Source organism: Onychostruthus taczanowskii, unplaced genomic scaffold (genome assembly GCF_017590055.1).
Source record: "Onychostruthus taczanowskii isolate IOZ18803 unplaced genomic scaffold, ASM1759005v1 scaffold230, whole genome shotgun sequence".
In the NCBI taxonomy this organism is placed as follows: domain Eukaryota; kingdom Metazoa; phylum Chordata; class Aves; order Passeriformes; family Passeridae; genus Onychostruthus; species Onychostruthus taczanowskii.
In genome coordinates this window covers 113,153-237,209 of record NW_024499574.1, presented here as the reverse complement: position 1 = coordinate 237,209, position 124,057 = coordinate 113,153, and the positions used below count along the sequence as shown (strand labels likewise).

Sequence of the window (124,057 nt, the reverse complement as noted above, 5' to 3'; positions counted from 1 at the left end):
CCATTGCAAAAAAATCTGTGCTTCTACCAAATTCTGAATATAAATTTTTTGAATCATCTCTTGCATCCTGTTCTTCACTGTTTTGTAATCACTGCTGAGCTTTCCCTGTACTTCCATATAATAATGTATCATATTTTGTTGTAACATAATGTACTTTAAAAGTAGCACCTCCTTAATGCACAGAGGCTAAGAATTCATCTCCTTGATTTAGGAATAAAGGTTTTACTGGTAACTGTGCAAAGAGAGCACTTTAAAAGGGAGACTGATACATGTCTGGGTTCATATAATATCTCCTGTTTATTTTTTGCTTTTTGAATTGAAGTATCATTAAAGGAAAGTTTTTGTCCTTCAAGATCTTCTTCAAGAGTGTTTTCTACAGCAGATGTTTGTGATGAGGTTGATGCTTAAGTCCAAGGAGAGAAGCAGAATTCTGCTCTGCACCCATTTGTTGTCACTCCTTCTAGCCATACAGGAGACCACTTTGGAAAAAGTGCTGTCTTCAGGGTGATATTTACGTAAGTCCACTTCCCTACAATTACACTGTGTCTCTTACAGTTTTCAAGACAACCAGCTAGTGAGAGTGAAGGGGAGGATTTTAGGCAAAAAGAAGGAGAGAGTGCGAGGTGCACTGGACAATGGATGAAATATGATTCAATTGTGCTGACCTTTCAAAGGAAAGGGCAAAAAGGAAAATTATGAAGAGTAAGAAAACCAAACAATAAAGACTATGAAAAGCAAACCAAGGATGAAAATAAAGACACAACTCAGAGATAACGAGAAAAGGATACAATTGAGAGAGAGGAAAGAGAATCTAACCTGTAGTGGAGGGGGATCAAAGGCAGCTAGAGTGTGTTTCAGTAAAACTGTGTTTGTGGGGACTTTTCTGTGCTCCATAAACTATAAAGCCAAGGGATTAGTAAATGCAGTGAGTCTTTCTGGAGATCTTTCATCTGCTTTGCATCTCATTTTTACCTCACACCACAAGTTAATCTTTGGTAGTTCAGTGGAAGCTCACACAGGACTAAATGAAGAATGGAGTCATATGCATATTATGTGTAAATGTTTTCTGCAAAGATGTACGAATAATGCAGTCTAAGGTAGAGGAATGATAATGTAAATTTGGATGCAGAAAATCTGGGATACCTGAAAATAATGGAAAAAATATTTTGTGATTTTCCTAGGAGAATGGCTTTTGTTTTGAAGCATTTTGTTCTGTGTTTTGTAGTCTGTTTTTCATATAAAGAAAGATGCAAGGGAAGCTGTTAAAGAGCAATATGAAAAACATGTTTAGGTTAGGTTGCTAACTATGTCTTGACACTTTGTGAGAAAAGACTGGTGCCACTTACATATAGAGGAGGGAGATGAAGGTAGCCTGTTACCTCTCCCCATCAGTTCCCGTCCCTTCAGACAGTCTGCAAAATGAAGGCTTGCTCTTACCCCTAGATGAAGCCTTTTCATAGGCAGAGTCACAAGCCCTGGGAGGATGCTCTCAAGCAACACCAGGCTACTGAGACAAACACCAGCCCATAGTAAGCAAATTACTCTCATTGCAAACCAAAACTTGAAAACTGTGAGCTTGAAGTTTTTATCATGCTGAGGGCAGAAGAGAGAAAGAGTAGAAAGGAAAGCAGCATGAATACTGCCATGACACTACCAAGTGAAAAATTACTGCATTTAAAGCCAACCAATAAAAGAATAAGAAGTGTTACCCTTTTGAGTACAAGCAAAAGATCTTGAGATTATAAATTGAGGGATAATGGATACACTGAGAGGTAATTGGACTATCACATAGAAACAGCATTGGCGAAGGAAGGATGTGGTCTGTGGTTCTGCCATGGTTTAGCCCCAGCCAGAATCAAGCCCCACACAGCTGGTGGCTCACTCCCCACCAGCAGGACTGGGGAGAGAATCGGAAAAGCTCGTGGCTTGAGATAAAGACAGTTTAAGAGGTAAAGCAAAAACTGTGCACACGTGTCACCATGATATTTTATGAAAAATCCCTTTGCCAGGATTTCTTCTCCTGGGAAGCTGGGAAGTTTCAGCTTCTCCCTGTTTTGCTACTTTGGAATGGGATTTGGAGAATTGTTTATCCCAGCATGTGAATAGTTTTTACTTAATGACCAATCCTAGTCCAGCTGTGTTGGACTCTCTGGTCAGTCACGAGTTTTTATTATGCATTCTTGTATAGCCTTTTGATGTATTCTTTTCTCTATTTCTCTAGTATAGTTTTAGTATATGATTTTCCTTTAATACAATATAGTATCATAATAAAATATATCAGCCTTCTGAACATGGAGTCAGATTCATCTCTTCCCTCGTCCTGGGACCCTCACAATCGCAACACACGAGCAAATGGTAACAAGAAATTTATTCCCCACTTCCCATGGACAGGCCGATATTCAGCCATTCCCAGGATGGCAGGGCTCCATCCCACATAACAGTGCTTGGGAAGACAAACACCATCACTCCAAATATCTATCTCTTCCTTCTTCTTCCCCCCACTTGCCCCTTTCACATACTGAACATGGCACCATGAGATATGGAATATCCCTTGGATCAGTTGTGATCAGCTCTCCCTGCTGTCCCTCCTCCCAATTTCCCATGCACCACCAGCCTCCTTGCCAACATGGTGGTATGAGAAACAGAAAAGCCCTTGAATGCTATGTAAGCACTGCTCAGTCATAACAAGGGCATGTCTGTCTTGTCCAAACACCCCAGGAGGCAGCAGCCTCTTTCAAGGAAATTAACTTGAACCACAGCTCAACAGTACCACAATCCAAATCAGCACAGGTAATCATGAGAGTTATTCCTGTTTGACAAAAACAGGGGGTGGAGTCATGGGTGGGATTGTTTTTGCACCGGGTTGTATCATTGTGGCACAGTTGGGGGGGGGACCACGATGATACATTCCCCAGGAAGCCTTTACAAAAACCCATGGCTGCATGAATCTTGAGGCAGAGCGTGGTAAGGCAGCTGCACAGGGTCCTGCAGCAGAGCAAGTGTGCCCAGCCTTGGTTTGTCTTAACAGACCTTGTATGCTGGGACTTACTTTCATCATCTGAGAACTGAGCCTGCCCTCCCTGGCAAGCAAGCTAGGAAATTCTGAGGTATTGAAATTAAATTTTACCAATCCAGACTGTGACTGCAGATGCACCTAAAGCAAATCAACCATGCAAAGCTGGAATTGCTATTGTTTCCAGATTCACCAGTGTTTGCAATAGATGACAAAATGGCTCTTTCTTAAAGTGATACAAGTGTTAGGAAAAGAATTCTGACATGTAGCAGGTATCTCTCAGAGGCACTATATAAAATGACTTGGGCTTTTCTCTCTTAAATAATCCTGCAATATCTGCTGACTGCCTCATGCCTGTGAGAACAAAGGTTGCCTGTAATCCCTATCCCCGCTGTCTCAATGCAGTTTTCCTAATGGCTATGGAGGGTTTGTCTGGGACCAGTCAAGAGATTCTTCTGGGCTCTCCTTGTGTGGATTATTTTAACCTATCAGAAAACTGAATGGGATCCTAAAAGTCTATTCAAGACAACTGGCCTGCCATGGAAGGGGAAACAAAGAGATTTGTTTTAGTTCCCTGCCAAAGGTGAACCACGTCAAATAGAGAATTAATGATGTTTGGGATTCCAAAACAAGAAATGGTTTCTAAAGCCTGAGCTTATAGTGAGGCAGGTGCACTGCATCCCTTCTCTTAGCTTATGATACATCACTTTGTCACTGTGACTAATGATGATATGCGTTTTGGCAGTGGCACAAAACTCACAGTTATAGGTAAGAAATTTTTGTTTCCTCTTTTAACTCACTTCAAATGCCATGTCTTCTCTTTAGAGAACACAATCCTTAACCTCCCTATCATTATTAAACTGGTGTGTGTTACTAACCCTGTCTACTTCAGAGAATAGACTAAGTTAGGTTTTCTAGGTAAGGACACATGTTGGAGAATGGAAAGAATGAGTTTTCAGTAATGAAATAGCAGTTCCTAGGGAGAATGATGATAAGGAGTGGGACAAATAATGTGTGCATGACATAAAAAAAGGTTGTCCTAATGAATAAACACATGCAAAAATTCCCCAAAACTATAGCTACTCTCTATAAAGCCAGTTCAGCTGGGGCTAGAGATGATTAAGGACAAGTCAGTGAAGAGCTGTATTCTAATATGACACCTACAATAATAGATAAATGTCCTCTAATGAAATGTTGGAGCCTCCAACATCTGACTGAGCCTCAAGCAAAAGGTCAGGGCATTTCTGATGTTGATCTTAGCTGTTTAGACACACAGATTTGGTGGTGTTCCCTTACAGACCTGTTTTCTAGGAGACCTGAGACAAATGTACTCTGTACTTCTTCTTTTGCTGGTGCCACATGAGGGCAGGGTTAGTCCACAGGCTTGGCTCAGAGATCTGGGAGTAGAGGAGAGGTTTTTCTGCAGCTGCAAAATGGTGTGAATAATAATAGACTGTACTTCGGCAGTGGGACAAAACTTACGGTGATAGGTAAGTAAGAAGACAGATCTGTGTGATCTATGTGATACTGGTTAGGGGACAAGAGCATTCTTAATTAAAAGCTTACTAATGATAATTTTTCATGCAACCATAAGAACAGGATTAATGCTTTATTGCTTGCTTATTAAAATGACATGTGCCATTATGGAAGTGTAGGATTTACAGGCACAAATGTTGAGGTCCTTCTGTCTGCAGCCTCTGTCTTTCATTTCTGGGGACTTCATGAAGGGAGAAGGCAAAAAATAATTTTATTTTCACCCATCTTCCAAGGAAATATTATTGAGGTTGGGAATGAAAAAATACTTCTCTACAGGTTTTTACATTTTATCTGTGTAATGATCCAAAGCAGCATTTTGGAGGTAGAGTCTGGATTCTCCTGTGTGCTGAACCATGGAGGCAAAGAGTAATCTTGCTGGCACTTTGGTTGCCTTCCATAGATGGTTTGCAGGCTGTCTAAAGTTGCTTTGGGATGCTGGCTTCTGCTAGCAATCCTTTTCACAACTTCTGTTGCTCAGCATGGACTGTATTATTTTTCTCTTAGCATACTTTTTTCCATCTATCATTTCTCTTTTTCCGTGTTTTCTTTCTCTATGTTCTCCCATCCTAGCAAAGGATTTAACATCACCTATATCAGGAAATGTCGGAATCACAGGGCAAAGTTACTGTTTCCATCTGCTACCTTCCCATCTGATAGCAAATTGTACAAATCCTCACTGGTCCCTGCTCCTTTAAACAGTGCCATTTTAAGGAACTATGTGGCTGGCAGGAAGAGCACAATGACACTGGGGGTTACAGCCTGACTTTGTATAGCTGTGCAAACCAGCAACTTAACTTTGGAGTCGGCACTGTGCTCAGAGTCATAGGTAAGGAGCTGTTTTTAACCCGAGTGCTCATGTGGAGGACACTTGAAAATTGCCCTTGCGTTCATGATCTGTAGCATATACAGAGATGGTTTTAAAATGAGAGTAGGAGTGAAAGATAACAAAAAATTATGAAACTGCCCTTGCGATGGTGGGAATGGAGGAACTGAGATATTTCTTCTCTCAGGTGGGTGAAGTCTGTGTGACAGGGCATGAGTTTATGCATGAAAGTGATCGAGCTTTGTGTCAGTGTCAGCCATGAGAGGCATGGAAGACCAGAACACAATGGGCTGCTGATCAGACCTTTTTGTTCTAATTCTTCCTTTGACCAATCCCTTTATTCCATTTCAAGCATGCTAACTTTCTGATTTTCTTTGTCCTTCCAGTAGTTTCAGTAGTTTTATCATTCTTTCATTCTGCCTCTCTTTTTCACCTACCTTCCACTTTTTTGTTGTTCCTTTCTTTCCTTAGCCTATTAAATTTCCCCCTTTTTTTTCTGGTCCTCCTATCTGTTTCCATCTCTTCACTCATTAGCCATTAAAGGCATTAGCTGAAGAATTTGTCAGAGATACTTCTAGGATAGGAAATAAAATCATAACGCCAAGTGCTGGAAGGGAGAAGTAGAAGAGATCAACCTCTCTTCATACCCACTAAAAGGAAAGCAGAGCAGTGCTAAACCCTCCAGGGAGTTATCTCTATTGAATATCCAGGACATCTAAAGTCTGTACAAGCTGATACAGAAGCAGCCCAGGGATCCTGGCAGAGTCAGCACCGGTGGTCACAATTAAGGCATCATTGGAATGCAAACACCAGGGCTTAGGAGACAAGATCTCTGCAAGATAATGATTTCTACTCATTCTGCTACCTCTCTTCCTCTGCAAAGGAGAGAGTGGCCAGGAAGAACGTTCACAATTCATGGTGCCTTCATACAAAAAAGCCAACCCCAGAGAAATAATTTTCTCTTAGGCTCCATAGTTTTGCCTACATTCCTTTTTCCAGCAGCACTCTACAGAATTCATGGGTTTCTCATTCTAGATGAGTCAAAAAGGCATTTTCATATAGTATATGGAACCCCCTCCCCCTGCCTTTTAGGGTCACTGCTTGGCTTGTGAGTAACTTCTCATGTCTGCCTTGTACATCCTTATTCTCATTAATCATACAAGTAGGTATTAAACACTTTAGGACAGGGAACAACATTTGATTTGCATGTGTATAGAATCTTGCATCATTCTCTGAAGGCATGTAGCCCAGGATCAGAGCTTCTCATACCTACAATAACCTAAAATTTAAATTACATAAAGTCACGTTGAGTATTCTTAAAAATGGATTGATTAAGACCCAAGGCAAAACCTGTCCCTGGCAGATTCATGTTACCGCCTCAATTGTTTTTCACTTCAGACAGTGAGAAGGATCAGCTCCTTCCTTGTTTCTTTCCTTCTGGGTCATCTCGTAGATAGGTGGCCAAGTAGGGTATCCCATGACAGTATAATTCTGAACTCTGCAATGACCACCATGTCTTAACGCCTCCTCCACGAATGTAACTCATTTTGCTGATGATGTTTGTGCGTTAAAAGAGATGCCCTTATCTAATAATGCAGTGTTACAAATACAGGCCTTACAGCAAAACTGGGGACTTTTCTGCCCATCTCTTTGCTCCATTTCTTCGCAGCTTTGTATTCCACTGACAGAGGCAATACAAGAAATTAATGTGCTTGTGCATTTCTGTGGCCAGACCACTTATGTTTCTGTGTGATGAGTGAAAAGAAATCCTTCCACTTTCCTGGTGTGCCATAGCCAACGTACACTAATTGTCCAATAGACAGCAGTTAAAAGGCCAGGTATTTCAGGAGTAACACGACACAAACTCAGGACCATTTCCAGGGCGTTCTGACAAAACACAGGGATGGAGGCTCTGGACCATGTTGCTTTGTGTTTCAGGGAAGAATGATGAAATCATACCTCCAGCTGTGGCCATCTTTTCCCCATCAAAGCAGGAGATCCAGCAGAAGAGCAAGGCCACGCTGGTGTGCCTGGCCTCTGGTTTCTTCCCTGACCACCTGACTCTGGTGTGGAGGGTGAATGGTGTGAAAAGGACCGAAGGGGTGGGCACAGATGAGTCCTCCACACAGAATGGGAACACCTACTCACTGACCAGCCGACTGAGGATGCCAGCCTGGGAATGGTTCAACCCTCTGAATCGCTTTGAGTGTGTTGCCAATTTTTTTCAGAATGGAACAACAGTATCAGTAAACAAATTTATCCATGGTGATGCTGGTGAGTAAAAAACATCTCTTGCCATGCTGTATAAGATAGAGATCACAAATCTGAAGAGCAGGTGTTATGATAGGTACCACTTCTATATATAGCTTCCATACAAGGCGTTCTTCTGGCACAAATACATTCCTAAATATCTAGGAATTAGTGTATGTCTCTTCCCATACACTGGGCCTTTGTCCCTGTGTTACCATTCTACATCTCTTGTGTTTCTTCAGGCTTCCCACTGAGAAATCTCTGTAGCAGAATAAATTGCACAGAATCATAAAACACCTAGTTGTAGTAGGAAGAATGAGGCAGTGTTTTATAAACTGAAACTTCTAAAATCTGTATTCTGTTTGCTCTGAAGAGAAACATGACTTTCAGTTCATTTTTGTCTTTCAGGTTGTGCACTCACAGAAGGTACGTGTGGCTTCTCACATAAAGGGAATTTTGCCTCGTCTCTCAGGCGATTATCAGGGTGTATTTTAATGCCAGTTTTACTGACATTAAGTACAATGTTGGGGACATATCTGCTGTATGTAAGCTTCTTCTTTCTCCTGTAAGTGATTTGTATGTGATATTTAAAGAAAAAAAAAAAGAGAAAAAGTTTTTTGGAGGGCTGTTTGTGCATATTGTATGTAGCTCAGCTTTGGGGTTCAGCTCTCCCACATGATTCCATTTTGAAAACTGAAGAAATCATGGTACCTTCCTGTAGACTGTAATTTACTCTTTATCGTCTCCTCCAGTCCGAGAAACTGACTTCCATTGGCAATATTCCTGCCCAGCAAGGAAATAAATGATCCATACTTATCCAAGTGATTCTGATATCAAGGTTCAGTATATGATACTCTGACCATTTCTCAGTATCAAACTGAGAACAATTCCCATGATAAGTCACATTCCACTCCACACTGCTGTCATGTATGGAGGACATCCATATTGCAAATTACATTTCTTTCCTCTTTGTATACATATTTGCACACGCTCCTGATTTTCAAGAACTTCTTTAATGCTTCAGGGATCTTAAGGCTGAAGCAAGATAGATCTTGTGTCTCAATACTATGGCAACTCCTTAAGAGTGAAAAATCTTCAAGAAAAAATCTTCTAGAAGGCATGCTATTCTGGGCTTTGTAAAACTTCCCTGATTCATCAGCAGCATTCACAAGGATAGAGACAAAATAAAACATTCATATCTTTTGATTCAGCCTATTTTGCGTTCCAAATAGGGGACTCAGATGAACAGCCCCATTCATCAGTAGGTGTGTAACTGGTTACTTTCCCAGTATGAAGCCAATCTCTGTCTTTCCTAGACTTGCTTTCTCTTTTGGTTCTTTGAGTTCTGTCCCTTCCCTGCTTCTCTGGTGTCAACAGAGCCACTCATTTGGCTCTAGTTCTTTTAATTTGCTTAGCTAAAGATGTCAAGTGTTGTCATTTGATGAAAGCTCCATTCAAACCGGCATCTTGTAATGATGGTGATGAAAACTGAATATACAAATGGTGTTTGACTTGCAGAGTCGTACTTGCGGTATGGAAATTCCCTGAAGCTCACTTACCTCATCCTCTGTGGCAAAGCCTTGGTCTATGCAGTTTTGGTGAGTGGTCTGGTGTGGACAGCCAAGGTGAGTCAGAGTGGCCCTGGAAGGCTGGGCTCACTCACTGGTCAAGGATCAGTGGATGCAGGTTAAACCTCTTCTCAGAGGTGTGGTGGTTCTGCAGGTGCTCTGACAGGCTTTGTGCAGTCCGGCTTGAGAAATCATGGATCATGGAATCTTAGAATCTTAGAATTCTAGAATCACAGAATTGTTTAGGTTAGAAAGAACATTTAAAGATTATAGTTCCATCCCCATCCTGAAATGGGCAGGGACATCTCTCACTAGACCAGGTTGCTCAAAGCCCCATGCAACCAGGCCTTAAACACTCCCAGGGGTGGGACATCCACAGCCTCTCTGGGAAACCTGTCCCACTCTCTCAGCACGCTCCCCAGAACAAATTTCTTCCTCTAATCTGAAGCTACCCTGAATCAGTTTAAAACCTGGCCTCTTCATCCTATCACTGCAGGCCTTGGTAAAACATCTCTGTTTTGCTTAAAAGTCCCCCACTGCTGTGTATGGGAAGGCCTCAGGCCGGCCTGTCCCGAGGCTTCTCTTCTCCATTCTCCAGAGGATTTGTTCTCTCAGCCTGTCTGCATACCCTGAGGCCCTGTGACTGGCTTTTGTGGGCCTCCTGTGGGCCTGCTCTGTCATGGCCATGTGTTTCCTGGGCTGGGGCCTCCAGAGCTGGACACAGAAGTGCAGGTGGGATTGGTGGGGGTTCACATGGGCCTGCTCCCTAAGTCTGGCCAGGTGCCTGTGGCTGGCATCCCTTCCCTCACACACACCAATGGCCACACAGCTTCGTGTCAGCTGTGAACTTGCTGAGGGTGCACTTGCTCCCACTATCAATGACACGCTGATGAAAGTTGAAGAAATGCTTTTGGCCCCAGTACAGACCCTTGAGGGTCACAAAACTGTTTGTGACTGACTGCCACTTGAACATTCCCCATGGATAGTAGCTCTTTGGGCAAGGTCATCCAGCCAATTCCTGTATCTGTTTCTGTTGTTTGTTGTTTGGTGGTTGTTGTTATTGTCATTACTATTTTATTGTTCTTCTTCTTTTGTCCCATTTTGTTTTCAATTAGAGTGGTGTCAAGTTATCTAGAGAATAAATGAAGAGCCCTTGTCATCACATCAGCAGGAACATGACAAGTTTGCTACCTCTCCATTGCAAAAAAATCTGTGCTTCTACGAACATCTGAATATAATTTTTTTTGTAATTATCAGTTGCTGTCCTGTTATTCACGTTTTTGTGAGCTTTCTCTGTACTTCCATATCATAATCTATCATATTTTGTTGTAAGGTATCATTAAAATACCACCTTCTTAATGCTCAGCAGCTGGGAACTTATCTGATTGATTTAGGAATAAAGTTTTTACTTCTTTTCCCTTGAAAAGCATGAGCAGTTGTTTTTAAGTTGCATCTTGTGTAGTAATAATGTCCTACCACACAACATTTAGTGAGTAATAGGGCCGTGACAAATACATATTAATGATAATTTACTGTAAACCCCTGTAGAAATTACTTATAAGTTATGGGAACAGCAGAGGCTCATCCAGTTCTTACACTGTGTGCCAACAAGCGGAGCAGGGCTGCAGGCTTTGGAGGCCTGCCCTCACCTGGGGCTGATTTTGAGCCAGAACAGCTCCATGATTCAAAGGTGGCAGAGAAGGAAACAGCACTCCAGCCTGATGAGAAGTGACATCCACTTGGGAGAGGCATGGGAGCTGCTTTTTCTCTCACATGGTTCTTTTGTTACTTCTTTTCCCTTGAAAAGCATGAGCAGTTGTTTTTAAGTTGCATCTTGTGTAGTAATAATGTCCTACCACACAACATTTAGTGAGTAATAGGGCCGTGACAAATACATATTAATGATAATTTACTGTAAACCCCTGTAGAAATTACTTATAAGTTATGGGAACAGCAGAGGCTCATCCAGTTCTTACACTGTGTGCCAACAAGCGGAGCAGGGCTGCAGGCTTTGGAGGCCTGCCCTCACCTGGGGCTGATTTTGAGCCAGAACAGCTCCATGATTCAAAGGTGGCAGAGAAGGAAACAGCACTCCAGCCTGATGAGAAGTGACATCCACTTGGGAGAGGCATGGGAGCTGCTTTTTCTCTCACATGGTTCTTTTGCGGGATTATCTCGGTGAAGACACCAGAATCCCCATGGTAGTGAAAAAAAAAATTTGGTGGATAGATTAAAAATCACATGACCCTTGATGTTTTTCTTTCAAAATGATCTGATGGCAGACTTGGAAGGAATCTGTCATACTTCTGTTCATGTCATTAAAGAAGAAAGCTGCATTACTTCTTTTCCCTTGAAAAGCATGAGTAGTTATTTTTAAATTTGGTCTTCTGTAGTAATAATCTGCTATCACACAACTTTCAATGACGAATAGTGCCATAAGCAACACTCATTAAAGCTCATGCACTGAAAATCCCTGTGGAAATTACTTATAAGTTATGGGAACAGCAGAGGCTCATCCAGTTCTTACACTGTGTACCAACAAACGGAGCAGGGCTGCAGGCTTTGGAGGCCTGCCCTCACCTGCGGCTGATTTTGAGCCAGAACAGCTCCATGATTCAAAGGTGGCAGAGAAGGAAACAGCACTCCAGCCTGATGAGAAGTGACATCCACTTGGGAGAGGCATGGGAGCTGCTTTTTCTCTCACATGGTTCTTTTGTGGGATTATCTCGGTGAAGACCCAGAATCCCTGTGGTAGTGAAAAAAAAATTGGTGAGTAGATTAAAAATCACCTGACCCTTAATGTTTTTTCTTTCAAAATGATCTGATGATGGACTTGAGAGGAATCTGTCATACCTCTATTCATGTCATTAAAGAAGAAAGCTGCATCTTAGTGCTAGAGGACAGATGGGTACAATGCTGTCAAGTGCACTTGTTTTTCCTGCTCTGTGTTTGTCACTTTTTTAATCTCCTCCAAACACTTCAGAAGAGGAGAAAATGTCCGACTGAACCAAGAGATTTATTTGGTGTTCTGTTTGTATGGAGTACAGAAATTACTTCAGTAGTCTCATAGCTGATTCAAACAAAACAGAGAATTGTTTCCTGAAAAATACTTTTTACAATAGTGCTTCAAGGGGTCTTACATTCACAAGATGTGAACTACCTGGTCTAGGGAAAGGTGTTCCCTTCCTCTTTGGAGAAGAAAGAAAAGGAACAGTTCTCAGCAAAGGGGGAATCGTGAGAAGGTGGTACAAAGGGGCACATTTCAGGGGGTGTGACAAGGATAAACAGAGGCATCATTTCATTCTGATGATGGGTTCTTTTCCCAGGATGCCCCATTATTCATGCTCTGTGAAGTTAGAATGGACTGGAGAACAGCAGAATGGAGTATTAAAAAATAATTCCAGCTCATCCTGAAAGACATTAAGATGAATATAATTTATTAAGGCTTTTGGTGTAAATGGCTGCATTTATCAGGGCTGTCAGAAAAAAACCCCAGATCAATCCTGTCCTCACGCACACACAGACTTTCAGAGTAGTCATGGTAGAATGTGGTCAAAGTGAACAGAGGACAAATTTGGGCATAGGAATTTTGGAGCAGACAAGCTATGGTGTGAAGGAGAGACCTAACTAAGTGGATCTATGTAAGAAAAGATTTTGGCAAATGACAGAACCTTCACTTTGTACTCTGGAATAAGAAGAGTGTTCCCACACTGAATTCATACCTCTCAGTCACTGGAAGTTGAGACCAAGGTCAGCAATCCAATCCTGTTCTTTTCCAAGCTTGCTACAAGCCATGCAATTCTCATTCCCACACACTCCTGCTATTGTACTGGTAACTGTGCAAAGAGAGCACTTTAAAAGGGAGACTGATACATGTCTGGGTTCTTATATAATTATATAATTTTTTTTTTAAATATGATCAAAGGAAAGTTTTTGTCCTTCAAGCTCTTCTTCAAGAATGTTTTGTACAGAGGATTTTATGTGTAAGTATTTCTTGCATAGATGTACGAATAACGCAGACTAAGGTAGAGGAGCACTTGTGAAGCTTTGGAAGCAGAAGGCCTGAGAATGTACTAGCTGGGCAGAAGAAGTAGGAGGCTTAGAGCAGAGGTCCTAAAGGGAGTTTTTTTCTAACATAAAGTCAACAGCAGAGGAAACCGTTGCTGAAGGCCTCAGCAGAAAATGGTACCTCAGAATGAGAGCAGGTGATGTGCCAAAATGCACTGGAAAATATCTGTTTAAGGGAACAGCAGTTAAATTTTACCAAAACAGGATGCGGTTTGACATTTACTTAGAAAACGATTTTGATAATGCATCAGCCTCTCATACCACAACACCACCCCAGCTTGTCAGGACAATGCACAGGATGTGGCTTTCTGTTCACCATTTTACAGCTGGGCAGAAAAAGTGACACATGAACGGTCTCATGAAAACTGTTGGGTTTTTTTGCGTCAAGTTATCACACAATCTTCTTGTTACTCAAGTGGGCAGATGGGTCCTGCATGTGCAACTGCTCTTTCTGTTGTGCAATATACAAAAAAACAAAAAAAAAACAAAAAAACCAAAAAAAAAAAAAAAAAACAAAAAAAAAAAAAATTGTGTTTTTGGGGGAGTTGCTGACCTGCTTTTACAAATTAAAAAACTGTAGGCAACTCAAATCAGCAAATCAAGATAATAAAAATCATTGACTTGTAGAAAAATTGAGGAGGGGACTTCTGCAAGTGTCTGAATACAAATTCCTGTTCAAAACAGGGCTAACTCCAGTGCTCTAACACATGTTGCTTAGAGCTTTGTCCAGGTGATTTCTGAATATCTTCAAGGACAGCGATTTGACAAAATCTCCAAGAAACATCTTCCAGTGTGGAAGCATGATCAAGAGAAAGTACTTTTTATTATCTAATCTAATCAGGGTTTATCTTGCTGCAGCTTGTTCCCACTTGATTCCACTGTGTCTCTCTAAGACTACAATTCTGGTTGGGCATTTGGAGGCATGCAATTACTAATCTTTTAGCCTTCTCTCCATAATGAACAAAATCAATTCCCGTAACCCCTCTTGTATTTCTGCCGCAGTCCGTAGATTATCTTAGTGACTGACCCTCTGCTGCACTCTACAGTTTTTGCTATCTCTGTTGTACTGGGACTGGGGCAGGGCAGGAATGTGTGTGGACAACAGAGGTGGTATTCCAGACGTCTTCTCTAGAGGGCTTCAGCATGTTAATTGCACCCTTGCAACCAAAAATAATGCAACCAAAAATGCAACTAGCATTTTTGTGGTTCTCCTAGCCAGTCAGCTGATATTTAAAGGATTCACATAAAAGTTCCTTTGCCTTTTCTCCAGGGTTGTGCCTGTAGTCCAATAATTCCCATCCCAATGAAGAAACACTGCAAAATAATCACATATTGAAAGTTTCCTTTGAAGATCAGTATGGTTATTCTGTATGTATGGTAATAGTATTTTGCCCTACAACGTTTACAATATGATAGAGTTCACACTGGGATAAGAATAATAACACAGTGTGGAAGCTATGTCTAATTATGGAATGCTCCCATTCTACATCCTTTATTTAAAGCCTTCCAAAACTGGAAACACATTATTATATATATTATATATAATAATTATTATTATTATTCTTTATTTCAGAACTAGCAAATTATGCAGGTGACTTTTATACAGCACGAGAACCTTGCTTAGTGCTTTTTTGGTTTAGAACAATTTAAGACAATTTGTTACATTATCACCATGAAAGGCTTGCACCAAAGAGTATCTCAGGCCATGACTAATCCCACTGCATCGATTACATTATCTGGAAGAATGGTGGTGATGGAAAGACACTGGTAAGTCTTTTTGTGTGGCATAAATGAGTCTTCATGCCAAACCAGAAATATCCTGTCAGGGAGAGGTTATGCAGTATATAAATTTACATTCACATCCTGTTTTTTTCATCCCTCTATATTTTTTCATCTTCAAAATATGGATGCTCTCCGAAGCAGTGTTCCTATCAGGACTTAGCTCACAGTCAGAAAGATTTATAAGGCCTTGAGAAACATCACAAAGTTGCCTTGGATTAAAAAAGCCCTCAGAACTCACCACAGAGAGAAGGAATTAACCAGATTAATACTGAATATTGCTACTTATTCAGTTGTGAGAGAGAGATATAAAGAGACAGATGTGGCACACACAGTTGTATGGAATTCACTATGCAGCCAGAAGTAAACTCCATAGTCAGAACAATTTCTGAACAAATGGAAATCTATGTTATTTTTTCTTGAATGTGAATGCATTCCAAATTGCATGCTACTTTGACTACCTGTCTTTCCACTCAATACCCTCCATATACATTCAGCTTTTCAGGATTTTGTCTATGCACTTGCAGGCCATGGTAATGACTCCTCTTTTGTCATTTTAATCCAGTCTGTTGCACATTAGTTCTATATAGATTCTATTACTGAATCATCTTTTGTCCAGACTCCTATTAATCAGCACTGAAAATGATAATTCTATAGTTTTCTTGTGATTAAGGTAGCCTTTCCAAGCACAGTGAAAAATATTGTGGTTCAGGAAGGAATGAGAGTGCACACAGAAGTCACTATCTCTAAAGTATTTCAGACTTGTGTGTGTCAAGCAACTGTTCTGTGTCAGGTATGAAGATGTCTTAGTGGACAATAACTTGTGGCTGTATCAACTACAATTTACATTTCCTTTATTTTACATCTACATTTGATTAACAATCTTTATTGATTGTTCTGATAAGGTGAAGGATAAATGGATAAACTGCTGAACTCCTCTTTCCTGATCAGGAAAGAGTTCAGCAATTAGCCTGCACTTCAAGTACCTATTTTGCCTAGGTCTTATTTCTACCTGCTCTTCTTCCACCTTCTCAGTAACATCTGGTTTGTGAGTAGGTGATTGCCCTACACCCCCTTTTCCTGTGCTGAGAGCGGCTCCCTTCGGACGGAAGGTGCTGAAAGGGGAGAGGTTTATGTAAAGAAAGCAAGTGACTTTGAAGTGTTGTGTCCAAACTACTGGCACAGAAGTAGAGGGCTGAGTAGTTTGACTTCACAGACAAAATATCCAAATAGAATTCTGCAAGGTTTGGCCGGTTAGCTTGGAATCCAGCCGAAATGTCACCCTCTTGCTTTAGAGTTAAGCCATAGGAATAATAAATCAATTGCATCGCCTTCCCTGGCTGCTGCAGATACCAGTACATGGAATTGTGATTGTCATTTTGACTGCATTTCAGGGTAGCATTCTCATCTTCTCTCACCACAAGGCTTGGGGTTTGGGTGATTTCAGCTCCTGTAAAACAGAACAAAATGAAAACACAGCAAAACAAGTAAGGCACATTTTCCCAGCAGCAGAGCAGATATTATGGCTCCACTGATTCCTTACTTGTTCCAAAGAAGTACATTGCCACACACAGAGCTGTCCACATCCTCACTTCTGCCTTGGGAGTCAGTGGGCCTACCCCATATGACTTATCTATAGATGTGTTTCACCTGCTTCCCCTAAACCAATAGCGGATATTTTGTAACAGCTACATCTACGCTGAAAAACAAGCTCCTTCCTGCAAGGTTTCAAGCAAACATTTTATTTGAAGTGCTCATGTTGAAAGCACACAGGAAATTTCAAACTGACTCATCTGGAAGCTTTTCATAGTCTACCAATGGCAACTGTGTTTTTATTTACCTTGCATGTTTTTTTTACCTTTTGATATTTTGTTTTGCAGAATAAACCAGAAAATATTTAGTGTGGTTTTATTTACCTTGCATGGTTTTTTTTTACCTTTTGATATTTTGTTTTGCAGAATAAACCAGAAAATATTTAGTGCAACCAAATAATGTGGTTTCATTTTGTATTGGTAACTCAGGGATCTTTTTTTTCAGGAAAAATACAATATCTATGCTCAGACCTTAATTTTTTTTCTTCTTTCTCCACCTGTTAGAACAAGCATGAATGATATTATTTTGGGAAGAGCTTTATATGGGAGCCTGTTGCAGCCTTAGCACAAAGCAAAAATGAAGGAAAACTGGGTTATTCCTGAAGTAAATATCTAACAATTTCTTGGCCAGCAGTACCTGTACTAATCATATTTTTAATATATATTTCTATATATATCTTTCAGGATCCAGAGTGACACCACTGATTCTGACACAAACTTTTAACCTGTATTAAGAAGACTGATTGCTGTCCCACCATGGTATTTTGGAAGCACCATGGGAGCCATCACACTATTCATAATTTGCCATTTATAGCTTTGAAGTGTGGCCCCAGAAGCCAGTGCTCATATCAAGCAAGACAAGACCTGTGCTACTGAAAATATTATTTCTTATTTAAGTGAAAGGGTACCATCTGGTGGAGTGAGGGGGTGTTTACAGTGAACCTTAGAAGATTATTTTTCACAGATCTTTATTTTTGCATTTGCAGATATTCATGGAAAAGGGACTGGAACTAATGTACCAGAGATATATACATGTCTGTTGTTAAACTGGAGACTGTGAAATGCTGCTTTGAAAGTGTTGACTCACAAGTGCATGGGCTCTTTATCTGGACAAGAAAAACATCAGAGGTGATATTGAGAATGGGATTTCAAAAACATAATGCAGATGAAGAGGGGAACTAGTGTGTGTAGTAGCTGATGAAGTTCCTAACTAGATATGCTGTAAAAACTATCCTAAGATCCAAGTAAAAGGGCTGGGAAGAAAAACCTCTTTTCAGTCAGAACACCGTTCTCCTCTGGGTTTTACATGGTACAGCAGGCAGAGGAGGGGGTCTACAGCAATGTTACAGGTAAAACCTTTCAGAATAATATCTATATTCAAATCCCATGTTCCTGTTTTGAGACAAGATCTGAATCCTGACAAACCTCTCTAGTGCACTGTGCAGTAAGGCATCACAAAGGGATTAATGACTAATTTTTTGCTACTGTATAAAAAATTCAAATTTATAGCTTAGATTTCAGATTCTTTGTTCGATCAATAAATACTTATGTATTTATTCAATAAATATTTAAGTATTATTTAAGTATGTATTCACTTAATAATTCACTTAATACAAAGTGAAAGAATTTTAAGAGGAAAATATGACACACAGCATCCTGCTGCACACCAGTGGTTAAGTGTGGGCTGTTGGAGGGAGAGACCTCATCACCTAATCCTGGCAGTGAGTTTGTTGAGTTGGTCTTCCCGATGAATTTGTAAAAATAAAAGCATCAAAATGTCTTGCTGAAGCACTCTGAGCATAACATGGCTGGTAATCTATTCACCTAATCATCAGCTCAGTGCTGTGACAGGCTTACTTTCTTCTTAATGGGAATGAACACATGTAACATGGGCTTCACTCTGAACAAATGTCATGATTAATCTTTTAGTCATGTTTTTTTACTTTTTGTGTGACACTGAAATTACAAGATGTGGAAAAAGTTATTACTAGCAATGTTATAGAACTGATCCAGTAAATGCTAATACATTTTTCAGGAAAAAAATTACATTGTCAATTTAAAAAAGTTCTAAATTTCTTTTAAATACTGCACTTTTTTTTTCTTTTTTTTTTTTTTTTTCTTTTTTTTTTTTTTTTTTTTTTTTTTTTTTTTTTTAGGGTGGGGAAAAAAAAATTTGTTCTAATTCCCTGACTATTATCCTGTCAGGAAAAAAGACAATATGAAATGTAGAAAACATGCCCCTTTTTTTCTCAATTTGTCAAATTTATTTAAAAATTAGTTACATTTGTCACCTTCCAGTCATGAGTGTAAGGAGCATTTCACATGAGAGAATACTCACTTCTGTCTGTAAGCCAGCTGTTTCAGACTTGTGTTGACACATTATTTTTATTTGAAAAAGATATGATAAGGGTATTTAGTACAATTGGCATGTTCCATAGTCTCTTCTGTGGTCAGTTCAATTTCACACAGCACTTTTGGTGAGGATGAGTTACACAGAGAAGGATTTCAGTGTGGGTTTCAGCATGAATTTCATAACATCCAGAGATGTAAAAATATTTATCTCATAAATCAGGGGTCTCTTAGCTCTCTTCCTTGTCAGAAATTTGAATGCTACTATTATTCAGGGCTGAATTACAGGTTTTCTTTCAGGAGATCCCAAACTCCTTGATGGTGTCTTTGTTTCAGAACCCTGTGTTGCTCAGTGAGGGTCATGGAAGTTTCAGCACAGCACGAGACTGTTGTCATTCAGTTAAGCCACTGGCAATGTAGGTTTGGTGCTATAGCCCCCCTACTCAGGCCTAGAATTTCAATCCACTTTTTTTAGGATGACTTCTTTGTAGTTTTTTTTTCATTTGAACCAGTTCTAAATTCTTATTGCAAGTACAATGGAATTAAGGAATGGACTGTTTATCACAGGAACATCCATTGGTGAGGGTGGAAGGGAAAGAAATTTGACTATGACAGAAACTTAGTCTGTTCAGCTATTCACAGTCAGGGTAAAGGAGATGATGTTTTTGTTGTTGCAGGATCTGCACATGCTTGGTCATACTGAAGGCTCCTGGTACTGTAATGCACCCAAATGTTTTGGAGTCTCCTGTTTTTCTGATAAAGTGGTTTTATACTCAGTCTAAACTTCCACTTGTTTTGCTGCCCGCACTAAAACATGCTGTCTCAACTCCCTGAACTGGTTGTTGGAAGCAGTAAATGCAAGATTGTCTTTGTGCCCCTCCTGGTGGAGAATCAGAGAATCCACCTAAAAAAGAAGGAAAGAGGGAAGGAGTAAAACAAGCAAAATAAACAAACAAAACCAGAGAAAGGACAAAGTCTTATCATGCACAGCAGATAATTTCTGTTAACATATTTAGTGAATGTCGTGATAAAAAGAAGAAGCAATGGCTACCCAGGTAGCTTTCTTTCCTTAAACATCACTGATCTCAGACAATTTTCCTTCCTCCAGGCAGGTAAAAGCTACAGACCAGTTGAATCCCATACCATTTCAGACTTTCTATCTTCCACTGCCATTTGCTTATCACTAATTTTCTCCAGAATTTGCACACAACACTCTTACAGATTACTTCCATTCTCTCCTCTTCCCATCTTCTTGCTTTTCCTCTTCCTCAATTAAAACTCATAATTTCTAAACAAGTTTTCTGTGCCTGTGCCAACTACATGGCCATTTTGCATCAAGGCCTGCCAAACCTCACAGCTGTGATCAGACTGTACTTTTGTTAGTCTCCAGATAACAAAGCAACCTTTTAAAATTTCCATTACTAGACCTTCAAGTTACTACTTTTTGTCATCTTTTAAGTGTTTAAGAACACAAGAAACTCTCAGGCTCCCCCCACCCACTCATGTGGTCTACACAACCTCATCGTGCAAATTCTACCCTCTGTTCTTTCAATCACAGAGTGAGAGGAATTATACTGAAAGCCTTCTTCTGTTTGGCAATCAACAGCAGAATAAAGCACATTCTCACGGTCATCCATGTTTAGTCTTTCATATCACACTACTCAGAAGCCACGAATATCCTGTCCTGCAGGACTGATGGCTCCTTGGGCAGCTGGTCACAACTCCTATTACTCTGCCTCCTATTTTAGCTGCTGGCATCAAGCATGTTGCAGCCCTACTGATCTTTTGCTTCTCACTAATAAACCAGCTTGTGAATGCTTCAGAAAGGAGAGCCAGTGGGAAAGCAGGCAGCATTAGGAGTCAAACAGTAAAAGAGAAAGTTTGGCATAAAGCTAAGTCCTCTTGTCTCTTAACAATGCAACTACTTTGGTGAGAGGGAAGATAGAACTGGAAATAGCAGACAGAAGACCAACGGGTGTATTACCTCAGGCAGAAGAGAGATATGTGGAGGGTGAACTAAAGGGAATATAAAGCCAAGGAAAGGATGTTTAGTCTACTTGCAATGCTGTGGACCAAGATGCAGCAATTAAGCTGCTTGTCCTTCACCTAAACAATGCCTAACATTCAAAGTATTGATTTTGTGTATATTTGCTGTCAATGCAGTCAATAAAATACTTTGCAGAGGAAGCAAAAGCTATAGACCTCTAAATTCTCATGTAAGTAAAGAAGCATGCTTTACATCACAGCTGCAAATAAAACTTAAAGGATGCTGGCTGCCACACATTCTTGAGTAGAAGATACTGCTCATTAACTATTCAACAGTTTACTGAAAAACCAAGGAAAGAAGACAAGTCAGCAAAACCTTAAAACCAGCCTGAAACTGTATTTTGTAACATGGTGATAAAAGTATTTAATTGCAGAGTTTTCTTTCTGGCACATCTGTACAAAATCTCACATATAACCACCAAATAAAATTAATGTCTTTCCTGCCAATCTTATCTGTATGATAAAAAAATAGAACCAAAACGTTTGACTTTGCAAACAACATAAAAATAACATATAGCCAAGCAGTGAATAAAGTGGGAGTCTCATACTGCAGGACCAAGAAACACAGCTTCTGTTTTATGATGCTACTAGGACTGTATGGGAGAAGGAAGAAATCCTTCTGGCTGATGATATTACAGTATTTACCTACAGTATTTAAGGTAGCTTCAATTAATGATATAACTATATGTTTGGTAATAGGATATGATTGAGAAAGAGAACTACTATTTCTATATCTGTCACAACTATCCATTTTTTCACTGTTCAGATTATTCCAAAAATATTATTACATACCGGCTAAAATTACCTAGTAGCTGATTCTGTGAACAGTTAAAAATGGAGGGGATGGGGGGCTGAATCTGAGTGACATTAATAACATTTTTTGTAGTTTGAGGAGCATGATCTGTCAGGCCACTTTCACAGTGCAACAATGTACACAAATCCTGTAATATTTCATAATTCTTATTACATCCCGAGAAAATTACTCATGCAGTTAGTTATACTTGCTTGAACACACTTCTTCTCTGGGAAGGAAGATGGGAATCATAAATAACAGTTAAGTCCATTAGCACCTTTATTTGTGGTGGTATTTGATGTTGAGTTGGTAATCAAAGTACCAAGAAAAAAAAGAAAAAAATCTCACAACACGCTCTGGTTGGATCTGTCCTTGTCTCAACCCTTCATGCCCCACTTTGGCAAAAAAGGACTGTCATGGGTTTAAGCTCAGCTGGAGATGAAACAGCACATGGCCAGTCACCCCCCTTCTTTCCCCCCCCCACACCTCCCCCAGTGGAATGGAGAGGAGAATCAAAGTAAAACCTGTATGTTGAGAAAAGAGCAGTTTAATAACTGAAAATAAAGTCAAATATAGTAATAAGGAAAATTAATAATCATAATGAAACAAGTGATGGTCTCACCATTGCAATGCAGTGTTCACCACCCTCAGACCAACCCCAGTGGCTGTGGTTCCATGAACTCCCCCCAGCTTAAATACTGGGCATGATGTTCTGTGGTGTGGAATATCCCTCTGGATCCACTGACCCAGCTATGCTCCCTCCCAGCTTTTTTTGTGTACTTCCTCACTGGCAGAGCATGAGACATGGAAAAGTAAAGAAGTCCTTAATTCAGGGTAAAGCAAAAAACCAAAACATCAGTGTGTTACCAACACCATTCTCTTTCCAAATCCAAAACACAGCACTGCAACAGCTAGGAAGGAAATTACCTCTACCCCAGCTGAAACTGGGACAATAAAGTACAAATAAACTTTGCTATTCCATTTGAAAACTTGAGTATCTAGACTTTTTCATAAAGATAAAGGATTTTCAATTGATAAACTTCTATAGCATTGATAAACTTCTCTAACTAAGATATATGTGAGCTTCTCCATTGCTTTAACACTATTGACTTTAATAAATATTCTTGAATCCACAGAAAAACCCTTATTGCATTTTCTTTACAAAATTTTGAAGCTGTTTATTGAAGCTGAAAAGGAGTTTGGGGAGCAGTGTGATTATATGAACGAACCTATGTTGATGTACATGCAAAATGTGATAACACAATTTTTGCTCAAACTGTGATATAAAGTTGGCATTAAATATGTGTCAATAAATTAGTATATGCAGACAAATAGGAATATAAAAGACTAGAAATCAATTAATCTCTTATTTCTGCAGTTACATATGATGATTTAAGAACTATGCTGAATTTCTAATAGCAGTAGGGCTAAAGGATATTCCCCTATTCATATTATTCACTATAAACTTGTATTAAGATACTCTAAAAGAAAGCAGAAGACAAAGTTTATTTATGTTAAAAAATTGGTATAATTTTCAGGAAAATCCATAAACGCCAGAGGTTTATGCCCAAAAAGGACACAGGGAAGTCCCTCAGCTTTATTTGAATAAAGGGAGAGTCCCCTGGGGCACATACCCACAGGGGTTTTTCCCTCGAGTTTCGGAGGGCGCAGCCTCCCTTGATCCTGAACTCCCGGCCGCACGTTTCCCTCTTCCTTCCCCGTTGCTGAGGCATTAGGAAGGTGCAGCCTTCCCGAACTGCCTACCGCACATTGCCCCCTGAACCCGCTGTTGTACCCCAAAGCTCAGAGGTTCGGGCTTGTGCAGCCCCTTGTCTGTTTCAGGGGCCGAGGTGTCCGGGCTCTGCAGCAAACCCGCTGCCCTAAGTCAGCAGAGACATGAAGAGCCATTTCAAAGACGTTAACACCCACACCTTCACCCATCAAACTCTTTGTAAAGACATTCGGTTTTCTCTCATAAAGCAGCCCAGGGAAGATGTTATTTATAGCCTTGTTTTTTCTAGTTGAAAATTTTCAACATTTTTCTGGCCCTAAAACAAGTTTTTATGCATCATTTAGCCTTTAGTTTTTCTCAACCTGTGGGAAAATGTCAAGCATCTCTAGAAAAGACTGCAGATGGAACAGCATTAGGACATACTCAATGTTGTCAGGTGCTGTCAAATTAAATATCTGCCCATGGTCCATTGGGATAATTCAAATTTACAGGAAAAAATATCTGTGATCTAAATTTTATTTCATAAGCTCATAAAGAAATGCAGCCAGTCTGACAAACAGGGGCTCGACCCCCTTTTGTCTAGAGTAGGGATTCATTTATTCCGCATTCAAATCATATGGCTTCAAATCTTAGAACCCATAACTGTTAATTCATGCCCTTACAAGGAAAAAAAAAATCAATTAGTCATGTATAGGGTAGTGAGAATGTTCATTCTTCCTCTTCCGTCCTGCTTTGGGCATCCCCTGTGAAACACCGGGAAGCACAGAAGTCCCAGCAATCCAGCTGCTACTGTGTCTGCTCCAAATGAACTCCGAGTAAGGTGGGTTTATATTTTCCATCTCGAAGGTTTGGTCTAAATAATTTTCATAAATTAGCAGATTGTGCAGAATGTGGCAGACGGAGAGGATGGCTGCAGGTGCCAGCGATCTGCAGGTGACAATGGCCCTTTGGCCCTTTCTGAGCACCTGTCCTGCCTGCTGGTGCTCTGTCTTTGACCCAGTGTCTGCCCCCAGCATTCGTCAGCCTCAGCACGAGCTGCGCCAGCCAGCTCCTGAGCAGGATTTTAGGGAAGAGGCACAATGCCTGTACAAGATTTAAGAACAACCTGTTCCCTATTCATTAATAAAATCTCAGTACAGGGTGAGTCAAAAGGAATTGTCCCTCCCACACATAATTAAACTGATTGTGAGCTGATCCTGTTTCCCCTTCCCCTAGGGCATGAACACACTTGAGGGCTCACCTTTCCATGGATTTCTCACTGATGAGCATTCCTTAGACTGAAGTAGATGAACCACATTCCATACATCCTGAAAATGCAGATTTTAAGAACAGTCTCAAGGAGAAGGCAGTTTTATATTTTCCAATGAATCTTATTTTTATATGTAAAATAGCAATGGAAAAACGTACAAAACTGATCAGAGATATTGGAAAAATTAGTAAAAAACCTATTGATTAACTCAGAATTTTCTTTGAAACTTGGAAGTAATTGTACTTGTAATCTGAAATGAAACCTCTGAAAAGACTTTACTAATGAAAAGTTCCTTTTTCATTCGGCTTCCAGGATTAACAAAAGGTAAACAGCCCGTATTTATCAGGAAGCAGCCCGGGGCACCTCCCTTGAGAGAGGGTGGGAAGTGCCAGCTGAAACCAACCCAGCTCTGCTCAGCCTGTAAAGAGCTCCGTGCAAGAGCTCTGTTCTCATGTGTTTTCAGCAGGCGACAAACGCCAATCACTTGTTTTCAAGATTTTAAAAAGTTTAATCGTAATAAAATGGTTATAACAATAGTAATATAATTAGAGTCATAAAATTTGAACAATTGAGATGAGGACAATATGCGACAATAAAAACAAAGAGATGCGGACGTCCGAGTACCTTTTTCTGGGCAACACAAGCCCGAAAAAGGACCCCCGTTAACAGGATTAACCCTTTAAAACAATCGCCTGTTGCATATTCATACACCTCATACATGATGCATAAATCCATTCAAACACAGGACTTCGGTCAACTTCTCCTCTTAATCCTAACGGCGTATTTTTGACTGAACAAGGCAGGAAGAAGTTCGTTTCTCTTGATAAAAGAGCAATAAATTCTCTTTCTCTGAAAGATTTAGGTGTCCTGCAGCCGCCATCCGGTAGGAACACCTCATTCCTTTCTAAAAAGAAAACATTCCACATACACAGTTCCTATTTTAACTACAAAAGTTAGCTTTTAACTATGAAACTACATTTGCCATACTGTTAAAATGTTAACACAGCATAACTTTCTAACATAACACATATAATATTCATTTTAGTATTTGCGAAAAGCCAATCATAAAATACGAGCAGCGGTGACAGTGTTTGTGCGGGATGCTCACACTGTCCCAGGAACAGTGCCACTGCGCCTCTCCAGAAAGCTGGACTGATGATCCCTGCAGCTGAAAAACTAAACAGGGAGGCTACCAAAAGGTCCGAGAGCACTCGCCTGAAAGATGGAGGGAAAAAAGAGAAGATACACCTCTTGGTCCTGACAGCTCCAGTCAGGAGCTCACAATGTGTCCTTACATTCGGCAGCTGTAAAGAGAAACAATGATGTCAGCAAGAGACATCAGGCACTTGGAAGCCAGGTGTTCTATCTGTTGCCTGGATTTTATTTTTTCCCCACAAAACCTCCCTTCTTCCAGTCTACATTAATTAATTTGTCTGGATTTTTATTTGGTTATGCTGTGGACTCTCCCTTTATTCCCAGTTCCCCCTTTTTAATTATTTTTTCACTTTCCAGAAAAATCTGAAGTTAATACTTTTCCTATGGTGCTTTATTCAACATTCCACTTCCACAGAATCATTTTACCAGAGAACTACTGAAAAACTGGTTATGAAACCGGTCCCATTTTCCTGGAGTATTCCTTCTGTGAATTATGTTCTGACATAAATAGGGCCAAATAAAAATAGGTATATTTTTATTCATAACATGTTCCATCTTTGAAATAAGAGATAAATGCACCTTAAACCTGATTTTTTCACATTAATTTCTGTTCTTTACAACTTTTCACATTAATTTATTTTCTTTGAGCATAGGATGCTGAACCCTGAACCGACTGTATGAACTTCTTTGCATGTGGCAACTTCCTCTCCTCTTAAATGATTGGCTCAAAACATTTATTGATTTAGTCTTGCTCATTCAGTAGCTCAGTCCAGGAAAATGAAGAATTTCAGCAGTTCATTAAAAAGTACTTAATATCAAGGGAATGACAGAAAGTCAGCAGGTAGAAATACCAGACTGCCTGATTAAACTATCACAGACTCATTGTAAGGCAGATTGACACAGGCTGTGTTTTAGGATAAATGTGAATGAAAAAGAAAAATGGACTTGCAGAAAACAAAAGACAGATAATTTGGGATTAAGATCTGTCCCTAGGACACTAAGGTGGAAGCAAGACATTAGGCTAGTTTATTTGTGGAGAAAAAAGCAAACCCACCTTACTGTGGACAAAGCAGCTTTACTTCCTTTACAGGCCACAGTTTAAGAACTGACCCTCAAGTACAGTCTTGCATTTATCTGAAGTCACAGCATTTTCTTGAAGCTATTTTTTTCTCTGAGACAGAGAATTCTTAGCCAAGGATGCAAACTTGCTGTTATAGACAGAAATCTTTCAACCACATCCTTGTTCATCTTGTTGAATGTGAAACCAGAAAGCACCTCACTGCAAGCAGCCTTCACTACCTGCTTTAGGAGAGGTATCCTCTTCCTCACCTGCATTTTGTGCCCTGACAAGCTATTTGCTATGTCCCTCTGAGCAGACACATACTCAGTGAAACAACTGTATCACACATTTTGCATGCACGCTCTTTATTTATTTATTTATTTATTTGGATGAGCTGTCCAATCTTTGTCAAAACTGTTACTCCTTTTTTTGTGCAGCAAGTGAGCTGCAGTACAGATGAGATCTAACCACATATGGATCCTCACAGGTCTGACTAAGTGATAGACATTGAAGAAGTAGTTCCATGACTACTGGTAGTTTCCATAAAACTTACAGTTCTTTTTAAGATGACATTTCCCTCTTCTTGCCTGTACAAGGACTGAATATTGTCTCAGTAATGCTAATGGGATCTGAGAAAAAAGTCTGTATTTTGGCAATGTAACATAGCCACTTGTGTCAGTGACAAAAACCTTAAGCTGGCCTTTCCTGAATGACACTCTGCCTTTAAAATGCTCTCAAGCATTTATGCATCAATCCAGTGGTCACTAAATAGGAGAGAAAGCCTTTAGATGAGCCGGCAGAAGACTGCCAACATGAGAACAGCCAATTTGTAAATATAGTCCATAAAAGATCTCTGGAGCTTTTTTCTAATGACAAATGCAAGGCAGGACGTGCAGACCAACTGTGCATTTCACCCATCTTACCAACAACACAGGTGAATACCTGCTCACAAGACAGCTTAGACAAGGGATGTGCGCTGACATTTGAGTTTAAATACAGCTTTTGAGGCAAGGGGCAGAAACTGCATTGTTGGAGAGTGCAGGTGAGCTTGTCTAGAACAATTAAAGCTTATTGGTGCGCTCAGGACCCTGACTGTCTTGGCTGAAGGAGTACAGCTTCAACAAGCACCACAGAGGAAATAATAGACTTTGAAAAAGGATATTTACTTAAATCACGTGTAGCATCACACTGTGTCAGTGGGATAATGATGACTTTAAACAGCGAGCACCCATTGCTTCAAGGTACTTTCTGCAGCAGAGAAAGCCCATCAGGGTAGTAGTTAATGATTAGTGATCACTCACAGTCACTTAGAATTCATCAGTATCCCTGAAATGCTAGAGATTAGGTAGGTAGTTTCAAATTACTTTCCTACCGAGTTCGGTACCCTGAACTGTGCAGTGCTAGTGATGACCCCCCCAAAAAAAGGAGAGGGCTGGTACTGTCCCAAGTTGTTGTGTTTTTTTTATTTCATGGGATTTCTAGCATTTGGATACTCGACGCTTTCACACGCCGGGTTCTGGGAAGCGCGAGGGACGAGCCGGGGCGCTGGGGTGCGCTACCAGCTCTGGCCACCGGGCGGCGCTGCTCAGCCGCAGAACGGCCCCAGAGGGCGGCCCCGGAATGGCCCGCGCGGGTGTCCGTACGCACACAGCCGGCCGGGGCTCCGAGCTCGCCTGGCAGAGCCTGAGACGGGCCGGGCCCTCCACACAGTGTCTGCACCCAGCTCGAGCGAGAATTTATTACTTGTTCTCTCTTCTGCTGAGTCTGGTTCAAAATTACGCTCCCTATTCCATGGTTTTCTTCAATTCTTTTTCGTACTTTTTTCACAAAATCTTAGTCCGCGCTGTTCACAGCCTGGACTCTAATACATTACGGACTGGGGGATGAGAGGCTGGAGAGGAAAGGGATGTGGGGGTTTGGGTTGGTGGCAAGCAGAACAGGAGGCAGCAGTGGCCTGGCAGCCAAAGGGCTAACTGGGTCCAGGGTGCATCAGGCACAGCATGGCCAAGGGAGGGTGGGATTGTCCTGCTCTGCTCTGCTCTGCACTGGGGCGACCTCACCTCAAGTTCTGTGTGCAGTTTTGGGCACCAGAATGTAACAGGAACATCAGATTATTAGAGTGTGTCCAGAGACAGGCAACCAAGATGATGAAAGGTCTCCGGAGACCTTTGGTTTGTTCAGCCTAAAGAAGGCTGAGGGGTGACCTACAGCTTCCTCATGGGAGAAGTAGAATGAGAGATGCTGATCTTCTCCCTCTGGTGACAAAGACAGGACACAAGGAAATCTAGAATCATTAAGGTTGAAAAAAACCTTTAAGATCATCAAATCCAACCATAAACTCAAGGCTGCCAAGTCTGTGTCTAAAACATGTCCCTAATTGCCACATTTGCACATCTTTTAAATGCCTCCAGGGATGGTGAATCATCCACTTTCATGGTCGACCTGTTCCAGTGTTTGATAAACCTTTTGGTGAACAAATCTTCCTTATTTTCCAATCTAAACCTGCCCCGGCACAACTTGAGAGTGCTTCCTCTTTTCCTGTTGCTTGCTACATGGAAAAATACTCACCCCCACCTGGCTACACCCTCCTTTCAGGCAGATGTGGAGCATGCTAAGGTGCCCCTGAGTCTCCTTTTCTCCAGGCCAAACAACCCCAGCTGCCTCAGCAGCTCCTCACAGGACTTGTGCTACAGACCCTTCACCAGCTCTGTTGCCCTTCTCTGCACTTGCTCCAGCCTCTCAAAGTTTCTCTTGTGGTGAGGGGCCCAGCACTGAACCCAGGATTCCGGGTGTGGCCTCACCAGTGCCAAGGAGATAGGGGACAATCACTGCCCTGGCCCTGCTGGCCACAGTATTGATCATACAGGGGCCATTGGCCTTCTTGGCCAGCTGGACACACTGCCAGTTCCTGTTCAGCCACACCCCCAGGTCCCTTTACGCTGGGTCACATTCCTTTCACTCTGTTCCAAGCCTGTAACTCTGCATGTTGTGACCCAAGTACAGGACTCTGCACTCAGCCTCATTGAACCTCACACAACTGGCCTCAGCCCATAGATCCAGCCTGTCCAGATTCCTGTGCAGAGCTCTCCTGCCCTCCTGCAGGTCAACACTCCCACCCAGCCTGTCTCCTGCAAACTGACTGAGGATGCCTTTGATCCCTTTGTCCAGATCATCAGTAAAGATATTAAACAGGACTGGCCCCAACTCTGAGCTCTGGGGAACCCCACTAGTGACCAATGGCCAGCTGGACACAACTCCTTTCACCACCACTTCCTGGGCCCAGCCATCCAGTTTTTAACCCAGTGGAAAGTGCACCTGCCCAAGTGATAAGCAGCCAGTTTATGCCAAAAAAATATTGTGGGAAATGGTGTCAAAGGCTTAATGGAAGTCCAGGCAGAAGAAAACATCCACAGCTTTTCCCTCATCCACTAAGCACCCTGTCATGGAAAGAGATCAGGTTGGTCAAGCAGGACCTGCCTTTCCTAAATCCATGCTGGCTAGGCTTGAAGCCTGGCTGCCCTGCACATGCTGTGTGATGGCACTCAGGATGAGCTGTTCCACGACACTCCCAGGCACTGAGCTCAGCCTGACAGGTCTGTAGTTCCCTGGATCTTCCCTCTGGCCCTTCTTTTGGATGGGCATCACATTTGTTAACATCCTGTCACCTGGGCCCTCCCTGGTGATTCAGGTCCCTCAGATGGATCCCATCTGGATCCAAAGCCCTGTGTGTGTCTGCAGCAGGTCACTGAGCATTTCCATTGGATTATGGGGGGTGCATTCTGCTCTCTGTCTTCCATCTCAGAGAGCTGGACACCTGAAGAACAACTGCTCTTGCTAATAAGGACTGAGGCAAGGAAGGTCTATTATGTACCTTTTCCCCATCCTTTGTCACTACGTTTGCCTCTGCAGCATCCAGTAGAGGATGGAGATTCTCCTTAGCCCTCCATTTGTTGCTGATGTATTTATTATTGTCTTTTCATTCCACTGGAATTACATGAAGCTGCGTTAGGGGAAGTTTACATTGGACATTAGGAAGAATTCCTTCACTAAGAGCACTGCTGGTCACTGGAACATGCTCCCCAGGGAAGCGGTCTCAGCCCTAAGCTTGTTGGAGTTCAAGGAGCACTTCAGTCATATGGGTCAGATTTAGGCAGTGCTGTGAGGAGCACGGGGTTGGACCCAGTGATCCTTATGGGTCCCTTCCAAGTCAAGACATCCTGTGATTCTATAATTCTTTGATTCTATAATTCTGTGATTCAGGGTGATAAGCAAGAGAGCTGATGTGATTGTAAAAGATTACTCCCAGCATGATGAAGATAAGCAGTTGTTCATTGCTTTTGTTACCTTCAAGGTGCTTACTCACCTTCTGCAGCTGTGCTGCCTAATGCATAGGGGGTTTACTCTTGGCATGTTACCCTGTGGCTAAACCTGTGTGACTTCACACCTGCACACCCTCAGTGTTTTCCAGATTTACTCAACAAGAGCATTTCAACAATTTCTGGAGGCATTTTCAGGTTTAGCTTTCTTTTCTTGCATAGTTTCTTAGCGATTTTCTTTCCTTCTTTTTTGCAGCTTTATTTTTGGTGGGAAAAGAACAGTTTCATACACAGACTGCAACAGCAAGGGGTACTGAAAACACATCCCTGTTATGGGATACTCAGTTTCAAAGGCCTCATACTCTGGGGATTGGCATATGGCCACTTAAAACAAACATCAACTCTCTTGACTGTCCCTCCCCAACCTGCCCACCCTTTGCCTTCCCATCCATCTTCTAGCTGTAGCATTTTATTCAATTCCATTAAGTCTCCTACATGTACACCAAATTTGTGCGTTTAATTTTTGATGAATTAGTTTTCAGACAGATCAGGTCCTTGATCCAGATCACTGCACAAATCTTTGCTGATAGCACTGGGAAGGTGATGAGGAAAGGGCAGAGGAAAAAAAAAAAAAGTGTAATGTTATCTGTCTCTGTAGAGGTTCATATTCTTGTGGGGTTGAAATAGCTGTGGGACTACAGCCTTAGAAGTAAATTCCCATTTTGCACTACAGTGCTTTTAAACTGTTTTCTAGAAATATGTTGCCACCTCTGGATTCCTGAATATGCCAGTCTGTTCATGGGAGATTGAATGAGAAATTAATTTTTCTGTTGAGATGTTTCCATGTCTTACAAATAATTAAGCATTGCTTGGGGAAGAAACTGGCTCAGTCTGAAACCCAGGAGCTGCCAGGATACAGACCGGTTCTGTTCATGAAACACTTTTTCTGCCAGGAGATGTATCCAGCCATTCATTCCCTTCTCCAAAAAACTCCTGAAATAATTACATTAAGTGGAGCTTCATGCTAAACAAAATTTCTTTAACACTTCCCACGTTCTTTTTCTCTCTGAAAGAAAATAAATAATTTTATTCCCAACTAAATTTGTAGTTCTCCTTTCCTACTCATTTTTCAGCCAAGAGCTAAATGAGAAAGGCAGTCATTTATGTAACCCCTTGCTGCAAGTTTGGGCAGGCTCACAGACCTTTACTGATGGGTATGGACATAGGGTGGCACCAGTCACCCTCTTTGGCAGCCAGAAAGAAAACTCCTGTGGGTACCTTAACGTTCTCTCACAGAAGCTCAGCTCCATTCCTTTCAGCTTCCCGAGGGTGTGACGCCTTCACCTCTCTGCCTTTCAATGCCAGTAACTTAATGTCCTTATTTTTCTACTGGGCTTCCAAGAGTAAGTTGTATGTTATGTGATCTTTTTAGCAGGGCGATTTTGCTGAAATCCCAGGGCACTTAGGAAGTGCAACTTCCCTTTCCCTCTACGTAACTGTTGGTCCATTTTTTCCACTAGAGCATAAGCATGCAACTGAAAACAGAGCTTTTTGGAATCTTCTGCAGCTTTCTGGAGTCATTCTTCAGATGAGCAACAGTCACCCAAATCTAGCACAGATCTCCTTAAAGTATGGAATATTTCCAAACACTCTTATGGAAGCAACAGAACAATAGGATAATTGCAGTTTACCTGAGCCCCTCTTCCTTCCAAGTCAAACAGACAATACTGAAAAAAAAATACAGCGGGATTTTGTCTGTGGTATTCCAAAAGGAGTTTGGAGTTTCTGGTTTTCACAAGGAGAAATTAGAAATTTCATGCTTGGTCAAGAACTGTGGTTGCAGCACACATCCAGAGGAAGTGAGCGAAGCTTGGATCAACACGGATCAGCAGATAGACAGGGCTGGTCTCAGGTGCATTATAGAATACAGAGGATATTGAAAGACGTACAAGTTCACAACTTCAATCCCTTTATAAAAGATATACCTATGCATTCATAATTTCTAGGGAATTCATAGGACTTCAGTAACAATATATACAAAATAAATATACATCTCTTTAACTGCACATTTCTGTTCCTCAGTCATGGCTCCAGAGCTCATGAATTTTACTTTTTCTCCCTTTGGCAGCTTCAGAAACCCTGTAGTGTCTCATGTTCCTGTAAGCAAAAATTAATTTACAAGGTCTGGGCATTCAGGTAAAACCTAGTAACGGTATTGAACTTACACAGCTGGATTGCAGGTCTGCACAAAATTGACTAAATAGTATCCAGTCCCAGCAAGGAACAAGGCTTAGCATAAAACCAGTCATGGATTCCCAGGCAGCCACTTCTCTTTTTGAAGCTCCCCAAATCCTGGTCCACAGCAAAAATGACTGTTTTTCCCTCTGGCTGTTAGTATGATGAACACATGATGAACACTGGCACTCAGTCTGTGTGATGAGTGTGTTAGAACACTCAGGTTGCATAAGTAGGATGCTGGAAAATGGATAGATAGACATTTAGACTGTAGCTCTGGTGAACTGGCACAAGTCTAGCTGTTTCTTCCCCTTTGAGACTGTCATGATAATTTGCAACTGGCCCGTGCCAACTGAGGAGAGAAGTTAGGATGCAAAGCATAGAATTACAATGGGCAAATGTTAATTCACGTGCATGAGGTGTCCCAGCCAAATTGGGGCAACCTGAATGTGGTTTTACACACAATTCTTATACACTTCAAATATTCAGGTAATACATGATTTGACTAATCACTTACACCCACACTTCTGATTATTAATAACAGTAAATCTCTGCAAAGCACCTGCATTTTTGCAGAATTCTTACTGCTTATCTGTTGATCCAGACATCCCTGTATTCAGTCTTGCTATAATTACTTGCTCTGATGCCAGAAGATGCTGGCAAGATGTGGTCTAAGATGCTGCTGTTATCTTGGTTGTCAAAGTCCATATATCCAGGACTAGGTTACCCTTTAGTTTCTTTTACTTAAGCAGGAACAATACTAACTGCAGTAAAATTTCACAACTTTGTGACAATACAGTGTACAATGTGAAATAATCTATGTTAACAAAATTAATGCACTGTTACACTATAAAGATTTGTTGATATAATAGTCAAGGAAGATAATTTTCATAACAACTGATACACATACTTAATGAAAATAATAATTAAAATTACAGGTGGGTGAATAGTCAGCTAATGCAGATTGTGGTTTTTCTCCTCTCTGGCATTTACTTCCATTAAAGCTCATAAGCAAAGCCCTATGCAGAAATGAATGATGGCAAAGAAGGAACAAAACACAGAATAAGCCTGGTCTGTAAGCAGAAGAATACTGCTTGTTTCAAGGGAGCACTGAGACTGAGAAGCCTTCTTGCTGGTAAAAAAATCTCATTATTTGTGATAAAGATTAAAAAAGATTAAAAACCATGACTGTGTACTGGTGGTTGCCAAAAACCAGTGTGGAGACTGTAAAAGTGAAAGATCTAGTTTTTCACATTCCATCTTGAGCTGCCCCTCAGTCCTTTGCACTTCTGTGCTTCCCCAAATTATCTTCAGTTATCTCTCATGAATTTTCTGTAAGCTTCTCCTCTTTCTGTGCCAGGCTTTCTTAGGGAGAAAATACCTTTGTACTTCACCAAACACAGCAACAAACAAAACAACAAGGCTTTGGATATAGGGTATCCAAAAGGAAACTATAAGGTTTTAGTTTACTGATCTGTATGATTATTTTTCAGAAATCTGTGAAGGAAAATGTGCTATTTCAGACAGTTGCAGTGATAAATCTGCCCTTGAAAAAATCTTCTTGAAGATTTTATCCACTAAATAGTTCTGCTTCAAAACTGCTTGTCAAACATGTCCTCTCATGTATAAATAGTACCCTTCTTATTCTTTGCTTTGCCTGCTATTCTATTTGCTGTTCCCAGCTCCTCCCTTTCTTCTTCACATCCCTTTCTTTCCTTGTCTGTCTTTTATAGTTGCTCTCTGTGTATCTTGCTTTCTCTACCTCTGTCTCCCACCTCTCTTACTCTTACCCTCCTTCTTCTCTCCTTTTTCTTTGAAACTCTATTCCCCTTGTCTTAGCCTCACCCCTCCCTTTTATCCTCCTCAGCTATTCTCTCATGGGTGGTTTTCTTCTCTTTGGTTTGTGTGGTCTGCCCTGCACATTCCAATTCTTTTCTCTTCAAGACCTAACACGTTTCACACAGTGAGGAGAGTATTTGATAAATGAATTATGATTTACTGCTCTGACCATTGTTTTAATAACTGCAACTTTAAATATTACGAGATCTGTTTGTGTGTCTGGACATTTGAAACTCACTATTGTGTGGAATCGTGTCTATAAAATGAATGTCTGTCTGTGTAATGATTGCCTTTATCACTGTCTCCAAACTTTCTTGATCATGTATCCCTCTTGGTAAAAGGCTTTAGCATACACCCCCGTTATACATATATTTACTTATTTATAAGTTATGTACTACTGAAATTCTATTACTTTCCTCCTGCACACCAATGGGCTGCCTTGCATATCCCTTTGGGGTGCATGCAGCCCTCTTTGGAGATCACAGCTCTCTATCATGCTAGCCACACTGCTGCATAGGATATGCTGGTTTTGTCACATTTAAGATTCTCCTGAGAATCCGATCTATGCATGGTAGTTGGGATTGAGAGCTTTTTATTCTCTGTTTCTGTCATGTCGGCTGTGGTTGTTTATATATTGAGAGGGCTGAGGTTTTCTGGTAGGGTGTGTTAATTTGCCTAGCAGAGGAAAGATTTCAGAAACTGGAAATTTTTTTTTAAACATACACATTCTGCAGCATTGCAAAATGCTGCAACACTGGAGAAAAAAAACATTTAAATGCTGACGTAAAAATTAATCCCTCATAAAAGATTGATTGTCAGCCATCCTTTCACTTCAGGTGAAGTTTTAAAGAGGGTTTGGATGTTGCACGTGCACGCATGCACAGGAACTTTTCTCAGGCTTCCCCATTCAGCGTAGCAGTTCGCTCATGCTTGGCTTTCATTCCAAAAGAAGGAGGAGGAGGAGGTTTTGGGGGGAATATTCCGTTACCATAAAGGGGAGGAAGTGTTTCTGCAGCTATTGAACAAAGCAGCTAGTTAACCTCTTTCCCGACCCCGGTGCAATGGTACAGTCCCACTGCTCCTTTCTAGGGGCCAGATGCTCCTCATAGTAGTAAAATGAGGAAGAAAGGAAAACATATGTGCAAAAATTTACTACCCAGCTAGTAAGGACCAGATTCCAGAAGGAGCTGAATACCTGCAATTTCTCCTGAAGTAAATTTCTTTTAGAATCACATGGGGGGAGGGAGAGGGAGGGAAGTTGGAAGGAAAGAGGTCTGTTGTAATTGGTGTCTAGAAACCCCCACAGAGAGGATTAAGAAAGAAACTATGCTGTCTGGGAAGAAGTAGGTATTTGTGTTACTCTGCATATACACAGAACTGCTAGAAAACGCTGTGCTCTGTGGAAACCAGCCCTAGCTTTTTGAACACTGAGATGTGTCACTGTCTACTGATGGTGCTTCTTTTAAGCAGAACTTTACTGAATGTGCTTTTTCCTTTTGTACGTGTACAGTGTCTTACGTGGAAGAGAATCGCAGTCACTTTCTATTGTGTGTGTTGTGAAGCTGATACTTCAAACCAAAGAGAGTTACTTTGGGAACAGAAGCATTTATGAATTGTAAGGCACTGAGTTTTGATATCTTTTCCATCCAGTCCTAATGCATGCTGTGTTTAGCTCACTGCACCCTCCCTCATTTTGTGCCACTCGGCTGTGTAACTCACCGAATGGTAGGAATGAGTGGAGGGTAATGCTGTGTGCCTCATGCGCTGGCATTTCTCTCTATGCAGCCCAGTGACATTTGCAGAATGAGTAGGTAGACTCTTGTTCTTGCACTAGCAGGAAACAGGAGACATCCAGAAAGATTCTTCAAGAAAGGTGCTTTCAGTCCTTTGTTTCCACACTGGAAGGTGAGGTTCTCTTTTGGAATATCTGAGAAACCCTGTTTGATTCACCCACATGATTGAGATTTGTCAGTACCTAGAGTGAAGGAAGTGCCTTGCCTCTGTGACATTTCACAGAATCACAGCATGGGTCAGGTTGGAAGGGATCACGGGAGGGATCATCTGCTCCAACCTGCTCCAACCTCCCTGCTCAAACAGGATCATCCCAGAGCACACGGCACAGGATTGTGTCCAGATGTTTCTGGAATATCTCCAGTGAGGGAGACTCCATAACCTCTCTGGGAAATCCATCCCAATGCTCAGTCACCTGCACAGTGAAGAAGTTCTTCCTCATACTCAGGTGGAACTTCATGTGTATCAGTTTCTGCCCATTGCCCCGTGTCCCAGTGCCTGGCACCACTAAGAAGAGCCTGGATCCCCCCTCAACACCTCCCTGCAGATACTTATAGACATTGATGAGCCCCCTCTCAGGCATCTCTTCTAAAGGCTAAACAGGCCCAGCTCGCTCAGCCTCTCCTCATGAGAAAGGTGCTCCAGCCTGTTAATAATCTTTGTAGCCCCCCACTGGACCTGCTCCTGGAGCTCCATGTCTGTCTTTAATGAGGAGCCCAGAACTGGACACTGCACTCCAGAGGAGCCTCTCAAGGGCTGAGTAGAGAGGAAGCATTGGAGGTGGAGTACAAGTAAGCGCAGATGCACGAACTTGAGGCTGGGTTATACAGACCAACAGGAGATGGCACACAGTAACACAGATTTCAACAATGTCAAGACAGACTGACCAAGGATCAGTCTTGTGCAGCCAGACTGTCCTTCCTGACCTGAACCTGGCAGGGGTAGGGGCTGGGGCAGGGGCTCGCCCAGAGGCTGGGGCAGGCACAGCTGCGGCCACGCTCGGGATCCCCGGAGAGCAGGAGGTGAGGGAAGACCCTTTTGGAAAATCCCCCTCTAGAAGAGGCTGGCTGGGGGAAGCGGGAGGGCTTCGGCAGCGGAGGGAAGCCGGTGCCGCCCAGCGACCCGCCCAGCGGAGCGGCTCCGAGGGGAGGCTGCCGGAGGCCGGGGGAGCCGGCGGGGCGTGGGGCACACAGGATGGCGATGGCCGTGGAAGTGACAGGAGTGGCTGCAGCCGCCTTGGAGTGCGGGATCTCGCAGCGCCCCCACCCCCATTTGCCGTCGCTGGGCTTCTGCGAAGGAAAGCAGGTCGGGGGGGCGGAGAGAGAATGGAGGAGGGGCACGGCGAGAAGGGAGGGAGGGAGGGGGGAGAGAAAGCGAGCGAGAGAGTGGAGCCCGGAGAAAGGAACAAGGCAGATCCTGGGAAGCGAGAGAAAGGGAGACTCCTGCAGGAGGGGGAACCTGGGCGGGGAGAGCACATTCCCAGTGAAGGGCCTGGAAGGGGAGCGTAAGGGTCGGGACTGCTCACAAGCAGCCGACTTGTTGAAAGACGTCGAGCGAGGCCAGAGGCTGTGCCCGGGGCCGGGGGACAAAGCGGCGTTGGGCGCGGAGCGAGAGGGAGCTGGCGCTGGCCCGCCGGGATGGTGCAACTCGCGCGGTGAAAATGGTCTTTGTCCAACTTTTCTGATGCCGGGAGGCCGGGCGGCGCGGCTCTAGCGGGAAGGGCTCCTGCGAACACTGCTCGAGTAATGCTGGGAAGTGGAGGGAGTGTTGCTGGAGTCCTGCACAAGGTACCGTTGCGGGCGGGCGAGGACGGGCATTGTGAGTCCGGCCGGAGCGCTCGGAGCGAGCGGGACGTGGTCGCGGGTACCCGCGGGTCTCTGCCATCCGGGGGAGGGGGCGCAGAACAAACGAGGACTACTTGGAAAGGGGTTAAAACTCCTCAGGTGATGTTCTTTTTCCTCCTTTCCCGGTGTGTGCTGTTTAAAGGCGGCGTTCCCGGGACCATCCCCCGAGCGCACGTCTGCTGTCAGGTGCCCGCCGTGGGCACTGATGTGGGGAATCGGGTCCCGGCCTCTTCGCTCTCGGAGACTGCCATCACCCCCAGAGCCCTTCCACACGGCCGTGTGCGTTTGGTCTGCTCCCCGAGCGGTGTTTCCCCCCTCTCTCTCTAGCCCCCTTGGAGAGCCGTAGGGAAATGCTGCCTTTGAAGTCTCTGAAGTGGGGCTTGATGGATGCTGGTGTAGGTTCACGATCCTCGTGGAACGACACAAGGGAGGCTGTGTGGCCTTGTCTGTGGGTAGGGTTGCTCAGCGCTCTTGTGGGGGACAGATGGCTGTATGAGTGCTTGTGGCAGAGAAAAGCCGTGTTAGGCTATTTTTCAAGGAGATGATGCAAGTTACTACTACTCAAGCTAAATAAATCTGTGAATGTGGGAGGGGCTGTTGTGATGGGTAATTTTAATTTTGCCTTTTGTGGTATCCACTGAGATGATTTCACTTACTCTGAAGTTTCTCTCGCTATTACCACCCTCATTTGGCTGGGAAGGAGAGTGATCATCACCTGCCTTTCCTACAGGTTCCAGAAATCAGAGAGTGAAGATGGGGAAGCAGATCTCCCAAGGGGCATCCTTCATTAGCAGTGATACCAGGTCATGCAGATTCGTGGTGAAGTAGAGTGAAGGGGCAAATGGAAACAACAAAGTCAAGGAGAGTTAGCTGCCATCCGGCATGTCTGTTACAGAGACAAATCTGTAGCCTCAGCTGCAATGGAGGAGGAGGCTTCCTTTTTCATTGTTATATAGGTTCTAATTCAAAGCATGGAACTGGATGTGTGTGCACTTCATGTTTAGTCACAGCTGATCCACCTGCCCTAAGCCGTTAATACAAGATTTTTTGGCTACTTTTTAGGTATTTCTTCATTTTTCATTTTAGGTATTTCCAGTCTGAAATCATCCCAATGCTGATGTTCCTTTGGGAGAATGAAAGGAAAAGATAGTCCACAATCTAATAATCCTTCTCACCCCATCTCATTGCAGAAAAAAATACTGTTTTTCTCTAGAAGTTCATTCTCTAAATTCAACACTTTGCACTACTTCAGTTTACTTTGCTAATGTATTGGCAAGCTTCAGATAACTGCACATAATTGCATTCTTTCCTTTACTGCCTTTTGCCTGTATGCTCTCTTAGCCAAATTACTCATGTGCAGTTTTTAATTCCTTGACTTGCATGCCCCTCTAGCGACTGAACATTTTTTTCTTGTCTTCTGAGTTCTCCTATTTGACATTCTTGCACTTGCACTGAGCTGCTCAGAATTGTTTGCATGGCCATGTGTTTTGATTTTTGGAAAAAGCATCACTTTGCTACACTGGATACTGTATGAAGTAGGATTGTATCTCTTTCTAATTTAATCACTGAAACGCCAGAGAAAGCCATGTTTTCTTGCATTGTCCTGAAGTTCTCGGCTCTTCCAAGCTGTTATCTGTGGCATGAACAGCTTAGGTTGTTGAGACTTTTTGGAGGGGGTTGGGGAGGAGATGTCTAATTCTTTTTTCTTTTGCCCAAGGCTGCTACTGTCTTTGCCTCCTGTATTTTGCTTGGAGGCTGACCAATGGCACAGTGTAAATCCTTTTTGGGGGGAAGGCAGCTGGTGGCTCCAAGGAGGCAGCTGCTTATTCTCCAGCATGCTCCCATAGGCTGCCAGCAGATGTGTCTGACAAGGGAGCTGATCCCTTAGCCCATTGGGAATTGTCTTCCTTATGCCTGTACGGATTCACTGTGTGGATCCCTCTTTGTGCCCAGGTGCAGATGGCTTCCCCTTCTCCCCTCTGATATTGCATGTGCCATATGCAGAGAATCATGTAAGAGATGAGTGTATCCCCCCCCCCAGCCCCGTTATCTCGTGTGCCTCCAATTAAGACAGTTTTGTTTTTTGGCCAGCTTTCCTTCCCTGGACTGTCAGAAGATTTATGCATGTTTTTCCTCTGGTTCAGGAATGCTCCTGCCTCCAGATTTGCTCCGCTAAAACCTTAGTTTCTTTGTATTTCATTATCCATCAGCAATCTCTGTACAGAGGGTTAACCTGAAGTCACTGCAGATTAGTGCAGAGTGCTTTTGGAGCACACTTAAGGTTGCACAATATATTTTTATTTTTCATTTTTGTGGCCATATTGCATATGTTTACTGCACACATAAACAATAGAAGGTGGAAGAAGTACAAATTGGTGGTCAAGCTAGAGCTTTGTAATGTCATTTAGCCGCCAAACAAGAGGGCAGTGTCTTCTAAAAAGGGTGCTGTCATTAAAAAGTATTTATTAAGAATATTCCAGATTGCCTGGTTTTGGTCATAAACATGTGATGATTTTTTTCAAAAAGCTTTATTTCTGTGAAAAGTTGATTAAAGGTTTAGGGGAAACTGATGAGCTCCTATAATACTGTCATTATTTAGTCTTGTTTGCTGTTGTTTTTTTGTTAAACCTGATTTAGTATTATATTACTGTTATATCTTGCTGTTGATTTTGATTTTGTTAGCGAGTTTCAGAAACACAGGTAAGGTATTTCTTCCAACTACTGACTGCACGCATTCAGCAGTTTTCCAACTCATTATCACCTTATACTTTAGCTTCTACCTGATAAATTTTGGGCTGGATATCACTTTTCTCTCCATGTTTGTTCTTTGGCAACTATGAAGTGTCATGAGCTTCAGGGGTGTACACAATTGTAACACAGGTGTATTTTGTAAATAATTCTGTAGATGTTGTACAACAGCAAGCTAGCACTTTTTCTCCAGTGCTGCTTTGACGTGAGCAGCACCACTGCTGCTTTGACATGAGCATGAGGGTAAACAGACCCCCAAAAGGATAAAAGCTCCTTAATTGCTCATGTCAGCCACAGCAGTCAAACATGTGAGCAGCAACTCTGAGTAAGAAAAAGCCATTTCATGTTGTCACTCTTCTCACTCTTGATTTATACAAGGAGTTTTAAACTTAACAAAAAACTACACTAGTACTTCCTTTTCAGAGGCAGTCTGTTGAGCTTTCAATAAATACTCCTCTGCCACCAGAAACAGAATTTTATTGGAAGTATACTGTTAATTTATGTTGTGTTTTAAGAAATGCAGTTAAAATATGTGTACTTTTTGAAGATCCTGGCACCTTATTTTATACTGAAGGTGCTGTCTTGCCTCTTAAAAAGTCACCATGGAGAAAGCTGATGCTTCTGTCCCAGAGGTGCTACATGAAGATTGTTCTTGAGACCACTTCTGACAAAAGCTCTTCTAGTCACTGGTTTCAGTTTTCCATGCCTCCAGAAGCCCCTGTGCATTCTGCTACTCAGGCCTGCTTGTCAAGAAGATTTTTGTTCAAACATTTCACATGCACACCCCCATGCCGGTGTGTACACTCATGTGCGCATGCCCGAGTGTGCACACAGCTCCGGGCAAAGAGCAGAGAAGATGCTGGGTACCATAAGAACACAGCCTCTCCAGACTGAAAACTACAGTCTTACATATGAAAGCTGAATCCTTAAGCTCTTGATTCACCTTGGGATGGGAATTCTCGCCAGCCCAGACCTGCACATTGAAACATACATGACTTCATTTTCAGACAGGCTTTTTTTTTTTTCTCTGTCTCCTTAAGCTTGCCAAGTAAATGATTCCTCTGCTGATTCTGCAGTTTCCAAGTACAGTTTTTTGCTCTGTGCCATGTCTCTGGAAAATATCCAATGTGTCTAAATCATGTAATTAAACCCTAGAAGCTAAAGACTGAGAACTACTGACTCTTTGTAAGATATTTCTGTTTTAGCATACTGATGTTTCTCCAAGTTACTGTAAAGCTTTCAAAGCTCCCTGAATGACCTGATCTCTCTCCCACTTACTGCAAAACACTCACATGATATGAATCTGTTTGGCCCAGCTGACCACTTCAGAGGCAGTGTGTAGGATACAGACGCCTGTGTGAAAGCCTTTAGCATCAGGCTTACCACAGCTTCTCTCAGATCCTGGGGATGTCTGCAAATGGAAGCCTGGTTCCTTGGCAGAACTCTCTTATCTTCTTAACTATTCTCTAAGAAGAGAGTGGGATGTCACAAGAGGGACAATATTGCAGATTCTTCTGGGCAGGTTTTGAATAACTTCAATTTGGAAATTCAAACTGGGCTGTTTGTAAGACTGTTGGATTTCCAAATGTAATGTTTCACTCACAGCTAGGATCAATTTCATTCCAGTACGCAGAATCCGGAATGCTTTCTTTACCAGAAGATGTTTGAAATTACTCCTTCTTGGGTTTGAGCCAGGAAGAAGCTGCTGGAAGCACAGCTGGATTGGGATGCATGCCTGCAGTTGTCTCCCAGATGGTCCCTTCCCTTTCTAATGTCAGTGGGCTTTCAGCTGGTGCCAGCAGCAATAGGGATGCAAATATGTACTGACATTTTCGCTTTTCAGTGAGTTCAGTAATCCCGTTTGGTGCATGTGTTGTCCATGAAGGGGCTACCCTATCAGCAGTTAGCACTGCCATCCACCGTGGTATCAGGAATGGAATAGCGCTGTTGAGGAATGGTTGTTTTGTTGCTAGTACAGAGAGGATCTTAGTGGTCTTCTCCTCTTCCAGTATCTAACCATGTTAGAAGTACATAAAAATGTTCTCATGTGATGTGAGAGCAAATTCTGGTGACTTGAGTGTAAATCAGCAGTCTGGTAAAATCTAGGGGATAGGTAGAGGCTTTGACAGAGGGAATCTTAGTTTGCACGTGCCTTGTTCTGCTGGGACATGTATGTGGAGTCAGATGCTGAAGAGTAATTAGTCTTCATTTTGAGCCTTACTGTAACTACCCTTTTGCTTGGGGCCCCAGGCTGAGCACCAGAAAGACATTTGGTGAAATAACGTAATGCGAATGATGCATGACTTGTGCTCCTTGTTTCAGTCAGAAGTCCTCTTAACTCAGACTCTTAAGAATGGTGTTGACGGTTGTGTGTTTCTCATGGTTAATTTTACCACTCTTGAATTAGAAGTGGCTCTGGATGGTCTCAGAGAGCTGGAGGTTCTTGAAAGAGCTGAGGACATCCTCAGGCAGAAGATTGAGGGCCATGAAGGGAGGGCCAGAAAAGTCCAGGAAGAGGCGTGAAGCACCTCTCCTGAAGACAAGCTGAAAGAGCTGGGATTGTTCAGACTGGGGAAGACTCTGGAGTGACATTATTGTGGCCTTCCAGTACGTAAAGGGGATGTAAGAGAGCTGGAGAGGGACTTTTGGCAAGGACCTGTAAGCAATACAATACCTGGGAAAGACTTCAGACTTGAAGGGTTGGTGTAGAGGAAGGAATTCTTTACTCAGAGAGTGGTGAGGCATTGGAACAGGTTGTCTAGCAGAGCTGTGGGTGCCCCATCCCTGGAAGTGTTAAAGGCCAGGCTGGATGGGGCTTGGAGCAACCTGGTCTAGTGGAAGGTGTTCCTGCCCATGGCAGGGGTCAGAATTGAATGGTCTTTAAGGTCCCCTCCAACCCAAATCGTTCTGTTATTCTGTGAAATCAAATTAGTGACTAGATCCTTGTTACCTGATAAGAATAGCTTAAGAAATTGTCTCCTAAATAGATTCTTCTGATTGTGTCTAATGCATTACCCCCCAAAAAGTGTGCATGATGACAGAGTGTGAAGAAAGCAAATCAGTCTTTAGAAATAGAGTAAAAACAAAAATGTTAAATTCTTTAAAAGAATTAAGCTAAAACAGATCTTACTCTGATAAATTAACACCTACTGGACAGTCCTAATTGACAGGATCAGAATAGGGTCCATTGACTTGTACATTCAGTGCTTCTCCTGGCTGATAATTGTACCAGGCCACTGTACCAGATCAGTGTTGAAAAGAGTTTTGTATATGGAAATCAGAGTGGGAAGGGGGAAATTGCCTTAAGTCCTTAGAAAGTTATTTTAAAATTAGTTTTTAGATTATTTTTTAAAGGCTTAGCCTTCCCCTCTTCCATCCAGATCATAGCATATCAGCCTGGCATTTTCTCCTGTTTTTCTTTTACACCTCTGAACCTGTGATGTTGAAATTGGACAGTCCCTGACTTGATGGCACTAATGCAAATGCACAGAGACTATTTGTGTTTGACTGCATGAACTTCTCTGCCAGAGCGCTGATGAACTGGGAGCTCAGTGAAGAGCAACAGAAGTGATTAGGTGACTATGGGGAATTTTTAAAACGCTATTAAAAAGCACTAGCTTACTGATGAGTGAAAAGGGTTTGCTCTGGAGTAGCTAGAGTAGCTAAAAGACTATTGACAGGATCCTAGGCAATGTGCTGGCCAAAGGAAAAAGGGCTGGCTCAAATTGCCCAAAGTAGATGGGTTTGGGTTCAGTATTAAGGTGTGGTTTCTTCCAGCAAAGACCCACATAGATGGTAGAAAGTCATGGAAGCCTTATTGCTGATGACATTTAAAAATATGACTAGGGAGGCTTAAAGAAATATGCTGGCAAAAATCCTGCAGTTGACAAGGGACTGTAGGCCAGATATTGTCTAAATAAAGGTGCCCATCCTCCTTATTTCATTTCTATTATTATAGTCTTACCACCAGCTGGGGGAGGGACTACATTCCTGACAGAAAATGTACCTTCCATCCACTCTGTTAGGACCAAGACTGGTTGATATCCAAGGAAAGGAAGTGGTTCATTGTACTCACTTCATTTTAAATGTAATCCTTTGGTTTTGAGGTTGGACGTGGATGTAATAAGAGCAGTGAGCCCCAGCATCCACACTGAAATATAAATAAGCCTTTGAGACACTGAGGAGGCAGGATGAACTCTGAGAATTATGTGTTGTTGCTTTCATCTCTGGCACGAAAAATAATACAAACATGCATTAGAAAGCGATGCTATGAGCCTGAAATATCTTTCTACCGTAACCTGCTTGGCCTTCCCTTTTCCTCTTAAGACTATTTCTGTTCTGCTGAAGTATTAGTGGCACATAATGTTCCCATTTCCTGAGGGTGGAAACATCGAACTGGAAATGCAGGATGGAGGAGGAGGGAAGGACCTGAGAGCAAAATTGGCTGCTCTTCAGGCTCTGCCAGTGGCAAGTTGAAATTTTTGGTGGAGCTCTCTAACCCACTCTTGCTGCACATGGGCTCCTTCTGATGCTTCACTGAACTCAGGTAATTGTGTCAATCAGTCATTGCCATTCAGATCACCTCTTCTTTGCAGCCTTCATTTGACTTCTTTTCTTCAAGCTACTGTTTCTGCTTCAATTCCCTCTTGATTGTCTCATAGATGAGATTCAGTTTTGGGCAACCTGATTCCCAAAATCAGAGTGAAAACCTGGTTGGAGCCTTGAATCAACATGAATCATTAGTGTTGTTCTCCAAATAAACATCTAGATGTTGACAAAAGTTAAAAGAAACTTAGTGTGAAAGACCAAGTGAGATTTTTCTGAAGTCCAGTAGAACTTCTGTAGTGTCTGTTCTTGTTGCTCAGTTCAGTCATTTTAACAGTGAGACCAAGGAAGTAAGAGGAAAGACAACTAAGTCTGAATGAATATTATGGATTTCAAGACTGTAACTGAAGACAGCAAAACTGAAGAAACCATCTATTTTCTCAAAGTCTGTTCAGAAGAAGTTCTAGGTCTCATAGTCCTTTTCTCTGTGTTCTCAAGAGGATGCTGCCAAGGTAGCTCCCCAATTGCCTGTTACTGCGCAGTGGAGTAACACCTCCTGCAAAAAATGGCTGTAGACAGACTGTTGTAAGTGTTGGTATGCACTTCTCAGAGTATGACCAGTGCAGCGCAGGGTTGTTTTATGATGCTTTATTACCTAACATAAATGTGAGACTCAAAATAATGGTAGAACAGACAGAATTCCCATCTAGGCAAACAGTGGTCATAAAAGAATGAAGGCTGTGTGGTAGAGCTCTTCTCTGAGCCATTTTCTCCCTCCCTCATAGCTTCCTAGTTTTGTGCATATATTTCCACATCAAACGCTCTCATTTACGTGCTGGAGCTAAAGCTTGTATATTGTATAGCCTGTTGGTGCAGTCAGCAAAACATCAGGGAGTCAGTTTGACTGAATATATTTTTTTATTCTCACTACCATTTGGGGAGTATGTTATGTTACAGTGCTCTGTTGGGGCAACCTTATGAACTCAAAAACTGCTATTTGTAATTCTGTGGGGTAATAACTGGAGGGGAGGTACCTGGTAATCATCTGCATGGAGTGAAGGTAGGAGAGTAGGTTTGGACAGCAAGGTCAAAGCAGTGATAAAGTCAGTAAAGTCATCGTGCTTCAGTGCTTTTCTGCCTTGTTGTTTTACAAAGAAACATTCTTGCTTCTCTTAACAGGAATAAAAAGTGATGATAAATAATCCTGGTAATTGAATAGTTTAAAAGTAACCTCTATCTGCAAATGCATGAAGCCAACAATTTGTGAACCAAGCTCTATGACAGCCCAAGGCTGTGAAACTGATTAAAATGGAAAAAAGTAGTTTTAATTAACCCTTAAATTATGAAGCACATTCTCTGAAAACCCAAGCTGCCTCATTGAAGCCAGACAGGAGGTTAATAAAAAGAGCTGCACTTAAATTAAGATGCTTTAATATTATTAGTCCTTTCTGAAATCTGTTTTGAAATGACAGTTTCTCTCATGGAATGAAAGGTAATTTCAAAATGATGGGAATTCCCATAGAAGTGGAGCATTATCTTTTGACTGGCTGTCAGTGCTGCCACTATATCCAAATAGACAACATAACCTTGGATACTGTGAATATGAATAACATGCATTTTCTGCTTATGCTAAATATTCTCACTGTAAAACCCTCATGAAATCAAAAGTAAAATTAGAGATGAAGACAGTAAGCATATTTTTGCAAAAAATGAAATTCTTTACTGCAGCTGAAGAAAATATTAATCCTTACTAAAGGATTTTTTCAAACTGGTCCACAATGAACTATTTAAGAAAAGTATTTTCAGCTTGTTCTTTTTTTCCTCTCCATTGTATCTTTTGAGTGTTTGTGCATGGATCTTGGTTCATATATTTCTAGACATGCCATGTAAGGCTACATTCGTAAATTACAATGGGAAGCAGCATTAGTATAAAACATCTCTTTTCTTAGACTTATTAATATCTTAGTGTTGCAAGCCACTCTCACTTTTGCTCCTGCTCAACCATTCAGGCCCTTGATTTCTTTTCCAGTGTCCTGAGAGTGCCTTTAAGGCTGTTGGGCACTTCTGTGTTTGGGTTGTCTGTGCAGATTTGCATTTGCATTTGCAGACTTGGTCAGCAAATGTCATGGTTATTTTTCTGATTTGTGGCATTGCTTGTCTGGCCATTGCAAACACTGTGCTTGTCTTCTGTACCACTTTTCACCCATCAGCAAACAGAACTTGGTATACAATAACTTTAATTTCACTTGAAAAAAAAAGCATGATCAGCATTGCTGAGTAGATGAGAACATGATTTTAGGGACATTCTCTTTACGTCACTGTCATGGTTTAACCCCAGCTGGCAGCTAAGCAGCACACAGCTGCTCACTTAGCCCCTACCCTCCCACCCCTCCCATCCCAGTGGGATGGGGAGGAGAAATGGATAAAGGTAAAAGACGGGTTGAGATAACAACAGTTAGAACAGTTTAATAATTGGAGTAAAATAATAAGAGTAATAATGGTGATGATGATGATGATGATGATGATGATGATGATGATGATGATGGAAAGGAAAGGAAATGGGAAGAGAGACATAAACCCCAAAAAACACAAGTGATTCATGGTACAGTCGCTCACCACCCACTGATGGATGCCCAGCACATCCCTGACCCGTGATCAACAGATCCTGGCCACCTCCCCTCTGTTTATGTACTGAGCATGATGTTCCATAGTGTGGAATATCGTCTGCCTGTTGGGGTCAGCTGTTCCCGGCCATGCTCCCTCCCAGTTTCTTGTCCATCTCCTCACTGGCAGAGCATGGGAAATTGAAAAGTTCTTGATTTAGAGTAAGCTTTACTTAGCAACAACTAAAACATCTGTGTTATTAAGAGTATTCTCAATCCAAAACACAGCTCTGTGCCAGCTCCTAAGAAGAAATTTAACTCTATCCCAACAAAACCAGGACAGTAAAACATTCTTTGTTTAATAACCATTTGTGAAAATGTGTTATTTCCCTTCCCCTTTTAAATGCCGAAATAGGGTGCATCTTCTTCCTTCTTTCCAGATATCTTCTGTTATAAAATTGCAGTGAATTTTGGGGTGTTTGCTTAAAATTAAGTTGCATCAGAGAAGGAAATGTCAATTTTCTAAGACTTTTTAGTACCATAGATTACTTTCACCTAGAAGTGAATAATGTGTGATCTTCAGGGATACTTCAGTTGTCTAGTCTATGTCTTCAGAGTCTAGTATTCTAAACTTAAAATTCTGTGCTTAGAATTTTGGAAATACAACATTTTACATAGTGCTTGACAAAGGTTTGCAGCTGTGCCCTAGAGTTGTGAATTGCATATTTTTTTCCTCGCTGAAGCCTTGTGTCTTCCTTTTGTAGAGAAGAAAGTAAAATTGTCGAAGATAAATTATACTTGAAATTGATAACATCATGTTTATTTCTACATAGATAAAAGTGCAGGTATCTGTGCACAGTTGTACTGAGAGAAGTATCCTCAGAAATTAGAGTAAAATCAATAACAGGACAGTGAAACCGTACCCAGTGGGTACAGTTGTCATCTTCTCTTTCCATCAAAGAAGATAAATGTGATGGACAGCTGTTAATTCATTTCTCCCTGTTTGCGCAGTCTCCTTTATTTACAGTATGAAAATTCAAAGGGAGTAATTTCTGTATTACTCCAATTCCTGTTGTATTTTAGAGGAGTGCCTATCAGGCAAGTAATGGAAAACATAAATAACAATTAATTTCTTCAAATTTTTCATTCTATAATGTTGTCAATATTCTAGAGCTGGGCTTTTGCTTCCCAGTGTTAATGTTAGAAACTTGACTATAATTGCCAATGTTTCTTTAAAAACTACACAAATCACTATAAAAATTGTCAGTGAAATAAAATCTTTTGAGGGAAAAAATTATTTTCAGGAACTTAATTGTGTTTAATATGTATGTAATTCAAGTACATAATAGATGGAAGAAAGTGTCTGTATCTTTAATTAGAATATTTTTTTTAATTGCTGTAGTTTCAAGAGATCAGTGTCCATCTTTGTTAGGCATAGCAAAACATGATGTGGAGGCATTGAGAAAGTCTCCAGAAACACAGGGCAGCTGTGAATGAATTTTAGTTAGGAAGAAAGACTAGATTTACAAGCTAAGCTGTAAAGCTACTCTAACCAAGTATGTGTCATGGCAGAGAGATTTAAGGGAAAGCACTGTAGTTATCTAAAGAGATGCTAACTTGGCCTCCTGTGTGGGTTGGGAGATGGCACAGAGGCTCATAATCTCCCCAGATACCTTCGGGCTGCCCCTGGGGAGTCATGGGGGGGAGCTGTCCATAGCTCCCTTTTTAATTAGTGCAGATCCTAGTTACCCTGGTGAGCATGATTCAGCTCAGTCCACTGACTGTAGAGGTCATTTGAGTGATCATGCTTCTAAGTTAGGCACCCTATTAGACCCTCAAGGGTTTAATAAAAATTCATGAAAATAAGCGTCTCTTTCTTCCCTTTAAGAGCTATGGAAGTTCTTAATTTGGATCCCACTAGGAAATGTATAATCAGAGCATGGAAGATCAGCTTCAAGACGCCTGGTGTTTCCATGGTAAACAAGGAAATAAATGCCTTTCTTTGGAGAACATTCAGAATCAGCTTTTGGAGTGTCATTGTATACTTAAGGGATCCCAAGAGACACAGACACAACTCTATCTGGATAATCTGTAGGAAGCTCATGATCAAGCCAGCTATGAAGTATGCTCTTGAGGAAGTATTCCTTTAAACTTAGTTATACATTTTATCTAGAGTGTTTCTCTCAAAATTAAATGAATCAACTGAACAGACTGTAAAAAATCCACAAGGGTTTTCTCAATAAATTCTGCTCTCCTCTCAGATATTTTCAGAGTAGTTTGGTGTCATTAAAAATAATCTCAATTAGTAACAGAGGATAAAAGAATATACAGCAGCTATCAAAATGATTTATTTATTTAACCAATCATTTTTCTGTGGTGCTTTATATGCCCATAAATAGTAATAGAATTTTTGAAGAAAACACATTAACTTCATTATATTAAAACCCTGAGCGATAAATTATGTGTTGCTCCCCCCCCCCATTCACTTCCTGTTTGGGGCGTAGAAAAATTTCTATGAATAGCAGTTATTGTAATTATTGTCTAAGAAAGAAGGTAGGCAGTATTATGTCATGCTCAGAGTGCTGGACAGGCACTGAGTGACAGCTTTTCACAACAGCATTGTGAGATTTATCCCAGTGAGATGTGTGACCACTGCTGCAAGGGCATCTCAGTGGCAAAGGAGCAATTATAGCAGGACAGAACTGGGGGCACAAAGGGGGGGGGGGGGAGGCCTTTTGCTTGATGTGTAACACTATCATGATTCCCTGTTTATCATGAATGAGAGGTATTAATTCTACTTTTTGTACTCTGCCTAAATGTGATGAATCAGTGTGCAGCACAAATTAATTGGAATAGTAGTTTATTGACTCTCCCAGATGTTGTGCTCATTTATCTTTTTAATGGTTCTTGCTGAGAGATAATATTAAGCTGATATGAGTCACAGTGCAAAATGTGCAGGAGGAGGAAAGACTGTATTTGCAAAGGTACAGCATTTTCTCTACCCTGGAGAGTTCTTGAGGTGCATTTATTTTGCATCTAGATCCTTTGTGTGAGGAAGAAGTATGACAAATACAGGGAAAATTTGTGGAATCGAGTGTGGCAGAGGGAAGTTAGACCCATATAATGATTTCTACTGTGAAATAGGCCTAGAGGAGTCAATTAACAATGAACAAGGAAGAAGCATTGTTCCAGTGGGAGGAAACAAGATGATTTGGAAAAGTTCTTGGAACAGATAAGAAGAATTGAAAGCATAAAAAAATTGGCACTGTTACGATTTCAGCTTCTATTAGCAGAACAATATAAAATACGTAAAAATACTTTGTTGCACAAGGGTAGACATCTTTCCAAATCTGTTAGAAGTTCAAAACAGGGATTGGATGAATTCCTAAGGAGATACTAAAGTGAATCAGCTGGGGGATATTCTCTAGTAATCTCTGTTTTACATTTGTGGATACCGGAGGAAGAGGAGGGAAGTGGGTCACACGGAGGTCAGGCTTGCAAGCTATCTGTGCATAGCACCTCTTCCTGGCACTGGGGACACGGAGAAAACTTGGCTTAGGTGAACATTCATTTGCTTCTGCATTTTCTTATGTGTTGAAATGTAGAACTCAAAGAAACAGCTATATTCAGGCCCTCATCTTTTCTCCAGAAAGCTTGTGCAGTACCTGAACAATCCCAGCTTTTTTCTTAATCCGAAATGCGTACCTGAATTCCTCCTGTGGAAGCCAGACACATGCATGGTTCTGATGAGTAGTTAATGCTATTTGATGTCAGGTTCTGCAGGTGGTATCTGTCAGAGGGGAATAGGGTCACTGTACTTTACTTTCTGATCTGTGACTATATATTTTCTGGGTAATAAAACGTGCTTCAGTGAAGATCTGTCCAAAGTTTTATGGTTGGAGTCAAAAGGCTGAGAAAAGGAGAGGTTTTGTTCAAAGCTTAGGTCAAGAAGAACCTGTGGCCAGCACTTAATTAACACATTTATCTAGCTGTCACTGTTTTTGATCAGTCTCAGAGTGCCATGCAAACCCCAGAAGAATAAAAAAGCAGTCCATTCCAAGGAGACCCCTCTTAGGTTTGTCACGTGCATGACCACCTTCATCAAGACTCCAGACATATACCATTGGGGTGCTCTAAAATAAGTGACTGCACAAACCTTGGAGCAAACCTGCTTCCTTTCTAAAAAAACCCCACATGCGCTGATGGAAGGGAATTCTTGATTAATGCTGACCTTTTTAGCAGCACTGGTGCCCTATGGCTCTTCAGGTGTCATCACTGACAGTGCTTGAACTTTGAGGGAATCCTTTATTTGCATAAAGAAGCTGCTGCAAAGCTACTGGCTGCATGAAATGCTTTGCCACAGCTTGGGTGCTCAGCAGGCCTCTTTGTGACAGAAGCCTGACAAGCACAGAACTGTACTACTGTCAGTTGTTTTAGCACATGTGGGAGCACTATCACTATCTCCACTGTAGCACTGAGCATCATTTGCCTGGAGATGGTACTGAAGTGTTCTCACTTCAAGATTGAGTTCAGAAAAACTGAGAAATTACAGCACTGGCCCTGTCTGGTGAGAATAAATAGGATTTAAACAGTGCCAGTCAAGCCAGGCATGCTGTTTCACATTCAAGGCTTTCCAGCTGAAATGGCTTGTGTTTTCAGTCTTGGGTAGAAGAAGCTTTGAGGTGCTTGGCAAGAGCTGACTTTCTTCTGTTGAGATAGCAAACAGAAGACAGCAAAGGAGATTCTGACTACATATAAGGAAGAAAAAAAATCGCCAGTAAAAAAAAAAAAAAAAAAAAATATATATATATAAAACCAACCCACTTCAACACAGCTACAGGAGCCCAACAAAGGTGAGGAATTTCCATCCTTGGTGATGTTTAAAACTCACCTTGACAAGCTTCCCAAAGAGCTCTACTCCATTGCTCACTGAACAGCTAAGAAACCAGGATTCTTGAAAATAGTGGTGGTGATTGTATTTATCTCTTTAACTGGGATCTCAAACATAAATTTTGGTAATCTAGGTACCACAGTGATGGTGCCAAAGTAAACAGTCATGATAGCTTTGGTGAATAATGTAAGGAGACAACCCAGAAACTTCTGTCTCCCGTATCTTGGAGCTTAGATTTACAGCAAAAGTAATATGTGAGTGGTCTTTTCTGACTGCTTGGCATCTTCAAAATTTTATAGTGTTGAATCATTAAAAGACATTTTGATCCCCAGGAAGTGTTACTTCTCAGGTGGTTTAAAATTTTCGGGACTTCCAAGGAAATAGAGATCATTCCACTAGCTAAGGAAATATATACCTAAAAATAGGTTATCATAAGAGGATTGACAGCTGGTACCTGAGTGGCAAGTTCATGTACTTGGAGAGACAGAGGGAGAGGAGGGGTATTTAAGGAAGTTTATCGAAGGATCCTGTGCACAGGAGATGTATTGCTTTCCAGTTGGGTTTGACGGAGTGTGGGGAATAGTGGATTCCATAGCAAAGAGAAGTAATCTTGCTGAAAGCAGTTTTGGAACAAGTAACTAGCTGAGGCGGCCATGGAAAGGTGCTTGTGTGGACAAGAGAAGAGGGTGGTTTGAAAGTTGGGATGGTTTGAGGTTTCTGTTTACGTAGTTTGGTGTAGGGTAGAAGTAGTAGGAGAACTGAAGAATGAAAGATGAGCGTCTTTGGGTGTAGTCAGATTCTGTACACATCAAGTGCTAGGGGGAAGGGCAGGGCAGTGGTTAGCAATTTAGGGGCTTGGTACTCTTTAATTCACAGAGGCTAGTGCTTCCCTCCTACTCTCCCTTAAATGCTTCCATAATGTTCTCTCTATCCTTCATTGTGGAGTAAGCATTTTTCATTGAGGTGTGGAAGAGGCAGAATAAAAATTTAAAAAAACCCAAAGCCTAAAAAAAAAAAAAAATTACCTTTTTTATCTGCTAAATCACAACCAGCTTTTTCATTTAGCCACAGTTTATTTTAAGGAAAGTAACTGCCAGTCTAATCCAGACAACGGCTGCATGATTCCTCTTGAAGAGCAGTGTAACTTTGGTGGGATACAGGGGAAATGAGGATAAGGCAAACAGATGTTGTAAGAGTGATGTGCAGGTGAGGAGGGCAGCAGCAGAACAATTGGTCTCCTTGGAGCCAGAAATTGTTTTGTGTCTGGTTTTGTGTACAAGGGATTTTTTAGTTATATCTGTTTTGTGGTAATTTCAATGCTTTGGCATGAGATCCAGCAGCCAAAGTGTATTTGGGTTCTGTTTTCTGCTTTGTGACTCTGAAATTGTGTGACAGGAGCATATCTGAATTGTGAGATGTTTTCAAGCCTTCTGCAGATAAATGAGGTCCCATTGACTGAAATGAAAGTATTCTTCAGTTTGTTTGACCTCTGTTTCTGCATTTGTCTGCCTTCATTATGAATGCTTAAAAGTCCCCATCTCTTAGGATTTCACTGGTCTAATAAAACTTACAGATATTATAATATTATAGTTGACTACCAGTGGAAATAGTGAGTATTTATATCTCCATGTAAAGGTGTCTTGCAGGCTTGATTTTGGTGTGCCCAGTCTTAGTTTTGGTGGCTCAGGCAGCAGTCTCTACTCCTGTTCCAGGAGACTGCTGTTGTGCGCTTGGATAGTTGTTTCTGTAAATGATGTGTTGTGTTGTGTAGATGCTTGATAAAGTAATAAGCAGTACCTGTATCCATCCTCACATTTAATCCTAATTTTTTTCTCAGTAATATTTAATGATTTTATTTTTCTCTTTCCTCAGAAGTCATGAATCAAAACTTTTGCCTTTTGCTGAGATTCCTTTAGTTTTCTTACATTTTAGTGATGCCCAGAGTGCCTTTGGTTCATCTGTCTTGGTTGCTCTAGGTTCTCACTGGGAGCAGCAGAATAGAGAACTGTTTCATCCTGCCCAAATTTCTCTCCCTCTCCAGTACAGCAAATCTAATTGCGCTCCGCTGCCTTTTCACATACTCCCCAGGCTGCTTTTTCCTCTGCTATGCCCAACTTGCTCAAATCCCCTACTGCAAGGTTTTCAGATAATTGCACTGAGTCTGCCCCTTTTAATTACAACTCTTCCCCCCTCCTCCCCTCTTTCAGCCAAGTTATTGAACCATTTCTGTATATTGCCTGAGACATTTTTCTTTCTCCTTAGCTACGCTTCACTGTCTCACTGAAGACATTGGAGCATTTTCAATGCTCTGCTCAAAGAGCACCTGAAGAAAAAAAAAAATATACTGGCTTTTTGCATGCAACCTACATATTACTGTGATATTTCTCTGCTGGGCTGAGAATTGGACAGATGGAGGTAGAATTACCTTGCTTAGCAAAATTTTTATGCTGTATTGATCTAATGCAGGGCTGGATTAGGCTACATGCTGCTCCCTTACTGTAAAATAAGCTTTTATGTCAGGTTCTTAATGGTGGTGGTAGAGTTGTGTTTGGATTTTTTCCCACTTAAGGTAATAAACTTGGACTTGTGTGATTTTTCTGGCTATAATGCAGGCTCCCTATTTGACCTTAAATATCACAGTGTTTGCTTCCTCACGTACAACATATCAATGGGAAAAATACTGTCCAACTTAGTAGTGCTGTGCAGTCAAATGCTTAAAGGGACAAATGCTTGCATCTGAGACGCAGTTACAAGTGTGTCAACTGTGCAGATTTGTGTTGGCAAAAACTCCTGTCATGGCTACTGCCCTGCAGAGTCCTTAAAAGGCAAAGTGTAGACTACAAGAGATAGAATTTGAAAAGCATACAGGGGAAATGGAATGGACACCTTCCAAGAAACGTTGCCAAAGATGCAGAAAGGATCAGGACTTCCGTAATAGTACAGCCTATACTGTGGTAGAGATTAATGTTGATTTGGGAACTACACTGTCCCTGATGCCATGAAAGTCTCAAAATATGTGTCTCAAAAAAACACCTGTGACTGACTGAAGTCTTGAGGGGTGGGTATATGGAAAATACTGGGTCTGTGCCACTCCTTTTTTACCCATAGCTTGGAAGTAGTAAATGATGGAATGGGTGTATAAAAACTTTCAGTTTTGTGTTAGAGTGACCTGATTTCTGTTTCTACCTTTTGTTTTTTCTTAAACAGTATTTCTCTGCAAAGACCTCTGTGCTTTAATTTGGGAAGATACTAAAACACTCCAAGAAATCTCAGACCATTTCAAGGGAGTGGTGTGTGCTTGTTGAAGATGGTGGTATTTGCAGAGAATCTTCATGGATTCTAATGCTGGCATCAGTGCAAGAAGAGTGTCGGGAATGGGTTGGCTCTGGATGGTCTTCTTCTTTCATGTAGTCACCTCATTAGAAGGTAAGAACAGATGTTTCACATCAACTTTAAAGAGCTTTCTGTAGAGGTTAAAAAAAAGAAAAGTGTGCTCTCCAGTATGCTTATATCTTAGTCCAGATGAGCATTGAGCACATATCTTTCTGTTTGATGGTTGATCACTATCTCTTGGGATTTAAGAAGTTATTAGTATTGTTTCTGGTGGGAGAGGCAAACCCTCTTATGAAGGATCATTAGTGAGCATTACTACTAACTATCTCAGAAGTGACTGCCTCAAAGAATAGATTTTTTTTTTTTGCTCCAGGAATAAGCTCCTTGTTTATACTTTGCATGTATTTGATTCTCATGTTTTTCTTCTTACACTATGTTTGCTTTGTGAAACAATCTCTGCATGCTGATACTGTTCAAGAAGACAGCACCCAATGGACTGAAATCAAGAGTTTCTGTCTCACCTCTGAAAAACTTGCCTCAAATAACAGACATGGAGAGAATGCTTTGCATTAACAAGAAGAGGCAGTTCACATTCAGTGGAGAGAGGAGGGAGAAAGCACTAGAGTCAGGGTAGGGTAAAGGTAGGCAGGGGAAAAGAGGTGCCAAGAAAATGGTAGAAGAGAGAATAGATGATAGAAGGGAGGGCGATGAGAGCAGGAGATAAGATGAGAGCTATGGAGCAGAGTTAGAGAAGGGCAGAGGTACTGTAAACAGTCCCCTTGTTTGTTCCAAGAATATCCTTGCAGCTACATGTGCTCAGTGAACTGTACTGCTTTGTGATGAATGTTCATCTCTGGCATTTCTGAAAGCCACTGAAAGAGGAGAGGAGGGAGAGATGGAATCAAAGGGAAGCAAGGAAAGACCTAGAGGAAAGGAAAGGAGAACAGTATGAGATCTAGTAAAAAGAGGAAAGCTTGTTAAAGAATCCCTTTTCTTAATAGGAGGGAAATACAGTGTGTATGGGAAGTTCAAAGGCTAAATAATTGATATAAGATTATAATACAAATTCTTAAATCTCTGAAATTCTGTGAATTACTGATTTTAAAATTGTATTTAAAATTACTGTGTAATTCCTTGTGTAACTGGTAGAGAAACTGAGATAGAAAAGGGGGGAAAATATAAATTCTCTCTGCAAATATGAAGTAACTGAGTGATGCCTGTACAAATGAACATTTTTAAAATTCAGTGCTCAGTCCTGAAAGTTTGTAGAGATAAAAAGAGTTTAGAAAGTACTGTGTGATACAGCTTCACAGATCACATAGTTGACCTGCCTGGATTAAAATAGGACAGTAAAATTCTGCCTGTGGAGAGGAAGCAGTAAAGGCGTCCATGAGCCGAACTTCAGCTCTCAATTCAGGGTCAGGGGAGTCAGCATCTTCATTGTGACTGTACTGCATGGTCCTAAGTTTGCACTTTAAAACTGATTTGCATCTCAGAGGCAAGTATTTTTGTTGTGGTCAAAAGTCAAATAAAAATTATATGGTAGGGGAGGAAAGTCTGATGATAACTATGTAGAAAGCTTTGCTTTAGTGCAGAGTTGTCCATAAGGAAGAAAAAAGGCCCATGGCTTGTTTGTTGACTCATTATTATATATAGCAGAAACTTGAAATTCAGGTTTCAGATTTAAGTTAAAAAATATAGGGAATATCCAGTGTGGTCTTTAGTTGTTGTAGAGCTTCTTAGAAGTTTTAGATGGTGTTTAAAATACATTTCACCTCCAACTAAAGAGAATTGACTGAGTGGGAAAATCAGTCAATCAGTTCTTCCTAGTGTTTCTCAGGCATTTGAGTTAGATTTAAAATCTGAATGTAAATCACATTTTGTCTCAAAACCAAATGTTGTTCAAACTTTGACATTTTCTAAACCTTAATGTTAATCATTAAGAAAAGAGGGAGAAGGTGTGGAGAGGGGAAGGGAAGTAGTCAAAAGATTCAGACTATCTTTATATACATTATGAAGAGCGCAAATACTTCTTAGGCAGAATGCCTCTCAGATAGAAAGAAGGCAGCATGCTTTTACAGGACCTAATGGGACTTTAAACGCCCTCATGACTCAGAAGTAAAGAAGTTCTTGTAAGCAATTGAAATTATTTTGTTGGTATTGGTTTTAATGCATAAAAAGGAGACATTAGGCTGAATTTAATATTTAATACAGCTCTTGCATTTGGACACACTGATTTCACCAGGAATGAGCATGTCTGTGCAAAGTTTTCCAGACATGATTTTTACACCAAAAAAAAAAAGCCTGAATGGAAACTTGAGGGAAGACTGCTTTGCAAACAGAAACATTTCTGTACGGGATTTTTTTTAGCTTGCAGAATAGCTGGACAATCTTTCTAAGTATCTTCCAGAAATTCAAGATATAGAGAAAATAATTATTCTGCTTTGGTAAAACCTCTTTGCATTAGGAGTGTCTCCTTGGCAAAAGAGAATATGGAAGAAAAAAAATAGTGAGGTCAGACATTCTTATTTCATTTGCCCCCTATTTTTTTCTACTAACTGGTTGTTTTCTTGGGTTGTTGAAAATAATGTATTGATTGCTCAAATTGGCTTGCCTTTGAAGTGGAGGAAAATATACCTTCCTCAGAGGGAATCTTCAGAGTGAAAAATACCATTGTCTTTTGGTTTATTATATGCAGTTTAGTATACACAAAGAAAAGTTTAAATTAGTGTCATTTTACTTCAGGGGGAAAAAAAAAAGTAAAATTAACTTTTTATTTTGATTGCTTGTGATTCATGTGAGTTATTAAAATCCTAGCAAACATTTTCTTCACAGTTCTTTCCTGTCGCTCTCCTGCATGCCAAAAACTTTGCCACGTGCTTGGAAAGCCCAGGGCAGAGGAATATCCTGTTGCAGACATGCAGAACGTGAATGAGATGGGGCTGGATGTGCAGCCTGTTTGTAAAGGGGGAACAGGCAGGGGTTTATCCTTTTGGTCAGTCTCAGCCGCTCCATTTGATTCATTTTCTTCCATAACAGATTCCTGTGTAGTTCCTGTGCTAGGGGGCATCCCTGTTCCCAGGTTTGTACCATGCCCTGCGTTGAATCTGTTCCCGATCTGCTGCTTGGAGGCCAGTAGGACAGGAGAGAGTATTCATGCTGCAACTAACACTGTTTATATTCAAATCTAATTAAAGCTTGAAAGAAAAGGAATGGCATTCTTGTAATGCAGGGTCTCCGGGACTTTCAGTGTATGCCTTGGTAAAGCTTTGGAAGACATAAGCTCCCTTTTTAATGTCTATGAAAATAAGCAAGCAGGAGAACGTAGATAAGCATGAAAAGTCACACTGTGCTGTATCGAAAGTAGCTGGTTTGGTGGCAGTGGCAGTTGGACCCAAGTTCCTGACTTAGTAGTGGATGTTTGGAGAATGAACTTCTTAAGCTGTGGAAGAGTAGATATTATATTGTATCTCTAGGAAAGTTGTAAATAGTAATTTAACTTGATTTCATATGCAAAGCTGGAACTTTTTTTATTTTAATTTCTTGATGTCTGCATTTTCTGACATCAGTAGTAGTGCAACATGCTAATCCCAGCAGTTTCCTTAGAGCTTTAACAAAAGAAAGGGGCCGGGGAAGAGAAAAATACACAATCATTCATAAAGCTTAAAAACTGTGTTACCTTGCAAAAAGCTGTGTATTTCCATATCCTACACCATTTGGCTGTCATTTCTCTCTTTCACAGATGGTACATAACTCCTGGTTGGAGTGTGAGAATTCCTCCTTGCAGATGACAACTTTGATATTCTGATAGTGTCAGCATTTTGCTCTGACATAGCAAGCAGTTAAATTACATTATACTTCGTGGAACTTACTAAACACATATCCCATTGATTCCAAATAGCTTTTCTAAAATTAATTGCATTTGAGATGTAGCATTGCAGAAGTAACACAGGATCATTCATTGCAGGATTGACATTATGGCTTTATAGAAGAAAAAATTTGAACTAATTTCTCTCATATAGTTTGGCTTTGTATCCATTAGGAGGCATATTCTATAACTCTGTAGCTTGTTTTTTCATGTTAAGTCATAGCTACTTTACGACATTTTGTTTTAAAAAATAACAGCAACCTTTGTGTTGGACAGTTATAAACAAGTAGGATTTTTTTGGACTATTTTTGTTTGGTTTTTTACTTGTTTCATCCGCTCATTTGTGAAAAACAGAATACTTGCTACAGTTGCATATGTCATTAACTATTCATATGTTTTTACTTCACCACAATTGCTGTTTAGTTTTGGAAGTTCTATTGTATATAAGGCTTCCAAAAGGTTTCACTGTATTTTGTCTCCAGATGATAGACCCCGTGCCTAAATATATTTGTTTATATGAGTGATAAAAGGTTCCTGATAAAAGGGTCCTCTCCCCATGCTCAAAGGAGGAGTAGGGAAAGGCCAGGGAACCTCAGTAACGTAACAGAGAAATAAGTTAAGAAATAAGCCCTGACCCAGCTTCTCCCAGAGCTGTCACAGGAGTGTGATCAGTCTGTGGGGTGGGAATGAACCCATTAAGTTAAATCAATGGAAATGCTCTCTGGGACACCTTTCACATTGAAGGAGATTATTGCCAACAGGGGCATGGTATTTATTATGGGATGTAGGGGAGATAATCTGCAGAATTTACTGTGGGTTGTCTAGGGGAGTAACCATGTGTGTGGAAAGGGAGGATTAAGTGTGAGAAAGTAGAGAGATAAGGGGCTAGTCACATACACCAGCTGCAGGTCAGTATGGCTGTCAGGCATCTGATCACCACAGTCTATCCTGTCTTATTAAATTCCATTTTTCACCAGTTCACCAGTTACCTGGGTCAGGGGGCTTTGTGGTTTTGGGTGGTTTTTTTTGTTGTTGTTGTTTTTTGGTTTTTTTTGTTGTTGGTTTTGTGGTTTTTTTTTTGTTTTGTTTTGTTTTTTTTTTTTTTTTTTTTTTGCTTGTTTGTTTTTTGTTTTGTTGATTTTTTTTTTTTTGTGTGTGTGTGTGTGTGTTTGTGTGTATGCACATTTATATACCACCAACTGGAGTTGAGCCACCACAGGTCAGAGTGGCCCATGAGTCAGCACTACCAGGAGGTGGAGATCGTGGAATGGATGAAAATCAAGTGCTAGCAACTCAAGGTGGACCACAGGTTATAGGATCCGTGCACCTGTGATGCAAGCAGCTGGAGTGAGTGAGTGAGCTTGTATTAGTGAGTCTGTGATCTCTATAGCAAGGCAGACTACCTTGATGGTGGAGTTAGTGGGTTGGGAAGGCAGGGAAAGAGCAGAGTCTGGAGGAGGAATGAGACACCAGTTTAAATGTGTATGTGTCTCTATGAGTGAGACAAATGGAGGGGTTTATCTAGTGAGGGAAGAACTACAAGGAGGTTCAGGTCAGCTATTCTGGGCACCATAAATTCCAGGGGTTCTTTGAGAGTACTGTCTGTGTGTTGTGTATCTCAGCACACCCAGAGACAAGAGAATCCCAGGGCAGTTCCTGGGTAGGCTGAATGGCAAAGACCACTTGGTGGGGAGATGCAGAGAATAGCAGCCCAGGGGAGCAAGCACCCAGGGCTAGCTGCTGGGTAGGCTGCACCCAGAGAGCCAGTTAGCAGGGGATCCATAGCATGCGTGTGTGTGTGAAGGGGTGTATCAGTGAGTGAGCCTGACTACTCACACCAGGAGTGGGCTGTGAGCTTCAGGTGCCAGCAGATGGAGAGAGCACAGATCCAGAGGTCAGAAGGCTAAATCTCGAAGGACAATTATTGCAGAGATCCACATTGTATACAAATGCATATATATTTCCCACTAACAGACCTTAATCCTGACCAACCAGAAAGGGGAGCAGGATGAGGCCATTGGTGGTGCTGTTTCTGTTTGCATGACTGGTGAGTGCTTCTGTCTGTGTTGGTCTTTGTGGCTGGCCATTCATAGATGTGCAGTGCCTGCATGTGTTTGTGTGTGTGCCTGTTGGGAATACCCACCTAACCCTGCTATTGGTTGTGCCTGGGGCCACGGAGCTGCAGCAGCCTGGCTTGTGTGAGGTTACTGGATCTGACAACTCCTAACACTATTTTTGCACAAGCCCAGGGAATGCTTTCTCTTCCCAGCCTTCTTAGAGAGCATTCACACCCTGCCTACTTTTTCAAGGAATGATCGTAGAAGGCAGAGTAAGCTCAGAAATGTTTCACTTCATTTCAGGTCTGTTAAGTGAGCAAGTTTTGCTGCTTGGGGCATTCGGCTCCGTAGCAAAGAAAACTCTCTAAATGTTACCTTTTACCATAGTGCCCTTTGCCTTCTATCAGTGTACATTTGGATATATTCAGAATTCAGCTAGAAAAGGTTTGGAGCAGCCTACTGTAATTTAGCCTAGCCTCGAGCGGGGTGTTGGTTAAGATGACATCTGTACCTCCCTTCCAGCTTGTTTAATTCTGTGATTCTATAGTTTTAGTAGCAGATTCTCATCACACAGGTAAAGGGATTCTTTTCCTCTCTTCTCAGGATCAGCTCTCTTGTCCATGGCTGTAGTTTGCAAGGCTTTGGTTGTATAATTCCCTCTTGCACCACTGCACTGTTAAGACACCGAGGGCAATGTCCCTCAATCCAGAAAGCTGTTAGGCCATCTCTGCCTCCATGAAGGTTGTCTAAGGGTCAGTCATCCTTGGGTGAATTGTCATCCTCTTGCATCAGGGGACCATTTTGTCTGTAACACAAGCGCTTAGTAGTCTTGCTTGAAAGTACAGGCAGACCAAAATATGGAGATTATTAATGTGCCTATTCTGAACAGCCTGATCTGTAATAGCTTCCAGCCTCTGCCCAGTTTTTCTGGATGTTGACATTATAGCATAATGTAGCCCAAGAGATTGGTTTGTGATGTAAATGTAGAATAGTACTAGCTGAAGTATTTGGGATTTTTATTTTCCTTCTCTGGCTGGCAAGAACTGAGGATACTCAAATGAGAGTTTAGATTTTTCAGAGTGTAATGAACCCATTTGACTCTTTTATAAAAAGTGATGTTGTTTTCTTTTTTTAGTTTAGGGAAGAAACATACAGGAGACTCTCTCATCTGTTGTTTTTATCTTCCTTGAAGTAAAATAACATTATAATATGAAATGGGAATATCATTCTTCAAAACTGAGATTATACCAGGAGTGAAAAATGAATTGTAGAATTGTCACATTGTCACATGTTTCAAAGCCTCTAGGTTGCTCAGATATCTTACCTATTCCTCATTTTTAATGCAGAGTGGAATATTGCTCCAGTGATACCTTGAGATACCTCAATCAGTGTTGTCTCTAGCAGCATCATGGGCTGGACTGAGACTGAGTCTCAGTCTCTCAACTGATGTTGCAAGACCCTTGATTTTGAGCAATGTTGAAAGGGTATAAGCCATTTTTCTTCCAAGGTGGTAAATTGAGCTGAACAGATAATTTCTGTCTGCACTGAAGAGCAGCAGAATACTGGTCTGGCCCAGCACAGTGAGGATGTGCAGTGCTTCATCAGTCATCAGTGCTAATAAAGTGCCAGAGTGAAGGCTTATACCTGTACACCTGTAGTCATTAATACTGTTAAATTATGAGCACAGGCATGGGTTTGTTTGGCCCATGACAAATAATCTTATCACAAACAGTGCTTACACATAGGTCAGGGGTTAGGATGGACTGAGGACCATTCCTGGGAGGTGGTTTGGATGCAGCTGTGCACTTCTATGGGATTGGAATTTTTAGCCATGGGAACATAAACCATACTGTGCCTGTTGTCCTCAGAGCTAGAGAGCAGTTTAACAGCTTGTTAGATTTATGAGTGTGCATGCAGCTAGTGTGACTGGGGATGTGATTCCAGGCATACAGCCAGTAGGAAAGGGAGGAAGAACAAAAATAGTGAGGGACTTTCGGCCGTAGGTTGAGAAATGAGATTTATGCACACAAAATCCTTGTGTACTTTTCTTATTTTTCTAGTGGTTTCTGACTTAAAGTATTCACTGTGAAAGGGGCAGTTCTGTCTGCTTCAGGCTGCCTATTTCTGTTTGCTTGTAAAATACTCACGTGCTTGGTCAGTACTACCTTGCTCACTGGTGAGAAGCTGTCTGGAGAATATGCTTGACACGGCAGAGCACAGACTACTGAGCAAATCTTCTCTATTTCCTTTCTTCCCCATTCCTTCTTCACTTTCTGTATGGCTTTCCATGCCCTGATTAACTTTTCTCTATTTTACTTTCTTCTAGAGTTTCCATGGGGTAGAAGCATTGTGCTTTGGGAAATGGGAGACTCAGATCTGATTAGAAAAAAAGTTCTTTCTGCGTTGAAAAATAGCCTTGTGTATTATTTCAGCATATCAAGACTATGTCTGGGATCCCAGTGGCAAAGTAATGACATGACACTGTGCAATCTCTGTGCCAGACTGTGCAATTGAGAAGGTAATGGGCGTGGGGGAATGCCAAGTTCCTCTGCTGCTAGGACAGCCTAGGGAAGACTGTGCCTCAGGGAGGCATAGGCCTTTTGCAGATGTTGTGCTGCTCAGAGGAGGTGTCTGAGCTGAGCTATCCTTAACTGAGCAGCTCAGCATTTCCTGAGGTCTGTTACATAATTTTAGTGGGGTTGTACTTTAGCTGTAACCAGTAGTTCTTTCCAGTTTTGGCAAGCCAGCCCTGATATTTTGCACTGCTTTTGAATCAAGGAGCTGCATCCTCAGGGAGGTCTGAAAAGTATAAAATGTCCTGTAGGAATATAGGGAATATAGTTCAGGAACATTGGTCAAGGCTGAGGTCTGTATAAACTTGCTCACTTGATCATGTCTGCTTTAGGATGAGCCTAGTCTTTCCTTTCCAATGATTAATGTGGAGTGAATCCCTACGTGTATTGGTAGGGATAGTGACATGAGCAATCCATAAACTGGAAATAAAAACCATTGAGGATATCTGTGCTGCATAAAATGTGGAACTAAATAAAATATTACTAAACCTTTAAAAGTTTTAATAATGGATTGTGAACCTTATTTGTAAGTAAGCTGGCTGTTAGGTTTTGGGTTGGATTTTTTAATCTGCTTTTTGCAGGTTTTTTTTTTAAGCAATAAAATAGAAATATGAAAATCAAAATAAGCAAATAAAGCTTCCCAGAATTTAAGAAAAGAAAATTTATTTATACAGTATATATCAACACATGTAAATACCCATTCATCTGAGTAATTTTCTTATTCTGTGTCCTAAATATACAGAGTGAAGAGCACATGCTTGCATATCACAGAGGTCTCAGACCCTGACATTCTCTTTTGGAGAATACTATGTTTATAGTTTGTACTGTCAAAATTTCTTTTCTTTGTACCTAAGCATACAATAACTGTCCAAGAGCAGTCAAGGCTGATATCTGTCTCCAGTGGTAGATTCAATAACAATGGAAATGCAGACTAGTTGTGGGAATAAACTAGGCCTGTGAAGTGCTGCATGTATCCTACTCTTGAGCAGTGTAATAATGCAACAGATTATTTAATACTGGGATTCCTACAGAGGCCTGCAATATAATTCCCAGCTCCAGAACAAAATGAATCCATTACAGGTTCAGCTGGGTCATAAACTCCCAAAGAAATCTGGTTCCAGAACTGGGAACAAACATGCTTTGGCCTTATGTCCACACTTACATGTGCAGATAAAATGGGCAACCATAGTCCTAATGGGACTGGCATGCATTCATGTAGCTCATCTTGTGTCCCACCTTTTCCTTTCCAAAAAGAGAGTGGCCTCATCTGAACTTCTGATTATGATAACTCTGCGCCATGCTGTCAGTGTGCTTATACTTTGCCTGGGAAAGTCTGGTGAGAATATTGCCAAGCAACTTGAGAATCATGAGTTAACATGATTATGTGCCCAGTGCCTCTGCCTTTGTCTTGCCTTTCTTAATTTATTAGTGTGGACATAACCTGTCATATTTAGTCTCAAAACATTAATGTATATTTTTGGTGTATAGAAGTCCTCTACAAGACAATCTTGAGAGGAACAGATAAGATTTTAATCTGACTTGGAATAGCACAAAATACTTTTTTTATTTAATGTTTTTAAATACAAACAGAAATACTTCTGGATACAACTCAAGAGACCTCAGAGATTGGCTGGACTGCACACCCTTCTGATGGGGTAAGCATTTCCCTTGTCCCTCTTCTTGACTCTGTGTCTGCTGGGAAGACATGTATGCATCTGATGAAGAAAGGGAAACTGTGAGACTTGGTTTGTAGATTTCATATATATATGAAGAATTTGAACACAATGTCTTTTGTAAAGCCAGATTGTTAAGAGAGAAGGGTGCTGAGTGGGATGCTATTGCCACATCCTTATCCTATTCCTTCACCTCTGCTCCAGAGATACTAAAGAGTTCTCCAGGCACCCTTCCATATAGAATAGAATAGAATAGAATAGAATAGAATAGAATAGAATAGAATAGAATAGAATAGAATATTTCAGTTGGAAGGTACCTACAACAATCATCTAGTCCAGGTGCCTGACCACTTAAGGGCTGACCAAAAGTTGAAGCATGTTATGAAAGGCACTGTCAAATGTCTCTTACACACTGACGGGCTTGGGATATTGACCACGTCTCTAGGAAGCCTATTCCAGTGTCTGACCACTCTCTAGGTAAAGAAATGTTTCCTGATGTCAATTTTGAGCTTCCCCTGAGGAAGATTTTAACCATTCCCATGCATCCTATCATTGATCTGAGGGAGAAGGGATCAGCACTTCCCTCTCCAATTCCCCTCCTCAGGGAGCTGCAGAGCAAGGGGGTTGTCCCTCAGCCTCTCTTTTCTCCAAACTGGACAAACCCAGAGTCCTCAGCCACTCCTCCCAGGACACGCCTTCCAGTCCCTTCACCAGCTTTGTTTCCCTCCTCTGCACACATTCAGAGACTTTCCCACCCCTCTGAAGTGGTGGTGCCCAGAGCTGCTCCCAGCACTCCGGGTGAGGCCGCACGGGCGCTGAGCACAGGGGATGATCCCCGCTCTGCCCGGCTGTGCTCTGTGTTTGGTGCCCCCAGGACGCGGTTCCTGCCCTCTGGGCTGCCCGGGCACACCCTGCTGACTCTCACTGAGCTGCTGCTGCCCCAGCACCCCCAGGGCCCTCCCTGCAGGGCACTCAGACACTCCTGTCACAGTTTGTACTTGTGCCTGCTGTTACTCCATCCCAGGTGCAGGACCTGGCACTTGTTCTTGTTATGTTTTGTGCCATGAATGATTGCCCAATGCTCCCATGGTGTACAAACATTTCAATTGTGCTCCTGAGCTCTCCGTGCTTCCAGGAGCAGCATACATGATCCCAGCTGGCACTGCCATCCTAAGTCTATGCCATGAAACTATTACAAAGTATTACAAAGTATAAAAACGCGCTGCAACAGCCATCCTAAGTCTATGCCATGCCAGCCCTTGGTTTACCTTCAGCTCTCCTGGTGGTATGCCCTTCCTTCATCAATTACAGATTAAATCTCTCAATCAGTCCCTCCAGTTTATGAACAAAGATACATTTCTTCCATCGGGACGGTGGATCCTGTCATGTCCCAACACACCCTATGTCTCAGAGATTCTTCAGTGGTTACGAACCCAAGCATTTTGGCAGAGGCGCCAGTCCTGAAGCCAGTATTGATGTCTTGGCATTATTTGTTTCTTTCAAATGTGCCTTACTGCTACTGAAAAGATTGAGAAAAACACTACCTGTACTCCTGATGTTTTTAACATTTCATCCGGGGCCCTGAAAACTCTTGATCAACTTCGCAGTTTTTGTTGGGACATTGTTTGTACCCATGTGAAAAAGCGGGTGTGGATAGTAGTCTGAAGGCTGTACTAAGCTCTTCCATCATCTGGTGACATTGCTAAACTGGGGCCCAGGGAGACAGCACTTGCCTGAAAAGATGTTGTAATCAGTGAAAGGGTGCTTCTGTTTCTCACAGGAGGGAGTCACTAATGACCATAACTTGCTGTTGTTTCTTCTTGGCCAATGGTCCTAATGCAAATCTTGTTGTGAGAAGTTGGTCAGACCTTCATGAGAATGCTTGAGCAGGTTCCTTCTCCTTTACCTCACTGTGCACATCCTCTGTCATACCCAGGGCCTTGTACCTATTTTGTAAAGCTTTTTGAGAGAGTAGGTTTTGTCTTACAGCTTTGTACAGGAGGAACCTGCTTCCACCCCTCCTTGTCCCTTGTGCCTTCCTGCAGCCACAAACCAGATCTGGACCTGCCCCTGTAGTGGCCATGCTGAGTGGTTTATGTGCATAGGAGATTCAGAACACAGCTCCCACTGTGGTAAAGTTAGGTAGAAGGGACTTCTGCTTTAATGTGTTCTCCAGAGAACAGTGTCTTTTTGCTCTGTCTCATTTGTTTGTGTCATTTGTTTTGTCTCTGGAGATAAGAGATGGGAAATAGGAAGGAAGAAAGTGTGACTCTTGCATTTTAAGATTCTCAATGTCGTGTGACCAAGTTTGCATCATTTATGTTTTCTGTCACAACAATTCTTACTTCAGAGCTTTGACTGCTCTTCTTTACAGGATCATACTCTGTCTAGAATGCTCTGCTGCACATAGCATCAACAAGTTCAAATCTTGTCATAGACATGGCAAGGACAGGGGGAGGACAAAGATCTGTCCTGTATTTTTGGTGCCGTTGAATACTGAATCAATTTTTTTATTTCTGTTTCTTTTTTCTCCTCTGTATCCATTGTAGTGGGATGAGGTAAGTGTCCTGGATGACAAGAAGCGCCTGATCCGAACCTTTCAAGTGTGCAACGTGGCTGAACCAGGTCAGAACAACTGGCTGCGCACTCACTTCATAGAGCGGCGCGGGGCCCACCGCGTCCACGTCCGCCTCCGTTTCTCCGTGAGGGACTGCGCCAGCATGCGCACTGTGGCCTCTTCCTGCAAGGAGACCTTCACACTCTACTACCACCAGTCAGAGGCTGACATAGCCTCTCAGGACATGCCAGAGTGGCGTGAGGGCCCCTGGACCAAAGTGGATACTATTGCAGCTGATGAAAGCTTTTCCCAGGTGGACAGCACTGGGAAGGTGGTCAAGATGAATGTTAAAGTCCGTAGCTTTGGGCCACTCACCAAGCATGGCTTCTACCTGGCCTTCCAGGATTCGGGAGCCTGCATGTCCTTGGTAGCAGTCCAAGTCTTTTTCTACAAGTGCCCAGCTGTGGTGAAAGGATTTGCCTCCTTTCCTGAAACGTTTGCTGGCGGGGAGAGGACCTCACTGGTGGAGTCCCCGGGGACGTGTGTACCCAACGCTGAAGAGACGAGCACAACGGGGACCTCGAGTGTTCGGCTGCACTGCAATGGAGAAGGGGAGTGGATGGTGGCCATTGGACGGTGTACCTGCAAGGCTGGCTACCAGCCTGTGGATGATGATCGAGCCTGCCAAGGTGAGAGAACTCTTTTCCCCTCTTCCTCTTTGGCAGCCATTTTTTCATTGGTTCTCTGTGCCAGCAATACTTGGCCCTAGCCAAAATTTCACAGAGCTGGGAGGGTAAATAATTTCCCACAGAGATCACCTTGTGGCAGCCTCTTTTCACACATTTAGCTCCTCAGACTGGAGTTGGAGTGACCACTTGTCATGGTTTAGGAATGGTGTTCTCCAGTTTGGTATTGCCACTAAAACCACGCTGCCACTCGCTCCCCCTCCAGCTGGAAGCACAAAAGGCAAAGATCATCAGTTATGATAAGAACAGTTTACTAGAAACAGTAATGAGATAATAAAATTAACAGTAACAACAACAATATTAACAACAAAAGGTGTAAGACCGATGATTTACATGGGAAGTGACAATAAACAAATATTGGTCTGGTTGGTTCTTTGCAACACAGAGAAGTTTTCTCCCAACAGAAAGGAATGCCCTTTTCCTTGGAGTGTGAGTGCCTTCCCCCCACCCCTGTCAATGATAAGAGGTGGTGTAGAGTAACATCTGGTCCTGGTTACACCCCCACAGCCATGCCCACTCCCAGCTAATGCAAGAGATTGTCCTTGTCCTGGCCAAAACCAGGACACTACTACTAGCTGCTAAGAAAATGGTTGGAAGCTCCACTCAGGCCTCAGTTACAGCTGCCACCAGAGACAGCCTCTGAGGGTACATACAGAACTAGCAGGAGCTTCACTAGCCAGATCTACCATAATTCCACTTCTTTATCAAGAGGCAGCAGCATTAGAAGGAAGATGCTGCATGGAGGAGAGCTGAGCCCAGAGCTAATACAATCTCTGTACTAGTTATTTTGGGCCCTTTTGCTAGTGTATAGTAATAAAATAAAAAAAGTGGAAAGGGCAGCAGCCTGGTCATGGGACAGAGAAAATGTGCCTCTGTGAGCCTGTCCTGACTAGAAAAATCAGTCATAATGGTATCATCATTACCAATAATGTACTCTGCCCCAGGGCCAATGGTATTTCTGTGATATGTTTGTAGGAGCAAGTAGAGTACATGACATGTCACCCAGAAGTGGTATTGGGCTAAAATCCGGCCAAGCCTGAGCACCCAGTCTAATGTCATGACTGTGTTTCTATCTTAAGCTTAGGACAGTCCATTAGAGAAAACTGCTTATGTTGGTTGTATAATTTGTGTATGATGTTCTTCTTGTGCATCCTTTGTTTTAATCTGCATCTACTCAAAATTTCTCAGCAGTCTGAAATGTTGCTGCACTACACTTAGTACTCTAAAAAATAAATGTCACATGGAACACAGTTCTGGCTGCAGACAAAATTTAAAAGCTGGATTTATTAAAACAAGAGTTCAACTTGGACATGGAACGTACAAATACTCTGGTTAACAACAGAGTGCAAATGCAACGAATAATTAATGTTGTCAATATTACCTTAAATTCCTGCTATGTGAAGATTTGGGTCATGCAAAATAGTTTGATTAAAATACAGGTCATTGTACTAGAGCCTTAAAAAGCAATTAAAATTGGTAAGTGCTTTTCATTTGTTTAAACTTTGAGGATAATTGAAATATGTGTGCCTTTTTTATCCTGCTCATTCTGAGAGAAATGTAACTACATTCATTTAGTGCTGCTTCAGAGACAGTAAGCTTTGACATAGAGCAGCTCTGTATGGCACTAAATTTGCTGTCTGCATCAGTAGCATGACTAGTTCACTGTCTAAATAAACTGCCAGTCAATAAGTTAGTTTCATATAGTACTCTTAAGTAGTCAAAAAAAAAAAAAAAGAAAAAAGAAAGAAAGAAATTTGGCTTGCCAAATAAAAACAAGGATTTTTTTAATGTCTTCCATTTTCCATAGTATTCGGTGAAAGCTGATACTTCTTGCAGCCTGATTGTCACAGAAGCTGGAGACAGATGAGAGTGGTTAATATTGTAGGAATAACTGAAGTAATGACAGTCTATCAAGCTACAAAAGTCAGTTCCTAAAATTTACTTCCCAAGATTCCATGAGCAGCCTGGAGCAGCAAATGACAACCAAATATGAATCATAATGTTGAAGGGTATTCTTTCCTCATGTTTCTTGTGAACTCCTCTGGCTTGATCATCCTTCCCAATCTCTTCTCCTTGCTAACAACATGTTGCTGTCCTGTCTGAATGAAGCCACATTCAGCTTGTGTCCCCTTGCTTGGTGTTCTCTGTGTGGAGTCCTCTCCAGCCCTTCTCCTCTGTGCCTGTGTTCTCCTTTCCTAAGGACAGACATCTGTCCTGATACAGAGCAGACACGGTGTTCTAGATGAAACACAGAACAAAAGCAATAGCTCAAGGGCAGATTTCTCCTGATGATAATGCAGAGAGGTGTTCTTAATAAGACTGAAGAATCAACCAAGGATAAGAAGGAGAAGCAAGTTTCCTTCTTACACTTTGGTAGAAGAGTGTGTGGGCATTGCCTTCCCCCTCACCATATGCAAGCCTGTGGATTCCTTCCTGGACCAGCTGTTACCTCTTTATTTAGAACAACAAATCTGCCAAGAGCCATTCTGAGCAGATAGATAGAAAGCCCTTTTTTCCACCCTGTCCCCTATCATGATTTAAGCTACTTTCTTTCCTTATTTTTATAAGACTGCCTGCTCTGTGTTACTATATGGCAGATTTCTCCAGCTAAATAGAAGAGTAAAACAGCAACTTTTAGCAAGCCCTTTGGGTGATGTGGGTGCAATCTGTGTGGGATTCACTTTTCACTTTATCTGATTAGACTTGTCATCCTGAACAGTCAAAAAAGAGAATGGCGGTTTACAGAGGAAAAAAGAAGGTTGGGACCTTAATTCCTTTTCTTTCTGTAGATGTATGCACACACAGGGTGCCTTGCTATGCAAAATCATATAGGTTTTAGATTACCAGGTACTTTTGAAAATAATATGTAGAGTTTATGACTGGGACATTTAAAAAAATATTTTTAAAATTACAGTGTAGACAAAAAAGAGAAGAGGAATGACTGCCTGATAAAGTGCTAAGCTGACTTCTAAATAAAGAAGGACAGAGCTCTGGACAGGTGTGTGGCACCTCTGTACAAACATACTTAACCAGAGGCAGAAACATCAGCCAGAAAGAGAAGGAGGGAACAAGTTTGGAGTGAAAAGCTTTAAGCTGAACTTGGGAGAGGGAGGAAGAAAGGTGTTGGTTTAATGTTTGTTTTTGTTTTCTCATTACCCAAATCTATGTTAATCAGCAATAAATTAAATTTCCCCAAGCCAAGTCTGTCTTGCTTCTGATAGTAATTGGTAAACAAGCTCCCTGTCTTTATAACTTCTTTACCTCTGCCCACGAGCTTTCTCATCCAGTTTTCTCCCTATGTCTTGCTGAGGAGGGAGAGTAAGAGGGTGGGCATTTGGGTGTTTACCAAGGTTAGCCATCCACATGGCTGCTTGTCCTCTCTTCTTTCTCTGGATGTTTATTTCTAAGAGTATTTAGCAAGCAAAAGGTCTGCCTGTCATCTGTGGTGGCTGTAAGGATTCCATAAAATTGCCAGTGTCCTTTGGCTATACGCAGTCCCTTCGGATTGCAGAAGGAATCACATCTGTACTGCTGATAACTGCAGGAGCAAGCAACTGTGCATGGAGCTGTTGGAGGTCTCATTTGGGAAGAATATTGCATGATTATTTTTGTGTTACTGAAAAATGCCCTTTCTCATCAGCTTGGATAAACCTTTTTCAGTGTGTGAGGCTAAAAGAATGTTAAGATTTGTGTTAAAATAAAAGATTTGGTAGTCTGCTAAAAAATATGCACATACTAGTAGCAAAGGGAAAAAAGAGCACAACAAGCTCTTCTTAAATTTTAATCACTTAAAGGATGCTTCATTTAAAACCACAGGATAATTTATGTTGCAGGGACTTGTGAAAGTCATCTGCTCCAACTCCACGCTCAAAGCAGGACCAAATTAGGTTAGGTCACTCAAGGCCTGTTCTACTCTAGTTTTAGTTATTACTGAAAACACAATGTCCCTGGGCAGCTGTTCCAATATTTGACAACACCCATGGTGAAATTACTTCTTCCTATGTAGAAGAAGATTTTAGTAAGATGTAGTAAGAGGTTATTACAACTTGTGTTATCTCATGTTCTGCCACCTTGTGCCTACACCTTCTTCATATCCTCCCATTAGGTGGCTGATGACAGCCGTAAGCTCCCGCCCCACAGCCTGCTCTGCTTCCAAATGAACAAACCCAGTGGCTTAGCCTCTCCTGGGTAAGAGCTTTAATTTCAAGGTAAACTCACAGCTGACAATAATGTTTGGTGCCTTGATCTAGATTACCTTTTTAAATATTTCTTTTCTTCCATATTGCTCCTTTCATCAGCTTCTCCAGCCTCCTTCTGCTACTTGCACATACATTTTGGCACTTTTCAAGTAGTTTGCTTCTTTTCCTGTATCAAGTGCTTGCTGTCTACTCATATTCTGTCCTACCCTGCCCAGATCTTTCCTCTCGTGTTTTTGCCTTTTTTTTCCTCACACAAAACATTCCCTGGCAGTTCTCCCACATATAATTAGCCAGTAATTGCTTCAGCTCCACCTCTTTTACCTAAAAAATCCCTTACTCAACTGATCTCCTATCAACAGTTAAGCAGGAAAGAGTTCTTAGTCACTTCATTTATTTTATCTCAGTTTAAGACTCAAAAGACACACTTTTCTCTCCTTAATGTTTCTTTCATTTCCAGTCTCTCTTCCCCACCCAAACAGTTGTAGTAACTGTGAAACTCTAGATTAACCCAGGGCTCTATTGCATCACTGTGCCTGGCTTCTGTTGCAGGCTGATCCCACCTTACTCAGAACAAGATGCACAGTAGCAGTCGCTGTGGAATAGCCTGGCTCAGTAGGAATTTACTATCTCCATAAGCAAGCCATAGATATATTTATGGGAAAGGGAGTGGGGAAGAAGTGTTTTATCTAAACGACACTACAATTTTTATTTTCTGGCATGTCTTCTGCATGCTAATTATGCTATCTTTCTGGCATTTTGAGAAATGTAATGTCTAAATGTCTGCATCATGATTCTACAATATTATTGGTTGCTAACTCCTTTCCGTCATCCTGCCCTCTAAGTGCCAAACTCCATCCCTTTACCTAGAGTCATTCTCATTTGAGGTCCTCTGTATCTCTGCACATCCGTTTTTCTCTAGGCCTCAAAGTCATCTGTGTCCATTCATCCTTCCCAGTTTGACTCCAGTTCCAGCTTTGACATTGTTCATTTTCAATGCTCTCACATCTAGTATTTATTCTTGCTGTCCACAGTACACCTGGGATCAGAACTCCTATACAAGAAACAGATCACTTGTCTCAGTCAAGAAGAGAACAATTTTATGCTCTTCTAAATGTCTCCTTATGTCTCAATTCAGTTCCAAGTCATAACTGCATACAAAAAGTCAGTGTCACCTGTATCACATTCCCTAAAGTCACTGTTGGGTGTACATAAAGCTCTGGTGAAGTTCCCAGCTGCCTTTCTTGGTCCTTCTCCTCTTCTTGTATTTTGCTTAGTTCTCCAAATATTTCCTCTCTGCTGTTACTGTCAGAGTGAGCTTTTTAATGCCTCTTTCTCTGCCTCTTTGGTTCTTGGTCTGTCCTCTCTTCATTTTCTTTACCCCTCTCCCTACTGCCACTCTATGATTCCAGCACTTTTCTGTGCCGTTTGTTATTGCTAGAAGTCTGTCAGAAGCTGCTCCTCTGGCCTCCCGGGTGGAACTTGTCTCCAGTGAGCAGTCAGGCAAACACAGGCAACACAGGGGCGAGTGTTGTAGGGGGAGCTGAGGAAAACTGGGTCAGTGTCTGAGATGAGCTGTGCCCAGCTGAACTGTTGTGGCATTCTGACACTGTGCCAAGATATGAAAAATCACTGAGACAAGCTGAGGAAGAGCACTTGCGCACTCCAAACTCTGCCTTCTCCTTTCATGGAAGGCCTGACTTGATGGGAAGTGGCAGCTTGCTGTGCCTCCTGAGGTGCTAGCTCTGCAGCCCTCTGTCCTTGCATCCGGTATTGTGAATCAATCAGAGCTAGATCCGTGTTTTCTTGGAAAGTCCTGGTGCTGGGGGATGATAAGTTGCAGTAATGCCAGTGACAAGGCCTGTGGCGTAGCTGGTGTTCATGTTTTGTGTGAAGTTGTTCTGCAGGAGCACAGTGGAGGTGTTTCAGGAGAAGCTGCTCTTGTTCAGGCTTTCTCTGGGATGGTCCTGAGGTGGTAGTGTTCACTAAAGGAAAACATACTAGTTCTGGTGGCAGCGGGCCTGCTGCAGTCTGAACATCTCTTACGACTGTCTCCAGTGAGCACAGTCATCCGCAGAGGCTGTAGGACCACAGCAAGTGGACCTGATGCCATGATCTGCAGTAAGAAGGGAGTGCAAGGTAAGATCATTCAGAAACAAATGAGAGATGGATTCTGTCTGTGTGTACGAAGACAGCCCTAGGCTCACTGTAAGTGCTTGAATAAGAGGAAGTGGCTTTTGACTATTTAGATTGCCAGGGAATTTTTTTCTCTTTCCTCCTGACTTGACTTTCGATATACTATTTATAGTGACTGGAGTGAGGCAATGCCAGGAAAAGCTCCGTGTGCTGGGAACAATTATTATTGCTATCTGTGGGCTAAAGTCCTCAGTGCTGTGGGCAGCCTATCTTAGGCAATTTTGGAAAGGGATAAAGGTGCTTGTGAATGTAAGCAGCTCTCTGACTAGATGCAGAGGCAAGGTTCAGGTGGAAGCAGAAAGTTTGTGATAGCTGCAGTGCCTGCCTTTGGAAGCCATTCTTTAGCTTCTTGTAGTTTGAGGCCAGTTGGTGTCTACTTTATTCGGTCCAGCCATTTTGGCCAAAATTACAGATGTAAAATATAAGCAACAATAAAATTTAGGCCATAGTATTATTTTCCAACTATATTTTATTAGGAAGGTGAGAGAGATGTGAATCATGTTTAATCACTGCAAATCTGCTTTGCTTGCAGTATGCAATGTGATTTCATTTTGCTGTTTTTCTTCTGGAAATAGAAATACCCAGGGGCAGAATGAGAGTTTCAAAGCATGATTGTTTCTCTGTATCTGCCATCCCTCCTGGAAATAACAATGTGAGATTATAGGTTTATGTAGTAATTATTTTTTTCACTCGACAATAAAAAATAATCACTGTGGAGAGATCTTCCCTCCCAAGTTGCTCAGTATTCCACTCCACAGTTCTTCAGGTGCAGTTTCTGTAATGTGAGTGGAACTGGGCAGGTGAATCTCTTCCTTACTGCTTTTCTTTACACTTTCCTGTCTTGTTTAAAGTCTTTTCTCAGGCCCCTCCCTCAGACAATCCTATTCTCATTTCACTTCTGAACATCTGAAATGAGATGTAGTCTAATGTCAAGAACTTTCCATTCATTGTTCCTTGTCCACCCACCCGCAATCATTTATGTGATGAATGATCTGGCAGTGAGGCAACCAGGGCCACAGGGCTCTATCCACACATTTTAATTGGCTTATGTTTAAGGGAAAACACAGAATAGTTGAACTTGGAAGAGATCTCTGGAGTACACCTTAACCCCCTCCCTGCACAAGCAGGGTCATCTCTAGCAAGTAGTCCAGCCGTAGGTCCAGACTATTTTTGAATTTCTCTAAGGAAGGAGCCTCTGCAACACCTCTGGGTAACCTGCTTCAGTGCTCGGTCACCCTGACGGTGAAAAATTGTTTCCTTGTGTTCAGAGGGAACCTGCAGTGTTTCGGTTTGTGCTCTTCACCTCTGGGTCTGTCACTGCGCAACACTGAAAAGAGCCTGGTTCTGTCCTCTTCACTTCCTCACTTCAACTGTTTGTGCTCATTGATGAGATTGCCAGAAACCTTCTCCTCCCCAGGCTGAGCAGTCCCATCTCTGTCAGCCTCTCCTCCTGTGGAAAATACTCCATCCCCTTCATCATCTTTATGGCCCTCTGCTGGATTCTGTCCAACATGTTATTGTCTCTGGTGTACTCGGGAGCTCAAAACTCAACATAGACTCCAAGTGTACCCTCACCAAAGCTGAGTAGAAGCCAAAGATCATCTTCCTTGCTGCAGAATTCCCCGAAGTGTCCAGGACCTGGAGTTGCTAAAGACCAATGTGAAGAACTTGCCCTGTATCACCCAGCACTCGACCCACATTTTCTCTAGTCTTCCTTGAGCTGCTGAGAGAAAACTTAGAGAAACCCTTCTCACTTTTGACATCCTATGCCAGATGTGATTCCAGGTAGACTTTGGCTTTCCTAGCCATGTGTCTACGTGTCTGGACAATGCCTCTATGTTCCTCTCAGGCTACCTGTCCCTGCTTCTGCTCCATACCCTTCCTTTCTGTGCTAGGAGCTCTGTTCAAACATGCAGGCCTGTTGGCATTTTTTGCCTGAATTCGTGCTTTGTTGAGATGGACTGCTTTTGCACCTGGAAGAGGTAATCCTTGCATATGAACTAGCTTTTTTGAGTCACTCTTCACTCCAGGGTGTTGTCCGTTGGGGCTCCTCCAGATCACCCAGGTGGTCACATCTGCTGTCCCGGAGTTCAGTGTTGTGAGCTTGCTTTTTGCTCTGGTCACTGCGCTCTGGATCTTGAACTCTACCATGTCATGGTCACTGTAGCAAAGGCTGCCTTCAGCCCTCACATCACCAGTGAGCCATTCCCTGTTTGTGAGCATCAGGCCCAGGGGGGCATGTCCCCTCATTGCCTCCTCTATTGCTTGGGTCAGGAAGTAGTTCCCAATCCTTTTCAGGAACTTCCTGGAACCCTTATGCCCTGCTGTGTTCCTCCTCCAATATAGTAGGCTGGTTGTAGTCCCCCTTGAAGATCAGTGCCTCTGAATGGGAGGCTAATTCCAGCTTGTCAGCTCTGAGCTCCATCCAGTTTTTCACAGGTAAACATCGGAAGCCATCTGAGACACACTGGAGTAGCCAAGGCATCAGGCTACTCTGGTCTAGCACATAGGACATGTCAGCATATTACTGAAATTTGTTTCGCTGGTGGAACAGCTGCAGTGAAGTTTTGTTTCTTCAGTTTACTCAGCTCTAGTGGAGTGCTTATTAATGAACCTATGTGGCTGCTTCACTCTGCTTAAATTAAATAAAGGACAAGGGAGTATTTGGCCTGGAGATGTTGGAAAGAAGAGATGTAAATGGCTGTATCAAAATCACTTCATAAATAGGGTAGGTTCCTTCTTAAATGTGGTTAGGATTTTGGGGTTTTTTTTGTTTGTTTTTTCAACTTTTTTTTTTTTTTTGCGGGGGGGGGGTTGGTTTTTTTGTCTACAGCTAGTATTTGAAATTTTTCTCAGAAGCCTGCTGCTTTAGTTGATGGAAATATTCTTCTTGTTTAAACCTGTAATTTACTGTAAAGTCACCTGCTCTCATGCTGTCATTACTCTTGAACCTAAGTAAACAATTCTTCATTGAGTGACTCTTACAGTTCTGGGATTGCACTCAAAAATAGCTGCGGCCTCAGTGAGTAAGAGATCTCTTAGGTAGCAAGGAATCAGCTCACGAGACAAAAGGCATGGAGCCTTGGGCAGTGCTTGGGGAGACAGCAATAGCCTACTTTTGCATATGGTTCAGACATGTAGTGCCAAGCACAGTGCATGGACAGTGAAATTAGATTTTGTGAGGCAGTTAAGAAGAGATGTAAGTATTTGATCACTAGTGTTTGTTACACATACCTGTTCCAGAGTGTTGTCCCTATAGCAGTGTACTGCATCAGTGATATAAGCAGATAACATTGTTATCCATTAGCTGACACCATGTCCCTGTCCAGAGGCTTGTGTTCTTGCTCTGTGTGTTGGTTGGTTGGTTTTTACAAGCAGGTTTTGGATGTTTATGATCACTTGGAGTGTCTGCCCTTAACATGGATGAAATCTTGCACGGCCTCTTAAGCAGTAGAGGTGCTCTCACTTACACAGACTGCCCTTCTTTACTGAGGCAGTGCTGCACCGTTTTGTTCCATTGCATAAAACCTACAGCACTGCACTTGTGCTTACTACCTTTGGCTAATTCATCAACAGTGTGCCATCTCTGCAGACCTCACACCTGCACCCCAGGCTCATCAGCAACTTGCCAGTACACTTTCAGGAACTGTCTAAAAATAAATGTTTATTTATTTTAACACAACATGTTTATTTTAAAATTAATTGTATTTACTAAATACCAGACGAATTCTTCATTCACAGCTTTGCTAGCTTTCCATATGATTTGTAATTGGGCTAAAGGTGAATTTACCTGAAATCTTTTTGCACTGTCCTTGTAGGGTAAATATGGTTTTGTACTTCAGGGGTAAAGTCTGTACCCTCTACAGATTTCCCTTTAGCATCACATACGTGGCAGACATTACCATTGCCTGTTCATTTTCATTATTGTGACTAGCAGCAAGGTGTCCTACTTAATATCAGGCTGTAATACTGAATGAAAGAAAATAACCATTCTACAAGGTCTGCCTTGACAGGTGGAATGAATGTGTCATTAGTTCTAAGCTCAACAAAAGCTCAAGAAGAAGTTTGATGCAAGAAAAAACAGATGAGATAAAATTACTTTTTAAGAAGCTGAAGACATTCACATTAAGTTCAGCATTCTCAAACTTGAAATAAAGAAAGAAAGATCCCTGAAATTTTGGTTGAATGACTTTGCAGTGTGTTGGATGAGAACTTCCCATGCATACTACCGTTAGTTTCAGTACAAATGCATTTGCCAAGAAGTGTGGATATTATATCCTACATCTGTGGTTGTTAAGAGAGCCTAAAATTGAGTGAAAGGTGTATAGTTTATGAAGTGGATAAAATCTTACATATTCTTTCTTGTCCATACAAACATATGGATGTGTCTTTCCGTATGGGAATAATTTGATTTTCTGCTGGATAAAGGCCTGAAGGCAAAGGCAGTTGCACTTTTCTTAACCATCATCCATCACATGAAAAATTACAGTCTCTTTTCCCCCTTTCCTTTCCAAATTGCAATGTATCACACACTGAATGTTGTCATTTTTTGAGTGCTGGAAAGAAACAGAGTTCCCCTATCTAATAGCTTTCATTCAGAGTTATTGAAGTCTCCTTTATGGTCTGGCCTGTTCTAGGACTTAGCACTCTTATCTTTGTACATGTGGAGGTTGCTCTGTGCATCCAAAAAGAATTTTGACGGAGAGGATGAAGTAATACAAGAGGCATAAACTGAAGGGACTCCACAGATGTTATTGGCTGTTATTTCTGGACTGCGCCTGTAGCCCCAATGGGGATTGAACACACATGAATCTGATTTCATATAACACCTCTATACAATATTCTTCTCTTACTTGCTTTGCTTTTTTTTAGGTAATTTTTTGCTATCCTCAATCCATTGGAATATTCTGCTTACAATAACCACTAGAATAGTTCTGCTCTCGAGGGTGTCCCTTGTGTCTTTTGCATCAAATGTGTATCTGGAGTTTATCTGAAAGTTTCCCATTCCCATTCCTGGGTATGGAAATGCCCTTTATTGTGAATTTAATTAACATGTAATGAAATGTTCTTTATTGTGAAATTAATGAACCAAATGTCAGCTGCAAATGAACTTTCACCTGAGCTTCTTAGTCCATAAAATCTAAAAGAGCTGCATCTATTTATATAGAAAATCAGCTTTAGAAAACATACATAAAAGTTGTAAAAGCTGTATTCTAGCACTTCTGTATAAGGTCCAAGCACCTCCTATTAGGCATCTTTGCCAAACCTAGAATGTGCCATACTCCCATATTGTTAATAAATTACTTTTTCATTTTTCATTTTCTTTCCCTGTAGGATGGATTTCCATCCTTGTTTCAGCTTGTTGCATATACATGTTCCTGTGCATTTGCAGATTAAATTTGACTAATTCACATACTTTTATCCATTACTGGGAAGTTTTCAGACCTACAGGAAGAAAATAGGACTGCCAGTCTTAGTGTCTGCTCTTAGTTTTAATGCAAAATCAGCAATGGTAGTGTATATTACTTTAAGCAATGAAACTGTTGTAGGCAGCATAAAAAATCCAATTTTGTGGCTGTGTAGGGTAGGGGGAAGGAGGTGTGGGCAACTGTTTGATATTTCAAGACAAATCGCTTGGCTGGGCTCCTTGGCTTCTCCAATTTAAAAGCTCTTTGAGTGAATAATGAGAAGACAATTACTAGAGGAGGCCAAAGCTGTCTCAGGACTGCTTGTCTTTCATCTACCAGTGAATCAATTTAAGCACTTACATACAGAATAAAATAAACTGTTTTGAAAGGGCAACTTGGACAAAATATGCTTCATAAAGAACCAAAACCAGTAGTAGCTCTATGCAATAACTTCTCCCAGCAGTAGGAGCACAAGTTAAATGTAAATAAGATTGCAGTGTTTCTGAAATTTGAATTAATGATTTTCCTGCTTTTGCCTCTCTTATTTTCCTCCTTTTAGCCTGTGCCCCTGGTTTCTTTAAAGTATCTGTGGGAGATGACCCCTGCCATCTGTGCCCTGCCCACAGCCACGCTCCACTGCCAGGTTCCCGGGAATGTGTGTGTCAGAACCGGTACTATCGATCTGCTTCAGACAATTCTGATGCTCCCTGTACTGGTAAGTGTTTGGATGAAGTGTTTGAAAGTAAGAAGGGCAGTTAATGAGAGAGAATGTGCCCAAATGATCTGGGGAGAGTTGCAGTTCCCCTCTTCTCAAGACCTTTGAAATAACCCAAAACTTCCCTTTGCTCCTGCACCTGACTACAGAGTGATGGTGAGAATGAGGATTCTTGGGTTTCATTACAGCCTTCAGAGGGAAATGTTCTGTAAATAATATTTCCCTCACCCTTCCCTGTTACTGAGCTCAGCCTCTCTGTCCCTCCCTTTCCCATCTTGCTTTGTGTCTGTGCCCAGGTTTGGCAGTGCAATTCTGCTGCCTGCTTCTATGTTTCTGAACTTTTCTCTTCTTAGCTGCAGTGTCTTGTCCCATTCTCATCCCCATGTCTTCTTCTCACCCTCTGCATTTTCCTCCTTCTCTTCTCTGTCTCTGTGCCATCAAGGGAAGTGTTGGATGCACATAATGGGCAGTTTTTCAGCTGTCAGAGTTTACCACTGATGCCATTGAGGAATGTGGCTGGCACCAGGAATAATTGCAGGCAAAACTGGTGTCCAGTTCCTGGAACAGATGCAACAGGTTAACTAAAGTCTGAGAAAGTTCAGAGATACTAGGTGCCAAAGGAGAGAATTACAGGTCTCAGTAGAGATAAATCTTTACTAAGCTTGTGTAAAGTTTAAAATTTCAAGGGATTGGCACTTCCCTAAACAATGGCTGTTCTTTTAGGGAAATTAAAAAGTCACACCCTTGAAACAAAGACTTTTCTTTGTAATTTTGTTTGTCTAAAATGTGCTAATTCAGTTGTTCCTTTGTTAATGTGTGTGCTTGATGTAGCAAAGAGTATGTTTATCTTAGCCTCGCCCTAAGAAACAACTGAAGAAGAGTAAGAATAAAATGAAGCAGCAATTCGCTCTTCTATTCTTTTCCCTCTGCTTTGCCTCCTCCCTTCCCTCCCCTCTCTCCCATTCTTTCCTGGGATTTTGACCCTTCGTTCTTCTTTCCAGGCATCCCCTCTGCTCCTCGTGACCTCAGCTACGAAATCATTGGCTCCAACGTGCTGCTGACCTGGCGCCTCCCGAAGGACCTGGGCGGCCGCAAGGACGTTTTCTTCAACGTGATCTGCAAGGTGTGCCCGGCGGGGTCTGCGGGGCCCTGCGTGCGCTGCGGGGACAGCGTGCACTTCGAGCCGCGCCAGGTCGGGCTGACCGAGAGCCGCGTGCAGGTCTCCAACCTCCTGGCCCGTGTGCACTACACCTTCGAGATCCAGGCCGTCAACTTGGTCACTGAGCTGAGTTCAGAAGCGCCCCACTTTGCCACCATCAATGTTAGCACCAGCCAGTCAGGTGAGGACACCCCTGTCTCGAAGTTTCTACTTCTCTGTCTCATTTGATTTGCTTTTGTCTTTTGAATGCTGGAGTTTTGTCTGTTTACTTGTGTGCCTTTTTTTATTCTGCCCTGCTAGCTCCACAGTTTCACTTTTGCTCTTCTCATTTCTGCCTTATCTAAATGGGCTTTCCATTCTTGCTTCTTGGCAGAAAAACTCAAGTTCAGCAGCTGGTGTGGTTGTTGGGGAAGAATCTGGAGAAATTGCAATGAGGTATAGCACTGTGGGTCAGATGAAGCACATTGTTTCATTGTGCAAGAGAGGGGACACTGCCAGGGTTTGATGAGGATTTTGTGAGCATCGGTTTGCCAGAGAAGCTATTCATTTTCTCTATCCTCTACTCTTCTCCATTTCATCGTTGTATTTTCCTTTTAATAAGAAACGATTTATTTTTTTTTTGCTCATTACATGGTAGAATGTGTTGTGCAGTTATATTCAAAAATGTCGTGATCCTTGTAACTAGGAACTAAACCGTGGGGATGACTAAACTAACATACTAATGGGTTGTGTGGGCAGTCAGAGGAGTTCTGTTTCCTGTAAATATAATTTACAAGGACTGGAGCTGGAGAGAGACACATACATCCAGGCATAGAGTTCTGCTAAATGTCAGCATTAAGAGACTGGGCATATGTTGTTCTTCACAAGCACATATAAGCTAATATGGAGAGGAATTATACACAGCTTGTTTAAGAGGATATAATAAGGAGTAATGTGATGAAGAGGAGAAAGAGGGGGAACATTTTGAACTGAGTGACAGAAAATGTCTGCAAACATTAAGAGTTGTGTAAATGTTAAACTGAAACAAATCCTGCATGAGATTCCAGAGTGTAGTGTGGAAACCCCTGCAAAACAAGGTTTTGGTAAAGCTCCAGAGAAGTGCTGTGAAACCAGATGTGGCGTCATGGGCTTGGTTAAATCACATCTTATCATTTCTGTTTCTATTATATGGAAAGAAAGGGAACATATATATATACCCCCCAACTAGTTTCCTGCTGTTAATAGATGCCAGGTTTGATCTGTTTGTTCCCTTTGAAATGTTACCTGACAGACATCAAGTAGCAAAGCACCTCTAGGATCCCTGGTCCCCTTAAGAAGCTGACTGCAAGTGGGTGATCAGTTTTTGTTTGAAGTAAAATGTGGCTGGGTAATTTGTATGGTAATTCCAGGCAGTTCCTTTGGCTTTTCCTGGAGAAAGGTGGGTGTTCTGTTAACGTCCTACAGAATTCTCTTTCTTCATGCTTCTCATCTCAACCTTCTTTATCTATATCAGAGATAACTTAATTGAGCAGCTGCTTCCTCCTCCTTCCCGGAATCACCCAGTCTACCCTCTTCTTCTGTTTCTGTTTGAATTTTCTGACCACTCCTCTTCCAGGTGTCTCTGGGTGTCTCTGGGTGTCTTGGGTATCTTGGGTTCTCCTCTCTAAGGTTCCTCTCTCACACAGAAAAGCCGTTTCAGGGGAGAACAACTTCCTTAAACATCAGGGTGTACTGAGTGGCTTTTTTATGTTTAGTCGCAGTTTTTTCTTTCCTTGCTTTTCCTTGGGATCGTTAGGAGTGAGCTTGAGATGAGCTGCCCTTGATTTGCACTGACAGCTCATACTAACAAGGCCTGCTTCCTCCATCACGTGGCCTGTCTCATCCATACCCCCTCCTTTTGATCCCTTCAGCAGCTTTTCACTTCAGCATTGCTTGTTGATGTTGTGTTATTGTAACAATTATTATTATTTCTGTTATTATACAAGCAGAGATAGAACTTTCAAGATTTTACATGCTGAGAGAAAAAGGGTACAGGAAAACATGAAGGGTACAAAAAAAAAAAAAAGAAGAAAAGAAGAAAAAGGTACAGTGTCAGGATAAAGGGCCATAGCAAAAATTTACTCCCCACTGAATTAAAGATGACCCAAAAAAAGACCCTCCAGTCCTGGCAGTTTCTGAAGATTCTGCTTACTCATACATCACTCTGAGTTCTCTCTCTTCTTCTAAATTTCTGGTCCAAAAAATACTCCTGCCCCTTTGTTAGAGGTATCTTAGGCAATGTTCTGTGTGGAAAGAGTCCTAGCTTTTCTTCTTCCCGTGATACCTATTCACTCTTCAACTTTATCTCCAAAACACTGTTCCTCTAAGAGTTTGTGTACCCCTCACAGTCTTCTGGCCCTTCTTCAGAGTATGATAGGATCCTTTGGAATGACATTTTTCTGTGGCAGACTGATTATGGCGTTCCTACTGTTCAGTGACCATGTGCCTGAAATCAGAATTAGAAGGGCTGTCACTGAAAAACCTCCTTTACTGTAAGACTTAATCTGAAACATGAGACCTGTTTGAATAACAGTAATGAAACCTGTTTGGATAGTAATAGTGTGAAATGCAAATATGATATGCTAATCACCGGAAGAACTGTGCAGAGATGAGACAAGAGAAGGGAATTGCTTTCAGCTCAGGTTTGAAGTGCTGAGGGTGAATACCTAAATAAATGTCAGGAAGTATACAGAGATGTTGGAAGGGTGTTGCAGATAGCAGGAACCACATGATGAAAGGCAATTATGTAATTCTAATGAAGTTATACTTCACAGGTGTGAACCTGACACACAAAAATGGAAAGAACTTAAACTCCTACCATATTATCACAAAAAATAAAACTGACTAAATTTTTATTCATTATTTTAACATCTTCAAGTGTACTTATCAAGGTAAACAAATATCTCTTCTCATGTGTAAGGACAGAAGTCAGGTTTTTATTTAAAGGACTGTGAAACATTTTTTTCTATGCACTGCTGTAGCTACCTGTAACTACCACTTTTTCCCTGCATCTTTCACTGAAGCATGTAGTAATATCTGTTGCCAGAGAAATGCTACTGAACTTATTCGTTCAGGCAGTTCTTACATTCCTAGAAAGAAGAGGAAAAAGAAAGGCAGCAGAGATTTAAATGTTGGAACAAATCAATGCAGACTTTTAAAAGCAAATGTATTGGGGTTTTTAGCTGACTCCAGACATTCTGTGAGCTAGTATAGGTGTGTGAAGGTAAAGGTTATTTGACCAGGTTGCCTTGTACCTGTGAAAATATATGTAACAGCCTTCTGCATCAGTGCAAATCAGAGCAGTGGGACCTAGCAATACCAAGAATCTGTAGCACTGCAGAAATGAGTGCTAGACAGTCTGAAGGCTTGTGTAAGAGGATGAATGAGGACAAGGACACTTTTGGGTAGTGCCAGGAACTTTAAGAGGACCTGACAGAAGATTTTCACACGAAATGGTGTGAGAAGGGGAAAGGAATTAAATGCTAAGTATGATTATGAGATTGTGAAGGGAAATGATGAATTGCTTGAAGATGTTCACTTTTCCAAAGGGAGCCAAAAGAGTACAGTAGACTTAGTTGGCAAATGAAATACATTGTTTTTCAAAGTCCTTAGCTGTTCACTTATTTATGATCTAATTGCCACCCCTGAGCACTCACCAAAGTTCCCAAAGAATTCAACTTTTTTGTTTTCTGCTCAGATAGGAACAACAAAAATACTCTTTTAAGTTTTAATTTTTCCCTTAGCAACATTAATTATATTTGTCAATTTAGCCATTTTTAATAGATTTGCCCAGCTGTGACTGGGAATTAATAATAGTTTCTATGGTCACTCCACAAAAAGGAACTATTCCAGTTTCTCTCTTTAATGTGCCCAATCTCTGCAGCATGAGCAGAGAACGAAAGTGCTTGTTTTCAAAATTCAGGTTTCACTTACTGTTCACATGAAGTCAGAAATCTTTTGAGCAAGTATAAGTACAAAATACAAAGTAAAACATGGCACCTTGTGTCATAAAGGCTGTTTTCCTTTTCATTAAGCATGAATGGAATGCATATACAAAAACTAATAATAAGAGACTGAAGGGAAGTTAAAATAACTGACTAATTTGCCCTTTTAAAGCACTCTTCATCCATAGGGAGCAAAAGTACAAGGTTATGACAGAAGAGAATCCAAGATACTTTTAAAGGATTTTTGGGTATTTAGAGAAAGGGCCAGAACTAAATTGAAACGTGTGGAAAAATGTAGGACATTTTCGAAATAAGGATAAGATAATAAACACTTCAAGAAGGGAATTTCCATGCTGCATTCAGACTTTTTTTCCTAGAAGATGATGTTTGGGAAGCTGGAACAAAGCTATGAACAAAGATAGGGTCTTATAATACACCTCTGACAGGAAATAGGTACTTACTCGACCAACAATTAGGTTTGTCTTGCATGTCACCTTAGTACTGGTATTCATACCATATTAGTATGAAATTTTCAAGAGAGAAATCTTGATATGTCTTTTGCTTCAAGTGATGGAAGAGCTCCCTGGCCAGTGTTTTGTAATTTTTTAGGTCCTTAAAAGAGAGACAAACATGTATCGAAATCACAACTCTGTCTCAGAGAGGCAGATTAAAGACAACCTGCCTTGCAGTGATTCATAGCTGGTTTTATTTCCGAGCGTTTTTAATGGCTTTTGCTCTAAGTAGTTTCTGCTTATTAGGTTCAAATCACTGAAATTACTATTTTTAATACAACAGACTGCAGTATCCTGGTTGCCTCCCCCCCGCCACCATCTGATTATCCTAAGTGATGAATATGTGGATAATAGAAACATTCTAGAATGCTTTGGCACGTGGTCAAGAGATACGCTTGAGTGATGTTTTTGTTATTTCTTTGTTGATTAATTCTTCCAGGTAGGGTAAAAATTGGGGATTGGGAAGAAATGAGAAGCAAGAGAATAACTGTTAGAGGTGGGAAGGAAAGGAATTGTGGGGAGATTTAACTCTGATCATTCTCTAAAAATCTTAGAAGGAAGTGGACTGTTCCCTGGCAATGTTGCTCTGCATTTAGGTTTGCACATTTTTTCGGTGTTTGCTTTGTGCCTCAGTGAAAGGGAGTTAAACTTTTTGAAACATTAAACGTAGCAGAATCTGTCTTGGTCAATTATTAACTGACCAGTTACTCCTGACATTTTACTAAAGTGTTATTAATTTACATCTTAAATGCTACATATGGTCTTGGTTAATTGTTGCTCTCTTCCATTCTTGTCACAACATTCTCATTGGCAGGTGAAGTAGTTGTGTAATCTTGTTTGAAGGATAAGCAATGGCAAAAAATAAAAGGAGTAACACAGAGAGAAAGTATTTTATTGCTTAGATTCTTGTTTCATTTACATTTTTAAATTAGTTCCCACTTGCCTGAGCTGTTTGAAACCCATCTGAAATATGTTTTTCACAATAATTTTATCTTGTTATTAAAAACAATCCTTTTATCTTCTTCACTATTAATGAGGGAAGAAAATGCTATTCTGCAGGTTTTGATCATTTGCCAAATGTCTCTGCTTCATTCTTCACATCAAGGAAGTTTATGTCTATTTTCTAAAACCAGTGGGGTTTGGTGGCAGCTTTTCATTGGTGTGCTTTTTCTGGAAAATTTAAATGTTGCTGAAAATGTTGCATCCATTAGGAAAATGAGGATACCGTAGCTGCTTACCTGTGAGTTTCTTGGCAACATGACATTTTCTTTGCAGAGAGAAAGCAAAACTTGAGAAGAGCTTTGTGAAAAGGCAACTGGATCCTCTTAAAATTGTCCTGAAATTTTTGCTTGGAAATCTCTTCTCAACATGAAACTCATACACTCTTAGCTTTTGCATGAACGTGGAAAGTGTGCATGTGTGTGCAGATGGGTTCATGAATGGTTTTGGTAGAAGTGGATTTCCATTCTCTAGAATGTTTCCTATGCAAGGCCTCTGTTACTCTGATAGCCTATACTTGATTTTTTTCCCCAAGGAAAAGAATTACTGTCTGGGGGAGGAGCAGAAGAGAAGTAGTGTGCTCTGCTTTTGTTTTGACCACTGTCATATTCTCTGTCCAAGAGTGATCTTAAGGCAGTGGCAAGGAGCACCTTCTCATCTTGCATGTAAAAATTGCACATTTGAAGATCAGAATTATATTCCAGCTATAATATAGAAAATTTCTTAACTCCTGTGCATAATCAGTTGGATGTGGATTTCTTAATTTTCTTTCAGTCGGAGTTATCAATGACTGTATCTCCTAGCAGAGTAGTATTGTGCCTGGATTTCTTCTGGTTATTTTATGGAGTACTTTGTGATGCAAATTAAGGAAAATTAAAGGAAGAGCTGCCCTAACTTATTAACTCATCCTAAGGAATCTTCAATTACAGTTCATTTTTAAGCTTATCCCTTTGCAATGTCTCCTTTTTGTCTTCTATTCCAGTCCCCTCTGCTGTGCCTATGATGCATCAGGTGAGTCGTACTACCAACAGCATCACACTGTCATGGCCTCAGCCAGACCAGCCCAATGGGGTCATCCTGGATTACCAGCTACGCTACTTTGACAAGGTGAGCAAAAAGGGATACTGGGCACTTTCAGTCTGGGTCATGCACCCCTGCATCCAAATGAATAAGGTGGAAAAAAAATGTTTCAATTATGAGGAAGGAACGAACTTTACCAATAGCAAAAGTTTGTGATATACATGTCATCTGGCATCAGTCCATCTGCATTTCCCAACTTGGAAACATCTAGGGACAAGGCAGGTTTTAAGAAAAGAGAAGACACTTGTTTAAGCTTAAAAGCTGCAGCCAACAATAAGTTTAGTGTCAGCTGACATTGGTAACAGTGGAAGGAGCTGAAGTTTCTAAATATGTGTACTGGAATTGGATTCACAGCAAGTCTGTCATTCATTTATGAGGAGAAGTCTCATGTCCCCATTTATGCCTGGGCAGAAATCTCTAAGAAATTTTACAAGAAGAAATGCCCTCTTTCAATTGTTAAGTGGCAAATACCTCTTTGTGTGCTGGAATTACAGGGTGGCAAATACAAATTTGTCCTACATTCACATGTCTTGTGACTCCTAATCCATCTGACTTGAGGGGAAGAGAGATGTGTGGGGCTGTTCAGATGAACTCCCATTCCATATTACTGATCTTTCACAGAAATATTTCTGCAGGATTTTGCAGGGCTACTGTTTTTTAGCGGCAAAAAGGACTGCTATTTGTGATAACGTGTATTGCAGCTTCCTGGATACAGCTTTACATGTGTTCTTGATTGGAATTGTCCTAGGAAAATACACAAGTTTGGAGTTTATAGAAAGCGAACCACAGGACAAAGTTTTGTCTTTCATTTTTAGATTTAGATTTAGATTGAGAGTCTTTAGCAGAGCTTTGTGAGAAGCCCAGGCCTGGGGGAATGAAAAGCAGCAGTGAGGAATGAGTAGTGTGAGAGGAAATAAGGTCTGGAATAGCAGCTGTTGGGAGGCTCTGTAAAGGTTCAAAGAATATTGGGTTGACATGGAAACTGTCATGCCATGATGAGGAGAGTGAGCAGTGTAGGCAGAAATTTCACATTCCTTTTTGGTCATTGACATTCACAGGCAGAAGATGAGGATAATTCATTGACCTTAACTAGTGAGACCAACATGGCCATGATATCAAGTCTGAGCCCAGGCAAGATCTATGCCTTCCAAGTGCGTGCAAGGACAGCAGTTGGCTACGGCCCTTACAGTGGGAAGATGTATTTCCAGACTTTAACAGGAGGTAAGTGCTGCCATTCTGTGCCGAGGTCTGCACATAATCCCCTTCCCCTTGCCTGTGTCCCTGAGTCTATTGGCTTATCCTCTGGAGGACTGCTACCAGCCACTCCTACTCAACTTGTATTTCTGTTTATAATAATTTGCATATGCGGATTTGTTCACTCAGAGAAGCTTCATGCTATCAGAAGGTATTGTTTATGCTGCTGCCATACTCCCTAGCCCTGCTCCTTGTTGCCGCTGTGCCTCTGACCAGCAGGTGCAGTGTGCCAGTAAAAATCTCTAGGGAGATGTGGCAGTACATAGCACTGTACTGCTGTAGTTTGGTCCCTAGCTGTCACGGGACAGCTTACAGCTGAAAGCTCTGTGAATGTCTGAAAGACAGGTGGGAGACAGGACACAAAGGTAGATGGGACACAGGCATATGTGCAGAAGCTTGCTTTCCAGCGGGATCACCATCCTTTTGGTATGGATCATGGCAAGCTACATTGATAGGGGACAGTGGGATACAGCCCAGGTGTAGAGCTAGCCTGTGCTGAAGTGGCTTGTCAGCTGTCAGTGGACATGAGGAAGAGAAGGTGGATTCAGAGGGAGTACTGGCTTTTCAGATGCAGGAAAGAAAGCATTGGAGAAGCACAGTGACTGGGGAGCAAAGGGCTGGAATTATGGGTGAGATCTCGGTGAGAAGGGAAGCTCTGCGCAATTCCTGTCCTCTGCATCCGTGTGTGTATGTGTGTCTTCCTTGCCAGGGGAGCGCTCGGAGATGGTGCAGGACCGGCTGCCGCTGATCGTGGGCTCAGCGCTCGGGGGTCTGGCCTTCTTGGTAATTGCTGCCATTGCCATCCTTGCCATCATCTTCAAGAGGTGAATTCCTTGACCTGCTCATGTGCACTTCAGACAGTGGAACTTCCTTACCCCGCAACATAACCCTGTCCCAAGAGAAACAGCCTGATCTGCATTTATCCAGATGTCCTTGAGATGCCATTCTCTAATTAAGGAAAGATCCTACCCCATTACTCCTATCTGAGGAGCCTCTCCTTTGGTAAACCACTCACGTACTTAGCTGATATTTGGCTAGTTAGCAATATGAACACAAGGAAAGCAGTTCAAAGCCGGTACTCAAAAGGTATTTAAATGCATCGCTGTGAAGGAGGGACTGTGAATTGCATTTTAGGCAAGCAAGTGGAGAATGAAACAATGTAGTGGAGAAGGACTGGTGGAATAAGTATGCATATCCAGTTATTTAGAAGGTGATAAATACCCTTTCACCAAGGACCAAGAGACAAGGGCTCATTTGCTGAAGAATAAAATCTATACAACCCCAATGGTTCCATGGAGCACTAGCTCATAAAATACAGGTTAAAGAAAGCAAATACCACTTTCCATTTTGGAAATAATAAAGGGCATATAAAAGATTGTAGAGATAATCTGTTAGAGAAAAAAAAAAAAAGGTCAGAAATTTTAAAGAGAAAAAAGTAAGGCTTGCTATTTTTGTAGAGGTACAAAAGTAAACAATGGGGGTTTTGTTATTTGAAGAAAAGAAACAGTCATTACCCGCTCCTTGAATTTACTGAGGTTTGAACTTAATCCCCTAGATTGTCAGTAATGGATTTCTCTGTCTTTGCTCTACTGTGCCTCTGCACAAGAGGGACTTTTTAGCTTTTTCTGCTGACCTAAAAAAAAAATGTATAAACTACTTAACTTTAGAAAGTGACATCTAGTTTTCATGATTTCTTTTTTGTTCTCTTCCCTTTTCTACATTTGTTTTCTCCTCTTTTGTATATTCTTTTTTAATATTTTTCTTCCTGGAAAGAAAAGAATTATCAAATATTGTTATATTTGAAATGTTGCCTCCTTTTGTTGCTTTGAACTGTTAAAAATACAATTTCTTGTTACAGCTGAAAATGTGATATTATGTGCACAACTCAATAAAGCATATATTTTTCTAAAAAAAATAAACCAAACCCAGAATAAGTTAATATTACCAAAACTGTGTTGGGGAAAGGCATTAATGACATCTGTAAATATACATATGAGGAAATATCATAAAAAGTACATTCATTTATACTTGGAAGAATTATGTACAGTTAATAGACAGCTTTTCAGAAAAAGTGGAGATACCAAATTTCTATTTTAAATTTGTCCTTGATAAGAAAAGTAAGTTGGAAGATGCAGAAAATTAGGAACACCAGATGAAATGAGTAGTTCCTTAAAAAGTTGAACATATGTAGAGTCAAATGCTGTGACTTTAACTTGTTTTTATAAATTGTTGGTACACATTTTTCAGGCAATATGCACTGTGAAACATCTATTTTAGCTAATTGTTTTGTTGGCTTTTTACATGGAAAACCATTAATTTGTTAGATAACCTATAAAAACATTATTGTAGACCTGACTTTCAGGTTCAGCAACAGAGTCAGAGCTCTTAGGCGTAGGCCCCCAGCAAAGCTGATTTCTTTGCACAAGAGAAAAAATTTTGAAGTTAAAACTGTCTCTGGATTTGAATGCAGAATTTAAAGAGATAAGTCTGACAAGTAAGAATAATACAGTTAGCTGTTAGAATGTCAGAATTACTTACATCCATAAAGAAAAGTAACATAATGTTTCACAATACTTTGCTTTCAAATGCTAATTGAATCAGCAGCTAAAAGGTCTCATGCTGAAACAGCAAAACATGAGTTGACACAAATCCATGCAGACAGCAGGGATACTGCAGGATACTGTAGGGTTTGATTTACAGTCTGATCTAATTAATAGGATGATTGGAAATTAGCATGAAACGTTCTTTTTTTCTTTTTTTTTTTTTTAATGAACACTGCTTGGAACAAAGGAAATAGCTTGAAAATGGCAAATAGATCTAGTGCAAACAAAGAATAGAATGAAACTTCTAAAATAATTAGATTGTGTGGGAAATAAATTATTGAATCATACACATACAGAAGGAGAATGAAATCTGAGAAATGCCTGTGCTGAGAAGGATCTATGCTTACTGGAAATGAGATGCACATATGCAATAAACCTTACAATAATAAAGACCATTCCTGTTTTGACCTGCACATGCAAAAGTCACATCAAGGAACAGATTTCCATCTGTTTGGGTCTGTGTCGTTTGGTTTGGGTACCATACTTATGAATAGATTGGCCAAAGTAAATGCTGTTAAACAAAGCCAGGAGGAAAAATAATTGGGGGAGATCTATACATATTAATCATTAGAGTAAATGGCTCTTAGAATGTTTTTGAAGAACTTAAAAGGCATCACAGAAGAAGGCATACATTATAATTGAGAAGAATAATTTGTTGTAATTAAATTAAATTAAAATGCAAATTTAGACTGAATAGCAATAAAACTTCCAAGGCAGTAATGTTAAACTGTAATATTCTTTTTCAGGATAGTGTTGAAAGCCCTATCATTTGTCATTTCTAAAGTGGGAGTGCCAACAGTGGTATAAAAACCACCACATAGAAAACAAGCATGCACTGGTTACCCGGAGATGGGCAGGATCTTAACATCCATCTTCTACCCCTAATTTCATGGATTGTCTGAGCCTTGCCCTGAGAAGCCTACCCAAGCATCTGATGAGAGACTCTTGTGTGTGTTTTGACTTTCCTTTCCTTTGTGTCCTGCAGTAAAAGGCGAGAGACCCCATACACAGACCGCCTGCAGCAGTATATCGGTGCGCGAGGTAAGTGTGTTTGAGCAACAGATGGCAAGGGCCTGTCTCTTTTCAGGACTCATTAACACCTGTGTCTCAGGGTTTGATCCTGGTGATGTTTTGGGCTGTTTCCCCCACTGCAGGACTCGGAGTGAAGTATTACATTGATCCTTCAACCTATGAAGATCCCAATGAAGCCATTCGAGAATTTGCCAAGGAGATTGATGTGTCTCTCATCAAGATTGAGGAGGTCATTGGATCAGGTAGTGTGAGAATCTGCAGATTATTTAAAGTGCTTTTTGTTCATCTTGAGACCTGGCACACTACTAGCCTGAAGTGGACCCATGGGTCCATAGTACTTCAAGTGTCCCAGGGTATCTAAATCTTCATTTTTACCAAAATTCATTTTAATCTCCTAACCCTTACATGCTGGCTCTAAGCCACATTTAAAACACCCTTTGAAGATTCAGAACTCTTCATTTGAACCCAAAAGATGTAGTAGTCTCCAAAGATGTAGCCTTCACCAAAGACTTTGCTATAATCTAAACGGTCCCATAACCTTATTACCATCACCCAAAATTGTCCACAGTAGAATGCTTTAGTACATCTGACTAAAATCCATTGCTGTGTTTCCTTACTTGAGGTGTGTTTCTTCCCTCCCTGACAGGAGAGTTCGGAGAGGTGTGCTTTGGGCGCCTGAAACACCCAGGGAAGCGTGAATACATGGTGGCTATTAAGACCTTGAAGTCAGGTTACACAGAGGAGCAGCGGCGGGAGTTCCTGAGTGAGGCCAGCATCATGGGGCAATTTGAGCATCCCAATGTCATCCACCTGGAGGGGGTGGTCACCAAGAGCCGACCAGTCATGATTGTCACAGAGTTCATGGAGAATGGATCGCTGGATTCCTTCCTCAGGGTACCACAGAGTCTCCCACAACCATTAACCTCTTCATCTCACTCTGTGCCAGTCTCAGACCTGATAATTTTGCCTGTCCTTTTTCTTCAGTCCTCACTCCCTAAGTCCTCAGTTGCCCTCTTCAGATGCAATGGAAATTATTCTAAATAGCCTCATTAGGTGGTTTCAGGACAACATGGTGAAATACTCCAAGGGCTCAAAAACCATATAAAATCTCAGTATTTTAGACTTCTTCAACTCAAATAAATAATGTAAACAGTACCAAATCTTTGTACACACCCTTTCAGTTGCTTATGTGCATGTTCCAAATTTTTCCTTTCTGATAATCTTTTTCAGACTTTATTCCACAGAATGTTTCCTGTTTTTAACATTGTAATGAAGTAATGAAACTTGCAGTTATTTTTGGTTTTCGAGTTTTCTAGTAATGAAACACAGATATGGACAATCTATGTAGTATTGCTGCTTCACTTCTCCTTTTCACTTCATTCATGTGCTCATTCAGCCACAAACGCTTTGGCAGGTACAATTTGAAGAGCACATGAACCCATTGAGTAGAACTGCATAGAAGCCATGGTAACGATCTTAGTAAAAGCAGATTTGTCTGTTCACATTCATTTAGCCATCTTAGTGAGGTTAGGTGTAGGATGCTAAAGGGGGTTGTGGCCATAAGAGGAGGTTTGCCTTCAGGAGAAGTTCACCAATGTCTGATTTTATTTGAGGTGCATTGTTTTAAGCCCACCCTCCTTTGTTACTTGTTGTCCTTGAACCTTCAGATTTGGACTGAAATTAAGATGTGTGTTCTCTAACTTCATAAATCCATATTGTTACCTTGCTCTTTGTTATTCTCCCCTGTTGGCTTCATGTTCTGTGGCCTTGAGAGCCTGTGTTTGCCTCCTCCCTTGCAGCAGAAGGAAGGGCAGTTCAGTGTGCTGCAGCTGGTGGGAATGCTGCGGGGGATTGCAGCCGGCATGCGCTACCTGTCAGACATGAACTACGTGCACCGTGACCTGGCAGCACGAAACATCTTGGTCAACAGTAACCTGGTGTGCAAGGTGTCAGACTTTGGGTTGTCCCGCTTCCTGGAGGATGATGCTTCCAATCCCACCTACACTGGGGGTCTGGTGAGTCACTGCTGTGGTGGGAGTTACTGTAGTCCTTGGTTTGGTGTACCCTCTTTAGTCCATCTTAAGACCATAGAGAAGCATGGAGTAGAGCCTTCTGTCTTGTGGGCTATTTGTTCCAAAGCAATAAAAATGAAAAATAACTGAGTACCTGAGCCACTCTGCATATGAAGTCTCAGTGCTGTTCTTCGTGGCATGATGGTGAATAGGTCAAACCTCACATCCTGATGTAGCTATTATCTTCCCCCTTTCATTAGCTTTTTATAGGAAGGATAAAGGACTGAAGGAGAGATTACAATAGTGTACTACCACTCTTTGAAGAAAGAGTTGGGTTTTTTCCTACAGAAAAGATAAATGACCTAAGTGTATTTATGGGCTTAAAACCAACCATCAAATGAGCTTATTGCCTATGAAGTTTTGACACCTGTCACGCATACTACAAAAAGGGTGGGAGTATAACAGGTGGATTGAAAAAGAAGGGGATGAAGAATTCAGTCACTGAAAAGTGGAACAATTTTTAGATGTGTGCATTTTGAAGAACCAGCACCTGAATGGTATTTCATCTTACAGGTCATACCTGCAATTAGAGAGGTCAAGATGGAAAGGGAAATGAGTTAATGCTAGCTACTCAGTGTATCTGTCCCTAAGTGCTGCAGTTTGGCATTATTTAAATGGTTTTAGATTTCCAAATGATTGTGACTCAGGAGGATTTTGCTATATGCCACTTTCAAATGCTGTAAAGCTGTGAAAGTATAAAATCATGGGATTTGTAGCATCAAGGAGGCATGATTCTCTCTTCATTTATACTTTCAGCAAAACAAGGTGAAAGCCTTGAAAATAGTATGAATTTAAACCAGCAATGTTTTCAAGACAGAGTCAACGGGACTGTCACTCTGTGCTCCAGGCTGTGTTGTGCTGCTAACATCTGATTGTTTCAGTGGTGTTGTTTTCACAAGCAGTCCTTATCTCACTACATTCTGGTTGCTTTCTGTCTGCTTGCCAGGGCTGCAAAATCCCCATCCGCTGGACTGCCCCTGAAGCCATCCAGTACCGCAAGTTCACCTCCTCCAGTGATGTCTGGAGCTATGGCATTGTCATGTGGGAGGTGATGTCCTACGGTGAGAGGCCTTACTGGGACATGTCCAATCAGGATGTAAGTTTTGGAAGTGGTGAGGATGTACTTCTGCATCTCTATCCTGTATCAATTCAAGCAGAAGAAAGCCACACACACCGAGTGATTGAAGCTCTTTTGTCTTTTATTTTCCAGTTGTGATAAAGCTTTGTTCTTCTTTTCCTGCAGGTGATTAATGCCATTGACCAGGACTATCGCCTGCCACCACCCCCAGACTGCCCAACTGTTTTGCACCTGCTGATGCTTGACTGCTGGCAGAAGGAGAGAGTCCAGAGACCCAAATTTGAGCAAATAGTCAGTGCCCTGGATAAAATGATTCGCAAGCCATCAGCCCTTAAAGCAATTGGCACTGGGACCAGCAGGTGAGAGGGGGATTTAGTGCAAAATAATCAGACTTGTGTCTCAGTAGGCATCATGAGGAAAGGGAAGCCAAAAATCAGGCTATATAGTTTGTTTTGTAACCCTGTCATTGGAGACTGGGAACAAACAGGAAGTAGAAAAAAAGAGAGGAAGCAGGTTGGAAGAACTGTATATCCTGATTCAGTTAATGGGGAGCTCTGAGTGCTGAATATGACAGGAGATAAATCTTGATGAGTTGCACTGAGGATGAATGACTGAGGGATCATAGGGAATGAAGGGAGGGACACATCTGGGTGCAGCAGCACGAGATATTCTGTGATCACACCATATTGTGTGACCACAAGAGATGATGAAGAAAAAGTAGACCTTAGTTTATGGAGGGAAGGAAGTCTCTACATAGGAATAATTAGAACTGCAGCTTACATCCTATATTTTCCCAACTGCATTTTGCAGTCTGATGGAACAGGAGGCAGGAGGTCAGCAAAGAAGTCTCTGGAGGGATAAACGGTGCCAAGGTTAGTTGGCTGCTGGGCTGATGACGAAATTACATCCTGCTGGCCTGGAGGGTTTTTTCCCTGTGGTTATAAATCTTGTCTCAGTGGAATGTACTCCACAGCTGGGGAAGGGGAAAAGTATCTAGTGATGCCCAGTTTACTGAAAGCAGCACATAAAGAGTGCTAAAGCACTGGGACGGGTTCAGATGATGAGGAAAAGAGCAAATACCATATGTAAACAGTCATCTCTTCAGCATTTTAATGCAATTCTTTTATCTGGTGGGTGTTGGAGCTGAAACAACGCAGTCATTGTCTCATGGGTCACTATCTGACTGAAAGAGAACATTTAGGAGAGGGACACCTAGTCACAAAGGTAAAAAGGTGTATAAGGTCTCTTTCAGAAACCTCCTCACTGCAGTTCATTGCCCAGCTAATAGGTCTAGACCAAGAAAATGTGGAAGGATCTTGGGCAACAAGAAGAGAATGTGTCTGAGAGAGTATGGGCAATGGGAAGGGAGAACCTTGGGTTGGTTGATTGTTTTCAGGCAGAAAAGGGGACACTGGAAGTCTAGAAACAGCACATCAGTGTGGGACTTCAGGAGCCAGGGCATGAAGAACAAATGTCATTGTTGTTCATTCTGTCCTCTTCGGAGGCTGCATTCTCTCTCTCTCATAATTCTTACTTTACTAGTGTGCTCAGTTCGTGCTGATAGCTTGGGTTTAAGAACCTGCCTCTTTTGCAGACCATCTCAGCCTCTCCTGAGCAACTGTCCTCCAGATTTCCCTTCCCTTAGCAATGCCCACGAGTGGTTGGATGCTATCAAGATGGGTCGCTACAAGGAGAATTTTGACCAGGCTGGTCTGGCTACATTTGATGTCATATCACGCATGACTCTGGAGTAAGTAACAAAGCAGAGAGAAACAAATACCAGACACTGAGTTTTCCATGCGGAAGGTGAAAGCAGTCTGAGAAATTGGCTATATGGAAAATACATGCACATGAAAAAGGGGAGGGAAGCCAAAGCAAAGTAGCTACTGTTCCTTGCATATTACTAGGGCATCTGGACATCATCCATGCTGTGATACACTTGTAATCTGTATCTATAAACCTGATCCTGTGTGCCTCAGAAAATGTATTGTCAGTGTTGCAGAGAGTCTGTTTTATCAGCGTGTTCATGACAGCTAGCACTGATAATAAAAACCAGTTTTAAGCAGATGTGAAGAACCAGCCACACCATATACTGGGTTGGAGTGTTATGTAAAAGACAGGATCCAGGAAAAAAAACATTCTTGGAATCATAGAATGGTTTGGGTTAGAAGTGACTTTTAAAGATCATCCAGTCCAACACCCCTGCCATAGGCAGAGACATGTTTAACTAGATGATGTTGCTCACAGCACTGTCCAACCTGACCTTGAATGTTTACAGGGATGGGACATCCAGAACTAATCCTGGCAACCTGTTTCTGTGTTCACCATCCTTCCTTATTTCCAGTCTAAACCCACCCTCTTTCTGTTTCAAACCACTGCCCCTTGTCCTGTCACTACAGAGCCTGGTAATTCTCCATCTTTCTTGTAAGCCCCCTTTATATATTAAGAAAGTTCTTTCTGGAGCCTTCTCTTCTGGCTGAAAAACTCCAACTCTCCTTTTTTCTGTAGGAGACCAGCCCTCTGATCCTTTTTGTGGCCCAGTTTCACTGCTTCTTTTTGTACCTACCAAGTTCTGCCAACACCCCCTCCACCCACACACATTTGTCAAGCAAAAGCAGAAGCCTCGTCAGCTGTTTCTCAGACACAGATAGGCACACACATACATATCCATACACGTTTATTTGCATCTATAGCAACATGGATTGAGACTGTTCAGAACAAGCAGTTCATTTTAACAACTTCTGTGTCCTCTGTTCCTTGGCAGAGATATCCAGCGTATTGGAATCACGCTCGTTGGTCACCAGAAGAAGATTCTAAACAGCATCCAGCTCATGCGAGTCCATTTGAATCAACTTGAACCAGTTGAAGTGTGATGTTTACATCATCCTCATTCCACTAGTCTCAAACTCTGGAAAGGTTCTGGGGGAATTCAGAGGGATTTTCAGTGTAAGAAAAAGATGTCAGTATGCTACTTGAAGACTTAATGCACCCAGAGAGTGCACGCTACGTGTCCTGTTCCATGAACAAAAACCAAGCCTTGCCGTGATTTGAAAGCAGAACTAAACGACCGGTGACAATTACATGTGGCTGATTTCATACATTGGGAATGGGTTTGGGGAGGGAAGGTTGTAATAACACGGGGTGGAGATGGAATAATGGCTTGGACAGATCACAAGCACCTGTTGCCTATTGTCTGCCAACAAAAGGTATCTGACAACTTTACAAAGTCATCAGCAGGCTTTATTTATGGCTGAGAGCCCAGCAAAGCTGCAAAGACGTAATAAAGGCAACAAAAAAATAGCTTTTTTTTTTTTTTCAGAAGAATGCCATCGTGGTGTGAAAGATTATTCCTCAGTTGGAGATGAGCATCAGGCTATCACTTGGTGTGCCAGCTAGTGCACAGCATGTGGTAAGCAAAAACAGATGTCACCTGGTACACAGGTTCAGAGTAAAGAATCGAAATTCAATGCTATTTCGTGTGCAGTTCTTGGGTCTGCTCCATGATGGGAATTGCTAATCTGATGTGAGGAACAGTCTATTTATGGGACTGCAACAGAATAAACAACGATTCCTAAAATCCATCCTGCAAGACCTGCAAGTGAAGGGGGAAACAAATAGGTTCTGGTTCTCACAAGCTTATTCTTGTGAGGAACGGCAGAACCTGTGATACATGGAAATCCTGAGTACCCAGATCTTGGGTTTTGTTTTCTTCTGAGCCCCTTACAATGAAAAGCAGAATGAAAAAAATCTGAACCCTATGCTGCTGAAAAGTACTTCCTCTTTTTCTCACCCTAGCCATTAAGCACAGTTTGAATATTTTTTTGAATAAAATGCAGACATGCAGTAGTCAACTTCAAACAGACAGTTTAAATGGGTGAGATGAAACTATTTCACAAGTTTTTTGTCAAGAGTGATCAGGGAATGGTACCAGTCCCATACGTCACGTCAGTCCTTACAAAAGGGTTAACAGTGTTCTTGGGTTCAACAGTGTTGATCCCAAGGCACATGAGAGTGACCAGAATGGCAGAGCTTATGTATCCCTTCAGGCAGACTAGTACCTGTTTATGGGAAAATCTGCTTCAAGAAGGAGCAGAGCTTTGGGGCTGTATCTCTCTATCTATCCCTATGAAGTTGAACTTGAGAGGAAAACTCATAAACTATACATTTGTCTACCTCATCAGCACATAGGAAGGGAAATGGAAATGTCCCAGGTAAACGACACCCCAGTTGTGATACCCTCTGTGCTGTAGAGAGGAAATAACCCCAACTGTTCTGATCTGTGCTCATCTGTGGGCTAGACATGAACCTCATGTATTTCTCCAGCTGTCAAGAACATCACAACTTCTTCACATACTACTCCTGTATGGATTTAAAGATTTCCCCCAGTCAACCTAACAACTGAAGACCAAGAAACCACATTTAAGAGTGATTGAAGAGTCCAATAATATGATGGGAGGTGCTCCAGAAGAGTTGCACTGGAATAGCCAATGCAGTTCAGACTCTTTGTTGCAGTATTAGAGTAATGTTATTTTAATTTTTTTAGCTGAAGAGGGAGAACAACAGTGCATTTTTCAAGATATAAAAAGGCAATACAAAAACAATAAAAGGAAACATGAATAAAACAGTCATGACAGTACAAAGAGAGTGTGAAGATTAAAAAAAATCCCAAATCACATCCAACTAGAGTACAACCTAGAAAATCTCAGTCTGTGCTTTTTAAGGGGTTTCTGGAAACTTGTAATACTCACACATCCAGTCCCATGTATGCTGACTGACTGTCAGCTCCACCCACGGCATCTGAGACAGAACAAGTGTTGTCCTCTTCAGAAAGCATATTGAGCACAAGATGTTGAGGGGAATCTGTGGTCTCTAGCACCTTCCATATATATTCACCAGAGGACAACAGTGCATGTATGCATCTTCATATATGAGTGTATTCTAGAAGTTCTGTGTGCCATTTGGGGAAACTAGGCAGCCTTTCTTTTCCATGCCCTGAGTGGAGATGGAGTCAGGATTACTGGAGAGATTAGCAATCTAGATAGAATTTTATGGCCTCTTTTGAGCCTAGTAGAAACTTACATGAAGAAGAAACATTTTCTTGCTCTCTTCATGCAATAGGAAATTAAATGGGACCCTTGCCTGAATTCTCTTGTGTTAACAATGAGACTTAGAACTGCACAAGGAGCAGGCTTGCCATCACATTTGAGTGCAAATGGATAACTCTTTTCTGTAAGAAGTGTCTCCATTCTCTTTATTCCCAGTGTGTTCCCAATTTTCAGGCAGTTATTCTCTTACACAGTTTGGGATGCAAAGGTTCTCAAGTCGCAGTGCAACTTGTATCATTTGCCATCATGTCACTCCTTAACTGTGCAAGGATGAAGGAAGGGCAGTCATGGCAAAAGCATTAGAAATACCCTGATCTTACTTTTCTCGATCATCTGAAACCAGAAATGCTATATTCTGTTTCCACAGTCATCTGGGATGTCCTGCAGTATATGAGCAACCCTAACAGGTAGGCATGGAAATGAGGAGGGAAAGCAGTGGGCTCACCTAGGCGCCTGGTATCTGCCCTTCACCAGAAGAGTGAGTAACAGTGCTGAAAATGTCTTACAGGGCTTTGTCAGAGAAGCATTGGGAGACGAACAAGTTATTGCCCGCCTTCACTCCATATGATTTCTACAACAGGCAGTGTACAAGAGTAATGAATAAACTAAATGCACAAGGATCAGTGGACAGACCTTCTTAAGGGTGTTAGGCATTTGTATGAAAGCTCAGAAGAGTCATGCCTATAGCTAGAAGGAATATATCTCAAAGATTAATGTATTTTGTGCTTGAACACCAACTTTTCACTGTCTGGAAACAGGAAGAAACTTCACCTTGAGGCAAGCTGTTTTGTAATTATTCTTGATGAGGTTCCTTGAACCTGTCTTTTTGGTGTCTGTTGCTGGACAGCCTCCCAGACAGATAATTGGATCTGCACCAGGATGTCAGTTAATGTTCTGTGCTGCCAGAGAGCACGTCGGGCAAGCAAGTTCCCACCTATGCTGCTTTGGCAGCCAAGTGAAATTCTCAGCCAGGAGCTACATGCCTGCGCACTCCTGCCTCACTAAGCCGTGGCGTGTTTCTGCCAGAAGCAGGCCCTGCTCACCAGAGTGTTCAAAGACAAGCACGTAAACTAAGATTTTTTCTTCCATGCCTGAAATGATTATAAGGAAAGGCTTAATGACAGTGTAACTTAAACAGTGATTTCTGTGCTTTGCATCCAAGTACCTTCAATGCATGTGCGGGTGAAATGGCTGAAGTACCTGGTTTCTTGTTTGCTTGTTTGTTTTTTTTTAATTGAAGGGTGTAATCTTAGTCCATGCTTAAACAACACTGTACTAGGGCTAATTGAGGGAGCACAAGCTGCTCAGTGGAGAGAAATGCTGAAAGAGTCTGTCTGTTTTGCACAAATACATCAGCACCTAGGGCTATCTAGAAAGAAAGAAGCTGCTGTAGCTAGTCCCAGATAATTCATATGTTATGAAGCTGAATGAAACCTGTGGGTGTGGTGGGAAATGATGAACACTACCAAAGAATTTGGCTTTACTAAACAAACAAGACAGCTCTCCCTACCACTGGATCTTCCTTGGTCATGATTCCAGCCAACACATCTACCTGAGGGCAGTTCCAAGTAAAGGTAACCAGCTTGAATCCATCCTGCTTTTGGCACATTTTCTCACCAGTTGGCTATGCAATTCTTCTTCATGAAGAATTCATGTCTTCTACTTGACGTTCATGTCGTCTACACCTCGAGATGCAGCTAGGCAGTAGAATTGGGTTCTGGACAAAAGTGATAAATTCTCTTCCTGAAACCAGGTAATGCTAGAGGGGCAATGCAACCAGCTGATCATATGTGTTGTGCATTAGCCACTATTCATGAGTACCAGGCATCTGGAGGATTGCAGATGACACATAAATTTAAATCTTTGGATATCATTAAAAGACATCATGGAAGGGCAAACCTCATTGCTCTACCTAAAAGCTAGTCTAAAATGGCACCTCTCTCAGAATTTATATTTTGTTGTGGCATTCAAGGTCATCATGCTCTTTGTGTAAAGGTGTTCCACTTCAGTGTTGCTGAAAGGGCTGCACTGAGCTAATGAAAAGCCACTGTGTCTTCTAGACCTTGTCGAGCTGTAACTAGGACCTGTTCAAAGAGGAATCACTCCCCCTGGTGTGCTTAAATGCAGAGCTAAAATGTCCCGGTGTGCTGTAGTACAGAACTGCCCTCAAAAAGCCTTGGAGCTTAGCTATTTCATTTCCCTTTCCCAGGTGATGAGAAAATGAAAACATTCTGAGATTTCCTTCTGGTTGTTTCCATGACCTCTTTTCCTCAAACAAACAGAGTAACGTGGTCTTTTAGTCAAGTGCTGCAAGAGCAAGACACAAGTGTGAGTGCAATGGGTTGACATCTATGCCCCAAATAGTTAATAGTTTGGCCTGTTACTTATGTCTCTTATACAACACCAAGTGTGCATAGCTGACAGTGATAAAGCTGTTTGCTTCTGAAAACTTACTCTTTTAAATTCAGGCTATGCTAAGTAAGGTTGGATTTTTTTCCAGTTTACAGTGACACTAGAAACTACACAGGCTACAACTGGAATTTGAGTTACATCTCATCGCATTTTGGGCACTTTCAGCCAAACCTACTAGTGCCTATGCATTTGGACAGCAGGAGCAGATTGATCATTTATAAGCATTTCTGTTGCTGAGATCAGACTCTTGCCCTCTTTGAATCCTACTAACTACAAGTGAACAGGAGATTAAAAATAAGAAAATGAGATTTATTCAGAGAAGTAATCTAGTTGGACAGATGTGAATAAGAAGGCACTACCTGAAATAAGCTATTTAAAAATAGATCTATTCATGTTGTTCTGTTAAAAAAGACAGTAATTATAGTATGCCTTACTGTCTCTACTATCAAAGTGGAAGACGGAACATTGATCTTTACCCTCCAGGACAGCACACTTCACCTCTTGACCCACTGTTGAGTTTAACTTATATTTGACTGAAGAATTTTTGCTAGAAAGGCATCTGATCTTGGTTAATTCAGGAATAATGAATCTACAAGATACTTTGGACTGGTTTTTCCCATGGCTGTGTGATAATTTTTAATTACAGTTTGCCTGGTACTTTTTGTTTACTACCCAATTTGGATAAAGAGCTGCTTGTAATCTGATACTTCTGCATTTTCCACCATCCTTGGGTCACATACTCTCTTCTTTATATTCTAGAAAAAGGGGATATTTACATGTCTCCCTGTCACACATCTTGTTTGGTCCTCCCATCCTTGTTATGGTTCTCTTCTTCATCTCATCTTCTGCCTTCCTTTCTAAGAGGAGAATATCAAGAACAGACAGAACCAGTCTGCTGCTCGCTTATTCACCCACAGATCACAGTGAGCCTTTCACAATTGAGTTCTTTGACTCATTCAGGGCACTCTGATCCTTCTGACGTAAATGTTTTTTTAGGGAACCCATTCTATGTAGAAAGTGCACTTTTTTTTTTTTTCAGCTGTCAAGAACTACTGTTAGAGGAGAGTTTTCCAAAAAATGGATCTTCATATTGGCATTTTACCATGCTAAGCAGTTTTTAATCAGTATTTCAATCTAACAGACCATAAAATTATCCATAAGTCAAGTCTGGACTACGTAACATCAATTGTATGGTAACTTTGCTATCCAAATCTCAGAGTAAGTATTCACAAGAACTGCCCGAATTAAGGAAAATATATCAGTGTCTGCCACTTCCTTCCTAGACATGGTTTTCCCTTGCTTGTTCAGCACATTGTCAGAAGAATCCGACATCTAGCTGTTTCTGGGTTCTAAGCCCTTCTTAAATACAATAAGGAATGAACCTGTGACTTCACTTTGGTGAAACTCCAAGGGCAGAGGAGTTACATATTGCTATAGCATTTTTTAATTACAACCAGGAATTTACAAATATAAAATATCTAAAAATGAAAGTGATCCAGTACTTTTGAATCCCTAATAGCCTTATCAAAGGCCTTTCCTAGGCCTAGCCTTTCCACCTCACCTGCCAAATGCTGGTTCATGACTGCTGGTTTGTATCCTGTCAATTTTTCCATTTCTGCTTCAAGAGAGTACCTATCAGACAGGTCCTCTACAAGGTACAGCCAGAGCAAAGCTAGATGAGATAATCTCTTAAGTCTATTTCTAAGTCTAAGCTATGTGTGATCTGATGGGTAAGCATAACAGCAGTATCCTAGGGTCTAAAATAACTCAGTCAAGAAATTCTTAAACTACACCCTCTCTGAAAGTGAAATAGGTTAGCTGGAGCAACTATGGATCAGGCATTTAGGCGTTCAGGTCTTTCAGTGGATCTGGATAGCCATGCTGTAAAGTGATCCTGTTATTATAAAACTGACTGTGCTGTTGGATTGCAGCGGGCTGTGGTGGGTGTGTTTCATCATAGCAACTCGATGGTTGTCCATACATCACTTGGGATCTGTGATGCTGTTCACAGAGGAATGGAGCATGTGAATTACCAAGTCCTTTAAGCTGATGATGGATATAAAAAATAACGTGTTCCCTCTTCAAATTGATCCAGTTCCCTCTTCGAATTGATCCATCATAGTCAATATCCCACAACACTGAACTACTATTAAGTTCTTAAGCAATTGTATCCATGATGTCCTAGTCATCAATCTCCCCTGCTTTTTCATTTTTTGACAGGTCAAGGATCCATTCCTGGATCTTCTCTGTCTTGTTTAATCATCTGCTTAGATGGTGGCATAGGTGAAAAAGAAGTATGGTTTTATCTCTAATCAGTTATTATAAACTCGAGAACTAATTTCATTTTATTCAAGTTTGTACTGTACCAGTGCCTAAGACTGAATATCTTTCACCATGAGGTTGAAAAATACCATTCAAATGATCCAGAGGGAGAGCTCTGTGTCAACAAATGTCTCCATTTACACACCACCACTTCATTTGAAATTCCCACAACAACGTTCCAGAATTATTTGCTGAAGGCAAAAAGAGTAAAGGAATCTAAGGGGGGTTGCCTGAAAGAGAAAGAAAATTATTTTGACAAGAATTAAGTCATAGCAGAGAGTAAAGACAGAGCAAATGAAAGATTTATGTTCTTCAGAGGAGAAGATGAGGGGAATAAGAACTTACAGACTGAGAAAATACATAAGACACAAGCAAACCTATGAAGAATTTTAACGTAAGAAACATCTTTGGGCTTAGAGTTTCAGAATGACTGAAAATGCAGCAAATTTAGATTGTACAACATCTCTAGGCAAGCTGCTCCTGTGCTTTATCCCCCTCCCAGTAAAATACATGTCCTGATGGAACATGCTGTCCTTTAGTTCATGCTGATTGCTTTTTTTTCTGTCACTGGACACCAATGAAAGAGCCTGTCCAGATCTGCCTTCTTTAAACACTCCCCTCAGACTTCTGTACATGTTGGACAGTCCCAGGTCTCCCTGCCTCACCTCATAGCAAAGAAACTCTGCTCCCTGAATTGTCTTAGTGGCCTTTTGTTGGACTCTGTGTGGCAGCTACATGTCTCTCTTGACTTGGAATCCCAGATCTGGATGCAGGTCTCCAGGTCAGCAGAGCTGAACAGAGGGGAATGATCACCTCCCTTGATCTGCTGGCAGCATGCTGTCTAATGCAGCCCAGGATTAGCTCTCTTGGTGTCAAGAATACATTGCTGGCTCATGTTCAACCTGTGGTTCATCAGTATCCCCAGACTTTCTGCAAAGCCATACAGCCAGAGGCATGATTTATAACAGGGTTTTTTTTTTTTTGGCATTTCATTTTAGTGCAGGAATTAAAAGAGAAATGTCTCCTTGATTTTGGGGCACAGAGAGAAAGAACTATTCATATAATGAAGTGGAAGAATAACAAAATAATTATTTACAAACATTAGAAAGGGCAAACAAAAGGGAAAAGGTATTGTTTATATTAATCATAACTCCTGTTGATAATGTCCTGTTTGTGAGCTCTTACTCATGGTCTCTATTAGCAGGGCAGTACAGAACCTGAGGGGATGCTCCTACTTAGCATTCATCATGTAAGAGAAGTTCATCATGCACAGTGCAAGGCTTACGTCCCACTTCAATCTTATTTTATAGTGTGAGTGGGATGTAAAGGAGTTCATCAGCCTCATAATGGCTCTATTTACACGGATTTTTTTTCATCATAAAAGTAGTTCACTTAAAATGACTTTACTTCAATGAAATGTCACTATATTTACAGTGAAGTAATCAAGAGTAAGATTAGGCCACCATCTGTAGCAGATTTGATTTGAAAAATGTCTAACTCTCTGAAAAGTTGCTTTTATTAAGTATCTACATGGAGAGATAAGTGACTCTCTTTTGGAACTTTTCATGCTTTCTCAATTGTAATTTAGACCAGTAACAGTTTTAAAGCAGAATATTGAAAAATCAATGGGATGGAAAGATCTATGATGTCAGATTCAGTAGAAGAAGATTTTGATGTTCCCAGGGAAGAAATGGAAGTAAAAGTGTAATACACACATAGTACAGTCATATATAAATACAAGTACATGTTTCTGTACACACCACACATATATACATATATGCACCACACAGATGTTTGGCTTAAAAATTAATTGAAGTGTCAGTATAAAAGTAATGATATATTTCTTGTCTTATTTCCTTACACTCACAGCTTGTGGTATTGACAATTACTAAATATGCTGGCCAGCTGGTTGACTAACATAAATAAAATACTGGCATTTTTTGCATTATTCCAGTCTGTATCAAATGACAATTCAGCCTAGTATCTTAAGGGGAAAACCCAGCATTATAGGGAGAAGCAATACAACAAGCAAGCTACAGAATTTGGAGAAATGAAAACTGAAATGAAATATGGAAATCAAAAAAATCTCTTTGGATTTGCTTTCTTTTCCACCTGTCCTGCAGAGATTTTCTGCTCTTCAGGGCTAATTCAGATTAACAGTATAATGAAAAGATTATTCTCTCCTGCCAGAAGGCACTATGCTGATCTTCAGTCTCTGCCGTGCCAAATCCTGGCAGCAGAGGTGTCCCAGCATTTCAAAGAGAGTTTTTTTATCATAGACAGATGTTTTGTGTCAAGAGAGAGATTTACTGAGTGTTAGCATATTAATAATAATTCTTTAGCTACTCTAATTTAAAGTGAGCAGGAATTTGTCTGCTAAGTGCCTAATGCTTAATATCCCCAGTTCCATACCATCACAAATATTTCCTGGTACTCAGCACACACTTTTGCTTATCAAATTTCAACCCCTTTTTTGCTGTTGTATTTTTGAGGCCTTTTTGAATATCTGCTGTCTGTGACTGTTGTATGCTTTTTGGAAGCATATGATTAGGTGAGAAGAGATGATTGGCATGCTGTGATGTGACATGACACGAAGACTATAGGAGAGAATGGAAGAAGGAAATGCATCCACATGAGGAACAAATTGGAAAGACAGCTTTGGAAAGAAAATCACAAGTCTGTGCACTTTGAAGCAATGCTTTTCAATTTCAGAAGGGTAGATAAGAGATTATATGAATATTTCATATATACATATGTTCAGACATCTAAATTTTAAATTAATAATATCACTTTCTCAAAACCATCTGTATTAATTGAAGGGGCAAACCATGAAGCCATGTCTGATGTCAAATGTTACCTTACAATACATCTGGACCCACAGAACAAGAGTTCCATTTGAATACATTATTAACAATGAGGATGCATTTGCACAATCTGCCCTTTTGGGTTCTTTAGATAATTTATTATGATGACTTTGGTTTAGAATCACTTTCCACAGACATCAGAACTTCATATTGCATATTTCTATTGACAGTTGAGGTTGCAGAATATTTTCATAGTTGCATATGAAGAGCTGATGTTTTTGGGCCCGATATGAGAGAGAAAGCATGGTATGAAGTTTCAGATTAGTTGTATTAGTGTTGTAATGGGTGACAGTGAAGTCATTGACAGCTCTTGTCAGTACCATCATCTTACAGGATTAAACTTTGCTGCTTCTTTTCACTGTATCAGGCTGCCTGCAGGCTCAGACAGGCATTTCCCCACGGGACACAGTTCCATTAGGGTACAGGGACAAAAAACTTCTTCCCTTTTTAAGACCAAACTTCTGCAGAAAAGTTCTCTGACAAGATTTATCTTCCTTGGCAATTCTGAAGTTATGATTTGTGGAAGAGACACAGACATGCTACTGATTCAACAGGTGGATAGAAAGAGGAAGAAAAGGTGGACAGTTGCAGAGACACCCATGTCAGAAATAAAGAAAACACAGCAGTTTAACCCACAGGTGAATACCAAAGTAGATGAGATTGTAATAGTTGTGACTGAAAATTTATTTAGTGGCCTGAGGATTCTTGACATCATCTCCCTTTTCCATTATCACCTTCACCAAACTGAGGGTTTCTTTCACCACAGCACTGTGAAGAGCAGCCTCTCCTGCACACACGACCTCCTTATTGTCTCTCACACCATATCAAATGTGCCAGAAACACTTCAACAACTAGAGATCCACAGCACAGCCACAGATATTTTATTAGTGGAAAACTGTGAGATAATAGGAAACCACAGGATTTTTAAATATTTCCATGGCAATGAGTGATGAATATCCATGGAGCTAGGGAGATGAAGCATAAGATTTCTTTCAAGTCTCAGGAAATTGTCAGTTCAAGACTCCTCTCATTTTCATATTAGCAGTGACTTTCTAGAAGACAGTCTGGGTTTTGTCCTGTGAGAAGGACCATAAGATCTGATCTAGTTTCTCATCCATGCAGGATTCAATTTGTTTGGACCCAAAGGCAGATATTAGATCTGTGAAATGAATTGCCACTCAGGAGTAAATAAATTCACTGTCAGCATTTCTCATTAGTGTTTTAGCACTTTGTTTATTCCACTTCTGCTCCCAGTCATAATTTTATACTCTCTAAACACTTCAGTGTGAGTATCTCAAGCACTTGGAAATGCTACTTCACCAGATTTCAGTGAAGTAGCCTTTGTTTATGGATCTGAAATAATTAATGATCTTGTACAGATGGAGAAGCTGTGGCACAGAGAAATGAAGATCTTTGTTCATAGATCAGAAATTGACCATAACTAGGTTTCACACATAAATCACTATTCCCCACATTTTTTTTAGACTTTTTCTGAAATAGGTGGATGCAATTCTCACACAATGCAGAGTTGCTATGAAAGCATTTTAAGAAGTGACATACCCCTCCAAAAATTCACAGTGTGAATGTAGTGTTTAGGCAAAACCACAAATAAATACTACGGCTCCTGAGGGCTACATGATCTTACAAGAACTTCAGATGCATTCTCCTCTCATGAATTGTGTTTGTTCAGGGAGGAGGCTGCTCCTCACAACTGTTTACATTGCTTTCTCTGGTAGGTCTGTGTAGCAGCATTTGTGAGAATGAGCTTTATCTGGAAAAGCATCATCTGGATCCACACTGCACTGAAACATGTCTGCAGACGTGATCACAATGTGATCTTTCTAAATTATCAATAAAGACAAATCAAATAGTAAAAATAAATGGAGAAAAAAAGCTGAGAATGGGATACATTCCAAGGACAAAATTGACTTATGGGCGTTTTAGGTCATCATAAATACACAGTTTAGGGGCATGGGTGTTTTAGGCCCTGTAGGTACGCAGTTCACCTCTTGGAATAAAAGCAAAGTATTCAGAAGTATCAAGAAACTTAGTCATGGGTGAATAAAATGAAACATCCTTGAGCAGGTAATTTTCACTAGCTCTGGGATCCTGAGTGAATGTCTAACATGGTTCTGGACCATTGCTGGACCATGTTTGATCATTTAGATGTCCTCATACTGTCCTTTCAGGTATTTACACCAGTTTACAGCTCAGATGTCATTGTTTCATGGACAAGCTCTGGGGCTGTCAGAGCTGAGCAGCACCCACACTGTCCTGCGAGGCAGTCACACGCAGGGCTGCCTCCCCCACTGCACCTAGGAACATTTTAATAAATTAACCATCCCAGGGAGAGTCCCCACCCTTCAGCCATTTCCCCTTCATGCTGGCAAGTCTATTTTCTACTACAGCTACAGTCTGATTCCCTTTGTCCAAACACACAGGCCCCAGTAGTTTTTCATCTAAAAAAGTATTGCAACCCAGACTAGCACACGAAGGGGCGTTATTTGTCTCACGAGTGCAACAGATTTTACATGCAAGAAGTTTCTGAATAGCTCGTTATCCTGCAAGGCCTGGAGCATGGGACATTCCCAAAGCCTGGAACAATAAAAATTGCCCATTCATAGTCTTAAAATAAATACATTTGTTACAGGAAATTAGTTTTGCTGCATCAGCAAAGCAGACTTGGTTAGAGGTTTTTGTTCTGAAGGTAGCGGATACTTTGAGAACTCTCAAGGCAGGCATATAAATGATCCACCTTTTATAAATCAGACATTTTGCATAACCAGAAGATCTATAATTCAGCTTTTACATGACTAGGGAGCTGATGAAGATGTCACAAAGGAAACATAATTCTGACTCAGGTGGTAATTCAGCATTCCAGGGTTATTGTACATTTATTGTACTTGACTAGACTTTGTACAGGGTGTCAAATTACCGTCCAATCTTATACAGCCAGGCCTCAGCATTTTCCAGCACACGACATCTGAGATCCATGCAGAAATTGCACATATTCCTGGCATTATTTCTGGATTTCTCTTCCCATTTCAAGTTTATCAACCAGTTTCAAGTAGACTGGATCATTGATTCTTGCCATAGTACAAAATTCAGTAACCAAATCCTTTCTTTCTGACAGATGGAAATACACAGCCAGAACACAAAGCTGTCTCTTTGATTCTCATCCTTCTGCTCTAACCAGGAAATTCGGGTAAAAAAGAATCCTAATTAAAGATTTAAACCTTTCATCTTGTTCCATCCCAGCATGGGAGCTTCAGCTCAATACAATACATAATGACCCCTCTGGAAAGTTTGAAAATAAAGATGTCATTGTTAAGAGAAGTAAATAATTTTTAAGTAACATAAAGGTTGGCTGCATGCCCATTGTAATTATCTCTGATACTGAAAGCCACAGGGGTTCAGCCTGTAAAGTCCCAGCCAGCTTAATCTGCCAAATTAAAAAAAAAAAAAAAAAAAAAAAAAAAAAAAAAATCAAATTAAAAAAAAGAAGCTTCTCCTTCATCTCTTTATTAACGCAAGTAAAATAAGGTGATATGCTAAGAAAATGTACTAACAACATGCAGCATCATGCTTTTCATAAGGAGGGAATGAAAACCCTTCTGCCCTTAATGAGGTGGGCTGTGCTTAAGAAATTGAGAAGTCAAGCCTGCAGTTACTGACAAACATGCTGAAAGGACAAGGCTGGGGTAACAGCAGATCTTGCCAACAAGGTATCACACCACAGATATACAAGACTGGAGAGCAAAATTAGGAAAAGAGCTGTGTCTCTCTAACCTGCATCTCCAAAATATGATACAGAAACCAAAGAAAGAGCTGAAAAGGATGAAGAGACAGGAGTATACTTGAGTATAGAGTCAGCACTTGTTCAGCATTCACTGGCTCTGCACAGCACTAGGTAGTGCTGTCAGCTACTCATCGTTACCAGCAATGCAATTCCTGATTTATTAAAAAGATAGATAAGATAAATGGTTGTCATAGTTCCTCATGGTTCAGTAGGTAATATAAACATCTGCAGTCACAGCCCAGGACCTCTGTTTTGCCTTTCTGCTCAAGAAAACAGAGGTGTCATGCACATGTATTTGGATGTTAGTCCCAAAGAAACATTGAAAGAGAATATAGGGCTCATCATTTACCCTAAACCCATTGTAGAAAGCAAGTCCTGATCCTCCATTAGTTTCCCACAAAAAGATGAGAGAAACCCTTCTACCAAGTCTTTTAAGTTTCCATCATGTGTTTCTGCATGGTTTCCTAGCACTTCATAGAAAAGGTTCTGAAGTCTTTACAGCTTCTCTCTATCCATGCAGACTATGATGTCCTCAGTGTTAGGAACGGGCCAAAATGTAGACAGCAGCAACGTCCCTCAGTTTAGCAGGTTCCTCAGGAAAACTGATCAGGTCTTCCTGTCTCTTGTTACTCCTAGAGAGAATCAAGAATTAAATCAGATTAAGTCTGAATTATTTATAAGATAAGTTAAAAAAAAAACCACCCTGGGAGCTGATTAGGGAATAATTAAGATTTCAAACATGAAGTTGCAGGAAATTTAAAATATGGACAAAAGTCAAGCTTAAGGTAATATTTTTTCTCAGAAGAAAATATATGTGTAAGTCTGGAATGTTGTTTCATTGTGATCTACCCTGCGTAGTCAAAAAATCACACTTTTTGCCACTGCTTAAGTCTGAATCTTTTAGATTACAAATGTTTGGTCTTCTGTGCTTGAGAGGACTGTTTTACAGGTTTACAGAACTGTATTTGTGCTGAAGAATCTCTTATAATTCTACCTGAATCTTCTGGGTTTACCTAATTATTTTCTTAAGTTCCATGTGTTTTCTTTGAGCCACTCTAACCAATTTTATTGCTTTATCTTTAAGGATAAGATCATTGTCTGTATAATTCTACCTTTGCCTTAAAATTGTTTGCATCTGTGCCTAACATGTTCTCTGTCTCTATTCTCAGCTATTCATTATGCTAAAATGCCTAAAGTGAATTTTAAAATTTTACTATTAAAATTTTGTGAAGATGCAGTAAATGCAATACCCCTTAATTAAAACTTTAATCAAACTTTTGTATAGTATATTCTATGTTATTTGGAATGATTTTCAATGTAGGTGCTCATCACCTGATGGGATATGTGTTTCCACATAAGACTGGATTGTTGTACAGATCTCATGAATTTCTGTAACAGGGCTGTGAAAGTGTGTGCTGACGTACTGCTTGTAAAGTAGTACAGGCATCAAGAAACTACATTCTTTTGTTACAGAATTTTTTCCCCCAGGTAGCTAAATTTGAATTTTGAGAATGGTTAAAGCCCAATGAGTTCAGTAGAGAAACATTAAATATATTTGATTAAAATCTTATTGAAGAGTATCAAAAAACTATTTGACTGGTAGTTCCATGCTCTGAAATGTTATTGCTAGTCTGTAATGAAGTCCTACTCAACAAAGGAAGAGAAAAAGGAAAAGCTGCCTCCCTTTTTGTCCTTCTTACCTTTCAATAGAGGAATTAATCTCCACTCATGCCTCACTAGACTTATTCTTCCCAGATGTGTTTGGTTGTGTTACTCACTGGTTATTCATACTAAGATGACTCAAGCAGTGAGATTCACTCTTCTTGAAAGTTCATACAATTATGAAATATTGTTATTGTTTAATTATTAATCCTTAAAGCCTGATGGTGGGTCACTAATTATGATTTCAGTTTGACTGCCACATAACCTTTCCAGATTTTGAGGCTGTCATTCGATTTATGTTTGTTTAAATACTGTAACAGTGTCACAGTATTTAAGCAAAAAAAGAAGAGAAGAGAACTTCACTTGCTTTTATTTGAATAAAGAGAGCATCTGCTCCCTTTGGTAGCTGCCTTGTGATATCCAGCTAGGATTGGCTTGGCTGATAGTTTAGGTAACAACAGTTCTGACAGGTGTATTAGTGGCCTGCAAAAGATAAACATGTAATTTTGACCAGGACACAGAGCTGAGCAACATGGATTTTTCCATGGAGAACAGCAGGATCCATATATTGACCAGTTTATTTTTGCAGTGCTTTAGTTTGAAGAAGCTCTTCTCTTCTCTTCTCTTCTCTTCTCTTCTCTTCTCTTCTCTTCTCTTCTCTTCTCTTCTCTTCTCTTCTCTTCTCTTCTCTTCTCTTCTCTTCTCTCCCCCAAAGATTTAGTGATACTCTCCTTGAGAAATCAAGCCCAGCATTGAAATAGCAGTAGATCTGATGGCATATAGTGGTGATTTATGTTTTTGAAAGTAAATGTGATTAATTTGGTTTGAGACAGGAACAATAGTTTATTTTATTTTTCTAACACTAGAAAAAAATTTGCTGAGCTGAGAGATGCCTTGCTGGACCCAGCACAAAAATACTTACTTTAAATTACTACCTCAAATGTTTAAATAAACTTGAAATTCTCATTCTTGCTGGTCACTCTAGGACCACAGGCAGGCCGTGGTGAGGATGTAGCCATTCTGCTGCAGTGAGAATAAATGAACACAAGGCTGCAGCAGAGACTTGAGTGGAGAACAGGGAGGGCTTGAAGAAATTAATCTCTGCCTGAACTTGACATATAAAGACTTGCTCACCTTATCTCTGTTTGGAGAAGGCATGTATTTGCCAACTCCAGTTAAATACAAGCCATTTGAACTAGGTTTTATTTCAAGTGGCTACAAACATCAACCTAACCCCCCCCCACAAACTCTATTCTTTGGCTAAACCATTGACACCTGGGGGTATATCAGACCCCATGTAAAAAGTGCACAGGCTTTATGAGGCCAGATTTACAACACTGGAATGCAGCTGCTACCTCTAAATGTCAGGGTGTTTGTCCATAAAACTATACACCTGGTTCTCATTCCCAGGCTTGACTGCACCCTGGCTCAGACAATGAGTCTCTCTTGGTCCATTTGAAAATGCTATATCAGCTAACAGAGCTCTTGTAATATAAAGAATTGATAATTTTTTGTCTGCCCGATTTGATTACATTTTCTTCAGCTGTGCCACATTTCTGGCTCCTGAACCCCTCGATACAAACTCCTGCATGCTGCCCAGAGTGACGCCATTTGCACAGAAGGAGGGCAGAACAAGATTTGCCCAAAAGATCTTTTAGAAGAAAATAATATCTTGCTGTACATAATGATTTGCATTCTGAGACACTGAAGACCCCTTAAAAAGAGTTTTCAGTGAGGTTCCTCTCTCCCCACAAAAATCCTGCTGTCTTTGAATAAAACATATTACATTCTTTTGTAACTAAAGAAAAATCACCTATATAAATGAGCAGATGATTTGGGCTTGTTCTCAAGATTCCAAAGACACAATAGAACTATCCAGGCAGCAGCAGAAAGGAATGATAGAGGTGATTCAATCTGATCATGATAAGCATCAGCAGCTGCATAATTTCTCTCCACTGACTCACCATCAGGTGAGTGAGGTTAGCAGACATGCACCTCTTGTAAATAGCAAAAAGTTTTCTATATGGGTGATATCTATTGCTCTGTGGCTAAGTACCCAGTCAGAACTCATAGGAGTTTTAGCTTTTCTGAAAACCAGATCGGCCAAATGTGAAGATAATAATTGCTGAAAATGCTCAGTCAAACAGAAATCTATTTAATCTCTACTTGGACATAGAAAAGTTCTGATATCTGTGTCCTACATACATGCTGAAATGACATTTTCCCTTGAAGCAGTTCTGGTTCAGAAGCCATAACAGCAAAACATAAACTGCTTTTTATTTTCTTAACCCAATATGGCTCCACGTTAGCAAATATAAAGCTTTGCTTTTTTATTTGACACTTTCTTTAATAATTGTGTGGCAGTTTATTCTGAATAACGACAATTAGAAAAATTCCAGCAATTCTGAAATTAAAACTACTCCACTTAAATCAGATGTCTGAGACCCACTTAAGAGAGTTTACATTTACCTAATCAGAATTGTGTTTCTGATACAGAGTTAAATTGGATTCCACACAAAAGGAAACTCATCTATGCCAATCCCTCAGAGATTAGTTTCACTAATTTGTGCCAGAATTCTGCTTCCCTTACTATAGATGCTGAATATATACTTATTTGCAATCAGCTGTGTTCCGGGTGATTGCAGGCTTTTGTATTTCCTTAGTGAGAGTGTGGATCTGTCCAATATGCCAAAGGCCGGGAATGAATGAGTTTAGCAATTTTTTAAAGGGAGCAGATGCATGAGGCCTCTTTCTTACACATCACAGAAGAATTTAAACCAATGCCAGAAAATTGACACCCACTGCATTCCGCCTCTCAGTGGGTATACAAACGAACAAATTTTCAAAATGCATCATGGCTCTGAATACAAGCTGCACAGTCCTAAGACTTCCACATCTCTGCTCTGTGTGTGCTGCACTTCCAAACAGCTCAGCTATTAAGCTGAGAGCAAATACAGCTGTTCTTCTCTCGGAGTAGCTGTATGTTATCCTACTTGGGGATTTTAAACTGATGTCACAACTGTGTCTTCCAGCTTATTTACCTGAGCAAGCTTTAAATGCACCCAAGGCAGCACAGGCATCACTACAGGTGGGAAAAGCTGCTCAAAAAGCTGAGTAAATCCCAGACACCTACCCTGCCACAAACATTCCTACATAAAATATTTCTCACTTGGAAAGATTCTCTCTTCACACTTTCTTGTCCTATTGTCTTCCTAATTTTTTTCTCTCTTCACACTTTCTTGTTCTATTGTCTTCCTAATTTTTGATCTGCAGCACTCAAGGCTGTACTATTTAGTCCTTTGCTTTTAAAAAAACCTGAATCAGATTACTACTCAGAAAGACAGCACATATACCTTGAAATACGGGAAGGAAAAAGATGAGATTTTACCTTTGCAAATGTGAAAACAGTTTGAAGGATTTTTAAATGCTGAGAAAAATAAGCTGATTGAGAAATTCTACATCAACACAAACGAATGTTGGTCTGTCTTTAAAACATTTTTCACTTGCACCAGTGCTGTTACTCATATATTTGCACAGAATTTCTATCAGAAAAGAGTGAGTAGTGACCAGCTCAATGCAGGGTCTATAGGCTCTTGCACAAAAGACACCAAAGGGCTCTGGCATTGGCGCCTTCTTTTGCTTTGTGCTCCACAGTTCTGGAACCCCAGCCCTAGCCACAGCATAGATCAAAATAGCATTGCTAGAAAAGGGAAGATCATCAAATATTATGTACCAGAAATTAGAAATTTTATCTAAAATTAGTTTTCACTTTATCTTAACAGTTATTTCATAGATGGGCCTTGCTCTAGTCAGTCCACTCTCCCATAAAATACAGGATGGGCTCTGTCGCACAGAATTGTGCCTAGAATCCTAAATCGTAACTTTCACGCCAAGTACTTTTAATGCATGAAGTAAAGAAGCATGTAAGAGTTATGAGACAGCAGCCACTAATTGCCTTGACCCCAGTCACTAAAACTCAAGATTGGATTGTAATATTATCCAATATCCAGGAACAGGACAGAAGCCTGTGATGATGTGTATTTCAGCTGGTTGTGCACTGTGCAACCACTTCTAGCACAATACACTATATAAACAGAGACTGGACATTCTTCACTAGATTTATTATCTTTTAAATATGTAGGTCATCACTATTTGATGCAATCTTATAAGAAGTAACTTCATACGCAATGATTAACCCAGTAAGGTGCACAAAAGTATTTCAAAGATTCAAAGTATAAGCAAAACCCCTCGTCTGACTGACAATCTCTGGTCATAGCAGAGGTCAGGTGTTACGTAGAAACCTTTTACTGTGAGGGTGAAGAGGCACTGGAACAGGTTGCCCAGAGAAGCTGTCAATGTCTCCACCCTGGCTGTGTTCAAAGCCAGGCTGGATTGGGTTTTGAGTAACCTGGTCTGGTGGGAGATCGTCCTGCCCATGGCAGGGGAGATTGGGACTAGATGACATTTAAGGTGCCTTCCAACCCCTTAACTTTCTATGATTCTATGAATTCTTCTCCATTTTATAAAACAGGGGAGGACACAATGTAATGGTAGCACAAAGAGGAAAACAATTTCAACTGCAACATACAAAAACAATTTAATGAGGCACAGGCATTTTTCCTACTGACTAAATAGTTCTCCAGCTGACTAGCACAGCATTGACAGCCTCCTCAGAATACTTGGTGTTCTCCACCTCTGGCTTTAGCCAGCGTAGAAGGACAAGTACAAGGTCAAAGACAAAATGTGCTTTATCACCATTTTGGCAGAAGGCGATGCTTGTACATAAGTTCTGAACTTGGTTATGTGTAGCTGTTCCTCGCCTTTTTCTCATTACCCTTCCTCTACACCCCTCTTCCCACGTTTACAGAGTTTGTGCTCCCTTCCTCTTTGAAACAAGGGGGATTATTAAAATTTAAGGCCAGAAGCAACCCTAAAATCACAGAGGCTGACCTTCCATACATCTTAGATGCTTATAGCTCTCCACATACCAGAGCTGTGGGTAAAGGTGTCTAGATGGAGTTTGTTTTCAAGAAAGTGTTGAGGATTAAAAATTTACCATTTGTTGCGGAATTTTGTTCCCCAGTTAATCAATGCTGCTGTTACAGATAATATCACTCCTTTTGTTTAAAATTAACATTGGCTTAAGCTCCAAGCCACTGTTTCTTGTTACATCATTCTCAGGTACTTTACAAAGCTGTTGCCAGGCTGGCATTTTCTCCTTGTGGAGCTACTTAACTCTTGTAACATGCCACTTCTCTTTTTTTTTTTTATTTTAATACTTGTATGGACTGTACTTTGTAAGCTTTTCAGTGCCAGGCATGTTTCCCCAGTCACCAATTCATTGTTAGAGTTCACATCAACAGGTTTTTTAACTTTTCCAACGCTTTAACAATTTATGTATTAATTAACATTTTACATTCTGTCTCTTGCATAATACCTTCAATATGCATGGCAAGAGTTTCACACTGACTGTCATGTCAATTTCTTTGTTCTCTTACTACCCCAACATGGATTTTGATTCTGTGCTCCCCCTCACACCCTGTCCATTGTTATAGATAGCTTTCTTCTTTGATCATTTTGGTTTATTCAGCCGTATTATTAAAAACAGAAAAACAACCCACACAAGACTTACATCTCTAAGTATGGATCGAGATTGCCAAAAAAACCCCAGTGTCTTGCAAAACTCCTCTGTTTTAATCTTTATTCTGTTTATTGTTGCAGTGCTGATGACAGAGTGAGCAGCAGTGACCTGCTCCTTGTCTCTTTTCATTAATCTTTCTGTTATCCAGGTTTACACTAAGCTCACAGTGAAACCTGAAAGAGAACCCAGGAGCAAAAGAACCTGATCTCATTTTCCATTCCCCCATCTTCCTAATAGAATGACTAAATAGTAACAGGAGCAATGCCCTGGTCCTAAAAGATTTATCCAAAGATACTGTGTGCTGCCTTCTTACCTTACATCCTGCTACAAGCAAGCATGGGCCTAGAATTATCTGTTTTCCCATGTCACCTCTTCACCACTCTGCATTGTCTGAAACCAGTGTAGAAAGGGTTCTGTGTCCCTCTGGAATAAAACAATTAATTCTAAAAACCAGCAGTTAGTGTTTGCTCTCGATTTGTAGCCCTGTAATCTGTGTGCATATGTGGCCAATTATTACTGGACTAATTCCTTCCACTTTAGGTAGGTTTGCATAGACTAAACCATATTTTAAGGTTTTTTTCTTCCCCCTTTACAGAGATTTTGCAACGGTTTCTGGAAAAGTTTAACACAAACAAACCCAGTGGCATTTATTGAGCGTGAGTAATTTCAGTTATTTAATGACACCCAAGGCAAATGGCAACCAATGGAACTGATGTGTCTCAAGTTTTGTTTATTGATGCCCTTTCAGGTAGCCAATACGAAAGTATTTCCATAGGCCTGTGGCAAAACTTATTTAGAAAAAGAAAGGGAGAAAGAAGGATAGACGACAGCAAAGTGATCATTAGAATAGTCTCTGCTCTGGTGGTATGTTTGTGATACCATTGTGACAAGGTAGAACATATATCCCTTCTACATAGCATCACAATATCTTCAGATGGGAAACTCATATAGAAAAGAACATTCATGAAAAACACTGCGGAATAATGTTCTCTTTTCAAATGTCTTTGTGGTAGTAATCTTGTGTCAGGAACAGAATGATGACACAAACAGCCCCAGCCTCCAGTTTGTGTTGAGCCGTGCACACAGAAAAGATCTGAATTTGTGGTGTGCCTGCTGTGCTCCTCATGGTCACCGGGCCAGTCACAGGGTTCAAGAGCAATTTCACTGCATCATGTGGCTCTTACTTCAGAGAACTTACTGGATACTTAAGCATACCAGCAGTGCCACACTATCAGATATTTCTGCTGCTGGGGAATGTTCTGTGCTCCACTGAGATCACTGGTGACGCCACGGCTGCTTGATAACCTAATTCCCAAAACACCGGGGGGGGGGTCAAGATTCCAAAGACACAATA

At 41.2% G+C, this 124,057-nt stretch overlaps 1 protein-coding gene and 2 gene segments (V, D, J or C); 2 read left to right on the top strand and 1 right to left on the bottom strand.

Annotated features, from left to right (window-relative positions):
- Positions 1-3,742: 3,742 nt before the first annotated feature.
- On the top strand, positions 3,743-10,545 carry LOC121336407. The segment is given in 5 exon segments: positions 3,743-3,781; positions 7,311-7,646; positions 8,031-8,048; positions 9,141-9,247; positions 10,306-10,545. Coding segments are annotated over 5 exon segments (525 nt in total).
- Positions 10,546-14,224: 3,679 nt separating this feature from the next.
- Positions 14,225-16,641, bottom strand: LOC121336411. The segment is given in 3 exon segments: positions 14,225-14,337; positions 16,212-16,487; positions 16,581-16,641. Coding segments are annotated over 3 exon segments (432 nt in total).
- A 21,722-nt stretch (positions 16,642-38,363) lies between these two features.
- On the top strand, positions 38,364-102,365 carry LOC121336410 (ephrin type-B receptor 5-like). Of its 2 annotated transcripts, none has more exons than XM_041405538.1 (17): positions 38,364-38,499; positions 57,033-57,251; positions 67,247-67,311; positions 69,879-70,575; positions 82,992-83,147; positions 84,149-84,487; positions 90,762-90,886; positions 91,918-92,080; positions 92,823-92,937; positions 95,702-95,757; positions 95,871-95,990; positions 96,395-96,642; positions 97,548-97,763; positions 98,767-98,916; positions 99,064-99,257; positions 100,493-100,648; positions 101,663-102,365. In XM_041405538.1, exons 2-17 carry the CDS (start codon positions 57,158-57,160, stop codon positions 101,769-101,771), a joined length of 3,003 nt encoding a protein of 1,000 aa, XP_041261472.1. In that variant the 5' UTR covers positions 38,364-38,499; positions 57,033-57,157; the 3' UTR covers positions 101,772-102,365. The 2 variants fall into 2 exon arrangements, with proteins under 2 accessions (XP_041261472.1, XP_041261471.1); XM_041405537.1 differs by lacking the exon at positions 38,364-38,499 and adding an exon at positions 38,605-38,981.
- The last annotated feature ends 21,692 nt before the right edge of the window (positions 102,366-124,057 follow it).

Bases quoted from the DNA above. Each gene is read 5' to 3' on its own strand.
- LOC121336410 (XM_041405538.1), top strand. From the start codon at position 57,158: ATGGATTCTAATGCTGGCATCAGTGCAAGAAGAGTGTCGGGAATGGGT. The intron at 96,643-97,547 runs GTACCACAGAGT...CCTCCCTTGCAG, and splicing joins CGCTGGATTCCTTCCTCAGG to CAGAAGGAAGGGCAGTTCAG. The intron at 99,258-100,492 runs GTGAGAGGGGGA...CCTCTTTTGCAG, and splicing joins ATTGGCACTGGGACCAGCAG to ACCATCTCAGCCTCTCCTGA.